The sequence below is a fragment of the Sapajus apella genome, unplaced genomic scaffold, assembly GCF_009761245.1.
Source record: "Sapajus apella isolate SASKATOON/1434 unplaced genomic scaffold, GSC_monkey_1.0 scaffold2, whole genome shotgun sequence".
Lineage (NCBI taxonomy): Eukaryota > Metazoa > Chordata > Mammalia > Primates > Cebidae > Sapajus > Sapajus apella.
In genome coordinates, this window is record NW_022436942.1 from 23,800,223 (window position 1) to 23,939,699 (window position 139,477).

Consider the following 139,477-nt stretch of genomic DNA (forward strand, 5'->3'; position numbering starts at 1 on the left):
CCTTCGTCCACGGGATGGCCCCTAGGTTTCTTAGGGCAGATCCATGGACTCCTTAAGGCTTTCCCTCACAAGATGAGGGAATTGGGCCCATGTCAAGAGCTTAAATGTCCTGCTCCAGCGTTTTCACTGTTTCCAGTAAAGCAGGGGCTTGCTCTAAAGTTTTTTGTTTTTCTGATTATTATATCAGCTTCTGGCTTTTTTCAAATGCGAGGGTGAGAGAAAATCTTTCCTTTTTTCTTTATCTATCCTCTGCTATACTTCAGTTTCCATGGAAAGTAGATAAAGCCCCCTTTTTACAGAGGAAGGAAACTTAGGCTCAGAGAGGGTCAGTGACCTGCTTAGAGAAATGCAGAGTCAGGAGCAGAGCCCAGGCCGGGAGGCCTCCATGGTTCAGGGTAAGAAAGAGGAGCCCCACTGCCTCTCTCCTCCACGCTCATGTTTGGTTTCCTCCTTCCCAGTCTCTGCTGTGCTCAGCCTTGCTAGTGAGTGACTCCTGGGGACCTCCTTCTTTGCTGTCTGTCCTAAACAGGGCTGCCCCTTGGTCCGCACCTTTCCCTCCTGCATAAGAAGCCTTGGCCCCTCCTCTGCTGCCCAGCTGCTTTCAACATCTCACGCCACCTCCCCACTGTCTGATTTATCTTCACTCCGCCCAGGCCTCAGCTCTCTTCACTCCCCTGGGATTTCCCTCTCCCATGTCCCCGGTGGAGTCCCTCAGGGCTGGGTGGCTTGTCATTGCATGTCTCTCAACTCTTCTCAGTCCCATCCCACAAAAAGCTCTCAAAACATCACCACACCTGCTCCTGCCCATGCCCCACAGCGAGCCCCTGGCAGCCTCATCTCAGTGATCAGTTCTGGGGTGTGTGTGTGTGTGAGTCCTTGGGTGGGAGGTGTTTTGGTGCTTTGTAATCCAACACTGCTGGGGTAACTCTCAAGTATAAGCGGCCATGTGGGAGGCTGGGAGGGCATCAAAAGACACAGGGGACTTAGTCTTGCTTTCAAAAGGCTTACAGAGTGATTGAGGGGCCAGGAAACACACAAGCACATGCGTGAAAATGAGCCAATCAATGCCTCACTATATACTGAGGCTGGCAGCAACTGGGCTTGGGAAAAGAGACCAACAGGGCACTTGCCAGGTGTGAATCGAGGAAAACTTCCTGGAGGAGGCGAGATCTGGACCTGTCCACTGCCTGCTTGAGCAAGAGATGAAGGCATTTCCCCGCAAGGCCTGATGGACTGAAAACAGATTCAGGACCAAATGCTTAGGAATTGAGATCTTTGGTGGCCCAGAGCTTGACTATGGGTAGGGATGTGTGGCAAGTTGCCAAGGCAACCGGAAGGCCTTTCAGAGAAGAGAAGAGTAGAAGTGGGCTTGGAAGACAGAAACAGGGATAGAAAGGGAAGAAAAGGGTCGAACAGTCTGGACAAGGCATAGGAGCGAAGGAGTCCAGGCGGGAGGCCAGGAGAGTGGGTGAGCAGGGCAAGATATAGGAGGTGCAGGTGGTGCAGGAAGGCCGATGACAGAAGGAGCCCACGCGAGGCAGCAGGCTTGGACTCCAGAGTGAGGCAAGCATGGCTTGTCAGTTACCTGCTGGATGACCTTGGGGACATATTTCAACCTCTATAAACCTAAGTTGCCTTTTCTTTAAAATGGGGCTACGGGCTCCTACCACACAGACTTTGTGTGGTATTTAAATGCAACGTGGCTCCTAACATGTAGTTGCTGCCTGTAGATGTTAGTGTCTCTTTCTCTCTCATTTTGTCTTTATTATATGAACGCACAGTACATAAGTAAGCCAGGAGACAGTATGTGGCTTATGCCTTTTCTGCACGTGGTTTTTAATTTCCCACACACCCACCCTGATCCTGGAGACTCACAGGAGACGACGGGCCTGGTCTGGCGGCACTGCAGCTCCAGCCCTGTTGGGCTGCCTCGAAAGTGGGCAGTGGAAAAAGAATAGGAGTTTGATTCAGCAACGGGAAGAGTCTTAGGAATTGACTTATGACTTGGACACTTCTAAAAAAAATGTTTACTTCTTTGGGCCTGTGCTTTCTCTTCTCTGTGAGGCAGGTTAGATGGTGTGATCTCTGAGGCGCCATGGATGGGAACATTCTGTAATTCTCTGTGTACTCATTGACAGGGCCCACTTGTCTCGCTTTGGTCTTCCCCAGTTCAGGAGGACTATCACTTGAATTGACATCAGAAAACCCAGGTTCTGATCCCAGATGTGTCTTTTCCTAGCTGGAATGTCTAGAGGAAGCCACTTAATCTCTCTTGGAATCAGTTTTCTGTTTCATAAAATGGGTTGAGAACAGCTCGATGGCCCAGTTCTCAGGGCTCTTGTGGGGATGCTCTCTGTGTATGTGTTTGGTGGGGTGAGCTGTGCAAATGTAAGCTATGGTGAGGTTGACGGCGCTTATTCCTTTCAGCCCTGCATTTCTCCCTTCTCACAGGAGCACCTGGAGTAGGTTTTGCAGCTCTCTAGTTGCCTGCCAATTCCCTGACCAACCAAATCTTTGATTTTTCTGAATGTCAGTTTCTTTGTTCAAAGATGGGAGTGTGGATCACTGCCAAGATTTGTTTTTGGCTGGCACACACATGCACACAAACATGCATGCACACACATGCACACAAACATGCATGCACAGACTCACACTCCTCCAAAATGCTAGAAGGAATCGATTGTGCAGAACAATATGTCTCATGAGGGAGTATGCTGAACTAAAATAATTTTGATTACGTGTCAGAAAATGATTAGGCAACAGTCATTACTATACCGAGACTGTCCCAGTCCCCATTGTTCCCAACAAGACCGAATTACTCATTCCCTAAAGAGATGGTTGGTTTAGCAGACGAAGGATTTTAGCGCTAGGACAGAGTTCCAGAAAGCAGTGCCATGGTGATGGCGAGGGAGATGGGGAGCAGGGAGTGGTGAGGAGCACATTCTGGAGGAGATCTAGGGCAAAAGCTGGGAGGAGAAGAGGGACCAGGCTTGATGGCGAAGAGTACAATGGAGAGGACAGACACAGCCATCCCAATTCAGAGCCACAGGGCAATGGGTCCAGATGGTCTTCACAGGCTCCCTTTCTGCCATAGATCTTGCACACTATAGTGGAGACATCCCATGTACATCTATGATTTACCACTTACAGAGTTGCTTGGAGCCAGCCGAAGTTAGAGCTGGCTTCTCCCCTTTGAGTCCTCAATTCTGTGTTTATGTGCAAGCCTGGGGAGCATGCCAGGCTTCTAAGAAGTCTTCAAATGAAAGCCTGCATGGGGTTCTGGTCTGTCCAGATCTCAGTGCCACTGTTATCCATAGATATTGATCAAGTGCTGCTCTCTAGGAAGGCCCCTGAGGTTTTCTGGTCCATTGCAACGCATGCCGGGTGCTCTTCCACTTGGATGGAAGTAAAATCTCCTCACTAAACTCTGCACCATCAAAGTCCCTTTCTCAGAGTGAACTGAAGAAGCACTTCCCAAGTGCTTGCATGTGCCAGGAGCCGAGGATTCAGAGTGCTGAAACAGGCCTTCTGCCCTCAGAGCCCTCTGTGGTGGGGCATTTCGCGTGTTGTCTGGCTTCACTCACAGCAGGCAGGGTGACTTGAATTCGGCTGCTGTGCTGTCGTACAACATGCTGCACACTATAGCTAGGTATCCTTGCTTCAGATCCCAGCCACACCAACTGTGTAGACTTGATCAGGTTATTCAACCCCTGTGCCTTGGTTTCCTCATTTTACAAATGGGGAGAAAAATAGCATCCATCTCAAAGTTGTGAAAATTAAGCAAGTTAATACATATGTGCGATGTAGAACAGTGCCTGGTGCATGGTCAGTTTTTGATACATGTTAGCTATTACCATTATCTCCAGAAACAATTTAAACTTCTCAGATCAGGTTCTCCAGACACCTGTCATTGTCCTCCCTTCCAAATCTTCATTTATTTTTCTCTCTTTATAGTCCAGTGTGAGGCTTGAATCACCTGTCCAGCCTCACCTCCACCCCTGTGCTTTACAAGCTGTACTAGAGCTTCTGTCTACTCATCTCACTGCTCCATGGGCTTTTTCATGCACAGGGATTTGGATGATGACCATTGCCACCTGTTTTCTGTTGCTGGTGTCTATCTCCTGCTCTGTCTTTGAAGAAAAGGAACAACTGAGAAACAGAGAAAACAAAAAATGTCTCTCCCTCCTAGTCCTTCCAGACCATCTACCCATCCATCTTGTTCAACAACAGCTTCTCTTCCTTTAATTAATCAATGTATATTTATAAAGCTTCTATTTATAAAGACCTTTTAATCTTTTAGTTATTAAAGCCCTTACTCTGTCAGGATGTAACTGAGTGAGCTCTGGAGTTTGGAAAGCAGATCTTAGAAACGGACCAGAGAGCTCCTTCTGAGATCCTTGCTTCTTCTGAGATCCAAGCATGGGGAATTGCACCTGCTGTGCATGGTGAGAGAGTGTGCTTAGTAGTTCACAAGGGCAAGGTAAGAATGCAAACTTGCATGCCTTTGTGATGGGGGTTATGAAATCCTACCAAGAAATACCAGGTATCAGATGTGGGGTCCTGTTTTCCCAAAGTCACAAATGCTTGAAGGAAGATCTTGTCTGATAATAATTACCACATGAACCAATCTTGCATGCACAGCAATTTTGAGAGCCCATCCTGGGAGCTAGGTGTGTAGTGTTTATCGTATTGTTGAGGCTCGTAAAAATCTTGTATGGCTGCAGGCAAGCCAAACCCTTGAGAGGCACTGCATCTCCGCTGACTCTGGAGGACTGAGCCCAGTTTTCTCCAGTATATAAGGGAAAGTCTCTGTGCTTGGTGTAGAGGAGTGCTTAGCTCCTTCCCTTACTCTACCTTGCTCCTACTCTTCTCTAAGTCAACATGAGTCGGCAGTTTAGTTCCAGGTCTGGGTATCGAAGCGGAGGGGGCTTCAGCTCTGGCTCTGCTGGGATAATCAACTACCAGCGCAAGACCACCAGCAGCTCCACACGCCGCAGTGGAGGAGGTGGTGGGAGATTTTCAAGCTGCGGTGGCGGTGGTGGTGGTAGCTTTGGTGGTGGTGGCGGTTTTGGAAGTCGGAGTCTTGTTAACCTTGGTGGCAGTAAAAGTATCTCCATAAGTGTGGCTAGAGGAGGTGGACGTGGTAGTGGGTTTGGTGGTGGTTATGGTGGTGGTGGATTTGGTGGTGGCGGCTTTGGTGGTGGTGGCTTTGGTACTGGTGGCTTTGGTGGTGGTGGCTTCGGGGGTGGTGGCTTTGGTGGTTTTGGCAGTGGTGGTGGTTTTGGTGGAGGTGGCTTTGGGGGTGGTGGATATGGGGGTGGTTTTGGGCCTGTCATCCCCCCGGGTGGCATACAGGAAGTCACCATCAACCAGAGCCTTCTTCAGCCCCTCAATGTGGAGATAGACCCTGAGATCCAAAAAGTGAAGTCTCGAGAAAGGGAGCAAATCAAGTCACTCAACAACCAGTTTGCCTCCTTCATTGACAAGGTGAGTTTCTCTGCTCAGTGCACTGGGAGAGCTGCTACTGGTCCATTTGGGATTGGTGTAGTCAAAATACATGTGGCTTTGAACCTCAAGTTTCAATGTTTCCATGATTAAAAGGATGCTTTGTGGAATGGTCTCCCAGGAGATGTCAGAAGTATGCCTGTGAATGGTATAATGCCTCTCTCTTGCACAAAGGGGTCTGTGGTCTACCTAAAGATGAGTCAGTGTGACATTTACATTTAAGTGTTTTTTATTCAGATCTTGAGCTGAGTTGGGATTCATATCTGTTGAATGAAGATAATATAAATGGGGTGAACTGAACTTTCCAGGGTGCAAATAAGAACCCTGGAAAGGTTTTCCTTACCATAGAAAGGGAGCTGAGTGTGAATGTAGTATAGAGTGCTGTTGTAGCAGAATATATGCAGTAAGTCAGTGCCAAACATCTTTTGCTGTCAGAGGGGAGCTCTGCCTTCTAGTAAATTTACATTGGTACTGGATGAGGGTAGAGTTTTTAAAAATACTAATACTTCCAAGAATCAGCTCTAAAAAAACCACATAAACCATTTTTTAACTTTTTGCTTTATCATTACTGTCAATCCAAGGTTATCCACAATAAATTTCAAATCCAATTTTGAATTTTCCTGACATACTTGTGAAGTGTGTGTGTGCCTAGGGGATGCAAATCAGTTTTTATGGTAATATACCTAACAAAATTTTGGAAGGTAGATCTCTTAAGTAACATGCATCCATTTCAAAACATAATTGCAATAATTCTATGTGTGCTTTGCTGTTGGTAATTGTATAGTTACTCCCTTTAAGACTCCTGTGAATTAACGAGTTGGGTTTTGTTGTACAGATGATGTTAACTGGAACATCTTCTTCCTATTTCTCTGTCATGGCCAGAAGATAGGAATTGAAGTTCTTTTCCAAATGAGGTACAGGCCTCCATCTATGGGACCCCATTTCTGCATCAGGAATAATGGGATCTTGTGGTTTTAGGTGAGGTTCCTGGAGCAGCAGAACCAGGTACTGCAAACAAAATGGGAGCTGCTGCAGCAGGTGGATACCTCCACCAGAACCCATAATTTGGAGCCCTACTTTGAGTCATTCATCAACAACCTCAGAAGGACAGTGGACCAGCTGAAGAGTGATCAATCCCGGATGGATTCGGAACTGAAGAACATGCAGGACATGGTGGAGGATTACCGGAACAAGTAAGGGAGCCTGGCTGGGCAGCTCTTAACTCTTGCTCTAAAAGAGTTCCAGAAAGTGATAAGCTAAGATCATGAAGCAGTATGTAGCTATGTCTTTTCTTAGGTTAGAGGCATGTCAATTTGGCATTTTCAGAAATCTTCATTTTCTTGGGAGATGGAAATAGTCTAGTGGTTTTATTACTCAGTGGAAAGGAGTGGCCAATGTGTCCTGGGCTCATAATAGAAAGGCAGTGATGGGCAACATCCCTTTAGTCTGGAATGCTGGACTTCAGGTCTTACCTCCTCTGAATCTCCTAATCATTTCTGCTTTCCTGCAGGTATGAGGATGAGATCAATAAGCGGACAAATGCAGAGAATGAATTTGTGACCATCAAGAAGGTGAGCAGATTCTGTAGGATGGAACTCATATTTGAAATACATAATGGAAGAGGGTCTCCAATTACTAAGCAGAAAGCAGTCATGATATGGAGAGCCAGGTAGTAGACCCAAGGAGTATCTGGAGTGGAGCTATATTTTCACATCATCAGGGGCCTGGACTGATCCAGGCACTTGGCTTCTCCATATTTCCCAGCACCTTACATAGTAAGTGGAGAGGCAGGTTCTCAGTAAGCCAGGCATGCTCCCTTGATGGTGCTATTCAGGGGTGGAGCAGCTGGGGAATTGTGATCTATCTGGGGTAAAATAGCGTGAAGTTGCCCCACGGCTCCTTTTCTGTTTGGAGAACCCCCACACAGGCAGTGAGAGGGACTTGCCCTGGAGAGAATGTGACCTCATGATGCCCTTTGTTCCTCTAGGATGTGGATGCTGCTTATATGGCCAAGGTGGACCTTCAGGCCAAGCTTAACAACTTGCAGCAGGAAATTGATTTCCTTACAGCACTCTACCAAGCAGTAAGTCTTCCCATTTCAACCAAGTTTATCTAAACAGAGAGTTTTTAAGCCTGCACGCACCACGATTCAGAAGAATAGAGATTTCTCTCTGTCTCCTGGCCGCGTTCTGCAATCTGTTTTCTGCTTTAGCTGTGTGAGAGTCACTGACCTATTGTGTCTTGCAGGAGTTGTCTCAGATGCAGACTCAAATCAGTGAAACAAATGTCATCCTCTCTATGGACAACAACCGCAGTCTCGACCTGGACAGCATCATTGCTGAGGTTAAGGCCCAGTATGAGGAGATCGCCCAGAAGAGCAAAGCTGAGGCCGAGTCCTTGTACCAGAGCAAGGTGAGTGGGCTGAAGGCCTCGCAGTTTCCCTAAGATGGCTTGTCTTGCTACCCTGTGTTATCTCATGTCTGTGTGCCTGTGCCATGCTGGGTCCTGCCCACGTTTAACAAATGCGATCTACCATCTTTAGTATGAAGAGCTGCAGATCACTGCTGGCAGACATGGGGATACTGTGAAAAATTCAAAGATGGAAATTTCTGAGCTGAATCGTGTGATCCAGAGACTTAGATCTGAAATCGACAATGTCAAGAAGCAGGTATGTGCTTCCTCCTTCCAGCACTCAGCTGTATGGAATGGGGGCAACCCTCAGGTAAAGGGTGGGTGCTTTCCTGGTTTTGAATCTTGCAATTCATACCGAGGCTACATTATTACCCCTGGTTCCTTTGGTGCCTATGCTAGTTTCCAGAATGCAGCCAACATGCTAGGTTCTCTTTAGGGAAATTTGTGAGAATGGTCTACTAGAGAAAGATGGGATGGTCAGTGTGAGTGATCTAGCCTATGACCCAAAGTGGACTTAAGAGATGGGGAGTGAGAGGAAGGGTAGTCAGGAGGTTTTAGAGTAGACATTTAGAAGAATGTCAAGTCTGTAAGGGTTGTAGGAGCCTTGACTCAGGGCCAATATAGGCTGTTGCATTAACCCTAAAGTCTTTTAAGGAAGTCAGCGTGGTGATGCATTATCCGGAGGTGGGTGTGAGATGACGTAAGGCCCAGTGGTTCTGTTCGAGCCACTATTGGCCTCACTGGAGTGTGGAGATCAATGGGATGAGGAGGCCAAGGGGGGAATGCATAATACGAGAGGGTGTCATGTGTGGATTCTCTGTTTTTCAGATTGGCAACTTGCAGCAGTCCATCAGTGATGCCGAGCAGCGTGGCGAGAATGCCCTCAAGGATGCCAAGAACAAGCTGAATGACCTGGAGGATGCCCTGCAGCAGGCCAAGGAGGACCTGGCCCGGCTGCTGCGTGACTACCAGGAGCTGATGAACACCAAGCTGGCCCTGGATCTGGAGATCGCCACCTACAGGACCCTCCTGGAGGGAGAGGAAAGCAGGTGAGGAAGGGTTGCTGGAAGTCAAACCTCTTCTCATGGTCTTGCTGCCTTGCAAGCTGACTGTTGTTGAAGACACAGCCATCTGATTGCAGCTTGTCCTGGGTATGGGGAAATGAAAGGTACATGGAGCAGGAGGAAAGATCTGGTTTCACTTTGGAAGCTGGAGTGCCAGCTGTTTATTTTTCTTTCTAGGGATATAAGATATCTAGGAAGAGCTTTGAGATGGAGCAAATTATTCTTTATCTGTGCTGCCTCAGATGGCTTCTGGACTAAAGTCAGCACCTTCAGAGGTGGCTTTCACTGGCTGCAAGGCTCTTGTCTCATGTATATGGGAATTTCTCCTTGTTTGTACTCTTGCTGAGAAAAATGACAGGGTTGGGAGGCCAGAAGGAACTGGATAAAGTTTCAGATCGAGTGCATTGGAGAGGTCCCAGATGGGGAGAGTCTTCAAGGTGGTGGAGCCAGGAATGGGGAAGGGGTTTGTGAAGCTGGAGTGTCCTGAGGAATTTTCTCCTTTTCTGCTACAGGATGTCTGGAGAGTGTGCCCCGAACGTGAGTGTGTGTAAGTACAAGCCGATTTCTCAGGAGCACGTGTGGGCTTTGCTGGGTTGGAAAGAGAATTGAGGTTGAAAATAACTGAGCCTCCTCTTGCAGCTGTGAACACAAGCCACACCACCATCAGTGGAGGTGGTGGCCGAGGAGGTGGCGGTGGCGGCTACGGCTCCGGAGGTGGTAGTTATGGTTCTGGAGGCGGCGGCGGCGGCAGCCGTGGAGGCTACGGCTCTGGAGGTGGCAGCTATGGCTCCGGAGGTAGCAGCTATGGCTCTGGAGGTGGCAGCTACGGTTCTGGAGGTGGTGGCGGTGGCCACAGCAGCTACGGCTCCGGAAGCAGCAGTGGGGGCCACAGAGGAGGCTCTGGCAGCTCAGGGGGCAGGATCTCTGGCGGTGGGAGCTCTGGAGGCTCCTCAGGAGGCCGGGGATCCAGCTCTGGGGGTGTCAAGTCCTCTGGTGGCAGTTCCAGCGTGAAGTTTGTTTCTACCACTTATTCCGGAGTAACCAGATAAAGAGATGCCCTCTGTCTCGTTAGCTCTAGTTCTCCCCCAGCATCACTAACACATATGCTTGGCAAGACCAAGGTCCATCTGTCCCAGCCTTACTGGAGAAAAGAGCTATGGTTAGTTACACTGGCTCATCCTATTCCCCCAGCTCTTTCTTTTCTGTTGTTTCTCAATGGAGTATTCAGATCAGTGGCAATCTCAGTCCCCTGGCTATGATTCTGCTTTGTGCTTTCCCTGAGAAACAGCTCAGCAATACACACACGTGACATTTCAAAGCACCTCCTAAAGCCAGTCAGAATAGGACCAGTTAGACCCAGGGCGTGGGCAGCTCCTTAGTATCCTATCTCTGTGCTGTTTTGATTTTGTACATAAGGTGTAAGCAAGTTGTTTGTCTTTTATTGGAGAGGTCTTAAACTCCCTGTTCCCTTGTTTTGCTGCAATAAACTGCATTTGAAATCCTCCATGAGGCTTGATCTCCTTTGTTTATGGCACTGTCTAACCTGGATGGGTGTTTTGTGGGGTAAAAGAATACACTAGAGCCACATGGCATGTGGGAGAGTCGGACACACAAACACGAGAAAAATGCAGAGGCCAACCAGGTAACATTTCACTAGAGTGGAATCACAGAGAGGGAGCAAGCGCTTTCGCAGACAGTGTGGGTATTGTGGAGAATGGGAGAGCCCGGGTGGCAGGTTTTATTTATTTGAGAAGGCTTTCTTGAAAGGGGCAGTGAGCAAGCAGGTTGGGAGGAAAAGGTGTGGCATAGAGAGGAAGGGAAAGTATTGCATGGAAAAGTAATTCTTCATGTGGAACAGCCAGTAGTGAGGGGCACGAGTAATACAGGGTCAGCAATTACTGCAGCCAGAATACAGACTTTGGCTTGGGGAGTTCAACAACTAAGAGTGGTTAATAGAGAGTTGGATATCCCATTTCCTTCTCTTTCTGGAGGAAAGAGAAGATTAAGCTCCGCCTAATCTAAGAAGATCCCTTGTTGACACATAGCTCATACTTGTGAAGTAGTACAACAGGATAGCATAGTGGCCAGGGCATGGACATCTGAACTCAGATATGGTGGGTTTGAATCTTACCATCACCACTTACTAGTTCTGTGATACAGTGCAAGTTACAGACATCTCTGCACCTCAGTTTTAGTATGTCTAAAATGGGGATGATAATGACTTCCTTGTGGGAGTTATTGTGAAGATTGAATAGAACTTACTGTGTGGCTGAGTGCCTAGTAAGTACTCAGTAAGTGTCAGTTTTAATAACAATGATGATGAGGATGAGGATGATGGTGATGATAATGACATAACACTACTTGTTGGACTCCATACAGCTCAGTAGATGCTTGCTCAAAGAAACAAGTTAACATCAACTTTGTAATGGTTCTGTGACCATGAAAAAGGCAATCAATTTATCTGAGGATCAATTTCCTTAGCTTCCAATTAGGAAGAGTTTTCTTGGCGCCATAGTCCCAGCAGGCTAATGGAATAAAGAGAGTGTAGATCACTATGCATTATGTGAGCACAACTCAGGTGAGCTCTATTCTTCCTTCTCAGTTATCCCTTCTGTAGGGACCCCAGTGTCCCTGCTGTCTTTCTGAGTCCTGACTGGGAAACACAGAGTGTCTTGGCCACGCCATCACTTGGCCACCTGCATGCTTTCCTCTGCAGGCTTGAAGCACAGCTGGGTCTTGGATAGCCTCAGACACTGACACAGCTGTCTAGTTGTTACCGGAAAACACTGGGAAATCAACCCTTTTGTTACACACATGGAAACTAGCCTTTTCCCTGAGCCAAATTCCTTAAACTCTTCTATAAAACTCTGTAACCTAACTCCTTAACTGCAGACGTACCCAGCCAGAACATCCCTCATCTCACTGTCCAGCATGAGGATGCTGCACTCCACTCTGAACGTTTGCTCTCCTGTTAAATACTGCAGAACAACCACCCTGGCATTTAGTGCTTCTTTTTTGGAATCTCACCTGGTCCCATCGTGGGATGGTTTGACGGTTTGGGGCACTTCCTCATGGAAATTCCCCTGCTGTCACTGTCACCGTGAGTCCAGCACTGGGTTCAGTTAGATGAAACACCTTCAATCAGATCATTTCCGTTTGGACTGATGTGAGGATTTGAATGCACTATGGTGGACTAGAAAGAATAAGGAACTGTACTATGTAAAGGGCAGACAAAGAAAGTAATCTATAGCTTGCAGGATGTGTAGATCCTTGGATTGACTTGGCCATCCTGAGCCTCAGTTGTCTTGTAGGGGAAATGGGGATGAGAATATTTGCCTTTAGACATCAAGAGGAAAAGAAACATAATGTGAAAATGTTTGTGGATTGTGAATGTATTATGCAGAAGTAGTTAAAATAATGAAAAGGGAGTGACAAAAAAGTAAAAGGCAGCTGGCTGCTCAGGGCCTCCGTGGAGGGAAGTACCTTGATGTGGTCACTGTGGCTCAGTGACAGCTCTGTGGGAACGGGAAATTGATTAGTTAGTACACCCAAAGTTGAATCTGCTCCTGCATACTGATTTATGGGCTTATGGGGAAAGATGCTGAATTACATAGCAGGTGCATCTGCTCTATCCACTTAATGAATGGCCCTGATTTATGGGAACCAAACACAAGAGTTGATAGGTGTGTCAACCAGAATGTCTATGCATTAGCTTGTGGGGAAACACATCCTTTTAGTGACTGAAATACCATCTTGTTATCAAGAGATCTGGGAAACTAAAGCAGTCACAAGAGCTGGCTTGATCTGTGAATTTAGAACAATGGGAGTTAGGAGGTCTTGAGGGAGATGACTCACCCTCCTCCACAGAAGAGCTGACCTCTGGGGTCAATAGACATAGCACCTCTCTCCCAGGGATGCTGCTGAATAAGCAGTAGTGTGTTTTCACACCGTGGCTCACATTTTCTAGATTCTTTCTTGGGTCACAACTTTATTTAGTCACATTTCAGTACTGGGGATACTTCTGTTCGCTGTGACTGGACTTGAGGTTTTACGATAAGGCCATGAAACAGAAAAAATAAAATTTGCAGGGAAAATTACCAAGGCCTATAAGGTTACAAGGATTAACTGTGTAAGTCAGTATATACTGAAGAAGTCAATTGAGTTAGACCAAATGCTAAAATGCAACCTTATTGGAAAGACAATAAAGGAAAAATCTGGATTCGGTTCTGTTCAAAAAACATTTTCTGCTACCAATACTATGTCTGACGAACTGGTCACTGGGGAGACGGTAATAAGTGAGATGTGGTTCTTGCTTTCGGACAGCCTAGTGGGCTGGGTGGTGGGTGGATGTAAACATGTCATTACTCATGCAACAGTAGAGATACTTACAAGGCATAGACATACTACATACAGGAGCACAGATGATTAAAAGTGATGCCTGGCAGGACTTTAAAGAATGAATCAGGGTTTTTCAGGCAGACAAGGATATTCAAGGCAGAGGGAGTCATATAGATAAGGACATGGAAGAGTGAAATTTCATGAGGTAGTTGAGCATCTAGAGAAGCATGGAATTGGTGACAAGAAATGATGTTGAAAAGGTATCCAGATGCAATCGAGAAGGGCTTTGCAGGCATTCTGTGGAGTCTGGACTTTGGCTTATGGGTCCGAGGTTCTCAGATGGGGTTTTGGTACCTATTGACTTATTAGATCTACTAGGTACTGGGCCAGTGGTAGGGAAAGGGGTTGTCTTACTGCTAGTGGAATAGGAATTGGGCATGGACCACAGCTTGTCTTGTTTCCAAGTATCCCCTAAGAAATCTGGTCTGCTGATGGGAGCTCTCTTTATGCAGGTGTCTTTTTCCCCTCTGAATTTTATGTGTGAAACAGCTGCCGTAAGGTAAGGAAGAACTGGTAAACGACTTAATAGAAGAGTATCATGGTCAGATTGCTGTTTTGGAAAAATCAGCCAGGGCAGACTGGGGAGGACTATATTGCAGGCAGGAAGACTTAGGAGACTATTGCAAAGGTGAAGGCAAAAGACAATAGGGGCTTGTGGTTTAATTCTAGCCCTTAGGGATAGTAGAAGGTCAGAAATGAGGATATGCACTACAGAGATAGTTAGGTGCCATATCATTAGGACTTGGTGATAGATTAGGTGTAGGATGGCTGGGGTGAGGCAAAGAGAAGAGTGGAGGGAAGCGTCCACATTCCTAGTCTGGGTAATAACAGAGAATCTAGCAAGAGGGCTTGTGGGAAAAGATGCTGAATTACATAGCAGGTGCATCTGCTCTATCCACATAATGAATGGGGCGAAAGGTGTAAACCAAAGAGTCATCAGCATTTGGAGGGTAGAACAAATCATCAGATAACTCAGGAAGAAGGAGCAGAAGAATTACTGATACTTCCCGGAAGGAAAACCAGAAATAAATGGCAGAAACTTGCCTCAAATGGATGAAGTTTAACAGGCATGAGATCGGTCGGAATTCCTCAGGGGCCATCCAGCAAAGCTATTGAGATACCCAGATCGAGTGATGACCTCCCCAAAACTTAGATTGTACTCTTCCATCCCTAGGTGGTCTAGTGTGTGTTTGATGCTTGATGCTAATCCTGATAGCAATACTCAGCAGGTGGGGAATCTATAAGGGCAAACATGGGGTTAAAGCTTTCCTGTTCCCTGCCATGAGTTCCTTTTCTCTGTGGCAACCACTGCCCTCAGTTTCTTGCATGTCCTTCAAAAGGTATCTGTGAACATGTAAGCAAAAAGGTACATGTATATAAATTCTCTTTTTTCAGAGAAAAAAGAAGGCCTGGTACTCTGGCCTTCCCACGGCAGCTGACTTGACCATCTTCACCTGGATGAGATTTGAACTGCATATTCTTCATAAGATAGGCCTTTTGGAATCTGGAGTTGTTGGAGAGGAGGCAGTTAGTGTGTGGGAGTTGGAAAAGGTGGGAAGTCTGTTATTCTCTAGAATTAGATGAATCCCCAAGCTCTGTCAGAGACATGGCTGTGTAAGAGCCACACAGTTATGGGGGGAAAAAAAAGAATTTGATCAGTTACAGAAGGAAACCTGGCCACTGAATTGATGTAATCCATACATTACAATCTATGACACAATTACTGCCTTTTTTTTTTTTTTTTTTTTTTAAGACGAAATCTCTCTCGTCACCCATGCTGAGTACAATGGTGCGATCTTGGCTCACTGCAACCTCTGCCTTCCAGGTTCAAGCGATTTTCCTGCATCAGCCTCCAGAGTACCTGGAACTACAAGTGCCCACCACCATGCCTGGCTAATTTTTGCATTTTTAGTAGAGACAGAGTTTCACCTTGTTGGCCAGGCAGGTCTTGAACTCCTGACCTCAGGTGATCCACCCACCTTTGCCCTCCAAAGTGCTGGGATTACAGGGGTGAGCCACCACACCCAGCCAATTCCTGCATTTTGTCCTGACTTTAAGATACCTGCATGCCCCTTATCTCCCTGGATCTAGATCCATGTACCTCCCCAATATCAGCACAGTTAGAAGGACAAATCTCACCTTCAGCTTGTTGGTCAGTGGAGTCATAGGGCTCCTTCTGGGCCATGCTTCACAACATTGCAGCCATCAATTCAGTGGCCAGGCTTCCTTCCGTCACTGATCAAAGTCTTGTTTTTTTTTTTTTTTTTTTTTTTTTTTTTTCCCATAACTGTGTGGCTCTTACACAGCCACATCTCTGACAGAGCTTGGGGATTCAACTAATTCTAGAGAAGAACAGACTTCCCACCTTTTCCCATTCCCACACACTAACTGCTTCCTCTCCAACTCCAGGCCTAAGACAACCACTGAGCATTCATGGAGAATAGCAGAATCCAGCACTTCTCCCTGAACCCCTTGCCTCTCAGATCCTAATCCTAACTCAGCTCAACTCTGCTATCCCAACTCCTTCCTGTGGAAAGTCTTCACTGGCCTCAGGGGCTTTTCTCTTGCACTTTGGGGGACAGAATTCCAAATGATCATCTTGAGCTGGAGCCTGTAGTATTCTTGATATTTTAGGAAGTCCAGGAAAGACTTCATTGGGATGGGGGCCTTCTGTTTGTCCCTTGGAAGAACCATGAGGAAGTCTCACACAACTGCCCAGTTCTATCAAAAGCTGGTGTGACAATTTTTACAGGGACTTTATGGCTATTGATAAAAGTTTCTTTTGAAAAGAATATTCTTTCTTTAGAATAGCAGTTCTAAAGGTATCAGTTACATTGCCTCTTGTCTTATAGCAAAAATTAAAGTAACACTCTTTACTGTTAGGAAAAGAAAGAAAAGCACATAGATATATTGTGATCACACATAGTTTAAAAAAATCAGTATAGTGTCCCCACTATAATATAAAGGAGACAGAAAAGAAAAACATGGTATAAGATCATATCACATTTCAACCTGTAAGATCTTAGGTGGAACTGCAATGGAAGACATAATGAAGCAGTCAGATGTTTGTGCCTATAGGTAAAATCACCACGCATTAAACCAGCTACAAATGCAGACAGATGCAGGATGTCAATGGACAACTTAAAAACCCTGGTGACTTTGCCATTGATGACACAATTTTCCAAAAAGGTAAAAAACAAAACAAAACAAAACAAAAAAACTCCTGTAAGCTTCTGATGAAAAGAAATACAGTCTTCTCTCTATACAGTAGTTGTATTTCTCAACCACTCAGTATGTCTGAAAACAGGGCTAAAACTCTGCATCTGTATGTGATACAGAATTAGGTTCTAGGTTCAACCATTATACATTATGGGGCACTCAAAAGCTGGGCAGGAGGCCTAGCAAAATCTGAATTCCGATCATTAAATGCCAGTTTCAGCTCCCCATGTCACAGTAACAAGCAAAAAAATGCACTCACAGATTTCTAAAAGACCGCTGGACAATATTGCTGCTTTAGGACATTTTTGTGGTTGGGGACATTTTTAGAGCATCTGGGGAGAATAGACACATATTTTCAACTGTGCTTGTGTGTATATGTGTTTGTGTGTGTGTTTGTGTGTGTGTGTGTGTGTGTGTGTGTGTGTGTGTTGTGGGGAAGGGTTCTGGAAAGTGTGTGTTTCCACCTGAGAGTAGATTATATGGACCCCTGAATTGTGTAACTAATTCTCCATTAATTTTAATTTTATTTGCCATTAAAGTAACTTATTCTCTTTAAAACAAACAAACAAACAAACAAGAGGGGGGCATCAATAACAGAACCCAGGGACCATTATGCCTAAGGATTAGACAAAGAAAGGGCAATCGGTTGAGTCCAAAGGAGCCATCCCTGAGGCTGAGAGAAGTGAGAGAGCATGGAAACCAAGAGAGAGTGAGAGTCTTGGAAACCAAGTGAGAATCTTGGAAACCAAGAGGCCAGCCCATTTCCATCAGCAACCAGGAGGAGAAGTCAATGTGAGTTAGAGGAGCTACAAGTTGAGACGAGTCTAGAAATAGGGTCCAGATTTGGGCCGGTGGCAGGGAGGAAGTGGCACTGCAGGCCCCTTCCCTGGTGAAGGAGGCATGGATAATAGTCTGACTACAGTTGGAGGCCAGATATGTGGTCACTAAAGTTGCCTCCTGGAGCTGCGGTGGGATGGAGCCTTGTGCTGGGTGACAGGGAGAGTAAAGATGCTCATGAGACGTCTGTGCGGGGCCAGCAAATGTATTTGTTTGTTGAAAGGTTGGATACTCAGCATGCCCTGGATGCTCTGTGTCACCATGTTTGCCCCTCCCATATCTGCTGGAGGGAAGCTGACACTCCCTGCCAATCCATTATCAGAAAAATGGCGAAGTCTAGTCAACTTGCGACCTTCCCGAGTTCACGTGGGTTTATTCCCACCCCTCCCAGGCACCCACGCCCGGTTTCCAATCTGTCAATAGGCCCTGTGTGTTCTCTCTAGGCAGTATGGAGTGTCCTCTGCTGGTACAAAGGCTCCTCTACACGCAATGATGGTACCTGTGCTGGTCACCATAAGGCAGTGGCTCCCAGGGAGGGTGAGGGTGAAGATGATATCATTTGGATATTTCAGAAAGCTTATTGGGAATAATAGAAACAAAAAGACTTTTCTTGATTCTGTTCACGAATGGTAAAGACATAAGGAAGCAGCTCAATCCTTCCTCATACAGAGAATCTCTGATCGTGGGAGAAAGCTCTTGTCCCTGGGTGTTCAGTCCCGAGCGTTTTGGAAGTTCAGGTGACCCACTGAAAAGCTAATGTGAGCGCGGAGGCAAGAACTAGAGCAGAGAAGGGACTGGAAAGAAGATCAAGGAAGACGGTTGAGGATGGGGGTGTGATGATTTCTTTCTTTCTTTGCACTTTGGATCACAAGGTCAAGAGATCAAGACCGTCCTGGCACAAACAGCATAGTAATCATATGGAAGAAAATTTTTTTGAGACAGGGTCTTCTTCTGTTGCCCAGGCTGGAGTGCAATGGCGTGATCTCAGCTCACCGCAGCCTCAACCTCACTGTCTGCAGGTGATCCTCCCACCTCAGCATTCTAAGTAGCTAAGACTACAGGCACATGCCACCACACCTAGCCAATTTTTGTTCTTTTTGTAGAGATGGGGTTTTCCATGTTGTCCAGGCTCGTCATGAACTCCTGAGCTCAAGTGATCTACCAGCCTCGGCCTCCCAAAGTGCTAGGATTACAGACATGAACCACCGTACCTGGCCAGTGATCACTTTCAATGAAGATAAACTACAGCATGGTTCATAGGAAAGAGAGTCAGCCTCTTCTTGCTTGGAAGTTACAGGAGTCACTCTAAAGAAGAACTTTCACCCTGGCCCAGTTGCCTGATGGTGCAGAAGCTGTCTTGTGAGATGAATGAGGCTGCATTGGAGAAACACAAGTAGCAGGGTCTTTCCCCAGGCAAGGGCACTTGAGTAACGATTCCAGCCCTAGTTTGGAAATTGGACGACTTCCAACCTGAAAGTGGCTGCCTTCTTTCCCCATTTTCCTCTCAAGTCCTCCAGATTCTTCTTTCTTTTATTTTCTTTTCCAAGGTTCCCAGACTAAACTCTCAGAATATTTTGAGCAGTTATTTTTTTTATTTTTTATTTTTTTGAGACGGAGTTTCACTCTCATTACCCAGGCTGGAGTGCAATGGCGCGATCTCGGCTCACCGCAGCCTCCGACTCCTGGGTTCAGGCAATTCTCCTGCCTCAGCCTCCTGAGTAGCTGGGATTACAGGCATGTGCCACCATGCCCAGCTGATTTTTTGTATTTTTAGTAGAGACGGGGTTTCACCACGTTGACCAGGATGGTCTCGATCTCTTGACCTCGTGATCCACCCGCCTCGGCCTTTTAAAAGCATAAAGATTTGGTTCTGGTTTGAGCTGATGTCATAGGTGTTTTGGGGAATGTTTTTGTTTGTTCAGTTAAAAAATGTTGGAGTTCAGTCCTCGAGAAGGGGTCGTTTGTGATTGATTTGGTTCAATTCTGCTCAAGTTCCTGTTGTGTACACACTGTGGGGGTGTTGGCAGGTGGGGCCTGTCATGAAGGAGAGGCCAGCCTGAGGCTGCACATGCAGCCCACCTGTCTCAGCCTCCCGAGTGGTTGGGTCTACAGGCGTGTGCCACCATGCCCAGTTGCCATGCAGTTCTTTACAGCTTTAGGGACTTTCCAGCTTTGACGGAGCTACGTCTTCAGCTGTCTCATGAGGATGTTTAAAGGGGAGGGGTGGGAAATGGTCCAAATGAAATTACTAGGATGTAGTTTTTATTCTTACTGAAAAATTGCACAAACAGCATAGTAATCATGTGAAAAAAAATGAAAATGAACAGGAAATTCACCCCAACTAAGAACTATTAAGTTTCCTTTTCCATTCTAGACCTTCTGCCTATGTAAAGATGAATAAATGCAGCTGTAACCAGAAAGTAGGTATCATTATTAGCATGTATTTTAGTATTTATATATATATATATATATTTCTGAGATGGAGTTTCGCTCTTGTTACCCAGGCTGGAGTGCAATGGCGCGATCTCGGCTCACCGCAACCTCCGTCTCCTGGGTTCAGGCAATTCTCCTGCCTCAGCCTCCTGAGTAGCTGGGATTACAGGCACACGCCACCATGCCCAGCTAATTTTTTGTATGTTTAGTAGAGACGGGGTTTCACCATGTTGACCAGGATGGTCTCGATCTCTTGACCTTGTGATCCACCCGCCTCGGCCTCCCAAAGTGCTGGGATTACAGGCTTGAGCCACCGCGCCCGGCCTAGTATTAATATTGATCATCAACATTTTCTTCAAGGTCCAGCTAAATGCCAGAACTTCTGTGAAGCCTACCTGCTCCTGCAGGGAAGAAAGCATTCTTTTGTGTTCTCATCCCGTTTTACCTGCCTGTGTCCTGGCATCAATAACATCATATAGGGGCTGGGTGCAGTGGCTCATGCCTGTAATCCCAGCACTTTGGGAGGCTGAGGTGAGTGGATCATGAGGTCAGGAGATCAAGACTATCCTGGCCAACACAGTGAAACCCCGTCTCCACTAAAAATACAAAAAATAAGCTGGGCGTGGCGGTGTGTGCCTGTAGTCCCAGCTACTTGGGAGGCTGAGGCAGGAGAATTGCTTGAACCTGGGAGGCAGAGGCTGCAGTGAGCAGAGATCACGCCACTGCACTCCAGCCTAGGCAACAGAGCAAGACTCTGTCTCAAAAAACGAAACAAAACAACCCCGTCCCCAAACCCAAAAAACCCCACAACATCATATAGATAACTGCTTGTATGTCTGTTCCAATGATTTGTGTTGTCCTAAATGGATGAGTGGCTGGGGGCATATCTTATTTATTTCTGATTATTTCCAACAAAATGTGTTAAAAATCCCTCAGCAAAACAACACATGGGGTCTTTAATTTTGGGCCCCTCGGGTGAGGAAACTTGTCCTAGAAAAGCACATTCCAGAGTGAGAAATGTGCATTTATTGGCTTTCCTGGGTGTCTTTTTACCTGCTGGGACCCTATTTCCTGTGGTAAAGGGTTAGAAGAGAGCTGCCTCTGGCAGGCTGAGTTCAACTGGCCATTAGGAGTAGCTATGCCTGACCAATCCTGGGCCAGAGAAGGCCCTTGGTGGCCAACCCTACCTAGGGAGACAAGTAACTAGCAAAGCGAGGGGATAGGGACTGGGAGGGTTTGGGGCCCAATCTCTTAGGAGAGACCTCAGGGGGTAACAGTTCTCCTAAGTGGGGCTCTGGGTGGGGTCAGAGTAGAGTCTATTACATACTTCACCAGTAGAATTTCTGATGGGGTGAAAGTGGGTGTCACAATAGCAGGTTCTAGGAGAACTGGACAGGGAAAGCTAAGTCAGGATGGCCTTGCCTCTGAGGTCTTTCTAGGGATGCCATGGGACTCTTGACTTCAGCACCATGCCTTACTTTTTCCTAGGGAGATGAGCAAAGGGTTGCAGGAGTTCAGCCACAGTCCTGGACAGGTGCTGCAGCTCTGCCCTGGGATGAGTGGCCTCTGCGATAGAAGACTGGGAGTCATCCCTTTTCTTTAAGACCTGTCCTTAAGGTCGCCAAATATAGAACAGGATGATTAAACATGCATAGGGACATTTGACCTCAGTTTAAAACCCCGTTTGGTGCTGTCTCTTGCCCAGACGCCTAGAGACATTGAGAAGATTCTCCGGAGATTGCCTGGGACAGAGGCTGGGCCCTGTTGGGCTGAGCTGGATGGAAGCAGGCTGGAGGCAGGTGACAGGGCCATCAGAGTCCTGGCCGAGAATGCACACAGGACACCTCTCATGGGCATCTGTTGGAGACTGAGTGCCAGTTTCTCATGTAGGTCAGGCTTAAGGGAGGGGGTCATGTCGTTCTCTAAATATACTAAACTTTTACACATGTTTATGCTGTTAGGCCTTTGCAAATGCCTCTTCATTTTCCTGGAGTTCCTTTCTCCCTTTTCTGTGTGTAGACTCTAATGCATCCTTTAAAAGCCAGTTCATAGTTCCTCCTTCCTTCTCTGCCTCACTTTTCTTTCCTGCCTCACTTTTCCATTTCTGTTTCCTTGCTTCTGGCACACGATGTCCCGGGGTGTCCTGGAGCCGACCCGCACCAGCTCATGAAAGCCAATCACCTGCTATCCTTCCTAACTCCATGTTCAGCAACACCATGTTGATTGCTTGAGATCAACCATGGTAGGTATATTTATGCCACAGAAATGAGTGCCTATGGAATAATGAGCTTCTTGAGGACAAGGACTGTGTCTTCTTTACCTTTTCATTCCAAGGATGCAGCAGAATGTGTGTTCTACTGAAGTGATGGGTGAGTTCTTGTTAGTCAATGAACTGGACAGAGTGAGCACTGGAGGAATACAGGAAGGAAGGGCCACATTGCATCAGGGTCATCAGTCAAGAGGTGAGAACATCTGGGTTGAGTTGGGTCTCGGAGAATGTGTTCATGGTAACTGGGGGACTTGGGGGGGATCCCTGGGGATGTTTCTAATTCTGGTACAAGGAAACTCTTGTCTGGGAAGAAGATCCTGTCAGGCAAGCTCCATCTTGCATTGTAGTCACCTGTCTGCATGCAGAAGTGTGCATGAGACAGGTCTGAGGTGAGGCCATCCTGCCCCTCACCTAGCTCTATGTCCTTAATTAACCTCAATTACATGGACAGTGGGAAAGTGTGTGGCAGGGTAGGTTCTTCGCTTAGATTTCTAGACCCAACAACCCAGGCATTCCCACCCTCCACATTTCTACTCTGTATGCAATGGAGTAGTTGCCTAGTCCCTCTTGTTATCAGTCTTAAGTTTCTGCTGATGCCACCACGGTTCATTTCCTTTTGTTCTATACCTGGTGGAGCTGGAAGAGCATTCTAGGCAAATGGAGAACATGATGTCTACCTCCATGTCCCTGAAGGAAGAACAAGTTGATCCTGTCGTTGCAACCATTCATTATTAGCATTTGCAGATGAACATTTGGGTGTCTTCATTCACACTGTGCTGACTACTAGGGTGTGCTTGGGATCAGAGAAACCCCGCTGGGTTCCAAAGGGAGTGCCCTGTTTTTGGCTACCTTCTCCTCATAATCCTCTCTCCTGGCTTGATAATGGATAAACAAGGTTCCCATGGTGAGGACATAAGGCTTTGAGGCAAGGTGGTGTGGCAGGAGCCTCATGCCACCTCACTGGCACTTCTGACCTGCCATGTGCCACCACGGATGGGTGACCTGCCATGTGCCACCACGGATGGGTGACCTGCCGTGTGCCACCACGGATGGGTGACCTGCCGTGTGCCACCACAGATGGGCGCACACCTGGCAGGGCCAGGGCAAATGTACTCCATCCTATAGCAGGACAGTCATCAAGCCGTGGTTATTGGGGGTCTGATGAAGCAGGGATTGGACCATCTCGCCCCGTACCCACCCTGCTAGCCATCCGCAGGGATGTGAGTAAGAGGAGCAGTTGGTCTGATGCCTTAACAGCCCTGGGGGAAGTATGGCAATGACAGGTTGAGAAGTTGTAAAGGACACAGCTCCTACTTGCTTCCTATTTTCCATTATTATGGATAATTGAGTGTTGACTGTGATATTTATTAAGCCCCTGTCTTTCGTCTACCTGACGCCTTTTCTGGCTCTGAAATTCAATGCTGTCAGGCTGGTGTGGTGAGGTGGAGGAGCTGCAGGGCTGGGCTTTCCTCTGTTACCTTCAGTCATGAGGCCTTGACAAGCACTGAACTCAGTGTCTTCATTTTAGAAATGAAGATGTCAGCCGCGGTGGTTTCTATCATGTCTTTGAGCTGTTAGTACAGATGCCAGAGCCGGGTGGAGAGCCTTTAGGAGGGCAGAGCACTCTCACTCCATCTCTGGTTTGGGAGCAGGCAGTTAGGGGAATGAGGGTGGAGAGGGCAGAAGTGGGGCTCCCAGACGCATGTGGCGTCTGAAGACGCTGGGCCAAGCCTTATCACCACTCATCTTGTGATCTCGGGCAGGTCTCTTCACTTTCTTAGAGGCTCAGTGTGGTCATGTGTGAAATGGGATAGCATTTGTCCTAATTACTTCAGAGGGAGAGTGTCAAAGTGAAATGACACAGGCAACAGGGACCTGAAGTATTACACAAAGGGAGTGATCATCACCACTGCTGCTCTTCCTTGAGAAGGCACCCAAGGGCGGGAGTGGGATGGGGCCAAGGAGCAGCGGTGTAGCCGGGGAACGTGGGAAGAGCTGCTCACTTGGGGACCAAAGTGGGGTCCCATGCTTCATTCTTGTGTGTCTTGAAGCACTGAAGAGTCCTCCTTTTAAAAGAAATACCCATTCATGAAGAGAGGGCTCATATCCTGAATCCATTACCACTGGCCTTGTAATGAATGACCACTTAATGCCTGAGGATGGAGGAGCGGATCACCAGTTGGGAGCAGGACTGGAGAAGGGGCAGGAGCTCCAGGGTGTGGGGTTAGGGGTGGGCTTGTAAGCTAAGGTAAGAGGTTACGGTCCGGTGGCAAGATGCAGGCTAGGAGACTGTGGCAATAACAGAAAATTGACGTAACATTCGAAGTTCTAGACATCTCCTATCACTTCTACAGGTAGTGGGAAAGGAGAAACATTTGCTTTGTGCCAGAAATTGTGCTGTGTCGCACAAACTACTTATTTCACAGCAACTTGGAAGTAGTACAGTTGACCTTTGAACAACACAGGTTTGAACTGCACCAGTCCGCTTATAGGAGAATTTTTTTTCATTAAATGTATTGGTAAAATTTTGGAGCTGTATGACAAATTTGAAAAAACTTGAAGATGAGCTTGTATACTAGAAACATCAAAAAAATTAAGAAAAAGTTAGGCACATCATAAATGCATAACATACATGTAGATAGTAGTCTATTTTATCACTTACTCCTCTAAAATATACACAAATCTATTGTGAAAAGTCAACATTTACCAAAATCTGTGCACACACAGACCCTACATAGTGCCGAAGTCAAGAAAAATGTAAGCAACTGTAAAGATGCATTATTAAATCATAATGGCATAAAGTTAACTGTGATACATATGTGCTTCTGTAATCATTTTGCAGCCACCTCCTGTTGCTACTTCAGTGACCTCAAGTGTTGCGATTCAAACATTGTGATGCTGACCATCTCCAAGAGAACAATCAGCTCCTCCAGTAAATTGCTTATCACAGTAAAAAAGTGATCCCAGGAGGTTCTCGTGTATTCTCCGTCATGTTTAGTGCTTTTCAGTAAACCTTGAATAGCACCGTGGGACCCATGCAGAGTGACCCTAGTGATGCTGGAAGTGCTCCCAAGAAACAGAGAAAAGCCGTGACATGACAAGAAAAAGCTGAATTGCTTGATGCATACTGTAGATTGAGGTCAGCAGCTGCAGTCACCTGCCACTTCTGACATTACAGATAATTCCCCTGGTAAACACATGGCATAAGCTTATGATATTGATAAATGTAGTAAAGTAGTGTAAATATGTTTTCCTTACGATTTTCTTAACAACATTTTCTCTTCTCTAGCTTACTTCATTGTAAGAATACAGCAATAATATACATAAAACGTACAAAATATGTGTTGACTGTTTATGTTATCAGTAAGGCCTCTGGTGAGCAGTAGGCTAGTAGCTGCCAAGTTTTTAGGTAGTCAAAAGCTACACTTGAATTTTCAGCTGCATGAGGAGTCATGTCCCTAAACCTTCAGTTGTTTAAGGGTCAGATCTATCACCCCCACTTTACAAATGAGGAAATGGAGGCCACAAAAGGGAAGGTAACCTTTCCAAGGCAAAGAGGCCAATCAGTGGCGGGGCTGGTGTCAACCCAGGTGTGTTGGACAAATCCACGTCCTTAACCAGTACACTGGTGGCCTTTGCTTGTTACAAGGCACCTTACAAGGGTGATTAATTGTGATATTGGGTTGGTGCAAAAGTTATTACGGTTTTGGCCATTGCTTTTAATTACATTACCTAGCTTTTCTCCCTAAACAGAAGATCCCTCACAATGTTTTCCCTCGAGATATTGTAGTCACTTTTTATGTGAGGACAGAAGGCAAAGAAAAGGCTCAGGGGACAGGCAGAGGGCCCAACAGCCCAGTGTTGAAAAGCCTGGGGTTTCCACCAGCCAGGGTAGAGCAGGGCAGGTCTGCCTTCAACCCGGCCTCAGAAGTTTTTTTCTCAGTCCTCCTTCCCTCCATCAGCCTTGGGAGGGTGATGAGGAGCCATGCCGTCTGGTCCTTTGAAGGGACCTTGGTCTTCCCTGGCAGGGGCAGCTGCTCCCCACTAATGCCAGGCCGAGAGCTGAGTGCTGCTGCTGAAACACCAGTGAGGAAACATAAGCTGGCGTCTCCCAACCTCATCGTCAGGTCTCAGCCCAGTCCCGCCCCTCCCTGCCTGGCAGTGCTCTTTCCTCTGGCTCTCAGAGGAACCGGGGCGAGCCTGCTCACCCCTTGGCAGATGGTCGTTGGGTTTCAGGACAAAAGCAAAATCTGCTTTTTCAAGATAATGTAAACAGCCAACTTGCTCTAGTATGATGCTCCTCATTTTGCTGTTTGGAAAGCAGGTGCCCCCAAGAAGGGCCAGGATGCCAGGCAGCGCGGCTGTGGGCGGGTGAGGGAGCGTGGAAACCTCCTGTAGGAGCAAGGGTTTGGAAGACGGAGAGGCTCCTGGGACCCGGCTGAGCTCAATCTCCTGGCTGCTGGTCTAGGGAAGAAGGGAAGCAGAGGTGAAAAATAGGGGTGGAGGGTGGCTGGTGAGTAAGTGATCAAACCCAAGGGTGTGGAGCTGTAAAATGCGGGGCAGACACCCTGCTATGCCCTTCAGCAGCATTAGAGACTGGCAGCAGGACTGGTGTTCACTCCTCGTGCTTCCTTATAGGCTCCCCTCCTGTCCTTCCAGGCAGATTCACTCCCTTGGTGGCTCCCGCCCAGTGTCCAGCATCTTCCCCTGAACAGCCACCAGGAGACCAAGCTCTGTCTCCCAGCCTTCCCACACTGCTGAGACCTCCTCCCCGGGACACTGGGGACTCCTGTACCTTGTGGGTGGCAACTTCCCAGCCTGCCTCCTCTAATTTCTTCTCACTGCCCACTGCACAGGTGCAGAGCTCCCAGGTATAGGCAGGGCTAGGGCCCCTGCTGACCCTTCCTGTTCCAGCTGTACCTGGGCTCAGTACCAAGCACAGCAGTCTGTGTCCATGCCTCTGCCCCCACAGAGAGCAGGATGAGGGCCTCTGAAACTGGGTCTTAACAAAGCCCTGGGTGGTTCTCTGCTGCCTTGGCAATGCTGCACCGAAGAGGTTGTGCGTTGTATTCACACTCTGCATGGCGGGAAAGGATCTCCACATTCCCTGGCCTTTCTAGTGGGTAATGTGAACTCCCTGGGCAGTGGGAGGAGGGAGGAGCCCCTCTTCCTCACATTCAATATGATAGTCTACTATATTGCCCCTGCTAAGTCTTCCTCGGCCCACCGCCACCCCACAGTAGCCCTCCCCTCCTTTGGGCTTGCCCACCTGCTTGGGCCTGAGCAGAAACCCAGAACGCTGGACATTGCAAAGGCATCTGTGTGTGTCTAGATGATTAGTGTCTGCACAGGGCTGGGCAGTAGAAAATGTTGGCAGTAATCTGGTTTCATGGATTTGCTCAGACAAGCCTGCCACCATGTCCCCATTATAAAATTATGTCATTGTCATCTCTCTTTTCCTTACCAGAAAAACATTATTTCTGCTTAATAGCATGAATGGCATGGAGTTAAACCCTCTACAGAGAGAGGTGCAGGCACTATCTGATCTTCAAATGTATAGACAGTGAGCTGAGTTCATGGATATATTAATGGGCTTCCAGAGGACTCCTGATCCAAAGGAGTGGGTGTCTGGGGCTTTCCCCTAAGAGGGGTCCCAGGAAGGCCCCTGCACATAGGCTGTAGTGTGTAAGTGCCAGCTGTGTGCTGACATGGAGGCCTGATGGGGATAACAGCTCCATGCACACCCATACAGACGTCCAAAGGGTCTTACTGGAGAGCCAGTGAGATTTGCATCTTGGGTCTTGATCTGAATGGGAGAGATCACAGTTCACAGCCTGAAGCACGCAAACCCAAATGAGGTAGGGTGTCCAGGCACATGGCAGGAGCAGCAAAGCGATGTCCACCCAAGGGAGGGGAGAGAGCCTGGAGATTTTACACACCCAGAGACCCCTCCAAACCCAGGCAATTTTTCCGCAAAACTGCTAGACATGGAGCTCCAGAAGAGAAGGTCAAGTTCTCTGCCTGCCCTGGGTGTGCTGATGCCAAGGGAAGGGAAAGAATTAAAGGAGAAGCAGTGGTCCCAGATCTGAGAGACTTTGTTTAGCTTTTGGAAATGGTGAGAGGTTATTTCAAAGAGACGGCTATTTATGGATCTGCTCTACTTCTAGGTATCCTTGAGAAAAACAAGAGTTATAAACCCTTGAGGAACTTACAGCTGGGGCATCAAGAGATAATGAACTTGTGCGTCTTGGCCCTGACTGATGGCAGCTCCCGCCTGATGGCAAACCCTCCTCTTCAGCTGCAGGGTACCTGTTTACCCTTCTCCCTCCTCTCCTGCTTCCCTTTGCCCACTTGACTGCTGCCATTTCTCCCTTCATCTCGTGGTGAGAAAATAACCTAAGCAGGGTCTGTGTCTGCGCATTTTGTCTCCACGCTTTCCCAGAGTTTGCATCTGCTCTCAGGGTTTTAGCTATTGTGTCCATTTAAAGTACAAACTGATATCTGAAATGGACAGAATCGGTGTAGCCCAGGGCCTCTATTTTACAGATGAGAAAATCGAGGCTCAGGGAAGCTGAGGTTCCTTAACTTCTGGAGTCAGTTGGCCACAGGGCTGCAAATGGACCATCCTCTGCCTCCTTATCTAAGAGTCCTCCTGTTCCTGTTGGTTTCCAGATCCCTCAGTCCACAGAGGAGGAAAGGGGGACCCAGCAAGGGAGGTGACATGCCAAGGTAATGTGGCTGGTTTCTGGCAGAGGGACCCAATCTTCACTCCTAAACACATTCCTCCCAGTGCATCACATGGCTTCCCTTATAATGTACTTCTAAACAGAGACTAATATACTTCTTTGAATACCCAATGGGCTATGAAGTAGGCCTGTGGCTCATAAAAATATAATTCAGGTCATAAATTTAATAATGTTGCATGAATGACTATATTAGCTCTGCTAAACATTAATTGCATAATTAGCAATGATTTCACCAGCTTTTTTAGAATTGAAAGGCTTTTAAAGAAGAGTCTGTCAGGCCTATGGTTTTTGGTGTGGGGGAAAAAAATTCTGTCCAGAGAATTTTCAGCCGTTTTATTTTCCTTTTTTGCTTTGCTCCATAAAAATCCCTGGAGCAATCAGTTCATTCAGAATAGGGCTTCTGCTTCCAATACGAGGTATCCCAGTACCCACAGGTCTGACAGTGTCTCTAAAACATTTGTTGCTAGACAGAGGAGCAGGAGTCTCTTGAATTTGGTCTTACAAAATTCAATTAATTTTCATGCTTCCTCTCCGATTTTTGTTGGGGGGATGTTTTCCCACCTGCCTTCTTCTGCAATGATCTCTAGCCAAACTGATGCAGGTGAAGGAGCTCACGAAGGGGCAGGGGTAACTCTCAGTGATGGGGCAGGTAGGTGGGGCTGGGGTGGGAGAGCAGGTGATGGCTGGGATGTCTCCTAGAGCTCCCTGGGGTGCACGGCCCAGGCTGCTGCTGAAGAACTTGTGGATGTCCAGGCAGAGGCACCAAAGTGAATTCTAGCTGTCAGCGGCAGCAGCATAATATAGAATTAGTTGGAAGGCTCCCCAGAGGGAGAGGTTGGGTAAGAAAAGGGGCAGCATTAAATTTGGCAAAACCTGGAGAAGTCTCTGCACTGAGGAAGGCGTGAGTGGTATGATTACGGTGACCCCCTTTTTCTGAAATCACAACAAGGATGGGATGGAGTATTTGACAGCTGTCTTGTCCTTCCACATTCGGGTGGCTACACAGATCATTGACAAAATAAGAATATCAGTGCTGGAGCAGAACTTGGTCCAGGGAAACGGTTGGGCTGGAGTGAGGGCAGCGGCTGGGAAGGACAAGAGCTTTTCACAGAAGACCCTTTGGCAGCTCTCTCTGTGTGAATGAAGACCTGCTGTAGTTGGGAACACACAGCCACATGCCACACTAGTATCATGAACTAGACCACAGTTTAGCTAACAAGGCCCGGGCCCCTGGGAGTTGCAGTAGCCCATGGCATGCAAGTGAGCTAATTCAACCGGAGACTGATCCCACTGAGAATAAAGCTGAACTGTGCAACTTGCCATTTTCTGGGTCAGATCTTCTGGGATCCAGGTGGAAAATGAGACCCACACATGATGCTTACGGCCTGCAATGGGCAAGGAGGTGACTCGCTCTGCTACGGTGCTGTGCTGGAGCCGTCCTCCACCGATGGCTCATGCCCACTTGCTAGATGGCCGTTCTTGTTCTCCCAACATGTGCGGGGTCCCTGCCGTACTCTGGGCAGTGTCCCTGCCCTCCCTCCTCCTCTGCTTCTGGGATCTGGTTGCTTCTGAGCAGAGGACGCACTGTGCTTTCCTGATAAGCCTGCTGTGTGTGTCCTGGGATCTCCTCATTCCAGAATGGGCTCTGTACAGTGGGAACGTTTGGTGCTTCATGCGGAGGCTGCCTGCCAGCCTGGCTTATCAGACACAACCACTTTGGCCAGGTCACCTGAAAATCCAACAGCTACCCGTCTCACTGTAAGAAAAGGGGCCGACTGAAACAAACAAACTGAAAAGGAGATGTTAGGTAAGAAAGGAGGGGAGCCTGGGCCAAGATGGAGAACTGGGTCAGGGGCTGGGAAGAGACTGAGTAAGCAGTTTTAAATAATCATTTACGAGGGATGCCCTGGAGGGAGATGTTGAGCAAGTGGCTCCTGCTGGGCGTCTGTCAGCCTCCTGGCCCATCTCTTCTGGGAGTTACGGGAGCTGCGGAGCTCCTTGGAGCAGCACCTGGGTGCTCTGATGGAAGGCACCTGGAGTCAGCAGCCCATGCAGAGGCTGGGCACCCGCTGCCCATGGAGTCTTCGGCTTCTGGCTGACCTGCCGCTCAGCTTATTCCAGCCTCCCGCTGACTCACCTCTCTGGCTTCCTAACTTCTTTCTTGATGTTATTGGATGCTCTTGAGCAGCCTGAGCCTTGCAGCAGGGCCTGGAAGAGGAGGGTTTTTTTTTTTTTTTTTTTTTTTTTTTGGTTTGGTTTTCTTAAACCCAAACTCTTGGTTTTCATTTCAAGGTGGTAGGTGCCAGATACCCCGAGGGCTCAGCAGCCCTCTCCAGCTGATGCACTGAGCCTTTGGGAAGGAGAGACTAGGCTCACTGGCTGGAGGAGGGAACCCTGATCAGGGCTGGGGCAGAAACCTGAGACAACTCCAAGTGGGACCTTTAGGCAACAGGCCCACGAAAGGCTGTGCAGGCTTCGAGCATGGCCAGCATCGCATGCACACATCTGGAAAAACCTGCAGTTCCAAACCAAAAGCCACAGAAATGATTTTTTGGAATATAGGCTTATTCCTCAACCGACTCTCTGTGTTGAGGGGATGAAGCTTTGGGGTAAAGGTAAATATGACCTTGCCTCTGCCCTACAGAAGTCCTGCAACATGGCTAATTGTCACACAAGGAGGACTGTGATGATGAGGCTGTAAGGGAGGTAGACATGCCACTAATGAAGAACAGAAGAGAAGGAAATAAATTCCTACCTGGAGACTCTGGTGTTAGCATCCACACCTGGTTGAGAGTTTATGTCCTGTTGGCTAGACAGTTAACCCCTTCTCTGCTTAATACTGGGGGCTCATTTTTCTGCCCCAATGACCAATAGATGTGCTTTTGAAAACCTATGAGGAGAAGCATTTAGGATCTTAGGCTTGCTGGCAGCTTGTTGAAAGAAAAAATGGGGAACAGGAAGAAGGATTTTGTTCTATAGGATTCCTGTTCTGTTCTCAGAGAGAGTGACACTTAACACTCTCTGCAGCTGTGGGTCAATGTCCTTGTGGGACAGTGGGGATTCAGGATAAATGTTCCTATTTTATGGATGAAGAAATTGAGGATACCAGTTTGGGTAGAGGCAAAATCACAACCAGACCAAGATTCTTAACTTCCATATCTCTTAAAGAATGCAAAGCATATTATCTAGAAAAGCACATTGAGATTATGTAAAAGTTGAAACTTTAAATACATGGAAATAGAATGTGTTACATAATAGCCAAGTTGCATTAATTCTACTCTTCACATTTCAAGAGAATAGGAGGACTCTCTTTCAACCTGACTTAAAAAAATTGGTGAAAGGTTCTAGAAGGAGAAGATGTTCTGTGGAGAGAGAGGGGAGGGACACCAGGTGCAAGGGCAGAAATAAAATGGAGTCAGACCTGCAGATTGAGCATCTGGCACAGATCTGGCTCAACAAATGTTTGTTTCTTTCCTTCATAGAGGGACCAAGACCCCCTTGAAGCTGGCACAGCCTGAGCATGGCCATGCTGGAGTAAAGGGACAACTAGGGCATTGCTGAGATATCCGCAGATAATGACACATTTGACTTTGGATTGAGACTCTCTCCAAAGTTTTTAGCTTTATGATTTGTTTGCATGACTCTAATTATACAAACTAGATTGGAAAAAAAATCAAGGGAACACGTAAATTTGTTTCCTTCAGCTTTCTTTTACTGCAAATCAAATACCTTGAGTAGTCCCCTGTTCTTTACCCACAAGCCAACCCCTGCCATGTAGTTGGGACATAGGATTGGAAACTAGGTGGGGAGTATGCAGAGGGCTAATAGCATTGATCGAGTTTCCGCTGTGTTTAGCTCATGTGTGTATTGTTCTGTTTTCACAATAGCCATATTTTCATTATTCTTATTCACTTTTTATAGATGAGAAATCTGAGGCTCAAAGAGGATTATGGATTTTCTGAGGTCATTTAAGACGAGAGAAAATTGGGACTTGACCTCAAAGCTTATGCTTTTTACATTATTTTGTGGTAACTTTGTACTGGGCTCTGAACAACCTGGTTCTGTAATTTATGGTGCCTATGGAGAGTGCATCTTCATAGTAACCACAAGACAGTAACGTGGCAAGGAGGAAAGGAAAGGGAATTATCTTTGTCTCACCCCAAACAATAATGAATCTGACATTTTATTGTGCATTGTGGTCTTCAAAACGCTTCATATGAATTTCCCATTTTATAACTAGGACCGCAGAGCCTCAGGGTTTCATTCAAGGCTACACAGCCAATAAATGGCAAAACTGGGACTCAAACCCAGAACGTCAGACTAAATTCAGTTTTATTACTGCAAAGTCCCTCTCCCACATACTTGGCCATGTGGACAGAGGAAGTGGTTGAGTTTAAGTGTGAGTCTCTGTGCAGGCTGGATGGTCTTCTGATACTCATGCATGTGCAGGTGTCATTGAAGAGCCTGACTTCCTAATCACTTCCCAGAATCATCAGGCAATGCAGGATTACTGACTGACTGAATCAATATACACTTGGATCTTTGTTTGCAAACTTTCGTTGGGTGTCCTGCATCACAGAAATCCAAAAACAGAGAAACTTTTCTTATATCCCTCATCCTTTGGGTGTTCGTGTAGACAAGGGACAGTTGATGGTTATAAAAACCATCATGGTTATAAAAAAAGTCTTTATTCAGTGCCTAGTTATTGTGTATTTCTGGTGTGGCATGGGAAGAAAAGAGCCAAGATATTTTGGGAAACGACAACTCTTTTGCAGTATCCTAGACTAATTTCTTTCTGTAAGAGGATGCCGATTTCCAATTAGCATTTAATGTCATTTAAGACTTTTACAGTCTCCCCTACACTTGTTGGAACCCTTTCTGGGGAAGAGGGAAAATCAAGGAGAACTGTAAGGCTGGCACTGAGGGGCTCCCGCAGTCTCTAAACCCATCATCCCTTTCACTGTTGAACTGATGTGGTGAGCCTGCACAGGCGTGGGTGGTAGCCGACCTCCCTTGGGTAGGTCCGGAACAGGGAGCAGCATTCTGCAGAAGGAAGGTCCTTTTCCAGATTGAGAAACCCAAATCCTGATCTCCTCTTTTGATGATTTTACAAAAATCAAATTGCGTGACAGATGCCCAGATAAACAGAAGTTTGCAATCAAAGCAAGTTCTGGGATAGAGCTGATTAGTTGATTTTTAATGGCTATTAGCTTGATAATCACTCACCAGGAATAGCTCCCAGGCAGACCAAACCCATGCATAAGTGGGTCCACACCCATGTACACCAACACCTAGCTATCAGGTATATAAGGGGACCCTGAAAGCTTCCCAACAGCAGAGTTGAGTCTCCGGCCTTGACTCTTCTCAAGAGCCTGCGACTTTCCTCCCTGGACAAAGCCATCATGAGTTGTCAGATGTCGTGCAAATCTCGAGGAAGAGGAGGAGGTGGAGGAGGATTCCGGGGCTTCAGCAGCGGCTCAGCCGTGGTGTCTCGTGGAAGCCGGAAATCGACTTCCAGCTTCTCCTGCTTGAGCCGCCATGGTGGTGGTGGCGGGGGCTTCGGTGGAGGCGGCTTTGGCAGCCGGAGTCTTGTTGGCCTTGGAGGGAGCAAGAGCATCTCCATTAGTGTGGCTGGAGGAGGTGGAGGCTTTGGCGTCGGTGGTGGATTTGGTGGCAGAGGAGGTGGTTTTGGAGGCGGCAGCGGCTTTGGAGGCGGCAGTGGCTTTGGAGGCGGCAGTGGCTTTGGAGGCGGTGGTTTCGGAGGAGGCGGTTTTGGTGGAGGCCGCTTTGGAGGTTTTGGGGGCCCTGGAGGTGTTGGAGGTTTTGGGGGTCCTGGTGGCTTCGGGCCTGGAGGATACCCTGGTGGCGGCATCCACGAAGTCTCTATCAACCAGAGCCTCCTGCAGCCTCTCAACGTGAAAATTGACCCAGAGATCCAGAATGTGAAGGCCCAAGAGCGGGAGCAGATCAAAACTCTCAACAACAAATTTGCCTCCTTCATCGACAAGGTGAGTCCGGAGGAGACGGCTCCCACTCATGCTCAGACCACCTGACTTCCAGCACCAGCTGAAAAGAAAATGACACAGATTCGTATTTCTTAGGAGCCAGTGGTGTACCGCAATCACCTGGGTTATTTGCGGTTTCCAGACGGGAAAGACGCCAGCTTTGTGGGCTGCATCTCCCACAGCACCCTGCAGTTAGGAAGCACTTGTCCCTTTGGGTTTATTGTTATAGTCCAAATAAATAATATTTATGGAAAATTCTGAAAACCGTAAAAAATGAATACAGGCAATTATGGAACTGATCCTTGGGACAGGCCATGGGACAGCAGGTTTTGGAAGGGACTGGGCAGACATCTAAGGAAGGTAGTGCTTCCTTCCTTAGCAGTTATTATTAAATTCTGGGAAGCTGAACCTGAAATATCTGCTTGGGAATGTGTGAAAATCCTGCCTTCAAGTGAAGCATTCTCAGTTTTGTGATCCATAAAGTCTTTATTGGTGTCACTTTGGAGTGTTACTGGGTTTTCTCCCATTTCAAGGCAGACGAACCTGTCTTGGTTTGTCTGCCTTGAAATAGGCAGGGATTTACAAGGCTCTTAAAAATCAGGCTGAGGAGCCCTGCCCTCCAGGACTCTCATACTCAGCACTGTTGGGAGCAGTGCCAGCAGATGCCTGCTTTTGGTTTTCCCCAGAATTTATGGGATCTTTGCTGGAAATTCAACCAGGATGGGGGAGGGAAATTACCTGGAGTCTTGGGAGCGGCTGCAGACAAAACAGTGAGCAGGGAAGCAGCCAAGAGACTCACCTTCAAGGAGAGAGCCAGATGTAGCCTTAGGAGTCTGTGGGACTTTCCAGGGGTGAAGGCAGGGAGCTCAGAAGCTCTGCCCAGCAGGACTCGGCATTCAGCCTCAGAGACTTCTTGAGATCCTGAGCTGCCCCTGGCCAGCATGGCTTGCTGTTGTGAAGGATGATCCAGAGCTCATGTGCTCTCCTTCTGGTCACGGCAGGTGCGGTTCTTGGAGCAGCAGAACCAGGTGTTACAGACCAAATGGGAGTTGCTACAACAAATGAATGTTGGCACCCGCTCCGTCAACCTGGAGCCCATCTTCCAGGCATACATCGACAACCTCAAGAGATACCTAGATGGGCTCACTGCGGAAAGAACATCACAGAATTCAGAGCTGAACAACATGCAGGATCTTGTGGAGGATTATAAGAAGAAGTAGGTGGCAGAGTAAACGCTGAGTGGAGATAAACATTGCGCTGAGCCATTTGATCACTCCCCGGAAAGCCACTCATCTCCCAGTTTGCATTTGTGGTGATAACGGGGAAAGGGATATATGTATCTTGGTTGATTATTAGTGAGGAAGACAGTGAGGCTTTAGAGATCATTTTTGTTTTTTATATGTTTGAGAGTCAGTTTATAGAACTCTATCTTTAGTTTGGAAATCATAGTTTCAATTTAGACATTTTTAAACATCTAAATTTTAAATGTCTAAATTTAAGAGTGTAATATTCCCAGAGAATGGGGCATTTTGGGTGAATCCAGCATGAAAAGGAAAAGAAAAAAATAAATGAGAACTAATCTAACTGGTGTATCATCTGGGTCCCAATAGGTATGAGGATGAAATCAACAAGCGCACAGCTGCCGAGAATGATTTTGTGACACTTAAAAAGGTGAGCAAGAGAATGTCTTGGCTGGGGGTGGGGATAGGACCACTTCACAGCCCCAGCGTGTCTAAGCAGACAGGTTGGAAAACAACTGTGAGTGCGAAAGCGGCAACCAGAGAAAGGGGTTGAAAGCGACCAGGGCGCATTCTCTTACAAGCAAAATTGTCTCTGTAGGTCAAGCTTCTGGATACAGTTTTCAAAGCTGCTCTGCGTTTTTGGTAGAGCGCTTCCCAATAGTAACCCACTTAAAGCCTCTATTGGGTCATGATAAATACAAGCTCAAAAATCTCTTTGTACTCCCCTTCTAAAGCGCTGAGGAGGGGATGGGACTTCCCTTAGAATGCCTGCTTAAAGTTACTGTTGGTTGTGCTGACAAAGGTTTGAGCTCGCAGACCAGAAGCATGGGTTCTCTTCCTGGGTTCTGCAGGGGCTTTGGTGTGTATTCTGGGGAAATTCAGGAGAGGTGAGACGGACAGACAGGATGAGAGAGTGGAGGAAGCCCACAGAGAACACTGGATCCCATTGGAGGAACGTACCGTGTCCCAAGCAGGAGTGGGGGGCTGGTTGGTAAAGCTCGGTCACATGGGAGCTCTGATGGTCCTGAGGGGTGTGAGTAGTGAACGTGGGCATGGAGTCCCTGGCAGAGATGTATGGTGAACTGCACAACCAAAGAAGTCCCATGGGGACCAAGCTTGCCTGGGGGAGCCTGAAATGTTGGAGAGGAACCAGCGGGGACTGAGTAGAGTGGAGTGGCAGAGAGAGGAAGAACCCTGTACAGGGAACCGTGCAAGGTAGGGGGGTGTGGGTTTCACCAGAGGTCCTGACTTTTCTTGCAGGATGTGGACAATGCCTACATGATAAAGGTGGAGCTGCAGTCCAAGGTGGACCTGCTGAACCAGGAAATTGAGTTCCTGAAAGTTCTCTATGATGCGGTAAGGAAGCTGCTCTGGGACAGACCCTTACTTCCCACCCTTCGCACAGAAGGAGAGTCCTTTCCACTTGGTGAAAAACTGGCGGGAGCGGGGTTTTTGGACCAGCTGCCTTCAACCTGCCATCATTCCAGGCCACTGGGGGGCTTTCATAGGCTAGGTTTTGTGGGTGAGGAATTTTCTCCTCTGATGTTACAGGAAGAAAGGTTCAGGAAATACCAGGACAGCCTCCCCTTCCTCCATTCCCCAAATGTCCAGATCCCCTGGGGAAGAGACAAGTCGGGTGTCCATTCCTGTGCCCACTGCACTTCAGAGGTCAAAATCCATTTGTCTCCTATCCCCTTCCCTGACCCAAGGGCACATGGATGATTTCTGAAACAGGAAGTACCGTTTAAGGTGTTTGCCATGGACTGGCTTCTGTCTGGGGGCACTTATCATAACTGGCATAAGTGGTGAAGGTTGTTAACTAGGAGGCTCAGAAATACAGGTGCCTCTCCCCCAAATTCTCAGGATGCCCAGGAGTAGATGGTTACATGATTTCCTTCCCCCCAGTGGATCCTTAGTGTGAGGGTCTGCATTCCCCTGATGCTGGGAGACAGAGGTCTCCTCTGCCTGTGGCTGTGGCCGGATGTCATGACCAGACCTTCTTGTGTGTTATAGGAGATGTCCCAGATGCACCAGACTATCACTGACACCAACGTCATCCTCTCCATGGACAACAGCCGCAACCTGGATCTGGACAGCATCATTGCTGAGGTCAAGGCCCAGTACGAGGAGATCGCCCAGAGGAGCAAGGATGAAGCGGAGGCCTTGTACCACAGCAAGGCAAGTACAGGGAATGCAGGAAGAGCCACGGGCTCCTTGCCATGAGCTGGGTGGCACCCCACCTGGAGAGATTACTGTTTTTTTTGTCTAATGGAAGTTGGGCACCATTCCCAAGAAAGGATGTTGAGAATGCCACCAAGTCCTTTTGGGAATGTGAGATGGACCCTACCTCTCATGAATGCAGCCATGACATTTAGCTGGGTTGACCCTCCCTGGACCAGTAGCCAGCTCTCCTTCACTCCAGTCACTCTGGAATGTAAACCAGGCTGGAACTTCCTTGCAAACTGTCCTCCTCTACCCATATCAGTATGAGGAGCTCCAGGTGACTGCCGGGAAACATGGAGACAGCCTGAAAGAGATCAAGATGGAGATCAGCGAGCTGAACCGCGTGATCCAGAGGCTGCAGGGGGAGATCGCACATGTGAAGAAGCAGGTGAGGCCTGGCCCTGTCCAGGGAGTGGGGGGGAGGTTGTCTCTGGGTGTGCGTGAGAGTGTGGTTGTGTGTGAGTGTGCATGTGAGACATGAGAGACACTGAGATGTTGTACTCTAGCATGTATCAATCCCAATGTCCCCAGCTTAACATAATTTAAGCCTTATTATAACAATTCTTGGAGTGCTCTAAGAGACATTCCAAAGTAAGGATTAGCGAAGGGGAAGAATTATGCTCACTTGCTTATATGAGCAAAAGGAAGTCATAACAAATAGAGCAGATGTTAGTTTGATTGATTTGCTGTGGACTGCATGGAGCTTCCTTTTTGTGTTCAGCACGGGCCCTACACACCAGCGGACTGGCTTCATAGAGGGGCAGTGAGTGTTGGGGGCAGCTGGCCCAGGGCTGGACGTTAGCTTTGGAATAGAAAAGGCAGAGGCAGAGAGTGATTCCGTCAGCAGCAGAAGCTTTGTCAAGCAGACCATTTCAAATGTTTTCATTTCCATCTGTAAGGTGGGATCATGATTCTGGCCCTGTGGTATGAGGATCAAAGGGTGTTATAGGGAAAGCCAAAGCGTATCATCAAAGGTGACAGGGGAAGAAGAGGCCCAGAGACAGCAGCAAGCCTTAGCAGCTGCCGAGTTGTTTGCGACTTGCATAAACTCCAGAGCGGACCTAACACTTCCCGGGCCAGTGGTTCTGGCTTCCCACACTTCGAATGCCTCTGCTCTCTATCCCCTTCCATCAGGCAGAATCTACTCTCTGTCCTTCTCTCACAGTGTAAGAATGTGCAAGATTCCATCGCAGATGCTGAGCAGCGAGGGGAGCACGCCCTCAAGGACGCCAGGAACAAGCTGAATGACCTGGAGGAGGCCCTGCAGCAGGCCAAGGAGGACCTGGCCCGGCTGCTGCGTGACTACCAGGAGCTGATGAACGTGAAGCTGGCCCTGGATGTGGAGATCGCCACCTACCGCAAGCTGCTGGAGGGCGAGGAGTGCAGGTGAGGGCACTGGGAAGACAGAAGGGGACCCTGGGCTGGCCTCTCCTTTCTCCTAGAACCAGGGCTGGAAACAAAGACAGGGAAAGCAGAGGATGGGGCAGGGCCTTCTGATGACTGAGAGCTGACATTCTTTGTGTTCCCCAAGCAGCAACTCAGGACTCAAAGCTTGAGTGGAGAGTTGTATGTTTATCAGTATGAAATGATGCGTAATTAAGCTAAGCAGTAAGTTCAACATCCTGGTCTTTTCTGAAAGTGAAAACAAAATCATGGGAAAACTGGTTAGTCTTAGACAGTCTGAAACATTGGTCTCTAGGTCCACAGAATGAGTGACCTCTGTGCCCTCCACCGTGTGACCCACACAGGGGAGGTGATGTGTTGGAGTGTGCTCACAGTGGGCATGTGCTTACCGGAGCAGGCGCCAGCCCCAGTTCTTTGCAGGTTTCTGGAGTGACAAACGAAACCATTTGCTAGCATTCAAAGAGGGACCCTTTGCTTCCTCTGTAGTCTGAGAACTTTGTCCATAATATCAGCATCTTGGGTGACTTAATCTGGCTGAAGCAATTGGAAGGGGAAAAGCTACCCCAGGCGGTCAGCAAGCCAGCATGACAAAGAGGGAGTGGCTTTCTTCAGGAGGTTTCTCTATCCCTGTCTAGATGCGATGCGGTGCCTTCTATGCCCAGCTTATAAGAGGAAGTGGGAACGTTTTCAGTCGAAGCTGAAGAGGGTGGGGAGAAGAGAGGAATGAGGAGGCTCTACAGAGTCACAGTTCTTTCTGAGTGGAGTGCTCACAGGCAGCCTCCTTGTGAAATTCCTGGTGTGGCATGGATTCTGAATAACAGACTCTCCAAGATGGACTTAAATACAAAAATGGGTTTCAAAGTTGGAAGTGAATTTGCTTTTCAGTTACCTTGGATCAACCATGCAACTGTTCACTTTTTATCAGAACAAAAAATCGAGATGGATTGAGATGCAAGGTTGTGCATAAACGGAGGGGGGCCTGTCGTCACGGTGTGACCTGGCAGCACAGAAGTGGGGTCTGTGAGCGCTGGTGTGAGCTTTTAGAGGCTAAACCGCGCATTTCCGGGTGGAAGTTGTAAAACAGCATGCATAAAGAGCCTGAGTGTTCCAGCACAGCTCGTTTCTTCTCTCTCTGACAGGATGTCTACGGACCTCAGCAGCAGCGTGACTGTGTGTGAGTAGTGGGGTGTGGTCCAATCCAAGGGGTGATGTGGGGGGTAGGGGCAGGGAGAGGCCGTCAGAATCTCTGTGGTAACAACATCTCTCTCTGTAGCTGTGACAAGCAGCACCATTTCATCAAATGTGGCATCCAAGGCTGGCTTTGGAGGTTCTGGAGGTAGAGGGTCCAGTTCTGGAGGAGGATATAGCTCTGGAAGCAGCAGTTATGGCTCTGGAGGCCGAGGGTCTGGCTCCAGAGGCGGCGGTGGCGGAGGCTCTGTCTCTGGAGGAGGATACGGCTCTGGCGGTGGTTCTGGAGGAAGATACGGATCTGGAGGCGGCTCTGGAGGAGGATATGGCTCTGGAGGGGGAAAACATGGCTCTGGAGGTGGAAAACACAGCTCTGGAGGCGGCTCTAGAGGAGGCTCAAGCTCTGGAGGAGGATATGGCTCTGGAGGGGGAGGTTCTAGCTCTGTAAAGGGTAGCTCCGGTGAAGGTTTCAGTTCCAGTGTAAGCTTCTCTTTTAGATAAAGATGAGACCCCTGCCCCCACCACCGATTCTCCCATGCCAGACTCTCCCACTCCAGAATGTAGAAGCCTGTCTCTGTACCTCTAACTGGAAATAGGTTAAATTTTGTCATTTATCTCTGATGGCGTTTTAGGGGAAGAGAATGTCCACATACACATTTTGAAAGATCTTCTCTCCAAACTAGTTAGTTAGAGCCAGTGATGTCACTGTGTCCTGGGGGAGAATCTGTGGTGTCTACGTCTGCGCTTCTAGCCATGCCCCATTCCTGCCCCACCCCCATGCCTCTTTACATTGCCCACTTTCCAGATGGGTAGTTTGTGGAGGACCCAGGCCCACCCAGGGATTTCATCTCTACACCTGGCAGTGCTGGGGGAAATGTGTTTCTGTGTATATAGCTTCTTTTGTCCACCTTGCTTTCAGAAGTGCTGTGATCTGGGGGTCTTTGTAATAAACTTCATTTGCAATTCATATCGTGATGTCTGGGTGATGTCAAACCTTGGTGGAAGTGGGCAGCCACAGAAAAGGGAGGTTTGGACGTGATGAAGGAGCGGCTTCTGGGTGAGGAACGTGCCTCCCTGAGGGAAGCCCAGGTGCCAGCCTCTGGACGGATGAAGGTGGGGTGACCCTGGGGTCCGGGGATGGGTGTAAGGTTCTTGGAGAGTATTTACCAGATTTGGGGGCTGTGGCATTGCTGGAAGGTGGACAGGGGGATTTGTGGAAGAGTCTCTTTTCTAGAAAAACCCATTCTTCCTGAGCATTTCCCACAGACTGGCCTCCCCCTTTTCTGACAAGGGCTTTGGTCTATGATCACTTCTCCTGAGGGTGAACCAGCCGAGCCCCTGCCACCATCACAGTGAATTTCTAAGCTCTGAGCTTCCAACGCAGACTTGCCTCCGCCTGACATAGGTCCTGGCCTCTGTCCCTGCGGGGTCTCTGAGCAAGCCTGGAGGACACCTGGGATGTGTCTGGGGGACTATAAAGTGGCCTCCCAAACAGCCACTTCTATTTTCACAGAACACCCACTCCTGTCAGAGGTGTCCCATCACACTCAGCAAACAAGCCCTTCTCTCCTCCCTCACCACAGCCCCCGGGGCCTGTCCCATGGATGCCATCAGGGTGGCCTTCTCCTGTGGGTGCAAAGATGCCTTCAGCCCCTTCCCCAGAAAGGCCTTGTCACCTGACTGAGGCTTCCAGGGAGTTCAGGGATGGCTGGGCAGGTGGGATTGGCATGCTTGGGGTTGGTATTAGACAGGTCAGAGTTGCTCAAATGGGAGTTGGTGGCTTAGGCTGGGTCAGCTTAGCTTTACGCATGTGTTCCATTACAGCTGTGCTTAAAGCCACTCAGAGCCAGTTCTGGAGGGTCCTCTTTTCTCCCACTCCATCCCAGCTTTAAAACCTTGGAGAGTCCTTAGTTGAGTGTGTGACTGTCTTCCTGTTCCCAGAGGTTGCAGGGGCGGCTCTAATAGAGAAAGGATGCATTCACCTGCCTCCAGACCAGCCTGGACACAGGTATGAGGGCGTTGCAGGAACAGCTCCGAAGGCCACAGGCGGCAAGGTGGTGAGACGCCGTGCTGAGCATTCTAGAGCGATCTGCTGCTCAGAGAAGGGTCTTGAGAACCACCCGGGCCTTGGTCACGGGGAGAGGTCTGTGGAGAGAGGGTGCAGGCTGGGAAGAAGCGGCGTGGGGAGCTGGCTGTTTTTGAGTATGTACATCGCATAGACATGAACACAACCTTTAACAAGGTCTTGTGTCCCAGACATTTGAGGCTGGATAGGAGCTTTGACAGTCAGTGTATTTGAACTTTTCACTTAAGTGAGGAAACAGGTGAGGCCCAGGGTAGACACAGAAACCAGGTCTCCCCCTCCCAATTCATTCATTTTTTAAAAGGCTTTGGGAATGGTGATCCATTCTAATAACTTTCTGAGGGGAAAAGAGGTGAGGCAGGTAAGGTGGCAGCTTTTATTCCTGGAGGGGCCTTAATTCTTCTTTTTTTTGAGATGGAGTCTCACTCTGTTGCCCAGGCTGGAGTGCAGTGGCATGATCTCAGCTTACTGCAACCTCCACTTCCCGGCTCGAGGATTTTCCTGCCTCAGCCTCCCAAGTAGCTGGGATTACAGACATGCACCACCATACCTGACTAATTTTTGTATTTTTGATAGAGACAGGGTTTCATAATGCTGCCCAGGCTGGTCTCGAACTCCCAACCTCAAGTGATCTGCCCGCCTTAGCCTACCAAAGTGCTGGGATCACAGGCCTGAGCCACTGTTCCTGGCCTTAATTTTTGAGACTTTCAGTGTTCTGAGCCTCCGGCTCCTTCTATCGTTCCCACTTCCTCATCCCTTCCCAATCTGAGACACAGCCCTTTTTCTCCCCCTGGATCAGATACATGCTACTTTCTTGCTGGATTCCAATATTAAATTAGTCTTGTACATTAACGCAGAGGGATCCAGGCCTGAGGCATAACAGAAACCAAGCTCTAAGCAGGTATTGGAGAGAGGGGCTAGCTCTGGAGAGGGACTCTCCTTTCCCTCCGAAGTGTCATAGAGTAGCCCAGCAGCGGGGCCACACGAGCCCACAGGGCCCTCTGCTGCTCTTCTGCCAGATTTGGTAATTGACTTGTCAGGTCCTGGGCTTCAAAGAGGAGACAGGCACAGGCAGAAGGGTTTGACGAGCTCAATTTCCATAGGGAACTGGGCTAAACATTTACATTCTGATGATGTTGCAGAATATTTGGGACACCCTCCCTCTCGTGGTTCCCTCCCTTTCTCTGCCTGTGAGTTTTAGAATGAATTTAAATAAAACTTTTTTCTCCTCCTCACCAAACTCCTTCTTTCCTGTCTACCCAAATGAAATTCCTGGGACAGCTCATCTCCTCCAGGAAGCCCACCTAAATGGAACACTCATGCCTCCTTTTCTTGCCATGAAGTGGGGAAGGAGTGCCCTGGGAGAGAGGAGATGCCCTGGGAGTGAGGAGATGCCTGTGCTGATCCTCATGTTTGTGGGATTGTTGCATGACATTGGGCAAATCATCTCTCCTCTCCAGCTCCTTTTCTGCCTCACTGTAAGGACCTTCAGGGGCCAAGATTGTTTCTACAGATCCTTCCAGCTCTGATGAAAAGAATCCCGTCTGTGCTACTGGGTCAGCCAGTGCTTACCCCCAAAGCCTTTCAGGCTAATAGCGGATTTGGGACACTGTCAGGAGATCTAGGGAGACCCTATGTGAATAGGTGTGAGCATGTGAAGCTCAAAGTGATTTCCATTCTAGTTCAGTAAATGCCCACTGGACAATGACTGTGGGCAAGATTGTACATGTGGCTACGTGGGCGTAGCAAGACGTATAAGACAGTGTGTCCTGTCAGGGATGTATGGTCTAGTAGGGGATGAATGAGAAATTTGCAAATTGTTATTAACATAAGGCAGAATGTAGTAGTATGCATTAAATTCATTAAAGGGGCCCTCACTAAAAATGTGTATTCTTTGTTCCAGCATCCCCTCCCCCTCCCTGAGTTTCCGCCAGAGAGGAGTCTAGAAATCTGCATTTTTAACCATCTCCTAGGTGATTCTGATGCTGATGACGCAAGGGCCATGTTCTGGAAAGCGCTGATGGACAGGATAAGGCAGCAGGCTCTCGGATGGACTCAGTTGCTGGCATCTTGGAATTTAGTAGGCACTCAATGAAAAGCTGATGATCAGATAAAAGAAGGTGTGACCTTGGGCAAGTTATTTAACGACTCTGAGCCTTGCTTTACCCATTTGTAAAGAAGCAACGACAACGGCTTCCTCATAGGGTTGCTGGGAGGGTTACACGCTGAAATCAATGAAAAATGCTTATTCTGTAGGACCTGTGCCATCATAAGCAAGCAGTACTGTGAGCTACGTTATTATTATTATTGTTAGTTATAGACAGTATTTTGGGTCCAGGAAAGGCCTCACGGATGAGATAACTTCATATCCAGGCACTGGCAGATATGTGGGATTAATTAAGGAGTAATAACAATTCTGCGTGAACTCTTTCAGGAGATAGAAGAAACACTTTCCATCTTGTTTTATAAGGCCAGCATTACCTGGGTAGTAAAATCAGACAAAGGTAGTTTAAAGGAAGACACTAAAGATGAATATCCCTCATGGATAAATATATTAAAAAATTATCAGCCAGATATGAGCAAATTCAATCTAGAAATACACAAAAATGGTAATACCTCATGACCACATGAGGTTTACCCCAGAAATAAAAAGCTTGCTCAACATTCAAGGAATCAATGTATTCACTCTATTGACACATTATAGAAGAAAGAAACATGATTGTATCGATAGATAGGAAACACTGGACAAAACTCCACACCCTTCATGGTAAAAACAAACAAACAACAAACTCTTAACAAACTAGGAGTAGAAGGGAACTCGTTTAGCCTGATAAAGAGCATCTATAAAAACCCATCGCTAACATACTTAATGGTGAAAGTCAATGCTTTTCCCATAAACATTGCTTGGGAACAAGCAAGAGTATTTGCTGTCACTACTCCTATTCAGCATCATACTGGGATTCCTAAATAGTGCAATAATGCAAGAAAAAGAAATAAAATCATACAGATATGAAGAAAGAAATCAAACTGATTTGTGAATCTATGATGTGATTGTGTATGTAGGAAATCCGAAGGTATCTTATTAGTCAATAGAGTTCTGTATTGAGAAAATCTTGATTTATACAGATAGATGGATGCAAATGGTAACAATATTTGTAACTAATGAGTCTTGAAATATCTGATTACTTTCCATTGAAAGAGAGATGGCAGGGGAAGCTGTAGTTCAAGGTGCAGAAAGGTGAGTTAATTTAATGCATTGTTGAACTCCAGTAAATTAAAATTTACTACAGATCACATTTGAATGTGCATGCTGTTTATTTTAAAGTCAACTTTAACAAGGAATAATTTATGAATAATAAAATGCATTGTATTACATTTTAAGCATATAGCTCAATATTTTAAAACAAATGTATACATCCTTATAACCACTACCACAGTACCTTATAGAGGATTTCCACCACTCCAATGAGTTACCCTATACCCCTAGGCAACTTTCGATCTCCTTGTTCATACCATTGACTGATTTTGCCTGTTCTAGGGTTTCTTAGGGTTGCTCTACCTCCACCCCAACACGCGGTATGCCCAGTCTGTTTTCGTCTACAGGATGTTTGTATTGTCTTATTGTAGTTTCGATAGCATTTTTCTGATGACTTGTGACGTGCAGTGTCCTTTTTGATGTTTATTGAGCATTTGTACATCTTTTAGGAAAGGTCTGTTCAAATCTTGTGAAGGTTTTTATTTGGTGGTTTGAAATATTATTATTTAGTTGCAGGAGTTCTTTATATACTCTGCTGTCACAGAGTATATAAAGTCATTTATATACAGTCATGTGTGAGGAATGTATCGTGAATATTTTCACTCAGTGTGTGGATTTTCTTGTCATTTTCTTGATGGCATTTTACAAGCAGCAAAAGTTTCTAATGTTGATCAATTCTAATTTATCAAATTTTATTTATAGTTTGGACTTTTTATGTCCCAAGAAATCTTTGCTTACCTAATGTTCACAAACATTTTCTCCTACAATACAAATTTTATTCTAGAATAAGTTTTATAGTTCTAGAGTTTACATTGTCTATACCCCATTTTAAGTGGTCATTTGGGTATGGCATGAGGGTCAAGGTTCATTTTATTCCCCGAAGTAAATATCCAGTTGTTTGGGCCCCAGCTATTCAAAAGACTATTATTTACTTGTTGAACTACCTTGGCAACTTTGTCAAATATCAAATGGAGATATACATGTGGGTCTTTTTTTGGATTCCTTATTCTGTGGATTGGTTAATGTATCTGTGAAACACTTCTAACATACTGTATTGGTATGGTAGCTTGAATAAGTCTTGAAATAATGTAGCATAATTCCCCTGATTTTCTTCTTCTTTTAAAAAATTATTTGGGATACAATTTTAAAATTTGAATATAAACTTTAGTATCAGCTTGTAAGTTTTTATCGAGAAATACTGCTGGCTTTTAATGGAAATGGTGTTGAATCTATAGGTCAGTTTGGGGTGAATTGACATTTTAAGTATCTTGAGTCTTTCAATCTATAAACAGTACCTCTCTCCATTGCTTTGGGGCGTCTTTAATTTTTCTCATCAGTGTGTTACAGTTTTCAGTGTATATTTTGTTAAATTTATCTCTAAGTATTTCATGTTTTTGTGCTATTGTAAGTGGTATTTAAAATTTTTAATTTGCTATGTGTTTGTTGCTCATATATAGAAGCACAATTTTAAAAACTGGCCTTGTTTCTTGTGAGCATGCAAAATTCATTTGACACTTCTACTAGTTATTTTGTAGATTCCTTAGGATTTTATATGTGCATAATTATGTTGTCTGTGAATAAAGATGATTTTGACTTCTCTTTCCCAAACTGTTTGCTATTGTTTACCTCCCCTCGTTGCTCTGGCTAGGATCTTCAGTGCAATGTTGAATGGGAGCAGCAAGAGTTGCCATCCTCCCCTCTTCCCTAATCTTGGAGGGAAACATTTATTTTTCTTCGCCATTGTCTGTAATATTAAATGGCTTTTAAAATTGGTTTGTTTGTTTAGATGAGCAATTCGGGAAGTTTCCTAAACTCCTAGTTCACTGGGTGTTTTATCTTAAGTGAACATTGATATTTTTCAAATACTTTTCAACATTCAGATGATCATGTAACTTTTCTCCTTCCACTCACCTGAGTGGAAAATGATTTAAGGTGGTTCTTTGGTAGAAATAATACTTCTAGGTCCACACATAAAATAGTGGGTGTCTTCCTCCCACGGAATCCACAGTGGATTGTTTACGTTACTGTCTCTTTCTTCAAGATCTGACTGGGACAGACCATTCTGTGTTATTGTCTAGGAATAGGCTAGGTGACCTGTGGTAGTTACATAAGTGTGTTACATAGGAATGTTTTGTTTTCACAGATAGACCATGCATTCCTAGCAGGCAGGAATGTATCTCCTCTGCATGTTGGTTTTGGCCACAGTGAGCAGCCTGGGCAGGATGTACAAGTCCTGGTTGATCGAGGCTTAGAGGTCTGGGGTTAGGAGCCCTGCTTTTGCTCTCTCTGTGACACGTTTTCACTCTTGCTTCTCCCGATTCCAGTACCAGGAGCTCCAGGTCACTGCCAGGAGGAAGGGTGAGAACCTCGAAGCCATTAAGATGGAGGTCAGTGAGCTGAACTAAGCCATCCAGAGACTTCAGGCAGAAATCACCAACCTCAGGAAACAGACGGGACCCCAACTCGACAGTTGGAGGGGGGAGAGTGGGATTAAGATAGATTTTTTCCTACTTGTCTATATTCACACGTTTACCACAATAAATGGTGGTTATGAGGGTGGAGAAGAGACAGGCACAAGTGGGTGTCTGCTCAGGGGACAGAGCCTTCCTGAGAGGGGGCACCATCCCCCAAGGATCTGGTGCAGCACCTGTGTCCATGTCCAGGGCTGTGAGGTCCTCAGGGGCTGGCTAGAGCTTCTGAGGACCCAGACCTCAAGCTAGGTATCCTGGACATGCTGGTCCTGGCTTCGGAGCTGAGGAGTCCAGGTCAATGAGAGTCCAGGGCTCCAGCTCAGGGCACAGAAGCCTGTGGGTCTCCCTCTCAGAGGCTAAGGTCAATCTTCTGGCCCTGCTCTCACCTGGCATCTGTCTGCCTGAGTGTGCATACCTGCTCTGGCTCTACCCCCACCTTTTCGCCTTCTTTGGCAATTTGGAGATGGACTTTTGGGTCAAAACACATTCTTTTTCTTTTCTCTCTTAAGCATCCAAACACCAGGCCCCTCAGGAAACCCCCTCTCAGTGGGCCTTTGGGTGTCAGTCACCTCCCTTTCCTCTCCCGCAGCCTCGTAGTGCTCTTAGCCCACACGGTCTCCTTCTACGGTGCAGAAGCAAGAGCTCTTCCCCTGTCTCCGGTCCTGAAGTAAGGGCATGCATAAACACCTTTTGAAACATGATTCCTATCAATTCTCAGTTATCCACTTTCGTGGATGTCAGCCATGGCACTGAAAACCTGCAGCCATGTTCAGCAAGAAGTGTTTATTTCATTTTACAAGGCCCCATATAACCTATTCTGGGGCAGAGGGACTCTCTGCCTTCCATGGATTCATAGACCATGGGTGGCCATCAAAGGGAGGAGGAGCGAGGAAGATCTATGGGGACGGGAAGGGTGAAGGTGTGCCAGCCTGGCCCCACCCCATTCCCCAAGAAAGCCAGTGGATTATCCACCTGGAGGGCAACCTGAGAGTGGGCTGGGTTCAGGTGTCTCCCCATCTGCTGGGATGAAGATAAAAACACAGCAGAAGCAATTCCATCACAGAGGCCATACTCTGGCAGAGTCTAGTTTGAAATAACGTCCAGTCTGACCTGCCGGGCTACGAGGGGCATGACTAGGGCCCTGGAGCCCTCTGGTTTATGAAGGAGATCTTGCATCCTGTGTTTCGTTGTAAAGGGTTGCACATTCCCACCTTACCCTCCCTCCCACACTTTTCCAGTAAACTTCATGGGGAATTCATTCCGTTTGGAAACTTTTAAAATATTCACTAATCAGATCGTTCCTGAATATTGTTCACTAACCCCAAATTGCCACTCTGTAAGGCACACATGTGCCCACACACACACACACACACACATATACACACACATACGCACACACACATACATGCACATATGTTCATTCTCTGTTCTGTCCTTGTTCAGCTATCTGTGCTCACAGGAGGGAACACAGGAAGGGTTGTTTTTCCTGTTTGGTTTTGGAAGGTGGGCACAAAGGACCCTTGTTTCCTCCCTCTATTAGGAAAGCTCAGCTTCCATTTTTACAGCAATAACTTAGGTCTTGAGTCTTGCTTGGCAGCCAAGCTGGTGTTATTATTGGCGAATTTCAGGGTAATAATGTTGCTAACATTATTGCTAGGAGGATTATTATCAGGTGACTGAATGGCCAGAGGCTGTGGAGTGGGAAAAGCAGTCTGGGGGCTCGGGTCATGAGGGCAGGTTTCCTGTTTTGTCTCCTGCTTTGCTCAGAAGGCAGTTTCCAGTCCAGCACTGCACTCAAAAGAGTCCAGAGTGTTGTATTGGAAGGCTGGTCTCACCAGTTCCCTGTCGTGAGCTCTGTTTTGAGCAGAAGGGGAGGAAGATAGCCAGGAATAATGGGCACAGGTCCTGCCTTTGAGCCACTCCTATGCTTCTGAAGAGGCGGCATGCATTCATTCGACAACCATGTATGTGCCAGATTCTATTCTCAACACTAATACAAAAGGGTGACCAAGGCTTCTGTCCACTGGGAGACAGGTAAGTGAATGTGCTGAGTACAGTGAGACAGATGCCGTCTTGGGAAGAGCATCTCAGGAACAAGAGACCCAGATTAGGAGGAGAAGGGAGACTTCCCTGATGAAGAGCCCTCAAAGCTGAAACCTGAAACCTGTAAGGTGTATTTACATGTATATTGTTTAGTTAATAACTATTTGGATAGATCCCATTATCTTTCCTTGGTTTATGTTCAGTTTTATTTATTTTGGTTACAGAACATACTCTGTATTTTATTTATTTTGGTTACAGAACATACTCTGTATGGTTTAAGTTATTTTCAACTTGTCGAGGTTTATTTTATATCGCAGAATACGCCTGTCTGGGTGAATGTCCTGTGGGCACTTGAACAGAATATTTATTCTGCTTTTATTAGGTAGAACGTCTTATAAATATCAATTAGACCCTCTTGGTTGATGGTACTGTTGAGTTCTTTCATATCCTTGATAATATTCTTGCTAATTGTTCTACTGACTGTGAGAAAGGAATGTCGGATTCCCTAACTATAATTGTGGATTTGTCTATGTAATATTTTAGTTCCATCAGTCTTTCATTTACATATTTGCAACTCTTTTGTTTGGGGTATAAACGTTGGGAATGCCTTCTAACTAAGTCACTATTTCTTCTTAGTGAATTGGTCTTTTATATAATCTCTCTCTCTGTCTCAATTTTTTCTTTTTTTTTTCTTTGAAGTATACTTTATCTGATGTTAACCTAGCCACTTATATTTGAGATGAGTTTTCTGTAGATAGCATATAGTTGGTTCATGTTTTAAAATACACTCTGTCAATCTCTTTTAATTGGTATATTTAGACCATTTACATTTAGCATAACTCTTGATATATAAGGGCTTAAGCTGCCATTTAAATTTTTGTTTTCTAATTGTTCTCTTTTTTCCATTTATGTTTTTCTCCTAACTTCCTATTGGTTACTTGAACATTTTTAGGAATCCATTTTGATTTAAGTATTGTGTCTTTTAGTAAATGCCCTTGTATATCATTTTTAGTGGTGCTGAGTATTTTATCATATATACATAACTTATCACAGTCTGCTGCTTTCATCGTTTTACCAGTTGAAGAACCCTTACCTCTTTCTATTCCTTTACCCTCTCTCATTTATAATATAATTTCTTAAAGATTTCATCTAAATACATTTAGAACGATATCAGACAGTGTTAGGATTTTTGCCTCAACCATCAAACGTAATTTATAGGAAATTCCAGAGAAGAAAAGTCTGTTGCATTAACTTATTTTAAAGAAATTATCATGTTCTTTTCTCCTTCCTAATGTTTCAAGTTGTCTTCTTTTATCATTTTCTTTCTGTTTAGAGAACTTTAGCCATTCTTTTAGGGTAGGTCTGCTGGAAACACATTTGTAGTTTTTCTTCATCTGAGAATGTTTTCATTTTCTCTTCATTCCTGAAGGATATTTTTACTGGGCATTGAATTCGGTATCAACAGTTCTTTGCTTTCAGCACTGGAAAACTATGCCACTCCCTGCTAGCCTCATAGTTTCTGATGAGAAATCTTCTGTCATTCAAATTTTCTTTTTTTTCCTGAAGGTAAAGCATTGCTTGTCTGTAGCGGCTTTCAGGATTTTTCTTTGTAGTTTTCAGAATAAATCCGGGTATGAATTTCTTTGGGCTTATTCTCTTTTGGGTTTGCTCAGCTTCCTAAATCTGTCAGTTTTACACCTTTTGCCAAATTTGGGGAACTTTTATTTCTTATTTCCTTGAGCTCTCTTTCAGCAGTCCTTGTTTTCCTTTCCTGCTGAACCCCAGCGACTTGAATGTTAGACCTTTTGTTATAGTCTCTCTGATCCTGAGACTCGGTTCGTTTTATTCTTCTTCAGTCTATTGTTCAGTTCTCCTTATTATTCAGATTGGCTAATTTCTATGGTCCTCTCTTCCAGCTCACTGATTCTTTCCTCTGGCCTTTTACGCAGCTGTTAAGTGTATCCATTGAGTTTTTTGTCTTGGCTATTGTATTTCTCAGTCCTGAAACTTCCATTTAAAGATCCAGAAGCTGATGGATGTGGGTCTGATGCCAATTCAGTGATGACTTGTTCATCCCCCACTTCCCTTTGCCCTCATGTGGAAAGAGGAGCTGGGACCGTGCCAAGCAGCATGGAACGAAAGGGAGAGAAGTGGGAGAGAAGGCCTCATCTCTGCATATTTATATATAACCCCAGGGAAGACACAGAGACTGGTACTTGCGCTGTTCGTGCGCTGCCTCTGGGCCCTCCCAGCACATGCATGGTCTCTTCACTGCCGCCTAAAGTTCCATGTTTCCTTCCCCTGCCCCTAGTTGCTGTCTCGGCTGCTCTCCCATAGTTGGTTATTTTTTATTTGGGGCAGTGAGCATGTACAGGGAGGGGGTTCTTCTCAGACTCAGGTCCCAGCTATTTATTCTGTGTCCCCTTCTCCAGTGAAACAAGCAAGTCGGGTGTGGTTTTAAAAAATAATAAAAAATAAAACTTCATTTAGTTCTTCTGGTTTTTTAACTTCTTCATTGAAACCTTCTAATTTTTCATCTGTTCAGCTTGTTCTGAGTTGCTCATTTAAGCATATTTATTGTGGCTGCTTTGAAATCTTTGTCAGGTAATTTTAACAACTTCGTCATCTAGGTATTGGCATCTATCAGTCATTTTTTTTTTCACTAAATTTGAAGGCTTCCTTGTTCTTGGCACAACAAATGATTTTTTAAAAAAGATTTGGACATTTTGGTGTTCTTATGAGATTCTGGATATTGTTTAAATCTTCTGCTTTGGCTGCCTTCTTCTGACATTGCCCTTGCAGGGGAAAGGGTGTGGATGCTGCCTTGTTATTGCCAGGCGAGGGTGGAAGTCTGGGCTCCCCGCATGGCCTCCACTGGCACCAAGTGGGTCAGGCACTTGTCACCTCCTGGTGGGGATGAAGTTCCCACTCCTTTCCCGGACTTCCCTGATTCCACTTAACTGCTGGGGGAGGTGGCAATTGGGGCAGTCGGGTCTAGGCTTCCCACTCAGCTTTTGCTGAGGTGGATGTGGGTGAGGCCATACTTTTTTCCATGGTATTGAGATGATGGGATAGAGTGATTATTCTCTCTAAGTTTTCCATCTTGCTAGGCTGCCCCTTTCCTGGCGATTTGGCTAGAGAGATCAGGCTTTTGTTAGGTCTTTAAAAATCTGAGCCTTTCCAGATTCCTGCCTTCTTCTGCCCCAAATCTGGAATATAGGAGACAAACAGAAAACCTAGAGAACTCATCATCACGTCTTCCACTGGGTCCTGAGGTCCCTGTTGGTGTGCCTTCTTCTCTACCTTTCAGAGTCGTCTTCCATCTGTGAAGAAGGGAAGAGCAGTCTATTTCGTCTTTCGGATGTGGAATATCCACATGTGGAACACCGACTTGGCAATATTTGGTTGCCCCTAGGAGTGACAGGAAGTTGATTTCTTGTCTCTCTCTCCGCTTTGTTTTCCTTGAAACCATCAGAAACTCTTGCCCAAAAGTCTGGGCAAAGACTAATGGCAAGACAGCCCCTCTGTGGGAAGTGGGACTGACTTGGTAATTGGGTTCATCTGGCATCGAGTTTCCAACAGTGAGGGCAATAGAAGGATGTGAAATATAAGGGGCTCACTATATGAATGCCCACTTGGAGGAGTTTTAACAACAGGTGCTAGGGATACTGTTCTTAGGGAGAATGATTTCAAAGGGCACCAAATAGTTTTTTAGCCCAGTCCCTGACTGCCTGAGAGTCCTTTGCCACTGGAGTTCTGGGAAGTGAGTACAGAGGACCAAAGGGAGGATAGGACCTGGGTCTGGTCCTCAGGAAAATTTCTGGCCATCAGGAAAGATTGACATACCTCCTGAATACAGGTAGCGACATCAAATCAGAAGAGACAATTGACATAATAGATGCTGTTGTTTGGACAACAGGCAACATATGGGAAGCTGGCAAGAGAGGAGTGGTTGGATTAGAACAAGTGATCGGAGAAGGTTTCCAGGGGTGCCTCTGTGGTAGGTTCACAAGACGAGAAGGCCAGGGAGGGGAGGGGAAGTGAAAACCTTAAGGAGAGGGGCTGTTTGCTCATAAGCCCTCCCGTGCCACACTGTGGAGTTGGCATTCACAGCATGAATGCCATTGGGGGTCATCTCAAGGCCTGTGACATGCAGCAGTTCATAGTTTTGGCGAGACATGGGTCTGAATCACCTCCACCCCAATGCTGGTGTGCCGAAATGAGCCAATTAGGGAGTAATTCTGGCTGGAACACTCAGCATCCTCATCACAATGCAGTTTTGTTGATCTTCTTTGTGCCTTACAAAGAAACTTACAAAGGAATAGAAACTTTGGGCCAGGGGTGGAGGCTCACACCTGTAATCCCAGCACTTTGGGAGGCTGAGGTGGGCAGATCACCTGAGGTCGGGAGTTTGATACCAGCCTGACCAACATGGAGAAACTCTGTCCCTAATAAAAATACAAAATTAACCAGGCGTGGTGGTACATGCCTGTAATCCCAGCTACTCAGGAGGCTGAGGCAGGAGAATTGCTTGAACCCGGGAGGTGGAGGTTGCCGTGAGCCGAGATCATGCCACTGCACTCCAGCCTGGGCAACAAGAGTGAAACTCAGTCTCAAAAACAAAAAAACAAAAACAAAAAACTTTGTGTTAGCTAAAAAAGATTAAAGGATTGCCAAGTGGCATTACCTTTAGTGAAACTGAAGACATCTAAGAAAATGATTATTCTTAACTGGAAGACAACTGTTTTGTATAAAAAAGAGGGGAGGCTGAATTTGGCAATTGTTTAGTACAACAGTTTTAAGGGCATACCATAACCTCCGAACAGAAATAGAAAAGAGGGATGGGTCAACTGTTCATTCAAGTAATCTGGCCAGTGAAATACTTGTGTTTTTATGGAGGAAATGATATACTATGAATACATTTGGGAATTGAGAATTCTTGGGTCACATATTTTGGCAATGTCAAGGATCAGTGAAATTCTAGTGTCTGCCTTACCATCTCCAAACTTGGGAGCTAGGTTTGGTCTTCTTAATTCAGGACCCAAGAGCCTAGCACAGTGCCTGGGAGAGAGTCAGCCCTCAACAGAAGTCTGTTAAATGAATGGATAAGTGAGTGAACAAGTTGACAGCTGGCTGGCTGGCTGGATGGATGGATGGACGAAAGAATAAGGCTTGCATAGTTCTGAATGTGGAGTCAGAAGACCAGCCAAGGGAGTCCTCCAGGTTGGGGCCTGTGCTTTTTTGGGGCATTTTCAATTATCTGGGATTCACACAAAGAAAGGACTCACTAAATGTTTGCTAAAGGAATGACATCCTCAATTATCTGAGCCTTGGTTTCCCCATTTGTGTGATGTGGATCATCACCACTCCCCTCGGCAGACTAAGTGGGTGAAATGAGCATCTTGTGTGAGGGGCTCTTTTACACTGGAAAGTGCTGCACCAGTGTCAGCCATCGTGAATGGTGGCAATGACCATTATTTCAAGGTCAAGAGTTGGGGTAGTGGGATGGTAAGGGGACAAAGAAGTCAGTGTGTGCAAAGCAAGGTGGGCGGGGTAGCCTGGCTGTCTCAGAGGAGCAGGAGAGCTGCCTGGGAGGGCACAGCAGGGGCCTGGCAGCCAGAGACAGGGCCTGGATTCCCAGCGTGCTCCTCTCCTAGGGACCCTGGGAAGCCAGGCAGCAGCAGCCTCTTCCTAACCACATAAAAGCAGCTCAGCCAGGGTCCCCGAAGCAGCCGGTCTGATGCTGGCAAGGCTGTGAGATTTCTCACAGATGGCATTGTCAATTAAAGTCTCCCCTCTGAACCCCTACAATCCCAGCCCCCACCACTCCCTGGGGAACAGCAGTTGAGACCGTGACAAATCTCCCACCCAGGATCTTTCTATGGATAATGTGGCCAGGCTAATTATCCATGTTCATTAGATAAAGTGCAAATTACATGAGCAAGACTTACAAGACTAGCACTTTGGGAGTTTTCAAGTTATTTATCTGGTGTCTGATTTTGCTGGGAGAAAATTATTTCTTGCTCCCAGGCAAACTGAACCCACAATTTAGGCCAGTGGCTCCCTCCTGAGTCCTATAAAGTGGGAGCCCAGGATCGCAGGCTGGTGACCTGCATCTCAGCTGAGGGTTGGCATCTTATCCCCACTTTCTGCCTCCCCACCATGAGCCGCCAATTCACCTACAAGTCGGGAGCTGCTGCCAAGAGGGGCTTCAGCGGCTGCTCAGCTGTGCTCTCAGGGGGCAGCTCGTCCTCCTACCGGGCAGGGGGCAAAGGGCTCAGTGGGGGCTTCAGCAGTCGGAGCCTCTATAGCCTGGGGGGTCCCCGGAGCATCTCTTTCAATGTGGCCAGTGGCAGTGGGTGGGCAGGAGGTTATGGATTTGGCCGGGGCCGGGCCAGTGGCAGCATGTTTGGCAATGTGGCCCTAGGGTCCATGTGTCCCTCCGTGTGCCTGCCTGGGGGTATCCATCAGGTCACCATCAACAAAAGCCTCCTGGCACCCCTCAACGTGGAGTTGGACCCTGAAATCCAGAAAGTGCGTGCCCAGGAGCGGGAGCAGATCAAGGCGCTGAACAACAAGTTCGCCTCCTTCATCAACAAGGTGGGTCTTTCTGGAGAAAGCTGATCTTGGACTCCCCTTTCAAGAAGTCAGGAGGGAGCCACTGCCCTAATTTGTGGGTTCAATTTGCCTGAGAGCAAGAAATCATTTTCTCCCAGCAAAATCAGATGCCAGGTAAATAACGTGAAAGCCCTCCCGGGCGCTGGGCTTGCAAGACTTGCTCATGTAGAGCCCCTTTCTTCCCCCATCTTCATTGTCCTTGGGGCACTCCCTGTCTGAAGCAGAGAAAGGCAAGATACCTTCCCAGGATGCAGACATAGCCCAGGGAGGAAGTGGACAAAGCCTGGACATCAGAGCCAAGGGACCAGGGTCAGAGGGGTGAGAGGAGCCAGCAGCCTAGTCCAGGAAGGTGTCCAGGAGGCGGAGAGAGAGTGGTCTCTGAGTTGGGAAGTAGGAGAGTGACAGCCTGTGAGACTAAGAAGCCAGGCAAAGGAGATGCCCTTGACAGCCTGGGGTGTCTAGACTGCCATGCGACCCAGCACTTCTTCCTGTGTCCCCTGCCAGCTCTGACAGTCTGTAACACATGCAGCCTGTGAGGCAAGGCAGCTGGAGGTCATGTTGCACTAGAGCAGTGGTTCTCAAGAGTGGCCCTTGAACCAGCAGCAGCAACATCACCTGGACGCTTGTTAGAATGCTCATTCTCAGGCTCCACCCCAGAGCAACTGAATCAGAAACTGTGGTGGGGCCCAGCACCCTGCATTTTAATAAGCCCTCCAGGTGATTCTGATATCCACTCAGGTTTGAGAACCACTGAGGAACAAAGTGGTAGGAAGGTCTTGGGAAGCAGAGACTCCCTAAGCTTAGGGGAGCAGGAGAAGCTTACCAGGAGTGACAGTGAGGTAGGGTGGTGAGGCATGAGTAGGAGTTTTCAGATGGAGGTGGGGAAAAGGCAATCTAGGGAGAGAGCACGTGCAGCGTGGCAGAACTTGTCTGGGGAATGGGAGACCTTGGGTTTATAATATCATTGTGTGAATGATAAAGGAAGCCAGCAGGGCTGGGCGCATTGTGAAGTGCATAAGGAATATGAACTTGACCCTGAGGGTGAAGGTTTTAAGCAAGAGAATGCTATATTTGTAGGTTGCAACTTGAGAATGCTTGTTCTGCTGCTGAGGCAATGCTCTGATTGAGATAGTAGAGATCCAGACATGAAAAAAACTTAGGAGGGCTGGAGACTGCAGATACGCTGAGCATCTGCCTCTGGCTGGGCTAGGAGAGCCCACGTACAAGGAGGGAGAGAATAGGCAGAGCATGGGCCAGGCCACCAGACCCCAAGCAGAGGGTCCTACAGTGTGAAGGCTAGCACAGGCCAGCTTGTGTCTCAGGAGCTGCCTTGGAGAGGCGGCCTAGGCTGAAGATGGACATCAGCCCAGGCAGGCTTGGATAAGTGCAGAGGAGACAGGAGATCTACATCTTGATAGTTGGAGAGGGAAATGAAGATGTTGGTGCCCCTCCTGACCTTAGGGGCTGCCTCAGAGTGAGAACTTCAGTCAGATAAAGGACCCTAGGTGGGGAGTGGGGGTATGAGTGGCATGGGTGATAGTTTTTAAGGGCTGAGGCACATTTTTAGAGCTAATGTAGCATAAGAGAACACAGTTCCTGTCCAGGAAGGAAATCTCACCTCCCCTCTCTGCACTGCTTATGTATCTGGCATGGGTTCCAGGTGCGGTTCCTGGAGCAGCAGAACCAGGTGCTGGAGACCAAGTGGGAGCTGCTGCAGCAGCTGGACCTGAACAACTGCAGGAACAACCTGGAGCCCATCCTCGAGGGCTACATCAGCAACCTGCGGAAGCAGCTGGAGACGCTGTCCGGGGACAGGGTGAGGCTGGACTCGGAGCTAAGGAGCGTGCGCGAAGTGGTGGAGGACTACAAGAAGAGGTGAGCAGGATGCTGCTCCAGGCTGGCCTGTCTCCCTGGGTGAGGCTTTCCCAGTGGGCACTGGGACATTTGCCTCTGGCCTCGGAGGTACTGAGTTCATCTGATCCGGCAAGATGAGGGCCTTCTATGGGCAACGAGGCAGACTGGACAGTGGACAGCCGCCTCTTGGGTGGTGTCAGGGCTGTCCTGGCAGGACATGCTCTTTGGCACACTCCTTCCTGCTCCCCACTCAAGAGAGCCTGTGTTGTGTGTGCCACAATCTCTGGGCTCCTAAGCTCACCACTGTGCCTCTGAGTTCCAAAGAACCACCCCTCTTTTCCCCCCACTGGCTGCTCTCTGCAGTGGGGAAGGAGTTGGAGTTCCTGTTGGGTTTCCTCCCTCATTACCTTTAGGTCCCGGACACTTGGGCCATGTGCCTTCTTTTTCCCCTGGGGGATAGTTCTGGCTTCCATGGGACCCCTGCCTAGGGATGGAGGGGAGTTGCTGGTAGGGTGTCAGGCAGCAGGATTGACAGAAGAATCATGGCTGAAAAGGACATCTGGCACGCTTCTGTGATTCAGATACAGAGTGGGAAGAGGAAGAACCTATTCACTCCTCAGGCATCAGAGGAAATCAGACCTCAAACCACCCAGGCTACTTCATAACCCAGTCTACAACTCTGGCCAAAGAGTCCTGGGGTATTTGAATGGGCATATAATATGAGTATTTCTTTTCTCATCTCACTGAGAATGTATACACACACACGCACACATGGTCACACATGTGTCTGTGATGCTTTCCCTGTGATGTGATGCTTTCCCTGCAGGTATGAAGAAGAAATAAACAAGCGCACAACTGCTGAGAATGAATTTGTGGTGCTTAAGAAGGTGAGGAGGGTGCATGGGTGGCCTCCAGTCCCCAGCAGTGGGTGCTGTAGTAAGAGAGAGAAGCGACCGAGCCCACGTGCTGAAGGAGGAGATGCAGGGCTTGCTACTTGTAACATCTTGGGACACCTGGGTGTTGGTTTTGCACACAGTACCTTGTCTGTGGGCAGGGACCTAGACATGGATGGTCAGTCCCAGCTCATGTCCTCTTTGGCTGGGGAACAGGACAGGCTTTGGGAGGGGCTGCCGGCTTGCCTTCCAACTCTGCTAGTTTCTGGCAAATTGCTGTGGCTGCCCTTGGCTCCCTCTGTTGGCTGAATGACCAGATGAGTGGGGTATAGAGTCCCACACCCTCTCTGAGAAATAGAGGCAGAAGGCGTTCCAGCGGCATGAGAAACTTGCCCCAGGTTTCGCAGTGAGTCTGACAGTGAGTTGTGGCTGGAAGGCAGGTACCTGCCTCTTGGATCTCAAGTCCATTCGTGGGCAGCTATCAAAGGCAGGGCCTGCGGGTGTCAGTTCACTGGAGAGGCCTGTCTGGGCTTGAAAAAGGTGAGGTTGGGGGTATCTGGGTTCTCCACAGGACGTGGATGCGGCATACATGAGCAAAGTGGAGCTGCAGGCCAAGGTGGATGCCCTGGATGGAGAAATCAAGTTTTTCAAGTGCCTGTATGAGGGGGTAAGGCTCCCTCTGCCCCACCTCCAGCTCTGTCTTCTGGAAGGACAGATACGTGATGAACAGTTTCTCACTTATCAGTAACTTCAGCAGTCCAGGGCACCTCCAGCACTGGGGTGCTGGAAATTTGTAGATCAAAGGTGGGAGCGGCCATCTATCCTGGTGCCCCATCCATCCCTGACTGCCCTGGGGATGTCCTGCTTTCATTTCCTTCAGGAAACCAGAGTCCTCAGGGGGTTTCTACTGAACTTCAGCCAAGCCTATTCTCATTCCTGCTTCTCTTCTCTCTGTGGATGGGGATGTTTCCTGGGGTCTTGGGTAGGAATCCCCAGGGATAGAGGTAGGAAGTCCTCATACCCTTTCTCTTCTCTATGCTCATCTGGTTTCAAGCCTCATCCTATTGGCCAAGCACTCAAGAGAGCCTGTGTTGTGTGTGCCACAGCCTCTTGGTTCCTAAGCTCACCACTGTGCCCCTGAGTTCCAAAGAACCACCCCCACTCCCCCCGCCACTCTCTGCAGTGGGGAAGGAGTTGGAATTCCTGTTGGGTTTCCTACCTCATTGCCTTTAGGTCGTGGACACTTGGGCCATGCACCTTCTTTTCCACACCCGTGTGTGGCAGCCAGGCTGTTGCCCTCCACTTTCCCAACTCCCATCTTGTTTCAGGGGACAGACGTATGGGCTGTTTTCTTCCTGAGCTGCTTCAAACCCACTCAGCAGTTTTCAGGTGTGGTATTGGAATCTCTGGGCTGTGAGCTCTGTTCTTACAAGCTTTGGGGAGCGCAGCTGACATCTGTGTGGGATGGTCTAGGGCCATCCCTCTGAGACAGGGCCATCTCCTTGGCACCTTTCTCTGGTCACAGAAGGTATTTCATGCTTCCTCGTTTCCCCTGCAGGAGATCGCTCAGATCCAGTCCCACATCAGCGACACGTCCATCATCCTGTCCATGGACAACAACCGGAACCTGGACCTGGACAGCATCATTGCTGAGGTCCGCACCCAGTACGAGGAGATCGCCCGAAAGAGCAAGGCCGAGGCCGAGGCCCTGTACCAGACCAAGGTGAGGCTGCACAACTCCTAGAGTCACGTGTGCAGGGCCCTCTGCTCCAGACTCTGTCTTGTATGCCCCATGACCCACTGTGGTGGCTCTCAGCTTTCTAAGAGCACAGCACTGTCCTGGGCACTGGGGGAAGCCAGAGGGGAAGAGAAGACACAGCTCTGTCCTTCGGACCCACTCAGATGGACAGCACCCCTGGAGGAACACTCAGCTGAGTGCGGTGAATGTGGTGCAAACAGTCCAGATCGACGAACTAGCACCAGGTGGGGCAAATCAGAAACAACTTCCTGAAGATGGAGAGTTCTGTGTGGAGGGGAGGGGCAACATGAAGAGTCAGCATCTCAACTCCCTCGCTAATTATCATAAATGAGGGGGTCTCTTCAGTGTGATCTGGAATCAAGTAACTTCTACCTTTTCCTTCAAGTACAACTCCAAGGATAAAGAAGAAGTTTGAGTCCTCAGATCTTAACTCCCCTAATGGTAGTGGGTGGGAAGTGATTTTTTAGATAATTTGGTTTCTCAGATCACGATGGCAACTTCCTAATTATTCCTTGCTGTTTATCAGGCTCTTTCTCAAGGGAATCCACACTCTCGGGAGATCTTATCTCATCCCTCTCCCTGCCTCCTTGCGGGGGAGTAGGGAGACTTTCCAGGTCTGGGAGACATAGGCTAGGGCTTCTTGGTAAAGGTTCAAACTCAACTCCTTGGTCTCCAAAGCCTTCCACATTACTGTTGCAAGCTAGGGTCAGGAATGGCCAGAATCATGAGTAGTGTGATTGCTGATTTTGATGATTCCCTTTTAAAGATGAAGAAGGTAGGGCCTGGGGAGTTCAGGCTGCTTATCCAAGGCAATAGCTGGCAAGTGACATAGCTAGCTAGATCGGAATCTAGGTGACTGACTTCAAATTCCACTGCGTTTAGGCAGAAAATCAGGTGACTCTGGGGAAGAAGCATTTACTCCCAGGCTTTGTGTGGCTTGAGAGCGGAATGGCAGGAGGAGACTCACCTGTTCTTCTTAGAATGAGGCTGCTTGGTGTCAGAACCAGTGTGTGGGGAGGCATCCTGCTCACAGAGTCTTGCAGAGAAGTGGAAGAAGACCTCTTGTTCAGGGTTGGCACCAAAGATAAAACACAAGGACTGAAGAGAGAAGCCCCTGTGTCTTCTCTGCCTTGGAGGACTTGGCATCTTTAGGAACAATCCTAACTCTTGGGCCATGCTGGGGTGAAGCGCCCAGGGACAGAGGCAGAGCAGTACGTCACCTCCAGAGTACGGAGGGGTCTCAGTTTCATGTTCCCCTTGAGCTGCATTCTGAGTAGAAGTGAAGTACTCTTTGTGACTGTTTAATAGACAACATCAAAGGCAGAAAGAATCCCAAATTAGTAGATGACCCAAAATTCATGGCTAGTGGCGTTGGGGTGTAGCTGAATCCACACCCATCATACACAAAAAATATTCTTCCATGCTAATCTGTCCCTCCATCCCAGCCCAGCAAAACTGCCTGTGGGCTGGGGCCCAGCTAAGCTATCAAGGGGAGGGAGTCACAGAAAATACAGATGGACAGCTCATTGGCTCACTCATTCATTCATTAGACTTTTTTGAGCACCAACCAGGCACCGTGCTAGGTATGGGAAATTCAAACTTAAAAGAAAAAGTCCTTGCCATCTATTCATTTTGAGTCTGATAGAGAAAATGTGGAAACATGGGCTTACAGTATAGCACAGTGTGGGGAGGCCTATGGACTGGTGTGCCAGGAGCAATGGAATAGAATTGCACCCATTTGGGACATCATGGAAGGCCTCCCAGAGGAAGTGACTCTGCACTGGCTAAGTTGGAGCTAGCTAGGGAAAAAGGAGGACTGATGGGGGAGGGTTTTTCACGTCAGGGGAGAGGCTCAGGCAAAGACTCAGAGACACGAAGGCACGCGGGACATCTGGGGGAACCGTGGGACTGTTTGACTCAGCTGGGGAGTTGGATAGGTGTTAGTCAAGAGCAGAGAGAAATGTGCCCCTGGATCCCATTTAAGAGTTTGAATTTGACCTTGACTTTGCAGGATGATAGGCAGAGGAGCGCCATAATTGAGTTGTGTGTTGTAAAGTTGTGTGTGTAGAGTATAAGACATTCAACAGTCCCTATGGCCAATTCGAACCATCCATGAGCTCAGCTGTGCTTAAGACAAGCAAATGCAATGGACCAATGCTTGAACGGGAGGCTGCTGACAGACTTGGCATAGCAGGGGACCTGGACTCACCTCTGCCAGGCTCTGCAAGTGCAGCACAGTGTCTGCAGCAGGCTGAGCCCAGCCAGGCCCTGATTCAATGTCTTTGCTTTGGTTCCTTTTCCTCTAGTTTCAGGAGCTGCAGCTGGCAGCTGGCCGGCATGGGGATGACCTGAAACACACCAAAAATGAGATCTCAGAGCTGACCCGTCTCATCCAGAGGTTGCGCTCGGAGATTGAGAGTGTGAAGAAGCAGGTGAAGGGGGCTGGAGCGTTCCTTACTCACTCCTGAGAGGGATAAACTCCTTAGTACCCCTGCCCCCTCCTTCTCCTGAGCCTCCATCTCAGAAGCCCGTTCCTCACACAGAGGCCCTGTTCTCATCTCCCACCCTTAGCTCCCATCTGAAGTTTGGAACAATTGCAGATTCTTTTCATAAAGCTGTGAGGCCCGATGTAACAAGACCCGCGGTCCCAGGTTTACGGGATTCCACCTGGATGTGGCTGGGTCTCTGCTCTAGGACATGGGGCAGGACAGAGGAGGGCTCAACCACTGTGAGCATGGGAGAGGGGAGGTGAGGCCCAGGGAGGAACTCAGGGGGAAATGCTACCTCCTGACCCCAGTGTGCCAACCTGGAGACGGCCATCGCCGACGCTGAGCAGCGGGGGGACTGCGCCCTCAAAGATGCCAGGGCCAAGCTGGATGAGCTGGAGGGTGCCCTGCAGCAGGCCAAGGAGGAGCTGGCACGGTTGCTGCGCGAGTACCAGGAGCTTTTGAGCGTGAAGCTGGCCCTGGACATCGAGATCGCCACCTACCGCAAACTGCTGGAGGGCGAGGAGTGCAGGTGACTGGGACCCAGGGACTGGAAGAAAGTTTGCAAGTCTCCAACTCAGAGTTTCCCAGAGTGTGTTTGGATGGCGCAGGGCTGGAGATGTGTTTAATTCACCCACAAACAATTTCAGACAGTATCCAGCCAGATAATGTGACAGCAGTTTCCTTCACAGTTCTTTTTTGACTCTGGAGAAAGCCTTAGCTGGGTGCTGTTGTGTCTTTAACACCTCTTAGACACTTGCAAATCTCCCCTATTGATAAAAAGACAGTCGATTCCAGGTGCAGAATCTCTGGGAAGATAATAGCAATATCTAGCCCCAAAGTTTTAAATTGTTTTATTTTCATTATGTTTATTTTCTGCTACTTTTTTTTCTTATTTGGTTAGGTAATAATATCGGTTTTCTATTTACCCTGGTGATATAAATCTTCTTTTTAAAAGAAATGCGCTTTTGTCATAAAAGGCAGAGTCAATTAAAAATACTGAATATCTAACAGTGCAAGTCAAACGTGGTCCTAGCAACAGTTGGAAGGGTGGCAAGCAAAGCTCGCACGTGTGAAAAACCCCGTTTTCACCTACCACCATTTTATAACTGAGACCTGGAGAGAAGTCACTGGTCCCAGAATCACACAGTTAGTTCATTAGTAGCAACTCCTCATCCTGATCTTTCCACACATAAGTTTATTCAGGCAGTTGCTTCACAGCAGTAAAGAAATGGCTTCAAGAGAAACCCAGCAGGAGGGACCCTGGGGATGGTTATGTTGCTGGGGGTTCCAAAGTGGCGGGTCCCACATGTCTGCAGTGGGAAGAGTAGATTAAAGAGGGTGAGGGAGGGTTTAGAGACACTCAGGGGCAGCCAGTGCCAACTGGCCAGGGCAGGGTGTATGGAGGCTGAGCCGGTCTGGTTGGGGAACCCCGACCTGTGTTGAGACAGTAAGAGTCACTATGGGAGTGCACGTGATTCAGACTCTCCTGTGCTTTTCTCTCTTGCAGGATGTCTGGAGAATACACCAACTCTGTGAGCATTTGTGAGTATTTCATGACACTGAGGGAATACCATGAACTTGGGTTCTTATGAGCAACTCACGGGAAGAAGTTGGTTTAGTCCATCAACAAACATAAAGTGGGTGGGTGTGCGCCACCCGGTCCCCTGGGGAACAGCCTGGCTCTGCCTGTTGTCGACTTTGTCATGTACTCACCTTCTTGCTGAGACCTGCGGCCTCCCCATTCAGAGCTGCTGCTTTCAGGTGGAGTCAGCGCCCAGCACATTCTGACATTGCACACTGGCCTCTTCTGCAGCAACCTCCCCCGTGCTGTGGTGAAACTCTCAGCCCCTCCCCTCTTCTTTCACCCCCACTCCGGCTTTCCTGCATCAAGGAAGCAGCACAGAGTCGTGCCTCCTCACTGGGAATGGAGATCAGTGTGCAGACCACTGCGCAAGTCAGTTGAATGCTGGCCCCACAGGGCGTGGCAGTCTCCTTCTTAGAGTGGGGCCAGCAAAAACTCCCCTAATTTTAACAATCAGGAAGTTCTTTAGACAAATACTCAGAAGGTACTGTAAAGCTAAATGCAAGAACCTGCTGACTTATCTGATATTTGAGCATCATCTGTCCCTTGGGGGAAGCCCTTGCTACTCCTGCTTGTTCATAGAATGACAAGGCACCTGACTTGGGAGTCTTTTGGGATTGGGGCTGTTCTTCCCGTGAGTTGCTCATAAGAACCCAAGTTCATGGTTGATGCAAAGTGTTTGCTTAAGAAGGAGGCATTTAAGCCAGTGGGGCCTGGGAAGTCGGAGGGGCCTTGGGGTCACCTCTGTCTTAGGATATACACTAATCACTCCTCCCTCCCTCCTCCACAGCGGTCCTCAACAGCTCCATGGCTGGGGCGGCAGGCACAGGGGCTGGCTTTGGATTCAGCAATGCTGGCACCTATGGCTACTGGCCCAGCTCTGTCAGCGGAGGCTACAGCATGCTGCCTGGGGGCTGTGTCACTGGCAGTGGGAACTGCAGCCCCCGTGGGGAAGCCAGGACCAGGCTGGGGAGTGCAAGTGAATTCAAGGACTCCCAGGGAAAGACCTTAGCTCTCAGCTCACCCACCAAGAAAGCCATGAGATAAAAGTGAAAGCCCATTTCCCAGTAGTCTGCCTTACTCCGGAGGCTAGTCCAGACTCCTTCTCTAGGAAATTCCTCTGTCTCATTTGTCCTCATCTCCTTCTTGCTTGGCTTCACCATGGACCTCTCTCGCTTCTCCTTGACCTCTCTGCCTCCGTCTTTGTTAATGCTGAATCAGGATTCGAGAGCTGGAGCTTTCTGCTATCTTTCTGCCTCCATCCAAAGAGACCCCTTCACTCAGCCTCCCCTTCTGGATGAAGACTTGGCCCTTTCTCTGCCTGCATGTCCCCGTGCAGAGGAAGGCTGTCTCTCAAGGATAAAACCCCAGTCTTCCTGTGCTGCTCTTTCATACCCTGTCTCAGTAACTATTTGGCCATTTGCTCCCTGAGTACACAAAGTTTCAGATCTACTGAGAGACTTGCAAGAACTGTCTCGTGTTAGAGCAGCACCGGCTCAGGCAAAACGCCTGGTGGGAGGTTGTATCTTGCATAGCCACTGCATATTACACAGCTGGGAGTACCCCTTGAGGCCAATCCTATCAATCAAGGGGTCTGTGCTCTTCATCTGTGAGTACTTGTCCTTGTTTAGGCCTCACCTCCCTGCTCCTGTGTCTTACCAATAAACTTATAAAACCCACGTTGGGTCAGGCTGCTTCTCTCTCCTAAGGGAGTCCACATCTCAGTCCATGTCTCTTCTGCATATGGAGTGGTCAATGAATGGGAGCCTCAGGCATCTAAAGTCTGGATGTATATTTTGATCTGAGTGATAGAGGCCCTACCCAGCCTGGGGGAATCTCACTAGCACCTTCTAAGTCATGGTTTTCTCGGGCCAATGCTCCAGTGAATGGGGGATCTCTGCAGGTTATTAACAGGGAGAAGCAGCCCACCCTTGCCTGGTGTCAAGACTTAAAACTGGTCAAGAGGCAGCAGAAGGTCAGTTCTAGATAGCCTGGGGCCGAGTTAGGATGGCTCCATCTCCCCTAAGAAAAGGCCCAAAGGAAGATCCTCTTTGAAGTAACATGTTCTCTTGGTCCTTGCTAAAGTTCCCACGGAGTTGAGCATGGGTGTTTATATTTAGGTGTATATGTATGAGTTTATTTACATATGTATGAATATGTGTGTGCATATGTATATGCGTTTAAGAATGGGGCCGTCTCTGTTACACACACAATTGCAGATTCTTTTCATAAAGCTGTGGGGCCCAGTGCAACAAGCCTCTCAGTCACAGGTTGACAGGACTCCACCTGGTTGTGGCGGGGTCTCTGCTCTAGGAGGACATGGACCAGTACAGAGGAGGGTTCAACCACTGTGAGCGTGGGAGAGGTGAGGTGAGGCCAGGGAGGAATTCAGGGGGAAATGTTTGTTTTGAAAATGCTCAGAGATTTCTCATAGATCCCCAGGCCACGATGATGCCATCAGGATGCAACAGGATGTAAACGCGAGTGAGAAGCTGGCACACATGCAGTTTGGGGCTCCCGTGTTGCATCTGAACAGGTCTCTGTGGTTCCTGGGAGAGTCCTAGACTTCAAGTCAATAGCTGTGAATTCAGATTTAGACTTTGCAACTAAGTGGCAATAATGAACAAAGATCTCCATCTTCTCGAACCTTATTTCATTAGCTATAAAACAGGAAGAATAATGTCCCTGAATTGTTGTTAACACTAAAATGAGACAGCACGAGGATATCTTGTGCAATTGCTGGCACAAAGTTGATGCTTAATAAATGTTATTGGAAACTAAAGTGTGTCCTCCATATTTTTGGTCTGACTTAATTAGCTCGCTGAAAGAGGTGTACAGCTGCAGATAAAGCAGTTCAAAAATCCAAACTTTAAGGAGACCATCTCATGAATTACAGCACAAGCTTAATTCCCAAAGGAGAACTGATTGGTGGAATAATTAGTCTCAGGACTATATTCTTAGGGCCAGTGAAGAAAGTCATTCGACAAATATTCATTAAGCATATGTCATGTCTGGCATATGCTAGTGCTGGGGATACAGTGATGAAGAAATCTTGTCCATGCACCTAATGGAAGCATAACCATAAAACACATAACTGTAGCATGGTGAGGTGTCAGCAACAAAAGAAGACACAGAGGCAGCCTAGAGGAGAGAGAGGAACTTCAGGGAGGTCAGGGAAAGCTCACAGAGGAGGCGATATGTGTAGAGGTTTTAGAGGATGGATAGGAATTTACTAGGTGGACAAGGGGAGGAAGTAGGCTTTGTAGCCAGAGGCACCAGCATGGTACAAATAGGTGATTGTTGCTGGGGTGTGAAGTGTGAGGACGGAGGAGGCTCAGTAGGAGGAGAGGGAGGGTGCAGTGGCATCCAGAGTTGGGGAGGCAGGCAGCAGGTGCGTAAGAGAGGCCTTTCATGCATGCTAAGAGCTGGGATTTTATCCTGTAGAGCCTGAGGGAGAAGTTAAACTTGGGTGTCAGATGGAACCTAAGTCAGAAGGACTTTGCAACTTACTAGTTGTGTAACTTAGGCAAGATACTTCTGCTCCATAAGCCTCAGTTTTCTCATCCCTAAAAAGGGGTTAATAATTAGTTACCTCATAGAGTTGTTATGATAATTTAATGAAATTATGAGAATTATTTAGTTCATGTCTAGCATATAGTAAGTGCTCCATAAATGGGGCCCCTATTATTTTTAGGTATAGACTATTCTTTCAGGAAACTTCATTTCTGATTCTAGAATCAGCTTCCCTCCCCTTTCATCTCTAGTTGTTTTTTGAAAAACTAAAAGCATTATATGCTCATATTAGAAAATTCAGACATATCAAAAAGTGGAAAAAAAACCCCACTGACACTGCCCCATTCACAAGCCCACCTCTCAACCACCATGTGTAAAAAACATTAAGTTTTGTATTACCCTTTGGTACTGCAGAAAGTATCATGTTTTTCTGTTATTATGGTTTAATATCATCCATCTGTCCATTTATCCATCTACCATCCATCCATCCATCCATCCATTTATTTGTTTAATAGACTATTTATTAGGACAGTTTTAGGTTTATAGCAAAATAGAGTGGAAGGTACTTGGGTTTCCCACGTACCTCTGACCCTACACATGCATAGCCTCCTCCCTTATCAACATCTCCCACCCGAGCGGTACATTTGTTACAAGTAATGAACTTACACTGATGCAGCATTATCACCCCAAGTCCATGGTTTACACTGGGGTTCACTGGAAAGTCTGTGGGCTTGGACAAATGTATAATGACATGTAGCCATCATTATGGTACTATACAGAATAGTTTACTGCCCTAAAATTGCTCTAGCACTAAGCATGTTAATGGGTCTAGAAAGTCCTGAAATATGATGCCTGCTTAATTTTTTTTTAAACCCAGCACAGCCTCCAAGATCCAGTTTAACCAGCAATGCATTTGCAATTCTTGGCCTAGAGTGGTTTCATCCATCTTTTGTAGTAGACATCTGGTTTCAAAGGTCAAGGCTCCTGGTCTAGTTTACTAATCCAGGGGTTGCTTTAACCCAAGAACTAATGACAGAGGACCAGGGCCTGAGGTGACACTGTAAGCTGCTATCAGAGGCAGAGGCAACTCCTTCTCCCAGGCCTCAACCCACTTTGACCTGCTGACATCCCCACACATCTGAGGCCTTTGAAATCTGCATGTGTCACTTCTGTCTCTTCATGATCTATAATAAAGGTGATTCAGGGGTTGAAGAATCCCTTATTCATCCAGCTAGTCAACCCCTCTTGGGAAGATAAGAAAAGATCAGCTTACCTGTTCCTTAACCCTGGGCAGAAGAGCCCGGGTCCCAGGATATCTCAACTCCTTAGAAAATTTCTAAGGAAAAAAAAAATGATTTCAAAGACATCTTTTCTAAGCCAATCCTATGTAAAAATTATTCTCTTTCAATGTAATCCATTTATTACTTTTCTATGCTCAATGGCCGGAATAAATAAATTCATTTTAGTGCTTGTGGGAAAAAACTGGCTAAATTTATGGGGCAGAGGAAAAATCTCATGTAATAATGAAAAGGATAACTTTGATCTTCTTGAAGGGTCTGCTGGTCACCTAGCCACAATGATACTGCCCCTCTTCTCTCCAGAGGGAATGGACTACAGCCCCTCCTCTGAGGCAGCACTGAGAGCCCACCGTCTCTCCCACCTAGGACACCCAGACGCCGCTATCTGTTCATCTGTGATCGGCGCCATCTCCACCGCTTAACAATGCCCCCACAACTTTGTTCCCTGTGGGGTAAACGCTGTAGCTGTTATTATGTCCTGTCCTTGGCCCAGTGGAGGCTGTGTCAGCCAATCACCCCCAGGTACCATTTAGCCATCCCACGAGATCCTCAAGGGGAGCCCAGCCTTCAGGATATCACTGAGGGCACAGTTAAGAGCCTTTCCCTAAGCCCTCTGCTGTTTCACAATCATCCTGAATGTCCCTGGAACCAAGACCTGGGCTGAGCACTGGGGGAGCAGGGGAGAAAAGGGTGAGTCCATCCTGTCAATCCAATAGAGGAAATGGAACACACACTCAGGACTCCGACAGCTTGAGAAATAAGAGCAATGAAACAATTCCACCCGCATGTCAGAGGAATAGGAGGGCTTCTGCTAAGAGAGGGGGAGACTTGAAGGCAACTTAAGTTTGAGAAAGTGGAATCGGGTTAGATGGAAGAAGTATCCTCTGTAGCTTCAAGGGAATGAAGTAGCTTCAAGGGAATCAAGTTCTAGAATCTAGTTCTTGGTTTTAGATCTGAAGAGTCTTGACCTGTTCCTAATAACTGGTCACGTTTTGACGCTGAATTAGAAACCACAGGGTGGCAAGTGATCTGAGCAGAGGTTTCCTGGATTTGGATGAATGAGCCTCTTCTGCTAGTAAAAGAAAACAAAAATGAAAATAACCCAAAACCTTAGGACATATCATCTGCTAAACCATGCCTAAGCCTTCCTGTGCCACCTCCCCAGGACTTCTTCCCTCCATCCCATTCTTAATCCAGAAATGCTTTCATGGAGAAACCTTTTCACTCTGGTCCAGAGTCACCCCCAACACTTGTACCCAGAGTGCTCTGTGTCCTGCCTCCCCCAGTAGACTGAGAGGTCTCTGCGGATGGGGCCAAAATCTCCTCCTTCTCAGCTTCCTTCCTGCACACAGGACAGAACTTGTCCTCACGCAGAAGCCTGGGAGGCAGGAGGAGGACAGGCTAAGGATGATTTTCCGGAATATTCTTGACCCCATTCATGGCCTTCTGAAGAGAACCAGCCTGGACATCTGCTTCACACACCTCCGTCTCCCCAGACACACACCCAGAGAGGCCAGACCCATTGGAAGCTTCCAGGGGCGATCTTGGGGGTGATAACCCCAGTAATTGGAGGGCAGCAGGTGGAGATAAGGGATAATGTAGGAGGTGAGCCAAGTAAATGCTGGGTTCTGGGTCACTTTATAGGGATTCATGGGGAGTTCATGGTGGACAAAAATCTCCGTGAGTGGATGGTAATTTCCTACATGAAGAACCCAAGAGTCCTCGAGGGATCTAAAAGGTGTTTTCGACGTACAAATTAGGCAGACTGCAGCCAGCCAGGCTATTTAAGGGGAGAGCCTGGCCGAGAGCGCAGCGGCTGTCTGCGCCCCTCCTGCCTCCCGCGCCGCCAGCACCGGTCTTCGCCAGCCATGAGCCGCCAGTTGACCCACTTCCCCGGCGGGGAGCGCCTGGGCTTCAGCGGCTGCTCCGCGGTCCTCTCGGGCAGGATCGGCAGCAGCTCCGCCTCTTTCCGGGCCGGGGTCAAGGGCTCGGCCTCCTTCGGCAGCAAGAGCCTCTTCTGCCCCGGGGGCAGCCGGCGCTTGGCGCTGAGCGCTGCGGCGGGGCGGAGCGGCGGCCGCCTGGGCGGCTTCGTGGGCACCGTCTTCGGCAGCGCGGGGCTGGGGCCCGCGTGTCCCTCCGTGTGCCCGCCCGGGGGCATCCCTCAGGTCACCGTCAACAAGAGCCTCCTGGCCCCGCTCAACGTGGAGCTGGACCCCGAGATCCAGAAGGTGCGCGCCCAGGAGCGGGAGCAGATCAAGGCGCTGAACAACAAGTTCGCCTCCTTCATTGACAAGGTGGGTCCTGGGCCATCGGCCTGTCCCTGCGGGGGGCGCAGCGTGCACAGTGGGGCCGGCTCTGCCACTGGCGAGCTGCGTGGGAACGTGGGCGAGTCACCACTTCTCCAAGCCTGCCTTTTCCATCTGGAAAACGGGCACAATAATGGGTCTTCCTCCAGCGGGTTGTGATGAGGCTTAATTGGGATGTTTATAAAGTGCTCAGAACAGTGCGAGACACACGCTTCCAGTAAGCAGGAGGTATTAGTCCATTTTCACGCTGCTGATAAAGACATACCCGAGCCTGGGAAGAAAAAGAGGTTTAATTGGACTTACAGTTCCCCATGGCTGGGGAGGCCTCACAATCACGACACGAGGCCAAAGTCACTTCTGACATGGCGGCGGCCAGAGAAAAATGAGGAAGAAGCAAAAATAGAAACCCCGGACAAACGCATCAGATCTTGTGAGAGTTATTCACTATCATGAGAATGGCAGGAGAAAGACGGGCCTCCAGGATTCAACTGGGTCCCTCCTACAACACGAGGGAATTCTGGGAGACACAATTCAAGTTGAGATTTGGGTGGGGACACAGCCAAACCTATCAAGGACCTTCATTCCTTTCTTGCATGAGGCAAGACTGTGGGAAGGGAGGGGGCAGGAGCTACGAGGAATGGGCACTTTGAGAGCTCCCAATATCAGACCAGGAGATGGGACCATGTTCAGGACAGGGCATTAGGACCACAGGCCAGGAGACGCTGCAGGACATGGTGCTTGGTGTTTGGGGAGTTGGGTAAGTGTGTAGCCAGGAAGGTGAGAGAAAAGGGCCAGAAAACTGAAGGGTGAGGCTGAGGAGGCACTTGGAAAGAGCGCAGGTAAAGTTACAGGTGTGTGCTGAGGGTGGGGCGTCCAGAAATTGGAGTAATAGGGAAGTTGACCCTGGAGATTCCAAGGCATGACACCAGTGAGTGGAGAGCAGACAGGGAATGGGCTTCTCTTGTCTCCACCTGGGTGGAAGGTCTAGATGGTAAGTGGTAAGGGGCCTGATAGCAATAGCTGGCTGACATTTATGGTGCTGCCTAAGTGATCCTCATTTACTAATGCACAACTCATGACTCTGTTGTTGTTTTGCCTTGCGGATGAGAAAATTAGGACATGGGAGGCTAAGAAATGAGCTCATCTAAACAGGACAGTTGGTGGTGGGCTGTGTGTCACCACTCTGCTAGGGAGGGGGAAGTGAGGTGGCTGGAGGGCTCAGGTCTGCATGGAAGAAACGCAGTGGCTACTCCAGAGGCCAGGGCATTTTCTTTCTCTTTCATGTCTGTTGTTCTCTAGCATGTTTCCTCCTGCCGCTCAAGCTAAGAGACAGGTGAGGAGAGGAATGCTGGTGTGTGGCAGAGGGCCTGGAGTTAATGAATCTAAAAACTTGCACCCTGGTCAAATATGAAGAAACCTTGTGAAAATGTGATAACCTGCTATGAACAAAGAAATGAACAAACCAAACGCAATTTAGGCTACGCAACGGGAAGAACGCTCTAAATGCCAGTGTGCGTTCCAATGTCACCCCCCAGTCGCTATTTCTCCCCTGCTCCCCATTTCCCTTTACTCAGAAAACACCAGCATTTATAGCAAGAGAAGCTACCTCTGTCTCATGAAAACTCACTAAGGCAGAGGCAGATGGTACCATTGCTTAAGCCCTCTTCCTGATTTCTAATAGAAATCAGGTCCTATTTCTTGTCTTAGTGATCCAGGTGAGCATGTCCCTTGGCTGAATCCTCCCCAGGATAAGCCTTGTTCTTTTCTACCCCCAGTCCCCTAGGACAGCTGCCTCTGGTTTCTGGGGCCCTCTCCTCACTCTTGAGAGGCAACAGCATGGGGACTCTGGGCGATGACTGGCTTTGGGTTCCAGGTGCGGTTCCTGGAGCAGCAGAATCAGGTACTGGAGACCAAGTGGGACCTCCTGCAGCAGCTGGACTTGAACAACTGCAGGAAAAACCTGGAGCCCATTTATGAGGGCTACATCAGCAACCTGCGGAAGCAGCTGGAGACGCTGTCCGGGGACAGGGTGAGGCTGGACTCGGAGCTGAGGAACATGCAGGATTTGGTGGAGGACTACAAGAAGAGGTGAGTGAGTGGCAGAGAATATGCCCCTGGGGGATCAAATTTCAGATGAAGTTTTCATTTAGAGGCAGCATTTTTGCTTCTTAGATCCTTTGCTGACACTGTGGGAGGGAGGGACATCCAGACAGAATGGGACTTAGGAAAAGAATAGCTTCTACCTACATTGGTGCCCCAAAGTGTCTAGGAAATAAATGTGTGCTCAATTTCTAGCACTGAAAATGAAGGAATGAGGGAAAGAGAGTTGTCTCAAAACAGAGCACTATGTTTAATCCAATGGATCGGAAAGGACTGGAAATATAAAATACTGTTAGTACTCAATATGCCTATGCCAATTCTTTATCCTTAACAAATAATGTGATTCTGCCTCATGTTTTTATACATAAATACACACACATACACATTTTTAGCTGCAGATTTACCTTATTCAATTTATATAGAAAATATCTGCCCTCTAGCTTTATTGGAAAAGCCAATTTTCATGTTCACATCAGAGACATGAGTTGCTTTTTATCAGAAAAAGCCTGATTTCATTTCTAAATTCAAGTAAAAATAAGAATTTGTACTTTAGGGACTGTTATAAAATCCACTCAGCAATAAACTAAGAAATATGTCTTGTGTAATGGGTTACTGGAAGCATTTAAGATTAAAATGATTTAGATTTAATATAACTAATACAACTATTTATGTTATAAAACCAGATAAATCAATATGTACTTTTTCGTGGTTTAACTTTTAATTATTCATTGTAACATATCTTTAAAATAATGTTATTTTTAAGTTTATAATGCTATAAAATGCATCATTTTTCTTTTTAATATATATATTTAATGCTATTGTTTGGTTTCTGCAAGTAAATAATATAAAATTATTTATCACTAATGTAATTGATTTTGATAACCCACTTGGTCAAATGTTTTCTATGTATTTTAGGAAATAGATATAAACTATTAAAAATTAATTGGTCTGGCAACTACCATATGCTTTTATTTTTATTAAAAGGAGGTAGACATTATTAACAATTTTGTAAGATACTATATTGACTGTAACAGAAATAGCTGTTTCATGACATAATTTGATTAAAAAGTTTCAGTTATCCCTTGAATAAGACACAGAATTTGAGGTAAATCATATGGACTGCTTTCTGTGTGCTTTACATAGCATAACAAGAAAGATCTGCAGCCTCAGGAAACATCCTAGTCACATTTGAAATAACTTTCTTCACTACCCGGCCCTGCTTCAGCCATTCAGCAGTGCTTTTTGGGGAGAGCACTGCCAGGGACATGCCTTAGGAATGAGCGAAGAGCTGAAAAGGATTGTTTATGCTGAGTACATGAATTAAAAAGCTATCATCTAGCCTTATTTTTTTTTCCAATTTTTTGTTGTGATAAAATACACATAACAGAATTTGCCATCTTAACCATGTTTAAGTGGACGGTTCAGTGGCATCAAATACATTCATAATGTCTGCAACCGCCACCACCGTCCACCTCCAGAATGCTTTCCATCTAGTGAAACTGGAACCCTGTACCCACTTCACACTAGTTCCCCATCTCCTCCCCTCTTTCCCAGCCCCTGGCACCCAGCATTCCACTTTCTGTCTCTGACTTATACTACTCTAAGTGCTTCAAACGAATGGGATCATTGGTCTTTTGGAATATTTGCCTTTTTGGGACTGGCTTCTTTTGCTTAGCAGAATGTCCTCAAGGTTCATCCGTGTTGTTGCATATTGTAGAATTTTTTTTTTCTTTCTAAGTCTGAATGATATTCCATTGTATGTATACACCACACTTTGCTTGTCCATTTAGCATTAATTATTTCTTACCAATGCTCTATTTTGTTTACCCTCACAAATGTCCTATAATGTGTTCTTTGGGAAAAGTAAGGGATGGAAGAGGTAAGCTCTTTAAATAAAATGATTAGCACCCTTACCTCCCCAATCAACAATATGTCTGTATTCAGAACATCCCAGTCCTATCCAAATTTCTGTGTCTTAGATCTTGCTTCTGTTTCTGCTTCACCTGGAACAGAAATATGTAAAAGAAATAAGTATAATGTACAGTTTGAAAGTGAGAATGGTGCTTTTGTTTGGTGCCTAGGAGGTTTTTGCACCCTGAACTATTGCACAATATTAAGTTGTCATGTGGTGCTGGTGTGGGGGTGGGTGCCTTTTCACCTCTGCTATAATGTGGGAGGGGCTAACTGTGACAGGAAGTGGGCAGTAGAAAATGCATGACATCTCAACCACAGGTGCTTTCTGAGGCAGGTAGTTTTAAGGCAGACTGCATAGGGACAGAGGAGCTGGCAATCGATTTCTTTAAATATGGCCTTGCCTGCATCCTCTTTAGGAAGGTTATGTGTATCCCAGGGGTACATGAATCCCAGTTTGAAGACCCCCCCTACCACGCGGCTCTTGGCACAGAGGTGGTCACTAACTATTCAGTGAGTGCTTGCAGAATTGAATTATCTCATTGTCTTGCCCCATGCAGGTATGAGGTGGAGATTAACAGACGCACAGCTGCTGAGAATGAGTTTGTGGTGCTCAAGAAGGTAAGAGGGGTGCAGGGTGGGCTGGAAGAAGCCTAGAGGGCTCCCTGTCCACCTGGCACAGTGATGCTTGCAGGATGAGGAAAGGGGTGACTGGACAGGGGTGACTGGGACCCTAACTTCCTAGCCGCTCCTTCCAAATCCCTTCCCTGGGATGCATGCTGTTTCTAGAATTTGCCAGTCTAAAATCTGAGCATTTTGCTGCACTACTGGTGTGGGCATTACATTGCATGTTAGTTGGTTTGCTTTCAGGGACTGAGCACAGGGTGAAGGGAGCAGAGAGAGCAGGGCTTCCTGTGGCAGGGAGGGAGGGAGGGAGGGAGGGAGGGAGGGAAGGGCATGGATGGCTCTCTCGGGGAGGCTTGACTGTCCTGTGCTCCCAGGATGTGGATGCTGCCTACATGAACAAGGTTGAGCTCCAGGCCAAGGTGGACTCCTTGACAGATGAGATTAAATTCTTCAAGTGCCTTTATGAAGGGGTAAGGACTTGGCTGACCTCTCTTGTGAGGTCTGCTCCTCTAACAAGTGGCTTCTAGCCCTTGGCTAGAGGGTTGTGTGAACCAAAAATTGGTAGGGAGAAAGCTTTCAACCTGGTACAGCTGGAAGCCCTCTAGGCTTCTTCCACCTGCATTCACCAAGGCCCTGCTGGGTGCTGGGCAATGAGCTAGGTTTTGACGAGTCCATGAAGGAGAAGAAATGATTTCTGACCTCCAGGAGTTCACAGCCTGGCAGGAAAACACCGTTTAGCCGAGCCTTGAGACAGCAGAGGAGGGAATGGTGGATTCTGCCTGGGTCATCAGTGTAGGTTTCTGGAGAGAGGAGGAAGAAGATTTCAGTGGGTGCTGAGAGGGGCAGAAAAATTGACGATCCAGGAGCCTGTGCCATACTAAAGCACGAGGAACAAGGAAGGGTACAGAGGCCTGGGGAAGAGGCCAGTGCTGGTGACTCCCTAGGGCCCTCCGCATGCTAGGGAAAGAGTTTGGTCCTATGGGAGGAGGGTGGCGGTGGCTGGCTTCTGAGGATAACAATGTAGAAGAGGGCAGGAGTGGTCCTGAGTGTGCGATGGAGAAAGGAGCTCCCAGCACTTGGGGCTGAAAGCCTAAGGCACTCATTCACATCCCTGCCAGGCACTGGTGCTGAGGCAGAGTTCAAACGCTGAGGAGAGGCAGAGAGGAGCTGTGAGGAATTTGCCCAGGGAGCACCAAGATAACTGGTTCCTCATGAGGACCCCTTAACTCGCTCCCCTCCCACAACCATTCCCCAGGAGATCGCTCAGATCCAGTCCCACATCAGCGACACGTCTGTCATCCTGTCCATGGACAACAACCGGGACCTGGACCTGGACAGCATCATTGCTGAGGTCCGCGCCCAGTATGAGGAGATCGCCCTGAAGAGCAAGGCCGAGGCCGAGGCCCTGTACCAGACCAAGGTGAGCTGGCCACCAGGTGTGCCGAGTCCCACTGGCCACTGCTAGCACCCTCGCAGTATGCATGCATGAGTACATGTGTGTGTTTGTGTGTGTGTGCATTTGGGTTCAGTCAAGACCTCCTTTGTCTTGGAGTTGGGTCTTGTGGAAATGCCACCCCATGGGTAAGGGAGATTGACCACAGTCTTGACTTGTGTTGCAGACATATATGGGGCTTAACCTTTCCTCCGTCACGGCCCTTGGCTGAGGTGACACCAGCTATAACCCTGATAGGATTCTGACACTGTTTCTATGGGTAATTCACATATATTGTGTTAGCTTCATGTTTCCAACTTTGGCAAAATGAGGACAGGAAAATTGGCCTCCACCAAGATGCTCATATTTGAGAACCTGAGGATTCTACTGAACTAGGGCAGGTCCTTTCCTGTCTGGAAGAAAAGGATCCTGCCCTAGTTCAGTAGATCCTTGTGGTCCTCTTCTCTTGTTACCCAACCTCAGATCCAGGAGCTGCAGGTCACAGCAGGCCAGCATGGGGATGACCTCAAGCTCACCAAGGCTGAAATCTCTGAGTTCAACCGCCTGATCCAGAGGATCCGCTCAGAGATAGGGAGTGTGAAGAAGCAGGTGGGTTATATGAAATGAATCCACTAACAGCACTCACTGATCCCCAATCTGGGCCAGAGTATGAAGAAAGGGTAAAACAAAATGCCCTCCTTTGGGTCTCCTCTAACTCACCAGGAGGGACAATCTGAACAGATAGGGAGGGATAGAGTAGCCTACACACTGTAGGTAAGTGCTGCATGAGCCCAGAGGGGCAAGAGGTGAATGAAGACCCCAGGGAAGCTTTGCAGGAGGTGGGATTACACTGGGAGAGGGGAAAGAGCAGGTGAAGGAGCTGGCAGGAGCAATGGGCCAAGGAGGGATGTGCACAGCATGCATGCAGGTGGGCTTGCCTATCTGAGGCAGGTGGCCTGCTGCTCAGCAGGGGTGGCAGGGAGCAGGGGACACCCCTGGGTGGGAATAGGAAGATTATGGGAAATCTCAAAAACCAGGCCATGGGGTTTAGACCTGACATAGGAGGTAAAAGAAAGCCATTTGCAGGTTTCACATGATGAATCCTTGTGAGGAGAGAGAAAATGCAGCAGGAGATTTTAGAACAAAGTGGAGGAGGCACAGCCTTCACAACCTAGACCCGGCTCAGGGCCCTGCACTAGTGCTGCGCTGTGGGGAGGGCGCTGCACTAAGGCGCCCCTCTCTGGGAGGTAGTACTCGTGCAACCACAACCATGACTCTGAAGCAAGCAAACCCATGAATTCTCAAGTTTGAGGAGGCAGTGCCAGGGTTTAAGGCTCTCAGCTCCCAGGCAAGTCAAGTTGTTCCATCTGCTGACCCTTCCCTGTACCGCATCTCTTACCCTGCATGTTGCATGCTGACACAAACACACGCACGCGCGTGCGCGCGCGCACACACACACACACACACACCCCTCCTCTGTACGCATGGTAGTGGGAAGAAAAAACACCAGCATTAAATAACTTATGGTGTTTTTGTTTAATCAAGAGCCATGTAAATGCAGAAAAAACATAGATGTTTGAAGCTACCCTCAGTATTCTACTACAGTGTTTAATAAAATGCTATCTGTTTATGGTTACTAGAAAGTGACTTTTTGTTATCAGAATGCCACAGTGCTTTGGGGTCAGGGAAGATATCCTCTGCGGGGAACACTGTGGCTCCTTTTGAGGGCCCTCAGCTAAGGTGCTTCCTGCCCTTCTGGCCTCTTCCATCAAAGAAGCCCACCATGTCACATGCAGAGTCTCTTGACATTTGGTGTTCTCAGAATCCATGTGATGTTTGTTTCCAAGGATGCTAAAATTTCAAGTCCTTTCAACTCGGGCCACATTCACAAGACCCAAGCTTTGGGTGTCCCCCTGCCCCAGGTTCATTATGGGAGATCTTGGTTAGTGAAAAAGAATAGAAGACAGGTGACAGAGTGTATGGCCACTCAGTGCTTGATGAAACCTTTAGAGTCCCAAGGGTGGGGCAGGGTTTTCTGTGGTTAGACCGCTGGATCCTAGGCATCTTCTTGAGGCTGTGAGCCACTCATCCAAAATTCAAGGGCATTGGCACTGCTAGGGACCTGCCTAGCAGAAGGGGCTGGTGGCAGCTGGACAATATTCTAGAGTCTATTTGGCCTTGGATCAGCTGCTTTTCTTGGTGTGAAGCAAACGTGGCTCCACAGACAGGCACAACCCAGAAAGAAAACCTCAGCCCCCACCAAAACCTGAGCTGAGGGAACACAGGCCCAGATGAAGGGCTCAGGAAGCCTCCTGGGGGCTTTCATATGCGTTCCAGCACACAGCCCCAGCTGCAGTTTCCTCCAGCAAGGGACATGCTTCCCCCAACAGCAGGGGCCTGGAAGCTGGTAAAACCTGTTAGCTATGCAAAGTGTCTTCTTTAATTAATTAATTCATTATTTTTTGAGACAGAGTCTTGCTCTATCATTGAGGCTGGAGTTGCAGTGGTGCAATCTTGGTTGACTGCAACCTCCACCTCCCAGTTCAAGCAGTTCTCCTGCCTCAGCCTCTCGAGTAGCTGGGACTACAGACAACTGTGTGCCCCCACACTCAGCTCACTTTTGTATTTTTAGTAGGGATGGGGTTTCACCATGTTGGTCAGGCTGGTCTCAAACTCCAGACCTCAGGTGATCTACCCGCCTCGGCCTCCCAAAATGCTGGGATTACAGGCATGAGCCATAGTGCCCAGCCTATTTTATTTATTTATTTATTTTTGTTTTTGTTTTAAGTTCTGGGGTACATGTACAGGATGTGCAGGTTTTAGGTTCTGGGGTACGTGGCAGGTAAACGTGTGCCATGGTGGTTTGCAGCACCTGTTAACCCATCACCTAGGTATTGAGCCCAGGGTGCATTAGCTATTTTTTTTTAGCCATTTTTCCTAAAGCTCTACCTCCCTCCACGTGCCAACAGGCCCCATTGTGTGTTGTTCCCCTCCCTGTGTCCATGTGTTCTCATTGTTCAGCTCCCACTTATAAGTGAGAACATGCAGTGTTTGGTTTTCTGTTTCTAGTTATGTAAAGGTTTCTTCTTTTGTTGCCATTTAACATAGTTCTCTGTAGGATTTGCGACTAAACTCTTAGGTGTCACAAGTTTATAGGACATTTTAATAGGAACTTTATTGGTCCTCATATTTTCTCCGTGATTTATGGGATCTCCTAAAACAACCTATACACTGCAGAGCTGAATGAAGTCTAGCTGCTCAGAAACTTTTTTCCAGAGTTGACATTAGAATCTTACAGCTGATATTTCAGTCCAGGAGGGAGAGGGCAAGGACCACGTGCTCAGGATGCCCACTTTCTCAGTGCCTTTCCCTCCTCCCTCCCAGGCTTCAGATGCAGAGGCATGAACCAGGGTGGACCATACCTGGAGTTAGGGGAAGGACAGATTCACCTGTAGGGATAGCCAAAGTTGGATAAACCAGGAGGATCTCCAAGCACTTACCATCAGTTAGGAAAAACCGAGGGGAGGCTGTCCAAGCAAGATCTCAGAACTGGGCTTGGACGCAAAGTGCTGGATATGTTTGCCCCTCAGTGCGCCAACCTGGAGACGGCCATCGCCGATGCTGAGCAGCGGGGGGACTGCGCCCTGAAGGACGCCCGGGCCAAGCTGGATGAGCTGGAGAGCGCCCTGTATCAGGCCAAGGAGGAGCTGGCACGGATGCTGCGCGAGTACCAGGAGCTCATGAGCCTGAAGCTGGCCCTGGATGTGGAGATTGCCACATACCGCAAACTGCTGGAGAGTGAGGAGTGCAGGTGAGGGGCCGCATACCCCGTGTCAGGGCCAGTTTTCTCTCTGCTTTGGTAGGAAGCTCCAGGGCAAACGCTTTGGTCCTGTTTAGGTCCCACTGAAGTAAAACCATAGAGCAAATGGGCTTGCCACGTGGTTAGGAAGGCCAAAGTTAAGACAGCAGGCAGGACCAAGTTGTAAAAAATCCCAAAGGCTGTGGGAGAGGAGGTATTAATGCTGGCAATGCTTGAGAAACAGCATCCCCTGACTGTTCATGTTGTATTTCTGTGGGTGGGGGAGGAGCAAGATGGCCTCTAAGGACTGTCCAAGTTCAAGGGTGCTCCAGCAAAGCCTGGGACTCCAATGGGGTGGTAAGCTATTCTTCTGAATCGTCTAAGACCAGTGGCATGATTAGAGGGAAATGGAGGCCTAGTGATCCCACGCAGCAGGCAGTTCCAAAGCAGCCTGATGGAGAGCTGACTCCTAGCTGCAGATTTCCATCTCGGTTCTTTTCTTGGGAGGTCGCACTGGGATGCGTGGGAAGAAAGGAGGCTGGGATGGGGTTGGGAAGGCACGTTCTGCTTTGAGAGGCTTATTCACAGAGATGACTCCCAGGTGGTTGGGGTGATTGTTTGTGGAGGAGTTGCCTGTTTTTCTTCTCCCTCTTCAGGATGTCTGGCGAATATCCAAATTCTGTGAGCATCTGTAAGTATCTGCAGATCTCAGTTCTGCCCTTGGTCACCTTACCAGAAGTCCGAGTCCCTTTAATTCAGGACACAAAAGAGAAATCAGAGTCACAGAGAGGGCTCAGGGGAGACTTAAGGGCAAAAGGAGGGAGCTGGCTGTAGTAGCCAAGGGGAAGAAGTAGATGGAGAAGAATATCATGAGATACAAAAGTACAATCCATAGAAAGATCAAATCATATTCAGGAGCGTATCACCTAATGAATGATGCTTAATAGTGACATTCTTTTTCTGTTGACCAAAATAAAGGCACCAGATTATAGTAAGGGGGATTGAGGGGGCCTGAAGGTTGAAGGATGGGAAAAGACAGCTGAGAGCACCTGCTCAGCTGTAAAAGCTGGATAGCCTGTGGGGAGATGCCGTGATGCTAAGAGGCAGGGCCCTCACTGGCTCCTTTCCTCATCAGCAGACCAGCAGCACCAGATGGGGCCTGGGAAGTTCCTCTCTTCATTTGGTCCTCCCCATGGGGGAAATCCACAGACTAATAGGAAAAGGCAAAATGTATGAGGCTAAGTGCAGGAAAAATAAAGCCCTATGATCAGTGCTGATAAAAATCTCTTAGCAAACTGAAATACACAACAGACAGAATCCATCTCAGCATGAAGCCGCTGCAGGCGAGAGAGTGGAGCGGGTGGCCCAGGATGCCCCAGGAGGGGGTGTGACGTGGGTTTGGGGATGACTGAGGCTGAGGTCTTTTCTCATCCCTTCCAGCCGTCATCAGCAGCACCAATGCTGGGGCAGGAGGGGCTGGCTTCAGCATGGGCTTTGGGGCCTCAAGCAGTTATAGCTACAAAACTGCAGCTGCAGACGTCAAGACCAAAGGCAGCTGTGGCAGTGAGCTCAAGGATCCCCTTGCCAAAACCTCGGGTGGCAGCTGTGCCACCAAAAAGGCCTCCAGATGATGGACAGGTGGCTGGCTCTGTGAGCAGAAGGCTTCCCAACCCACCCATCTCCTCCCTCTCCTTCCCTGGGCCCCCTTTCCGAGTCCAGAAATGCTTTGTCTGTCACTACAGTCCCGACCCCATTTCCTCTCCCTGTTGTCCTCAAGGTGTGATGCTCTGACACAAGGAGTCCTGTCATGGGCTGCCTCAGTGACCTCCTTCTTGGTCCCCTTTCACTGGGTCATTACCCAAATGCAAAGACAACACACATACCCAGAATGTTTCCCCGTGGCCAGCTACAAGCCCCTCTGCCCCCATGTCTTTCCTGGGTCTTCACTGCCAAGGGACTCGCTTCGTCTTCTGATTGGGACTGTGTCCAGTCCTCTGCTTCTCCTGCAATAAATGATTAAGTCTGTTTGGTTCTCAGTTGAATCTGTTGCCCAGGATGTCACCATCTGTAGTGCCTTAACTTTTCTGGATCTGACTTTTGCTTCCCTCTGGCCTCATGCAGTTTTTCACTGGTTTTATCTGGTGAGGGCTGATCCTGGTAAACAGTTGCAATTTATTGCTGAGGCCACTGCCGGGCAGGCCGGATGCTTCCCGGGCCCTGTGCCACCTGTCTGCACAATAGCCCTGTGAGACATCATTGCCCCACGGTGGACACAGGCATGAGCGCTTCTGCACAGCTGCCTGCTCCGGTTCTCCAAGCGCCCATGGTGGTGCACACGCACTGTCTGTGTTTCGAGCGGCTGCTTCTTCATTTTTCCCACCGTCTCACTCTCCATCACCCACCACTCACTCCCCAGTCCTGCTCCCACACAATGGCCCTGCCTTCCTCTTCTAACCAATTTCCTTTTCACCCTAATGTGTAAGGCCTGTGTGTATACATGCTTACGGGATCTCAATCTAAGGTGTATTTGAAATAGTGCCTTGCTTAACAAATATTCAGTGAGCTAGGCATTGCTCAGGCACTGAGAATACCGGAATAAACAAAATAGGCACAGACCCCGGCCCCATAGAGCTGATAGTCTATGGGGGAGAGTGAAAATATGCACCTACCAAAGCAACATATAGGATGAAGTCAAGCAGTGTTAACTACTACGAAGAAAACGTCAGTGGAGTAGAGCTGAGATTCAAGGATGCTCTTTTATTTCTCTCTGTGTGTGTGTGTGTGTGTGTGTGTATGTGTGTATGTGTGTGTGTGTATGTGTGCGTATGTGTGTGCGTATGTGTGCGTGTGTATGTGGGTGTATGTGTGCGTGTGTGTGTATGTGTGTGTGTGTGTGTGCGTGTGCGTGTGTGTGTATGTGTGTGTGTTTCTGCAAGAATGTTTGTTTCTCAGCATCAGTTAGCACAGCTGATTTGAGAAAAACTCTTAATGTGAGCCCATCTTTCAAGTGCAAGGCTCGTTTGAGGGTGGCAACCAGAGTGTCCGAGATCCTGTCTCCCCTGCATCATTTGCCACCTTATTCTCCAGCCTTTCCCCGTGCAGGCCAGATGTTTCACAGCCAAGGGTCTTTGCAAATATCATTTTCTCAACCTCCGATGTCCATTACCTACTGATGGCTCACCCTGTGTGGCCACCACCCACGTTCCTGTGGTGTCTGGTCCAGGTGGATCCATCAGTCTTCATTCCATGAGAAGGATCATGACAGCTGTGGCCCAACACCTCCCTACCCCACACGCCCATTCTACAGGCAGGCAAACTAAGGCCCGGATGGGTGAGTGATCTGCCCATATTCACAGCACTGGTGAGCAGCCGGGGCTGGCCCATTGGCCTACACACTCACAACCCTGTCTTGAGCCCATGTGAAAGCTGGCACTCTATTTTTCTGGTGTCATGCCAGCTGCTCACATGCCTGTCCCTCACTCCTCACCCTACATCCACTTGTTCCAGGGTCTGGCTTGAAGTCAGCACTTTTGCCATGGGAACGCATGCCTTAGTTTATCCCACCTTCCCTGGGAAAAAGAGCTGGATAGACACACAGCATACCCACGTCTCGATGGCCTGGTGTGTAGGTGATGAGACACAGTTGTGTCAATACATTTGTGTTGTATATGCATCTGTGTGCAGGCAGTCACTCAAACTGGGACACTTTTGATCTAAATAAATACCAAACTGGATCCTTGGACAACTGGCAAAGCCAGAACTGTCAGATAAATGGTCCCCTTGGGCCTAGCCTTGTGGCAGAAGAGTCATATACCTAGCTTTGAATTCTGGCTCTGCTAATGGCCAGTAGTGACCTAGTGCAAGACCCTGCCCTTGTGGAGGAAGATGATCACAAGCCGGCCGCAAGGAAGTGCTTTCTGTGTGCCAGAAACTGTGCTCAGCACTCACTCTGGTAACTCAATTAATTCTCCCAACAACCTGATGTGTGTTACTTTTCTAAAATGCGATTATTATAATGTTATTTAACTTCTGAGGATATTGAGGCTCAGAGGAGTTAAGTAATTCCCCATATGTCAACACGGTTAGTAAATGGAGGAACTGAATTCCAGTCTTAGTCTGGAGTCTATATGCCAGGCTTCGACACCTCCTTACCTTTGAAAGAACTCACCTTAGAGGAGACCAGAGAATAGGAAAAGAGATGATGGAAGTAAAACAGTGCCTGGAACATGGTCTGCCACGTGGAGACGCTCACTGTTATTATTAGCATTTTTAAAGCCTGTCTGTGTTTGCCAGCTGTGTGCTGGTTCGGGTCTGGGCGGTGTGGATCAGCAGCAGGTCTTTGCCCAGAGACCTGGCCGAGATGGGCTAAGTGAAAAGTGGAGGACGCTGAGTCCATTCACTAAAATACATTCCTATCTGGTCACTGGCTGTTTGTTTCCAAGCAGGGGAGAAACCCTCGGTGCCTCTATTTTGTGCACACACTGCCCTCTGCCTTCAGCTCTGGATACTGCACTTTCCATCCTTGTGACTGGAGGAAAGACTTCCCTACAGCAGAGAGGCTGTGGGGTGACCCACGACAGGCTGTGCACCCCTCGCGGAGCTGCCAGTGGGAGGGGATGCTGTTTCACTCCCTGGCGTGCCCAGGCTGGCCCCAGCCTCTGTGTTGCCTGGGCCTGACTCCTGTCTCCTCTTCCTCTCCTCTCTGATCTCTCCTATTACAGGAAGGAGGAGGGGGCAGGGGCTCAGCTGCCGCTGCCTGAACCTCCACACCTCTAGTTAGAGAACCTGAGGACTTCAGACAACTTTTCCTGAAAATCTTGGTGCTGATCCAGAGGTCCTTGGAGTGAGGGCCCCCATGACTCAGCTGATACCCCTTTTTCCAAGCCCTGTCTGCACAGTGTGTAAACCCCTCCCTCCTCTGAGAACTCTTTCTTTCTCAGGCAGTAGATGATCCAGGAATGGAGGCACTGGCAAGGCACAACCAAGGGGCTCCATAGGAAGGAAAGCCTGAGAGCTGGGCACAATCTGGAAAGGCTTCCTGGAGGAGGAGGTAACAGGGAAGTGAATTGTTGGAGACAGAGAGCTTGTTAAAGACTGCTTAGGGCCCATTGGGCAGCTGCTCTGGGGTTTGGGCTGCCCTTTGCCAGCTGCTTCCAATCTCCCTCCCAGGGGCTCTGCCACTTCTGCCACCTATAGAGTGGCAACTACACAAAGGGCAATTGTTCTGCACTACCCCTCAGTCCTTACATTCACATTTGGCAAATGATTCCAGGAGCAGCAGAGACATTGAGGGTCTCTCCTCTCCTGCAGACCAGCTGCCATTGGCTTGTCCATCCCTCCTCCCTGATGGGTCGTCCATGTTGCATCCCCATTTAGTTGCAGACCCCTCTTAGGGAGCATGTCCCCGAAATCCCTCCTTGCTTCGAATCTGTCCATCTCCAGGAGAGACTCCAGATTATTTTTGCTGGAACTCCACATGCAGCCCCAGTTCCAGATGAAAGCTGCTCCCAGCTCAGGACCTGAGCCGCAGCCTGATGGATCCAGGACTGAAAGGGACCTTAGAAGTTCAGTGTGGAAGGACACGCACTTTGCATTTGGCGAGGTGTGGATCTGAAACCTTTTGTTGATTTGTTTCTTTTGCCAGTTATAACTGTGATGTGGGCAACTCAGTTTCTCTGCTCAATTTCTCTTTCCTCACTTGTAACATGGGAAAAACAAGAATATTTATCTGACAGGCTGATGTGAGGATGAAATGAGTTAAAGTGTGCAAAGAGCTTAGTGCAGTGACTAGTGTATAGCAAGCCCCATGTCACACCTGAGGCACACCTGCCTAGCTTCCGGCTCCATTCCAGTCCCATTGCATTCTCCTCCAGCCTCCCAGCCCACATCCATTTCCAGAAGGGTTTCTCCTGGCAGGGCTGCTGGTTCCTCTGAGCGTTCTCCTTGGCCCCCTGTTGTAACATGCAGCCCCCAGCCTTGCTCCACACTCCCCCTGTTCCTCTTCCCTGAAATGGGAGCCACCATGACCCAGGACCTGCTTTCACTGTCCTCACTTTGAGATGGTTTGCCCCCCCGATATGAGTCATTCTCCCCAACTCTTGGATCTGCAGGCTCCTGGCTTATTTCACAACCTGCCTCCTGAACCCACAGCTGTGTGTCCAACCTGGCAGCCAAGTATAAGGCCCTGCTTTCCTCAGTGGGGGCCCATGACACTGGGAAGATGGGGACTTGGTCTCCTGCTGTCAACATCTCCTGCCTCCTTTTCTGTAGGAGAGGGGGATAGAACTTTCCAAAAGGGCTGGCTGTGGTCTTGGCTCCAGATGGAGTAGCTCACTCTCTGACACCAAGGCTCAGGTGCCAGCCTCAAGCCTCCCTTAAGCCCCACCTGTCCAGGCCTTCTAATTCTATGGCAGGTCTGCATCCATGAAGGTGATGCTGAGGATCCCTCACCCCACAGCAGTGAGAGGTTTCCTGTATCCAGCAGGTCACCCATCCCTTCCACCTGCAGGCTGGGGATGCATGGATGAGCCTTTCATGGAGCTCTGGAGGGCTCAGCTCAGCCCCTGCCCCAGCCTTGGGTTCATCCTGCATTCTCTCTGTTTTTAGCCCTTGCCTCAGCAGCAACCTCTTCCTCCCACTGACGCAGCCTTTCCTAGCTCCTTTCTCTAAGGACTCTACTTCCATTTCTTCCTGATGTCCTACTTTTACCTTTTTTCCTCCCAATTTCCACATTGCCTATGGTGATCTGGGCCCCTGGTGCTTCTGCCCTGCCTGGTATCTCTCCCTTCTCCTATCACTTCTTAACGTCTTTCCGCAGAGCTCAGCAGGCTCAGCTATGATGACGGTCCAGGGAGGGAGGCTGGTCATTCTCTCCACACTGGAGAGAGTTGCCACCCAAGGCCTGGCTCACCACCCCAGCTCTCCCCAGGGGCGGTGTGGAGCTGGGCTTCTCCTTCCTGTTTGGACGGATGGTGTGTTGCTCTGATGATGGGAGATAGAGAGCATGTCATTAGTGATGATGTGGCTTAATTACAGCCCACTGCACAGCCGGCTTGTTTGCTCTGCAAATGGGCAGAGGGAGAGGTGGATCAAGCACCAAACTTCACAGTGAAGATCAAAAGATTAAGGCATTTCCCCCCAGCCTCCCTGTCCTCTTTCAAAGATGAATCCTGTAATAAAGGGGGTTGGGGTCTCAGAAAGTATAAATTTCTTCCTGAAGTGGCTGGAGGTGGAGGGGGTCTGAGGGAAGGAGATGGATTAAATAGTGTCGAGACGGGGGCCTAGTGGAATGTTGTAATGAACAAATGGAAGAAATGTGTCCTTCCCAGGGCAAGACGGTGCTTGTCTTCACATACTTGTGTGCATTAGAGCTGAGAAAACCTCCCTGTGATGACCGGGTAGGTGGTGGGTAGAGTCATAAAGAGTTCAGAGAGCTTTTCTTTAAGAAAAAAAAGGAGAGAAAGAGAACTAAATACAGTAAAGGGCTAAGGGCCTGTTCCATCATAAAAGCTCTGGGCCCGGCAGGGAGAGAACTAAGAACGGAGGAGCTTGGAGAGACACAAGCCAGGAGGTGCTGAAGACAAAGGAGACTCGGGCGGGAACAATGAACACTGGCCTGCAGATCCTCAAGCCAGAGAAAAGCTCGGTGGGGCAGAGTTCCTGGTGGACAAACCCTGGGGGTGCCAGTGAGCGGGGAGCTGGGGTACCGCCACTTTTCCCCAGGGGTCAGAGAGGAAACACCCTGGGAACTGGCAGACAGAGCTCAGGCAGCACTGGAGAGGGAGGTGAGAGCTTGGGGAAGCCAGGAGACTCCCACGATCCTTTGTGCAAGGGGACAGTTCTGACCAGAGGCTCCAACTCGCCCATGGAACGTGAGCCTATCCCTGAGGCTTAGGTGAGCTACCAAGGTGGCCCTGGAGGGACGTGCAGGTTGTGTCCAGCACTATCTCGGTGAGGGGGAAGTGGAGGCTGAAATTCAGCCATGCACCCTGGCAGCGGGCTGCATCTGCCAAGAGGAAGGGGCGCCTTTTTCTGATTGGCATAGAGGCGCTGTATGGGCCCTACAACCACTTGGCTAAACTGCTCTGATATTTCTTTCTCCAGGCAGGAAGGGTGGGGCGTGCCCCTCCCAAGTTGGGCTGCAGCAGAGAGGAGGGAGACGCTCATGCGGGAAAGAAGTGGGGAAGGCCCTAGACTCAGAGAAGTGTGTCTGCAGAGACGCGGCTCCCCCACGTTGACCCCGAGAGGGACAGGTAGAAAGTTTCATGAGACTAGCAGTGATAAGGAAATAAACATCCTCTGCTAAGTTTTAATAAATAGAGGCTTACTGCACAATGTGCTCTACACTAATGTGACACCAAGAAATGGGAATTTTGACCATGCTGACTGCCCGCCTGGGATTTCACTCAGCACAGTGCCTTTAAGAGAATAGGCTCTGAGTGAGAGGGACTGGAATTAAAGTGAAATCGATGCCATCCAGCTACCCGTTTTCTCCTCATAATCTGAGGAATTCGCATTAACGAGAGTGCGTGTGAAGGGAAAAGCGGGTCTAGTAGGGATGGAGACAGACCAGGGATTGCTTGAGTGTTTAAGTTTTACTGACTTGGTAGACATGACTTCAGAGATCCTTGGGGATCACTCAGAGTCTGGTATTTAGAACTCTGCAATATGGTGGGTGAGGTTCTGGTGATCAAACATCCAGGTTTTTCCAGAACGGTCCAGAACTTTCCAGAACTTCTGTACCACTGACAGAGATTCTGGAAAATGCCTCACCCCTGGGAAAACTGGGATAGTTGAGTACTGTACAAAACAGTATCTAGATACTCCCTATCATCTTGCCTGGGGTGCTTTCCCTTTTCTTCTGTGCCCAGAGGTTCCTCCTCCCCTCTCACCAATACAGAACTTTCTGCTTCACTCTTCACACCCACTCAGACTTGGCCCCCTGCCACATATAGAGCCTGGGATTGCAGCAGTGGGCTCTGCCCATGTCTCTGGTGTATAACCCATCCATCATCAGACTCCTGGCACAGAAAATTTCATGTCAGAAAGTGAAGGGTTTTGGGAGATGGATGGGGAAAAAGCAGATGAACGCTGTTGTCTGGGCTAGCTAACTTTGGAGTAGGATGAAAAAATAGGCTCCTTTCAAACTGGTTCAGACAGGCAGAGGGTGTTAGGATTCTGCACTGAGCTTATTTTCAAAGGGAAATCGGAGAACTCAGTTTCAGGCTCTTTCCAATGCTAAGGTGCTGTGGTTTGTCCCCAAGTCTTGTCTCCGCAAAATTAGCTCAAGAATCTTTTAAGCTTCTTTCTTCCTTTTTTTTTTTTTTTTTTTTTTGAGATGGAGTTCTGAGCTTGTTCCCCAGCCTGGAGTGCAATGGCATAATCTCAGCTCACTGCAACCTCTGCCTCCTAGGTTCACACGATTCTCCTATCTCAGCCTCCCAAGTAGCTGGGATTACAGGCATGTGCCACCATGTCCAGCTAATTTTTATATTTTTAGTAGAGACGGGAGTTCATCATGTTGGCCAGGGTGGTCTTGAACTCCTGACCTCAAGTGATCCACCTGCCTCGGCCACCCAAAGTGTTAGGATTACAGGCATGAGCCACTGTGCCTGGCCTTCTTTCTGTTTTCTTTAATGACCTTGATCTATAGAATCTGGACCCCTAAACTGTTGTTCTGTGCCCAGAAGCAGTCAAAGGCCATAGGGCTAGAGAAAAATACCTTCATTATTCGTCTTCAAACTACAGACACAGTGGTTATGGCCATGGGATTTTTCATGGAGCCGCTCACCCTCCGGTGAGTTGTGCTCTGCAGAACGGGATTCTTATCCTCCAGGAAGATGGTGAGAGATTATGGCACAATTGACTCAGCTTCCGTGGCATTCCTGGGGTACCTGTGTCTTCCATAGCTCTCCTCTTGCAACACAGAGCCTATTCCTTAACCTACAGCTCTGGCCCTGTGAAACTGCTTCCCCTCAGGACCCTTGCATGATTCCACACTGTCTGCAGGGAGAAGAGAATTGTCTGGGCCCACGTGAGCCATCTCTGCCTCCACCTCTGCTTCCCAAGTTGAATCTTCTACAATCTGCCTGGGCCTCTCACTGTCTCAGGGAAGCCCATGCACCTGCCCAGTTTGGCCAGTCTTCCAGTTCCCAACCCCTCCCTCAGAGAGCCCAACCTCTCTTTTATTCTATTCGTCCTTTTCTTTTTAATTCAAGGATAGAGAAGATTTAGTGTAAGCCAAAAGCAGATTTTCATGTACTTTTAAAATTCTCTTTTTTTTGGATCAGAATTTCAATAAACAGCTTGTCCGAGTTACTTGTTGAAGCACATAATCCAATGCAGGCATGCAGAATTAAAACTACAGCAATAGCAACAGCAAAACAACTTTCATGTATTTATATTGTTTCTCCTCCAGTTCAATAAACTTCTTAAAAGAGAAAAAGAGTGTCTCAGACATCTCCCTCTGTCTAGCACAGAGCTGAAAACACAGGAAATGCCCAGTTTTATACGTATTGAATGAACTAATCTCTTCAGGTCTTGGGACACTCATTAGTCCAATGAACTCAAAGACCAGGGTGTGGTGTGTGATGACTGATTAAAGGGCATCTGACACAGTGAAGGTTGGAACTGCTAGGGATCTGACTGCATAGACTAAAGACAATTCCCTGCAATTAAGCTCCCTAGGAACCAATGAGGAGGGTTGCTTCTGTGTGGCCACAATCACAACACTGTTGTCAGGAAATTCTGCTCTGCCTCTACCTCTTCCTTCTCCTTCACAGCCAACCCGCCACCATCGTCATTACTGCCACTGTCAGTAACCCTTATTGGCCAGCCTCCTGCACAGGGCCTAGCCTATGGAAGCACCATTTATAATGAATACAAAGGGTGCCAGGACCCCTAGCCCTTGTCCTGGCCCTCCCAGCCCATCACTGCAGAGTGTGGATGGACCCTGTTCACTCTGCTGCATTTCTCTGGGCACCTGGACGTCTGCTTTGTGTTTACCCTGAGTCTTCTCCAGCCTCAAAGATTGAGCCTCATGCCTTTCCTGCTTTGTAAATGCTTTTTTGTTGAAGTTCCTATCAGACTGGGGCTCACAGTCAGCCAGGCAGTGGTGGCTCAAAGACTCAGCTGTCCAGAGCTATGTTTATTTCCCCCTTGGAGCTGGACAATGAAGGACCAGCTGCTGGGGATTCTGGAATAAAACAACCACTCATGAAAGCAAGCCTCTTGCTTCCTTCTGCCCATCCTTGCTGTGACTGAGTTTCTCTCTGAACCTAAAGTGAGCAGCTACCCCTTTGCAAGCCCCTAGTTTGGCAACAACCTCCCCTTCTCCTCATGTCACCCTTGAATCGAAAACATAACAGAAACTTAGGCACGAGGGCCCCAGCTACAACTACACGCTTGCCACATGCACCACAATGTCTTTGCATCTTTGCCGCTAACTTCCATCTCTCCCCCTCCATTGCATAAGGCGATGGTCAGGAACATGGACTTTGAAACCGGACACATTTGAATTCCAGGCCCGGCTCTGACTTACTAGTTGAGTGAGTTGGGTAAGTTCCTCTGTTTCTGTAAATGAAGTTAGTTAATGAGGGTTAAGTGAGACGTCCCATGTAGTGCTTGGCACAATGCCTGTCACGTGTGAACAGTAAGTGTTAAGTCTTTCTGTTACTACCATCACTATTACACAACAATGTTACTGCCTCTATCACTACTACTACCATAAGGAATACTTCGAGCCCCCGTACCTCTGAGCCACTACTTGGAGCCAGCGCCTGTAATGGGCGCTATTGGGAATATAAACCTGGCTTCTGGAAATTCCCCAAAAACCCTAATCAAAACGAGCCACTCCTCAGTGAACCTCTGATCCACGGTTCATAATGCTCTTCTGTTATTCCAGAGCTTTGGCTGGAGATCAAGTTCTTTATGTAGATTCCTCTCATTGGTCTGCAGGCTTCTTGGGGGCTGGGGCTGTAGGACAGTCACCCCCAGATCAAGGAACTCACACTGTTTGTTGACTTGCACACACCAGCACAGGAAGGAGGCAAACACAGCATCTGGCAGCACCTCTGCTGCTGCCCTCGCAACCTTCGAAAGCCACAAGCAACCCCTTCAATTACATGTGCCTGTGCTCTAGGACTAGGCCCTGCCAGGAGGGCCTGGAGACAGGGTCCCTGGGGAAGGACCTCCCGCTGTTGCCTCAGGGGCTGAGAGGAAAACACCCTGTGAAGGGGAAGGTCTTAGGGGTGGGTTCCAGGACTAAGCTCCACCCAACTGCCCAGCTCAGCTTCTCCTTTTTCCTCTCCAACAGTGGGAGCGGTTGTCTTCTGCCCTCAGATGGACCCAAACAGGGCAAGCGTCCCCAGTTTAGTTATAGGAGGTGGTCAGAGTCTTGCATGAGGGCAGCTGCCAGATACCTAGTTTCTAATTTTTTTTTTTTTTTTTTCGAGATGGAGTTGCCCAGGCTGGAGTGCAGTGGCACAATCTCGGCTCACTGCAACTTCCACCTCCTGGGTTCAAGCGTTTTTCCTGCCTCCGCCTCCTGAGTAGCTGGAACTACAGGCATGTACCACCATGCTCAGCTAATTTTTGTATTTTTAGTAAGGATGGGGTTTCACCATGTTAGCCAGGCTGGTCTCAAACTCCCGACCTCAGGCAATCCACCCACCTCAGCCTCCCAAACAGCTGGGATTACAGGTGTAAGCCACCATGTTTGTCCCCCAAAATATTTTTTTTTGAGCTGGAATCTCACTCTGTAGCCCAGGCTGGAGGGCAGTGGCATGATCTCGGCTCACTGCAACCTCCGCCTCCTGGGTTCAAGGGATTCTCTTGCCTCAGCCTCCTGAGTAGATGGGACTACAGGCATGTGCCACCATGCCCAACTGATTTTTGTATTTTTTAGTAGAGATGGGGTTTCACCATGTTGGTCAGGCTGGTCTCAAACTCCTGACCTTGTGATTAGTCCACCTCGGCCTGCCAAAGTGCTAGGATTACAGGCATGAGCCACCAACCCACACTACCTGAGCTATAAAGGGCTGATACTTCCTGTTCCAAAATTGAGTGCTCCCTGAAGTTGCCGGGAAACCGGCAGAGCAGCCTACCCTGGACCTGGGAGTGAAACTCACGGGGTCCTGTTTTTTGGTGACTTCAGCCATGGGGTGTTTCCCCAGGGAGTGCAGGGGCTAATGTCCCAGCTCCTGCCTGACCTCCTAGAGTAGGACAGTTAATCTTATCCAGGAGAGAAAGTCCAGCTGGGGGAGATGCAGCTGGCTGGAAAGGTTCTCACTGCGGAAAAGGCAATGTCAAGGTTACCACCGCCCAGGCCCTGCCCGACACAGAAGACCCCAGTCAGTATCCCTGCTAGGGTGCCATGCAGATGCGCCATGATTATTCACCCACCCTTCCTGGGGTCCACTTCACTGCTGGACAGCCATGGTCCTTAGCATGGCCTAGGGTCAGATCCTGGAGCTTCTTACTCAGATCCTGATCTTTGAGGACACCTTTCCAAAAAGAATCATCTTTCCATGTCTTCTTTTCCCTGTTGTAAAAGAAATCCCAGCTTCCGCACAAAACCCTATAGTAGGGAGATGGTTTCTTTGGGAAGAAACCTGGGTTTTTTTCAGGTGAGCTTCCTCTGGGGAAAGCCAGGCATTTCCCCTGCTCCTTGCTGACAGATAAGCAAGAAGGAGGTAGCACTGGAAAAATAAAGCTAAGAGATCTCGTCAGGGGATAACTTTTCAGGTCCCTTATTAGGGAGCACAGATAAACTCCAAATTAGACCACTCCAGTCTGCAAGGGCAGCATATTCCACTTGCTATCAGAAGAGCTTTGTTGCTGCAAAGGGCTTGGAGATCTCTGTTCTACCAATTGCCCATAGCCCCTGGCCCTTCAGCAGGTGAAAGGAGATAGAGGAGAGACGCCTTTTTCCGGTGTCCTGGGCTCAACCGGGATAAAAGGAGGCAGTAGTCCTGGTGTCCCATCAGTGTGTTCTCTACCCCTTGGCAACGGCTCTCCTCCAGCTCTGTCAACGCCACCTTTCCCACCATGAGTCGGCAACTGAACGTCAAGTCCGGTGGTGACAAGGGCAACTTCAGCGTGCATTCGGCAGTGGTGCCGAGGAAAGCTGTGGGCAGCCTGGCCTCTCACTCTGCAGCTGGCAGAGGGGCTGGAGCTGCCTTCGGCAGTCGGAGCCTCTACAGCCTCGGAGGGAATCGGTGTATTTCTTTCAGTGTGGCTGGTGGTGGCGTTCGGGCTGGAGGTTATGGCTTCAGGCCTGGCTCTGGGTATGGAGCGGGCCGGGCCAGCGGCTTTGCAGGCAGCATGTTTGGCAGTGTGGGCCTGGGGCCTGCATGTCCATCTGTGTGCCCACCCGGGGGCATCCACCAGGTCACCATCAACAAGAGCCTCCTGGCCCCCCTCAACGTGGAGCTGGACCCCGAGATCCAGAAGGTGCGCGCCCAGGAACGGGAACAGATCAAGGCACTGAATGACAAGTTTGCTTCCTTCATCGACAAGGTGGGTTTCACAGGAGGAGGATGAGGCAGGCGCTTGAGGCCTGAGCAGTTTTCCTGCTGCCTGGGCATGGACTGGGCACTGTGGCTGGAAAGGTGCAGCTGGGCTCGGGGAGGGCTTCTTCATCATTAGGGAAGGAGAGCAGGTCTGTGAAGCACAGAGAACGGAGGAATACATGAATGTATTGGCTTCTTTGGGGATTTCACAGAGAAGGATGGGAAGCTAGGTAAAGAGCAGCCCTTCCTTAACAAAAAAGTGATTGGTTTCTTGAGGACAGCTGGATCTTCGAAGAACATGAAAGACTAATAGAATCCAGCACTGTTCCAAATGGAAAGGCTCATGGTACAGGAAGAGACACTTAGTTGAGACATAAGGAAGGAAATGGCTTGGGACCAGGGCCAAGCAATAGAAGAAAGCTGTGAAAGCTGTGGAATTTCCTTGAGTGAGGCTTCAGAGATTGCTTGTCAAGAAGGCTAGGAAATGAGCACTTGGAAAGGGTCTAGTCTGTGTGGAATGGCCAGGGTGGAGAGTCAAGACATGAGGAAAATGACTTTACAACCGTCTGTGGCAAAACCTGGGGAGTTAATGGTGTGTGTCCACGGGGCATGATTGCACCCACATGTGGTTCCAGGTGTCTGTTGATTTGGGTTCCAGGTGCGGTTCCTGGAGCAGCAGAACCAGGTGCTGGAGACCAAGTGGGAGCTGTTGCAGCAGCTGGACCTGAGCAACTGCAGGAAGAACCTGGAGCCCATCTTTGAGGGCTACATCAGCAACCTGCGGAAGCGGCTGGAGATGCTGTCAGGGGACAGGGTGAGGCTGGACTCGGAGCTGAGGAGCATGAGGGACCTGGTGGAGGACTACAAGAAGAGGTGAGCAGGCCCCACCCAAGGGTCACAGACCATGTTCCCCATGGCTCTGGGCTCACCTGATCTCTGTGCCATTAATTTTTAGGAGTTGGGAGGGTGGTATGATCCAGGGTCAGGAGCTCACATTCCCTTCTCTGGCTGGGGGGAAGGGCCTACCTTGTTTGATGATAACTTCCTGCCTGATTGATAGAAAGGAGTTCCTGTGTTCCTTGACCCACTGAAAGTTTCAGTTGCTGGTGTGGGGGGCCCAATAGGCACCTGGGTGTTTTGCTAACATGCAAAGGGTGGGAAGCAAGTGAGGCCGCTCAGGGGCATCTTACTCCTGTCACTAGCCTCTTACTGCTCAGGCCCTGCAGAGACTGTGCATCCCAAAAGTTTGCCTGGCCAGCAGGAAGAGAAAGTTCCTTGGCTAAGGGGGCTGAGGCCATCTTCTCTCCCTGCCGGCAGATACGAGGTGGAGATTAATCAGCGCACAGCAGCAGAGAATGAGTTTGTGGTGCTCAAGAAGGTAAGGGAAGGAAAAGCCTCTTTAGCCTGACCTCTCGCACCCCCATCCTAACAACTCAGGACTTCAGCCCAGGCATCTGGGGAGGGACTGGTGCCTGGTGAGGATGGAGTCATAGTCCTGGTCTCCAGTGAGTTGGAGAGGAGAGACACACACTTGGGAAATGGAAAGAGATAGACAGAGGATTCTGGTCTGGGAACTGTGAAACTCTGGTCCAGCTCAGCCTTGCTGTGTGACCTGAGAAAACCCACTACCCCTCTGGGCCTTGTTTTCTCCAGGCATAACAAGAGCAGCCCCATCCTCCTTTCCCTATTCCCAAAGCTTCAGGGAGTCTGGGAGGAAACTGATATTGAGTGAGCTTTCCTTTGTGGGTAGAAAGCAGGAAATCAGGGGGCTTTGGGGCAGGGGTTGGGCAGGGCAGCTATGGGATGAGGGTTGCGTCCACCAATGACTTTGGGGCCTCTTGGCAGGATGCGGATGCAGCCTATGCAGTCAAGGTGGAGCTTCAGGCCAAAGTGGACTCTCTGGAGAAAGACATCAAGTTCCTCAAGTGTCTGTACGATGCGGTGAGGACACTCCTGTCCCCCCACCCTCACCCCACCTCCTTCCCAACTCTTCCAGGGAAATGCCAACAGGAGAGGCTTAGGATCAACACAATGAAAGATGTTTTCATGGAAAGGTACAAAATCCTGCGCCAGAAGACTGTGGAAGGGCAGGATGCTGGTCCCTGGAGGCCATACACGCAGGAGGAAATTGATCCAGAACACAATAGTGGCCTTGCCCACAGGCAGGAAAAGATGGCCCAGTGAGGTCCTACTAAAGCACAGACCCTTGCATCTGTGAAATTGTGGAAAATACATTCTTCACCCACGTGGATGTGCCAGAGGGTGCCTGCCGCATGCAGGCTTCCTGCTGCTGTGAGCTGCTCTCCCTCAGCCCTGCAGACACATCCCAGAGGGCGCTTCTTCCCCCTACTTCGGCGCTGTGGCTCCTAGCAGCCTATGGGGCCAGGAACCATGGGCCCAGAAGACTGAGGGGGCAGAGGAGGGAAGCCAGGGGGGTTCTGATTCTGTCCTTCTCTCTCCTTGCAGGAGATCGCTCAGATCCAGACTCACGCCAGTGAGACCTCCGTAATCCTGTCCATGGACAACAGCCGGGACCTGGACCTGGACAGTATCCTTGCCGAGGTCCGCATGCATTATGAGGAGATCGCCCTGAAGAGCAAGGCCGAGGCTGAGGCCCTGTACCAGACCAAGGTAGGCACTGAATGGGTTTCCTCCTGCAGCGGCCCCTTGCTTCCTGGGAAAGGTCACCTCCGCAGTGAATGTGCGGGATACCTTTATGGGCATGCAGAATGAAAGAATGGTTCCCACCAAGGGTTCAAGGGCAAAATGAATTCTCAGTACAGCTTGTTATCAAAAATGAATCGTGAAACTGGTGTGTATTGCATATATGCAACAGAGAGGACCCCTCACTTCTTTCCTCCATCCAAGAGCTGCCTGTCTCTCTCTGTTGCATGTGAAAGAAGTGAGGTGGCAAAACAAATGCACTTATAGGAATGGGGACATGTTGCCACAGGGCAGAGGGAGAGTCACAGACTTGGGGGTGGGTAGCCATGGGTGGATTGTGGGGGGGCGAGCGGGAGAAGGAGAAGCCTGTAGCTCTTTCCTGATCCCTACGGGAAGACTTCCAAAAGGAAGTGGAAGGCCAGAAATGCTCTAAGTAACGGAGCTATGCCTTGGGCAAACTGATTTGGGGCATCAGGAAGAAAACCCCTCACCTGGGCACCCAGGCCCCTGCTCCAGTGCTTCTCTTTAGCTCCATTGAATCCCACTCACAGCCAGGGTGGCAGGGGTGGCTTATGCACAGGACCCTTCCCCAGTGCCCTTGTCTCATCGCCAACTTCCTGTCTCTGGGAAACCAGATCCAGGAGCTGCAGCTGGCGGCCAGTCGGCACGGTGATGACCTGAAACACACCAGGAGCGAGATGGCGGAGCTGAATCGGCTCATCCAGAGGATCCGGTGTGAGATCGGGAATGTGAAGAGGCAGGTGGGCAGCAGCCCCGCGGAGATTGCTCTGGGATGTGGAAATGGGGCCTGCCCTTTGGGAATAAGGAAATCTCCCCTGCCGGGCTGAGGGGTCCCTGGGCCACCCACAGTGCCCCTTTCCCACCCTGCCTCAGTCCCCTGCCATCAGAGCTGGCACTCCACCAGAACTGGGAGGAGCCTCAAGCCTGTTTCTCTGACTCCCCAGTTTGCAGATAAAGCAACTGGACTGGGAAGAGGAAGAGACTTGCCCAGGGTCCCCAGCTGGTAATAATAGAGCTAGGATTAGAACCCAGGTTCCTCTTCTGCAGACTTTTTCTGTGTCCAGCGAACCTGCCCCATGTCCCCTTCAGGTGTCCCCACTGAGGGCAGACCCTCTGCCTCCTCCTCCCACTAGACACGGAACATATGTGGGGCACAGGGGGTAGGCATCAGGTGCCTCTGTGGCCGCACCAGGTTCCTGCCCTCAGAGGGGCATGGTCTGGCAACCGAGGGACACAGCCGCTGACGAAGCTCTCCAGGGTTCCCTTGCTCTGTGCCACGGTGCTACTTCCATGCTAGTCAGTGGGTGGGGATGTCTTACCTGACAGCAGCAAATCTTAAACACTGCGTCAGTGGGGATATGATTTTGGAGGCTCAAGGATCCTTCTGTGACCTCTTTGAGAACCAGGTCCACTCTGCTAGCGATAAAATTGCCCAGCAGAAAGATCTCAGCCTGTTCTCCTTCCGGCGCCCCTACAACCCTCCATGCTCTGTGGGGCAACACAGGGACAGCTCTGCCACTCTGCATTTGGCCAGTTCACAAATTCCATGAGCACAGTTCCTCCTGCTCTGTTAGCACCAGGCATCTCAATGCCCCCAGACATTCATCAGAGTCCGGCTTCTGAGGCTGTGCCTATAATTTAGGGCCTTACTTCCTGCTCTAAGGGAAGGCTAGATGTGGTATCCTTCAGGCAGACCTGCCCCACAGAGTGCTGGAGTCCAGAAACACTCATCTGGATGCTAACAGATTGGAAGGATCCCACCAGGGAGAGATCCTGCAGCAGGAATCTGATCGCAATGGGACCTTGGCATACTGTCTCATCCTTGAAGCCATCCTAGCTGGGGGATCGGGCATGATTTTCCTGGACCTGGAGTATTTTGAATCTGTAGATGCTGATGGCCTCCAGCCTCAGGCACTACCTAACTTTTCAAACATGGCATTTCTTCCTGACCTCCTGAAATGCAACCACTTCACAGCTCCATGTGACGGCACTTCGATATTCCTCTGCAATAGAAAATAGAAGAGACAAAGTTCTGGTATTGGCTTTGCAGCTTTTACTCCTTGTCACCTAGGGCCCCATCTGCAAAATGAGGGCATTGTTCCATTTAACGGGTGTGATCCAAACGTCATTTTCTATTCCGATGGTCTCTCTGCTCTTTGCCATTCAGTGCACCAGCCTGGAAACAACCATTGCCGACGCCGAGCAGCGGGGGGACTGCGCCCTGAAGGATGCCCGGGCCAAGTTGGACGAGCTGGAGGGTGCCCTGCACCAGGCTAAGGAGGAGCTGGCGCGGATGCTGCGCGAGTACCAGGAGCTCATGAGCCTGAAGCTGGCCCTGGATGTGGAGATCGCCACCTACCGCAAACTGCTGGAGGGCGAGGAGTGCAGGTGGGCGGGGCGGAGGGGAAAGGGTGAGAAGGGGCTGGGGGTGGCTCCTGCCTGGCTGAGGGGCCACAAAGAGAACAACAGGGTTCGCGCCAATACAAGCAAGGGACGTGGCGATTATCCTGGACTCAGAGGCAGCTTCCTGCAAGGGAAAGTCAGATGTGACCCACAGGCGGCCGCGTGCTGCTGTGAAGAGAACCGGGGGCTCAGACAGACCTGGGGCGAATTATCGGCTTGACCTCAAGCTAGTGGTGTGGTTCCCATAAATCATCTAATATCTCCAGGCCTCTTGTTTTCTCATGTATAAGATGAAAGTGATAGTGTCAGTCTCATGCTGTTATGAGTTTAAATGATGCACATATAAAAGCAGGAGCCCGTTAAGGTTTAGTGGAATCTGGACACTGAGTTTTTATCTTCCTCTAACTTTCTGTCTTACAGGATGTCTGGTGAGAATCCATCCTCTGTGAGCATCTGTGAGTATTCCTGAGAGACACATTGGGTTGGGAAAGCTGGGGACCCTGAGACAAAGTGATGTCACCTCCATTTACTGTCTCACCCCACGCAGAAGCTTGTGTTACTATCTTGGGAAGGTTCTTGGGCTTCAAAGAAAAGTACTCCTTTTTCACCCTATGAAATGGTGACTGAGGTCATGCCCACCCTTTTCCCTTCCTGTCTCTCCCCTGGGGTGTTGTCATTTGGAGAAAGGGTTGGGGACGTGGATTTTCCTAGAATTTCCAGGAGGGCGTGGACTGTATCTATCCTATGGGATCTTCGCCTCACACCAAGTCCTCCTAATAAGAGTCTCTCAATTCATCTCTGTAGTGCTTCTGGACTACTAAGGGTCATTCTGCAGATTAAATAGGGTGTTGTTGTAGAGAAGCCTTTGGGGGCAGCTGTTACCATTGCTGTTACCTGCTGATTGACGCTGGTCCTCTCCCCTGCTCTCGGCCCCTCCTCCTCAGCCATCATCAGCAGCAACAGCTACACCTACCACCACCCCAGCTCTGCAGGTGCTGACCTCAAGGCCAGCGCTGTGGCAGGCAGCTCTGGTGGCACCCGGAGCGGGCAGACCAAGACCAAAGGGGCACGAGGGGGAGACCTCAAGGAATCCCAGGGCAAGAGCACCCCAGCCAGCACCGCTGCCAGGAAAACCACCCGCTAGATCCATGGGCTCACCCACTTCAGCACCTGGAAGAAGAGGTGACTTTAGCACCCCACAAAGGTGTCTGCCACACCCGAATCCTCAGCCCCCAAGTCTTAAAACTGTCTGTAGTACACTCAACTGTCTGCGTCGTGGTTTAGCTTTTGACTTTCAAGCTCTGATGGATACGGTCACCTGGCCTGTTTCCTTAGGTCCCATGTCGACTTACGACTTCTCATTTTCCTTGCTGCCTTCGGCTGGCAGGAGGCTTTGGAGGCACAAGCCATTATAACCTTCTTGGCCCTAAGGAAGCTGTGATCATCCCTAGAGAGAGGGTAGGAGCAAGAGAGGACAGGGGAGGGGCTAGTTTCTTCTGCGCTTAGGCCAAGTTAGCTGTTGTCTGAGAGGTTTTACAACCCCTGCCAGCATGGCGGGGTGAACATGAGACCTGCAACCAGGTGGTGAGAAGTTAGACAGCCTTTACTCGCTCCACCACAAACAACTTGGCAGGACAACGCCAATAAGTAGGACAGGGTGTGTACCTTTGCAGACCACCAGCCGTACTCATCTCCGCAAAGCCAAGTGAAGGAGAAGTAGGGATTCTCTGCCAGTCTGTTTCACCCACCCACCTCCTTTATTATCAGCAATAGCTACCATCATTTGTCAAGCACCTACTAGATGCCAGGCACCCTCCATGCATTGCCTCTAATTCTCATCCAGTCCTGCAAAGAAGATGCGATCAGCATCCTGGGAACAGACTGGGACCCTGATCCTGAGAGGCTGCAGAACTGGCCCCAGTCACCCACCTATGCGCCAGAGTCGGGCCTGGCTGACTCCAGGGCCTATGCTCTTTCCATGGCATGTCACTGTCTCTTTAACAAAGGAACTATCAAAGTCACCGTTCTTTTTGATGAGGGCAGTGTAATTACATTACCTTTTGTCAGGACTGTGGGTATGTGATTTGTCTTCAGCCCTCTCACTGGGGCTGTGTCCTATGTGGCCTCTGACTCTCAATTTCTGGTGCCATGAGCGGAGCTCAGTGAGCAGAGTGTGCTCTTCTGTCTCTGGGTGGTACTGCCTAGTCCGGACATTGTGGCTCATGGTGTACATATTCCTAAGAATGGTGGCAACTAGTTTCTCTTTTGCTTGGATTAAAGACTCTGAATTTCTGCTGTATATTCAATAAACTGTCCTTGAGTGGTGTCAGAGGTACACTTCTGTCGGCCTGTCAATCTCTCTGAATGTTCCACCCTCCAGTGATGATGTGCCACTCTCCATTTCACCCCTGCATGTGTGCAGGACTCTTGCTGGGAAGCTGCAGGCCAACCCAGATGAGGCTGCTCTGGAAGCAGTCTCAGGCTGCTGGAAGAGGCAGACACACACTCATGCAAATCAGGCAAGGGCAGCCTAGGGCAGCAACACTGAGAAGTGACCAGAATGGAGAGGCTAAGCAAGGAAGCCTTCCTGGAGGAGGAGAGTTTAATCAAATAACCAGAAAGATGGCTTCTGGAGAGAGAATTTAAATCACAGCATCACGGTAGGTTTGAACATAGACTTTTACATACTTATTTAGTAGGGAGTGGGAGACCTCAGATTTCCCAAGTCAGTACAGATTCAGTATACCTTACCCAAAATGCTTGGGACTAGAAGCATTTCTGATTTTGGATTTTGAAATATTTGCATGTGCATAATGAGATATTTTGGGGATGGAACCCAAATTTAAACATGAAATTCATTTATGTTTCATATATACCTTATGCATAGACTAAAGATAATTTTATACAAATTTTAAATACTTTTTGTGCATAAAACAAAGTTTTGACTGTGTTTTGACTATGACCCATCACATGAGGTCAGGCATGGAATTTTCCACTTGTAGCATCATGTTGGTGCTCCAAAAGTTTTGGAGGACTTTGGATTTCAAACTTTTGGATTAGAGATGCTTAATCTTTAGTGGGGCTGGGTAGATTTCCAAGTCCCTCAGTTGTGGCTGTCAGAGTCTAGCCATCTAAGCAGCTTTCCAATTGCTCTTGTGTCACAGTCGTGCCGAAAAGGATGCTCTCCTCTACAGGCTTCAGGATAATAGGGCCGGGCCTCCGGAGGAGGGGGCCTCTGGCCTAAGTAGTGACCTCCATTCCTCTCACTGTGCCTTTCATGTATTAAGGAGGCCCTCTTCTCTGTGTGCAAGGGTGCAATAAACCATGGGAAGCACAAGATCCCAGGAGTGTGTTGGGCTTTCTGCCCAAATGTCTCCCTCTGATGTCACCACTGCCACCACTGTGGTACTGAACTAGTGCCCTGGGAGTTGTGGGGGGCTCCGTTCCAGCTCTACCACTAACTAGTCACCTGTTATGCCCAGTGGCTCTTAACCTTGTAAGTCATGAAACTTTTGAGAGCTGATAAAAGCCACGGATCTTTCCCCTGAAATGTGGACAGAGCCAACTGCACATCCAGAGGTTCACAGATCCCCACAGCCCATCCATGGATTCTCTGGGTCATGCACCCCAGGTTAAGAGCCTTTGGACCAGATACTCTTAAGGCTGTTCCCTAGCATTGATGTTCTGTCTTTCCCAAAAGACCACATTCCCAGTGAGGGACCCAGTAAGAGGGGCTGAGGTGAGAGAGGGAATGGGACCCACAACCTGAAATAACCTTTGGAGAAATATTAATACATGAGCCTCTGTGAAATCACCTCTTTCAAGGCCGCTGTGCAGCATGCCCCTGACTGCTGGGCACACATGCGCTGGTGGTGTTGGGCTGTGATGCTCGCACGTGCGCAGGGCTCTGGATGCAGGGATGAAAGGTTAAGCAGATGAGATACGATGTGTCCTCTGATGGGGGAGCGGGCCGAGATGGGCAGAAGGAGCAACTTCCCTGGCTGCAGCTTACCCACCTGTGAAATGGAGGGATTTGCTCTCACCTGGGTTTATGAAAATGCTGAGAGATGCACAGGAGTGACTATGCTTTTGCTTTCAGAATCAGAGAGTCCGCTGGAGCCCAAGAGGTGACATCATAAAGGCAGGACCAGAGGCGATTGTTAATTTCAATTATTTACAGCTATGGCCATTTTGACATGGGTATCAAGACCATTTAATAGGGGAAAGAATAGTTTCTTCAACAAATGGTGCTGAGAAAGTGAGGTACCCACATGCCAAAGAATGTTGGATCTCTATTTTATACCACACGCAAAAATTAATCAAAATGAATCAACAACCTAAATATGAGAGCTAACACCATCAGACTCTTAGAAAAAAATGTGGATGGAAATCTTTGTGACCCTGGTTTGGCAAGGGATTCTTAGCTATGACACCCAAAGCATAAGCAACACAAGAGAAACTAGATAAACTGGACTTCCTCAATGTTAAAAACCTTCTTTACAGTAAGGGACATTATCAAGAAAATATTGGAAAATCATATAGCTGATAAGGGTCCAGTATCCAGAATATATAAAGTACTCTTGCAACTCAACAATAAAAAAACAAACATCCCAGTTAAAAATGAACAAGTAATTTTAATGAACTTTCTTTAGAAGATACACGATGGTCAATAAGCCCAGGAAAAGATGCTCACCATGATTAGTCATCAGGGAAATGTAAACCAAAGCCGTAACTAGGTACCAATTTATACCGACTAGCTTGATTTATAATAAAAATAACAGAAAATAATAAACGCTGGTGAAGTTGTGGAGAACTGTGAACATTCACACATTGCTGTTGGGAATGTAAGCTGGTTCAGCCTCTGTGGAAAAGTTTGGCAGTTCCTCAAAGAGTTAAACAGAATTGCCATATGACCCAGCAGTTCCACTCCTAGATATAAAGCCAAGATAATTGAAAACACGGCCGAGCCCCGTGGCTCATCTCTGTAATTCCAGCACTTTGGGAAGTGGAGGCTAGAGGATCGCTTGAACCCAGGAGCTTGAGACCAACCTGGACAAGGGAGGTTGTCCTTGGGCAACCCAGGGCAAGGGAGACAGGGAGACCCTGTCCCTTAAAGAGAAAAAAAAAAAGCCAGGTATGGTGATGCATACCTAGCTACTTGGGAGGCTGAGCTGGGAGGATCACTTGGGCCCGGGAGTTCAAGGCTACAGTGAGCCTGTTTATGCCACTGCACTCCAGCCTGGGTGGCAGAGCAAGAGCCTGTCAAAAATAAGTAAGTAAATATATAAAAATAAAACACGGTGCTCAAACAAACATATGCGCACGCATGTTCACAGCAGCACTATTCACCATAGCTAAAGGGGAAACACCTTTTTTTTTTTTTTTGGAAACATCACTTTTATCGACAATTTAGGGCTATAATGGACAGGTCCACAGAACAAAAATAAAACAATTCTAAGACAATAGAGTATAAAATGTGGCACACAAGTTATGGAAAAAAATTGTGGTATATACTTTCAATGGAATATCATTCAGCCATAGAAAGAAATGACTTATTGATATATGCTACAATGTGGTTGGGTCTCAAAAATATTATGCTAAGGGAAAGAAGCCAAACAAAAAAACACACACTATATAATTCCATTTACATGAAAAGTCTCGAATAGGTAAATCCATGCAGACAGAATGTGAATTGGTGGTTGCCGGAGTTGGGGAAGCAGGATGGGGTGGTTGCTAGTGGGCACAGGGTTTTCTTTTCTGGCGATGACAATGTTTTAGAACTAGGTAGAGGTTATAGTTGCACAATGCTGTGAATATACTAAATGTCACGGAATAGTTCACTTTCAATAGTTAGTTTTATGTTATGTGAATCTCACCCCAGTAAAAAATAAAATTCGAGAGTGTAGCAGAGAAAAGGCCAAAGAAACCATATCCCTGGACTTTGTTTTCAGCCTTCCCTACAACATGGCAACTAGCAACCTGGCATAAAGACATAGTTGTCCAGGGCCAGCAGGGGGACAGACAGCACTTACCTTCTATTTGACTGGCCAAGGCAAGCCTGGGGGAGCTGGACTTCTGATGGCCAAGAGCTGACCATGTCTCTGGACACTTGGCCGCCACCCAGCTGAGGGCAACCGCTGGCTCTCTCTCTCTCAGCTCATTAAGTGCTTGCATAACTAACCACCTGAGTCTCAGACTTTGGTCATGAAGAGCCACTCAGTGGCCTCAAGTGGCTCTCATAGCCCTTGCTGAGTTGAAGCAACCCAGGTCAACAAACTGCAATATTTCTTTTCTTTGCCAGGGCCATGGTCTCTGCACAGCAACTTGGATTAAGATTTTAAGTGGACACTCAAAATGTTGCTTACGTTCCCAGACTCACTCATCTTGCTTCATTAGTGCAAGCGAGCACAAAACCCAATTGCCACTGTAACCTTCTCTCTGCCTGGAATTTAATGAAAGCTACAAGACTCAGCAATGGCCGATCTATCTGCTGGACTGAGAAGTCCTCAAAGGCAGGCTGGTGTCGTCCTCTATCCCTGTATGTGGCAAATGCCTGGCACAGAGAGGCTGCTTAGCCAGTGTTGAATGAATCACTGAATGCAAAAGAAGACAGCAATCAGTGTCTGTGCACTGTTTCCTGGAACCTCATCCGCCCTTTCCTGCAGCTTCTTCCTATGCCTCTCCCTCTGCCTCTGACCTTCTCATTTTCTGATTTTTCTAAACATTCTCTCTAGGTTCCAAACTCGGTATGGCATGAGGCTTTAACTGAGCAATCTGTGTTCATTGGTAGAGAAAGTCATATTGAAATGGATTCCTGTGACCTTGAAAAGTCACCTTGGCCATCCTCCTGCCCCGGGGAAGGGATGTTCTTTCAGGTCTAAGCTGTCATGACTTCTGCTTTCATGGTCTCAGAGATGTTGAATGAATGGACAAATGAATTTGAATCCCTCACTTGGTCACCAGCTGAGAGTCACTGCATTCCTCCCTCCCCTTATGGCTATCATTGAAAAAGAACATATTGAAAATATATGAAAAAGGGACAATCAGCTCCCTCTTAGGAACCACTAATGGAGAAGAATGAAGACTTGGAGGTCTGAAAGCAACAGCTAATAGAAGATGAGACCCATTATCAGGTGGACTGTCGTCAGAAACCCATGTACACATGCACAGACATGAGCCTGTAGGCTCACAGGCTGATGTCTATGAAAGACGCTAAAAACATTTAACAGCTGGTACAATCAGGCACTAACAATCAGAGGTGTCGGCCATGGACAACCAGGACAGCCGTGTTCATAATGGCTGAACACCTGTTCTGCTCCCAGTCATCTACATACAGATGTGCACACACATCTTCTGACGTGACTTGGAACATGTCTGTCAGCTGGTAAGACATGTAATGCTCACACTTCATGCATCAAGCCCTGGAGCCTTTGGTCATTTTAGGGTGGAGGGATGTGTCCAGAGCCTGAGCAGCAGGAGAAAGGTGCAGCCTACCCTGACAGGGAAGTGGTGGAAACCAGGGGAATGCAGGAGGCTTCTTGGAGGAGCCGTGTCTTTAAAAGTAAGACAAGCCAACCTCGGTAGGCAGGAGGCTGAGAGAATAGCCCAGAGCATGACGTCAGGAAAAAGGAAGCTGTCTGTAAGAAACACGTCAGAGCCTCACAAGCATCCCCACCCTGTCCTCACCTGGGTCCTGACATCACAGCTATTTTCTTCAAAAGAGCAAAGAAGGCTGAAAAGGGGACTAAGGGGTCAGATGTGGCTGGCTGGAGCGTTGTGACAGGAGGACAGGAGTGTGTGAAATGTTGATCCTGGAAACCGTGGGCTTGTAGGGTGGGCTGGTGGGAGGGCCACCCAAGAGGCTGCTGCCAGAATTCTGGAGGGGAGAGGATGAGGGGCAGCCTGGGCCATGCCGTGATGATAGATGCAGAGCAACTGGCTCAAGAGACAGCAGATGTCTTCTTGAGGGTGGAGAGCACCTGGGTGAGTGGGGGTGTGGGCACTCATGCGATGGGAGGGCACATTTGGGATAGAAAGTGATGAGCTCAACTTTTCACACTGTGGTTCGGGTGTCGAAGGGACAGAAGAGAGCAGAGACCACAGCTGGTGAGGGTGAGAGGTGGGCATGCTCACCTGGGAATAGGACACGCGGCGGCACTAGACATTTACACTTGAGAAAGCCAGGATGGGGTGAAGGCTAAGGGCACAGACTGCAGCCAGCCTGGGTTTGAACCCTGGCTCAAATTCCGGTTGAGGGCTGGACTCAGTGGTTCATGCCTGTAATCCCAGCACTTTGGGAGGCCAAGGAGGGCAAATCACTTGAGGTCAAAAGTTTGAGATCAGCCTGGCCAACATGGTGAAACCCTGCCTCTACTAAAAGTACAAAAATTAACCGGGTGTGGTGGCGCGCACCTGTAGTCCCAGCTGCTCAGGAGGCTGAGGCAGGAGAATCACTTAAACCTGGGAGGTGGAGGTTGCAGTGAACTGAGATTGTGCCACTGCACTCCAGCCTGGGCGACAGAGTGAGACTCTTCCCCCCCCCCGCCAAAAAAAATCCTGGTTGAGCTACCCTCTAGTTGTGCAACCTTGAGTAAGCTGCTTAACTTCCTGTGCCTCAGCATCTTCATCTGTAAAGTGGGGACAATAATGGTACCTATCTCATGGGGCTGTTGTGAGAATTAAATGAATTAACACACGTGAGGTCTCAAAACAATGCCTCACAGCATTCACATTGTGTGTGTTACCCACTACTACCATTACCATAGCCGCTATTATGCTTATTTACAAGGTGCCTCCCAACCACCTTGGGGAGTAGGTGGAGCAGGTGTTGACACCCCCTTTTTCAGAGATGTGGAAACAGAGGCTTAGGAAGGTAGGAGACCTGCCCACAGTCACATGGCTTATGAGTGGCCAAGGCAAGACTGGGACCCTGGTCTTCAGGGTCTCAAGTCCATGTACTTCATTAGAGGCTTGGAATGGGGCTGGAGCACAGCTCAAAGGAGGTACTCCCAGCCACGGAGCTGAGTGAGGAGGAGATGAGGAGAGGGGCAGCCCCAGATGACACCCCTCTGTCAGAAATATGGCAGAATAGGAGTGGAGCTGTGCCTGGCAGGACAGCCCTCCTGTCCTTTATATCCCAGTTCCTCTGGGATGGGCACACCCTTGGCCTTGGCAGCTGCAAAAATGCTGCCCAGCTGTCCTCCCCTCACCGCCACAATGAGCAGTGGGTTTTAGCCAGGCCCCGGGGGCTGTGCTCCCTCAGCTGGCTCGGGCTAAACACCCTGCCTATCTAAAACCATTGGAGGATGTGGGGGTACCAGGAGGGGGACTTCTGGGGGATCCACAGATGACATGTTATTTCCTGGGTCCATCTGCTGAGGAGGGCTGGCAGGACCTGGGCTGATGTCATCCAAATAGCTCAGCTCATTCTCTCTAATTCTGGGGACAATTATTTGCTCAGAGAACCACCTGCCCCTCTCTCAGTGCCTCCAGCGTCTCTCCGCCCCCACCAAGCCTGCCCACCTAGCACCTGGATTCTGCTGCCTCAAACATGGATTGCTCAGGCCCTCCCAGGCTCAGCAGCCCTCAGTGGCTCCCCATCACTCACCCCATCACGTACACAGCCTGGCATCTAGAGTTTCTCCACCTGAAGTCGTCCTTTATTCACGATTGCTTCAGCCTTGGGGGTCTTTTCCTCTCAAATGCCCTGCCTCCTGCCACCCAGGGCAGTTTTCCTCATTCCTCCATGCCTGTCCATCCAAGCCTTCTTCTCTTAAGAGACTGGGATCCAAACTTCATCCTCCAGGCAGCCCTTGTGGATTTAGTGTCCCCACATCTATGCATTCCCCTTTCCTCTCACCCGGCAAATACCCTCTTATATTGTACTCGGTTTTCTTGCCTTGCTCTCGGAGGCCTTCTCTCTCCAGACTTATTAGACCCAAGAGTACTGAGAGGAGACAGAAAGATACAAATTAGAGCCACGGGGTCACACACAAATGTGTCAAACTGGTCATCATCACAGACACAGAAACAACAATACAAAGACAATTACAAATTATACGTGTAAGCCAAATAAAACGTGGCTATAAAACCAAGAGCCACACAAATGTAACGCAGCAAGCCAATTTAATTCTTTCTTGAATGTCCAAGCCAGATGTTCCTGGTATCTTGGGGGTTTGATCCTCTGATCTGACACATTCTCCTGACTGGTTCACAGATGGATATAACTGGCCCGGAGACGTCCATGCCTGGCCAAGTTTGCTCAGAATTCAATTCTCACGTGGAAAGCTGACCCTTCCCATGGAGGGCATGAAAGAAAGACAGCCAGATGGGCAGCTCACATTCTGCCTCCCACCAGGCCATGGGGTTCCCCCAACAGGAGTGCTGTCTCCTCCCATCCCTAAATCTTCCCAGATCTCAGTTAAATCGGGGTTGGGGGGCTGGGAGTTTTGTCCCCTTGATGAGCTGTGGCCCTGTCCTGGTTTTCTTCAGTCTATCCTTTTTTCCCTCCAGAGAAGCACAGGCACCCCAGGAGCCCCACCTAGGCCCTCCCTTCCTGTGGGAGGTCTGGAGCTCTCCTTCCTCCTCTATCACCAGCCTCATCAACAACACTGGGTGTCTCACGCCTAATGGCCGGTATCTGATTCATGCTAAGGTGTTAATGACTTCTTAATAGCTTGATGAGCTGCTTCTCCTAGGGGTGCCTGCATTTGGAGGGACTCAGAGACTAAATCCTTTGAGGGCAGGAAACTTTGTATGGCCCCCTTAGCACTTGGTAGGTGCTCAATAAATATTTGATAAAAAGATCAATACCAAAAGATCTGAGATAATATTCGTAGAATGCTTCCTGCTGAGTTTTGTACTTGGCTAGCACTTACTACATCGTGGCTGTTATGTTTATTTTTTATTTTTTTTGAGATGGAGTCTCACTGTCACAGAGGTTAGAATGCAATGGTGTGATCTCAGCTCACTGTAACCTCTGCCTCCTGGGTTCAAGTGATTCTCCTGCCTCAGCCTCCTGAGTAGCTGGGATTGCAGGCACATGTCACCATGTCCGGTTAACTTTTGTATTTTTTGTAGAGATGGGGGTTTTGCCATGTTGGCCCAGCTGGTCTTGAACTCCTGACCTCAGGTGATCCACCCGCTTTGACCTCCCAAAGTCGGGTCATTACAGGTGTGAGCCACTGCGCCTAGCCTATTTATTTATTTATTTATTGAGACAGAATCTCACTCTGTCACCCAGGCTGAAGTGCAGTGGTGTGATCTCAGCTCACTGCAATCTCCGCCTCCCGGCTTCAAGCGATTCTTGTGTCTTAGCTTCCCAAGTAACTGGGATTACAGACTCACGCTACCACGCCTGGCTAATTTTTTTGTATTTTCAGTAGAGGTGGGATTTTGCCATGTTGGCCAGTCTGGTCTCGAACTCCTGACCTCAAATGATCCACCTGTCTCAGCCTCCCAAAGTGATGAGATTGTAGGCATGAGCCACCAGACCCAGTCTACTATTTTTATTTTTAATGGTAAATTTTCCAATATCAAGGAGGGTCTGAGTCGATAGATTTTTGGGGCCTGGGGCCTGTAGGAACCCCACTCCCTTCCTGGGGCCTCTAGGAACTCTACTCTTTCCCCCTGGCTCTGGTTTTATAGCCACATCCAACATCAGATGACTCTGTATGGGAATATGCCGGTCCACAGGAGAGAACGGAGAGAGGAGAGGACAGGCCGCTTCGCCAGTTCTGCTGTGCTCTCCGCTTTCAGTCGTTAACATTTCTGGGACATTAAGTATGTGTTTTATAAAGTAGGCACTCTATATGGGTTAACATGTGTCATCATCCCTACTATCCCACCAGAAGTTTATTATCCCATTTACAGCGGGGGAAGTTGAGGCTTAGAGAGACCAAGCAAGCTGTGCTACTGGGTGGTGGCGTGGAGTTCAGATCCCTACAGCCTGGGTGCCAACCTGGGGTCACTCCAGGTGGATACAGGCCTGTAAGCTCCCTAAAGATGCCCCGCTCTGCTCTTTGTGTTGCTTCTCCAACAAGGGGCTATTCATTGGTTCTCCCACACCTGAGAGGGGGGTGTTCAGAGGCTGGTCCTGGGTGTTCAGAGGCTCTGACAGAAGGCACAGAGGGTAGCATTGCCTGGGGACATGGGACCCTCCCCAGGACCCAGCTCCCAGGCCTAGGAAACAGCAACCTGCACACGGGTTTCCATGGGCAGGGGAATCGGGACGCTGGGGAGGGAAGACTGCAGATTCCAGGGTTTTAAGCAGGAGTTCAGAAGAGCAGTGGGATTGGGGTCAGAGGAGATGGGGAGAGAAGGGGTTCCAGGATGAGTAAGAAGAGCTTGGCAAAATTTTGGAGGTAGTTGAAGATGGGGCCATTGGATCAGATGTCCTTGGCTGGGGCAGGGAGCAGCAAGGAAGGAGGTTGTGGGATGGGTCAGGGTGGCTGCAGCAGTAGCACCAGGGACATTGAAGGCCGGGCGAGGGCTCTGCCACACATGTTGAGAAATGAAGCCAGCAGAGTCAGAAGTGGAGGACCAAACTGAAGAGCTCCAGAAAACCTTCAAATCGTCAGTGTGCACCACCAACTCCTGTGTCATGAGCATGACAGAGGCATACAGCAGGCACTCAGCAGAAATCCACCAAAGGAAGAAAGGAAGGGTGGGAGGGACGCAGGAGTTACAGAACCAAATTGGAGTCCACTTGCCTGGCCCAGTAAGACCAGATAGCTACACCGAGGTTTGCAGTGGTAGAAGGTGCTTTTTTTTATTTTTATTTTTTTTTGAGACAGAGTTTTGCTCTTGTTGCCCAGGCTGGAGTACAATGGCACAATCTTGGCTCACTGCAACCTCTGCCTCCCAGGTTCAAGCAATTCTTCTGCCTCAGCCTCCCAAGTAGCTGGGATTACAGGCATGTGCCACCATGCCCGGGTAATTTTGTATTTTTTTAGTAGAGACAGGGTTTCTTCATGTTGGTCAGGCTGGCCTCGAATTCCTGACCTCAGATGATCTGCCCGCCTTGGCCTCCCAAAGTGCTGGCATTACAGATGTGAGCCACTGCGCCTGGCCAAGGAAGGTGTTTATTTGCAGGGCACCAAGCAAGAAGGACCAGGCAACTAGTGCTGAAGTCCTAACCTTCCCCATGGCTTAAATATCGGAGGTTTTAAAGGCTGGATAAATTTCAGCAGAACAGAAGTTATAGGCAAAACTCAATACATGAAGGCTACATATTGACTTTGGCCTAAAAAGGCAGGATGTCTTCTTTTTTTCTCTTTATTTCTTCTAAAAAAAATGGGATACATGTACAGAACATGCAGGTTTGTTACATAGGTATACTTGTGCCATAGTGGTTTGCTGCACCTATTCACCCATCCTCTAAGTTCCCTACCCTCACCCCTCACCCCCCAACGGGCCCTGGTGTGTGTTGTTCCCCTCTCTGTGTCCATGCGTTCTCACTGTTCAAGTCCTACTATGAGTGAGAACATGCAGTGTTCGGTCAGGATGTTTTAAAGTGGGAACTTACAGCTCATAAACAGATTCAAAGATTTTATGATTTGCAATTGGTTAAGGAAGAGAAGCTTTGTTTAAAAATTTGGGGTCAGCAGAAAATAATGTTAGCTCTGGGTTGTGAGTGTGACATTCCCCAGGCCCCTTTGGAAGAAATTTCGAACAAAGAGTGGTGGTCAGTGTCCAGTCCCTTTATCTGAGGTCTGTGCGCCCAGGCATCCCTTCTGGTGGGGTTTGGGTTCCTGGCAAACAACTCAGGGACATATGTTAAGATGCTATCTTTAGTTTCTGGAGGGGAACCAAACATCCCATGATTCTAGCTTTCTTGGCTATTGTTTTAGGCTACTGTTACCTTCTTGCTTGTCAAACTGCTTATTTATTTCTCTGGGGTAGCAAGGTGACCAGAATTTCCCTTGAAGGAACTCAAGGTTTTCCTTTATATCCATGTAGGCCCCTAAGAGGGGGTCCCTGCTCCATCTCAGAGTGCACTAGGTGGTCTCTAATCTGGAGAAGACTGTACTCGCCTTACAAAGAAAAACTAAGATGACATGTGACATGGCTTCAGAGGGGCCCCATGGGAGCTGTCACAGAGTCACAGCCCCTCCAACACATGCTAAGGATGTGTCAGAGCCGAGGGAGGTGAGGAGAGCTCAGATCTGGGCTGTGTGGGTGTAGGAAGACCTCTGGAGGAGAGCAGGTTGGGTAAGTGACAGAACAAGACATGGTGAAAGGCTGAGAGGGAAGGATGGAGGGAAGATGGAGGAGAGGGATGAAGAGGGATGGAGACAGAAGGTGAGAAAGAAGAGGGGGAGAAACATTCTGGTGGTTTCAGTAAGAATGAAGAAGACAAAACGGCAGGGGCAAGAGTAGAGGAAGGAATGCAGAAGATGGGGAGGGACTGGAGTCCAGGCTCTTCCCCTAAACAACATGAGAGAGAGCCCCAAACCAGCCTGTCTCCAAATTTTCCTCCCTCCTGTGCCTCACCCAGCCAAGCACTGCAGCTCACCCACGGGGCTCCAGCAGGGATCTCTGGGCGAGGGTGATCTCCAGGGACAGAGCTGCCTTGGGCTGAATAGGGCCACAGTGGCAAAGGCGATCATGGGAGTAGCTGGGGCCCATCACAGGAGCCAGTGGCCGGGATGCAGGGGACGCAGGAAGAGTCTCTGGGGCTGGCATCAAAGGACTGTTTGGAGTAGAATGACATCGTGCTTACTGGGTCGCCCTCATTGCAGAAAAATTAAGTAGTCTTTATAAATATGTAGATACCTTTATAGAGACTGACTATATATATAGTCAATATATCTACTTTATAAACAGTCTTTCTAGGCTGAGTCTGCACGGAGGCCTGCACTCCTGGGGAGGGCCCCAGCCAGCCTGGTTCTTGGCCCACTTGGGCTGGGAGAGATGCAATAGGAGTTAAGTTTCATGTTGATAACAGTTTATTTGAACTCTGAAAAGATGATGACTGTCCTCGAGTTGTTCCTAGTCTTATTAGCAGATACACATTGGAGGAGAGACAGAAATGATGAAATAGACCACCCGGGAATCTCCGTAACCCTCCAGGCCACGGGCAAGCCTCTCTTTGTCCTTTCTGTACCTCCTTCCACTGGAGTCCCGAATTTCTCAGCCACCTGCCCCAACTCCATCCTCCTTTTCTCTTCCTCGTTTTCTCCTGTGTTTGGAGGGCTTGTCCGCAGTGCAGCCTCCAGCCTGCTTTATTATGGGTGATTGAGAGGGGTGAAGGGAGGACAGCCAGGTCCCCAGAGGACCTGCAAAAGCATGGAGCACCCATGTGCCCAAGGTTGGCTCTGGCCTGGGCTGCTCCTGTCCCATCCATGAGGGGAGAGGGTCACCCCACCCCTCATACCCCGTGAGTGAGAGCAGCTGCCCTCTGTGGGTCATGTTTTCCGGAGGCCTGGGGAGGGGTGATGCCCAACCATCAGTCCCTCTCTAGGAAGGAGGAGAACAGAGGTTGGAGGCCCAGGTACTCTACCCAGTGTCCTGTACTGTCCAGGAAAGTCCATCTTGAAGACAAGATGGACCTTCTGCATCTCCAGGAGGAAGCCAACAACCCAGAGAAGATTAATCAGGATAGGGATGGTGCAGAGCCAGTGACATCCCCCTGGAGAGGCTTGGGCCTGGGGCAAATTACCTTATAACAGCAGGTTAATTAGATAAGACCCAAATTACATGAGCAAAGCTTCAAATTACCCAGCAATTTGAAGGTTTCATGTTGTTTCAGAGGTGGGGAGGGCTTGATCTCTGGCTCAGCATAGAGAAAATGACTTCTTGCTCCCAGGCAAACCAAACCCACGAATTAAGCTCTTGACTGCCCATCCGCAAGCCCCAGTGCCAAGCACATATAAAGGCACCTGCCAGTCCTCACTGCAACCAGCAGAACCTCTGTGGGATTTTGCCTTCCTCCCTTCTGCATCTGAGCTTTGTCTCCACCAGCACCATGAGCCGCCAATTCACCTGCAAGTCAGGAGCTGCTACCAAGGGGGGCTTCAGTGGCTGCTCGGCTGTGCTCTCAGGGGGCAGCTCATCCTCCTTCCGGGCAGGGGGCAAAGGGCTCAGTGGGGGCTTTGGCAGCCGGAGCCTCTACAGCCTGGGGGGTGCCCGGAACATCTCTTTCAATGTGGCCAGTGGCAGCGGGAAGAGCGGAGGCTATGGATTTGGCCGGGGCCGGGCCAGCGGCTTTGCTGGCAGCATGTTTGGCAGTGTGGGCCTGGGGCCTGTGTGCCCAACTGTATGCCCACCTGGAGGCATCCACCAGGTCACCGTCAATGAGAGCCTCTTGGCTCCCCTCAACGTGGAGCTGGACCCTGAGATCCAGAAAGTGCGCACCCAGGAGCGAGAACAGATCAAGGCGCTGAACAACAAGTTCGCCACCTTCATCGACAAGGTGGGTCTGCTAGGACCTGGGAAACCTGTGAGCAGCCTTCCTCTTCTCTTCTTGGAACATAAGATTTTGTTACAGTAGGAGAGGTTGAGGTTAGATGTGAGGAGGCCTTTACTGTGGACAAGGGAGGTACATCCCATCATCAGGGTGACCTGTATAAGGTTCTCTGTGTTGTCTGTCCAGAAGGAAAACAGAGGCAGGTCAATTTCTACTGGCAGAGGCTTCTCAGGGCTCCCAGCAAGAGATGTGGTCCTTCCTCTCGAGGGCTAGCTTGGTGCCATTGTTAGGCCTGAAGACTATGCAGGCTGTGTGCAGAAAAGGCCTATGTGAGAGATTCTGGCCCAGAGCAAGCAGGGAAGGCTGTCCTCCTCCCATGGGATGCTGTCCTGCCCACTAGTTACTTGCCTGACAGGTCAGAAGCCTCAGGGAGGGGCCGCTCCAAGCCCTCTGGTTCATGGGTGTCTGCCATGGGCATTTGCTCCAGTCGGTTAAGGACTTTCTCAAGAGGCAGAAGAGGGCGCCGGGGAAGGGGACTCCACTGTCCTCTCGCGTTGCCTCTGGCCAGCTATGTGGCTCTGGGAAAGTTATTTGCCTGTCTGCACCTACATTTCCTCATCTCTAAAATGGAGATAATTACCTACGTCTTGGGGTTGTTGTCAGGTTTATAAAAGAAAATGCAAGTGGAGGTCTTGTCATAAGCCTGGCACACACTAAATACTCAAAAAATGATCATGATTGTGACTCTCATTTCTTATCTCTGGAAGGTGGGGGAGGGATGCTCGGGGGAGGAATCAAAGGTGTCTAGAGACCTGATGAGATGACACAGTCCAGACAGGCCCCCAACTTCTGGCAGAGAAGAAATGATTATCCCTATTTTATGAGTCACGGAAGGCATGGCGGTAAATGCCATTCCCAAGTCTATTTGTCTTCTCTGTACCTTCTTCTGGTCAAGTCTCCTTTTGGTGAGGCTGGACCCTCAGCCTCTTACCTCCAAACCCAGAGGAGGAGGCTGGAGGGCTGTGTTGGCTCTGTGACAGTCAGGCACCAAGGGCGGGTCCACCCAGGACAAAGCCCGTGGTCGAGACGGTCATCTGGCCATCAGAGCTTAGCCAGCTCCTGCAGCTCAGGCTTCCTGTCTGGAGGGGTCCCTGCTGCCCTCGGCTCAGCCTCAGGGGCTAGGACTGGCTCTGTGGCTTCTTACGCTTCTAAGCCTTTTCATATCTGGAAGATCAAAGTGTTCTGAAGTGGGGTCTGGGGGATGGGAGTGGACTGATTCTTGGCTCAGCTGGTCAGAACCTATGCAGGGATAAAGTCTGGAGATATGGCAAGAAAGATGAACATGAGGACAGTCGCATCTTTTTTTATAAAGATGGTCCTGCCCAGAGGGAGGGAAAGGAGGCTGAAAGGCTTGGACAGTTCCCAAATCATTTTAGTCTCCCGAGAAGCTCAGTCCCTTAGCCTCAGGCAGCCAGGGAAGACGGGTATTTTGGTAACCCAGATGTGCTCAGTAGTGCAGATGTGTATGGTGGTGTCTCAGATTCAGGGTTTAGTCTGTGGTTAATGCTCAGTCTTGTAGATCATGTGAAAAATTCAGCATTGGTTAAACCAGACCAAATGTTGGATGATGGTCTAGAGACAAATTTTCAGGGGATACGTCTATCTTGACACCGAATCCTAGGTAGTTTTCCCGTGTCTTGTGTTTCTGATTTGGGGGAAGACAACCTTATTCAAGCAGTAGCTGTGCTCATGTAGATTAAGGGAAGTTACATTTTAAACGCTGTGCCCCCCCAAACCGAACAAGACGTTATGTATGGAGATCTCCTGGTCAGTTTCCCGGCTCAGTGAGGGCCTGCAATGGGACCAGGAGCTCCATCCGTCCATCGTGCTCCATGTACCTTGCTTGTTGTAGAGAAGATGGTTCTGAGGAGCAGGACCAAGGAGGGAGAGGAGAAGCTATGAGCAATGATAAAGCTGGGGCCTGCTGCAGGCATTTAAAATACCTAGAAGTCCTTGGCCCAAGGCTTACTGAGCTCTGACATGCCCGGAAATGAAGAGCAGACTTTGTTCTTTAAGATGGTCAACTGTCCAAAATGATGGACCTATCTTGGCTTCTCTGCTGGTATTTTCAGTTACACCCATGCCCTGAGCTGGTCGGCCATGGTGGGTGCTGGGTGATTGGATGCATGTGTTACAGGGACACGTGTCTAGGTTCAGTTTCGGGCTCCACTGCTTCTTAAACTGTTGGGCCTTGGAAAGAGGCTAAGCTGCTCTGTGTCTCCATTTTCTCTCCACCGCAGAGGGTAAAGAGTTTCCTACCTCATTCTGCTCTAGTGAGGAGAAAGTGCAGGTAGAGGCTTTGCACAGTGCCCTGTGAGAGACGCGTGTGACTGCTGCGGCGGGGGTTCAGCAGTTTCCGGGATTTGGGTTCCAGGTGCGGTTCCTGGAGCAGCAGAACCAGGTGCTGGAGACCAAGTGGGAGCTGCTGCAGCAGCTGGACCTGAACAACTGCAGGAACAACCTGGAGCCCATCCTCGAGGGCTACATCAGCAACCTGCGGAAGCAGCTGGAGACGCTGTCCGGGGACAGGGTGAGGCTGGACTCGGAGCTGAGGAATGTGCGGGACGTGGTGGAGGACTACAAGAAGAGGTGAGCAGCAGGAGCCCCCTGTCCCTCCGAGGGACCCCTGGCAGTCACCCAGCTTCATGTTTTGGAGGTCGATGGGGGGCATTGTTCTTGGTCATACCAAGCAGAATCACCCCAACAACACTCTGGAACTAGTTTTCTGTTCCTCCAGCCTCTGGCCCTACTATTAGGACAAATGCCCGGTGAGCTGGGCAGTGGGCAGAGGGTGACCTCTCGCTCTGGGTTTAGGGGATGCCTGGGGAAACCCCTCATGTTCTTCTCTCATGTAACGGGACAGTTAGGTGCATCTGGCTCCAAGACTGCTCTCAGGGGTCACTGAAGAAACACAGATTGGAGCAGTTGGTCATTTGTAAAGCTGTACTCAAATTTGGGGAGAGCAGGTTCACTCTCTTGCTTCCTCCGAGAGTCCCAGAGGGCATTCGCTTCATATGCTCCTTCCTCATTTGCCAAGCTCGATCTTCAATAGTCTCATTCTTACTGGTTAGCATGTTCCCTCCTCTAGGAAGCCTTCCCCCACTCACTCCTGCCCAGTACCCTGTGGCCCCCAGCACCCGTACCTTCTGATGGGCACACTGCTCCTTGCTCAAGCTCTGCCCTGTACAAGCAAGGGCTTTCAGTGAGTTATTAACCGGGAAGCCCTTGCATTCCCACAGGTATGAGGAGGAAATCAACAAGCGGACAGCGGCAGAGAACGAGTTTGTGCTGCTCAAGAAGGTGAGGGGAAGGCAGGCCTTGAGTCTGCGGCTGGCCTGGGACCTGGGGGAGCGGAGCCTGCCAAGGTGCTCTGCTAGACCCTGAGGCAAAATGATTCAAGAATAGTGAGGTGAAGGCAGAGAAAAGCTTGATGAAAGACAATACAGGAAAAGGAATGAAAAGGCAGGGAGGGTGCCAGTGAGAGGACACCTGACTGCATATCCAAGGTGGCTGTGGTTTGAACACGGAGAAGAATAACAAAGGACACCACTGAGAGTCTCCCCTGCAGCCCCGGGACCCAGCACGGACACCACAGGCACTTCGTTCCTACTGCAGGAACAGATTCTCGGGGTGAAGTGGGCTGGGCCTTTGCTCCTTTATCTCCTTTCCCATAGCAAAGTGAAGAGAAGAGCATGACTCCTTCCCCACACAAGGAACCCAGGCAGGGATGGGTGCTGGTTTCTTGGCTATACCAGCTGTGACAGAGGATGGTGGTGGCGTCTTTCAGGATGTGGACGCGGCTTACGCCAATAAGGTGGAGCTGCAGGCCAAGGTGGAATCCATGGACCAGGAGATCAAGTTCTTCAGGTGTCTCTTTGAAGCCGTAAGTCTGTCTGTCCACTCCATTCATCTGGGGGAGGCTAGTGGGTTAAACTCTATTCTATGGGCTGCAAGAGACATGGAGGCCCCAGCCCTCAGTGAGACCCCCCAGTTAGCCATCCATCTCTCACATCAGCCTCAGTCTCCACCCTCCAAGCAGAAAGGGAATGGGCCAGGCCTTTGCTATGGCAATGGGAATCTGTCTGGGCCCAGCAGGGGACTTGCCTTGCCCCAAAGCAAACAGCCCTGGAAGGCAAAAGCCCCGGGTTCCAGCCTCCAAGCTGGCATCTTCAGCATTTGCTCATCTTGTGTTGGGGAGGTGGTTGGGCTCCGACGGTGGTTGAGCCAAGAGGCCATCCCTGTGTTCCCTGCAGGAGATCGCTCAGATCCAGTCCCACATCAGCGACATGTCCGTCATCCTGTCCATGGACAACAACCGGAACCTGGACCTGGACAGCATCATCGACGAGGTCCGCGCCCAGTACGAGGAGATCGCCCTGAAGAGCAAGGCCGAGGCCGAGGCCCTGTACCAGACCAAGGTGAGCTGGGCTGAGGCTGGGACAGGGAGGGTGACACCAGCGGGCAGCAGATGGGGCCCGATTGCATCCAGAATAGAGGCAGTGCCCTGGTAAGTCTGTTGTGTTCTGCCCTCGAGATACATGCACTCCCATAACATGCTCATGGCTCTGTGCTTTGGGATCCCCAGTTCCAGGAGCTGCAGCTGGCGGCTGGCCGGCATGGGGATGACCTCAAAAACACCAAGAATGAAATCTCGGAGCTCACTCGGCTCATCCAGAGAATCCGCTCAGAGATCGAGAACGTGAAGAAGCAGGTGAGGGCGTCTTGGCCTTGGCCTGTGGTCAAGTGCAAGGGAGCATGAGTGGAGGGGAGACGGGCTGCCGAGAACATCGGCCTCCCAGGTCGCTGCCTGGGAGAAGAGAGGAGGCCAATGAGGTCACTGCCTCAATGAGGTCCTGCCTGGAGCAGGACACCCCTGGGGGCTATTCATCTCCTGCTCACTCCAAGGACCTTGGCCTCGAAGCCTCTCCCCAGGAAGCCTCCTCAGCACTGGCAGGACCTCCCCCCCGTGATGTGCCCTCCTGGCACCTGTGCTTCCTTGTACTTGTCACACTTTCTGTGTTAGTACTGACACTGCCTGTTCCCCCAGCCCCACCAGACTGAAAAGAGGCAGGGAGCTGGCTGCTTTGTGCCCTGTTTCCCCACCATCTAGCACAGTGCCTGGCACACAGTCACAGCTTGCTAAGCATCTGTGGAGTTCATGATTGAGATGGAGACATGGACTCAGGGAGCACCCATTAAGGTGCCTTGTTAAGGATTGAAGAGGGACTGCTCCCAGGAATATAGGAGGCAACCTCAGCTTGTAGGTGAGACACAGCAGGTACACATATGACAACAATGGCAGCGGCGCCTACTGTTCTGTCACACGTCATCCTCACCAACACCCTGAGAGGCAACAGCTGCCCTCCTTGTTGTAATAGATGAGGAAACTGAGGCTCAGAGAGGATAAGGGGGTTACACAGCTGGTAAGTGGCAGAGCTGTGATCTGGACCAAGGTCTCTGGTCTCCTAGCCCAGTGCTCCTTCTGTTCTCCCATGGGCTTCAACAGTTGCTTTGTGACCTTGGACCTTTGTGACTTCTGCTCACTTCACAGGGTGTTGCAAGGACTAAATGAGTTATGTCAACAGTATGTGCAGTATTGAGCTAGCGCTGGCATACACTAAGTGCTTGCCAAATAACAGTTGCTCCTGGGGTGTGTCCTTCCCTGTCCCCCTCGTCTGTGGCGTCATGCTCCTGGGCAGCTGCTGCCCTTGCACCTGCTGCAGTATATTCAACCATCTCTCCTCCCAGACCTATGGCTCAAGAGCAGAAAGCCAATCTTGCTGTCACTCATTTTGTGCCCTTGGCACAGTATGGCTGAATACATGTCTTTACACTGAACTCAAGTGGTGTTCAGAAGGCAGGGCTGAGTCATTTCCATCACCCACACATCTAATCTAACACAGAATGGGGCTAGAGCTAAGGAGGGACACGCCAGCCCCAGAAGGGGCTCCGGCTGCAAGAGAAGTGTGGTGGTGTGTAGGGTGGGGGTGGGCTGCTCTGCCCCACTCTGAGGACCCAGAGGGATGTGGATGTGGATGGCTGCAGTGGTTCCTCCCAGTTTTCCGACTTCACCAATTCCTTTCTTAGGCTTCCAACCTGGAGACGGCCATCGCCGACGCCGAACAGCGGGGGGACAGCGCCCTGAAGGACGCCCGGGCCAAGCTGGACGAGCTGGAGGGCGCCCTGCACCAGGCCAAGGAGGAGCTGGCACGGATGCTGCGCGAGTACCAGGAGCTCATGAGCCTGAAGCTGGCCCTGGACATGGAGATTGCCACCTACCGCAAACTGCTGGAGGGCGAGGAGTGCAGGTGGGCGGGGCATTCCCAGGCAGGAGGGCCCCAGGGGTTAGGGAAGACCCAAAGGAGAAAGCCTAACATAATCCAGAGGAGACGAGCTCTTAGGGAGTGATGGGGTGGTGAGGATAGAAACAGTGATAGCAATTAATAATACTGCTGTGAGTGGACAAGAGCATCCACTCGTAACAGACGGTGAGAGCTTGCTTCATGGCAGGCCCTGTGAGATGTCATACGCTATGCAGATTCACGCATTCTTCCCGGGCACGCTGGAAACATCCACTGCCCTGCTCCCTGCAAAACCCCATTACTCTATTAGGCATTCTTGTTTGCTCCTCCTGATCTGTCCATGTACAACATGGGCTTGTCGGAGGTGTGCCAGGGCAGCCACCCCACCTTCCCCAGGGCTCTGCAGGGATGGGCAGGCTGGTGTGTGGGAGGCAGCTGCACTGTCCCCACGTGTGCACCTCTTGTAAACTATTGTTTGTCTAGGGTTGTTGTCTGGTTACCCCAAAGATTCGGGGGTGGCCTCCAAAATTTCTCAGGCTCTGCTTGCCTCAAAGAAGCTCTGGGATTTGCACAGGTGCCTGTTGGGTTCAAAAACCCACATCAGGCTGATGGTGGCAGAAGCTTTGAAGAGACTGTGAGCTGGATGACCTCTCTCTTATTTGATTTCTCTCCTTAACAGGATGTCAGGAGAATTTCCCTCCCCTGTCAGCATCTGTAAGTATTTGTATACTTTGACCTAAAATTTTAAAATGCAGACTGGAAAGGACCGTAGTGACACCCTATGTGTGTAGATGAGGGATCTAAGGACCGGAAAGGGAAACAGTTCCCTGAGATCACAAAGCCAGGCGGCAGAGCCATGGCCAGAATCAGTTCTCCTGACTCCCAGCCCAAGCCTCCTTCATCTTTATCCCTCCAACTTTCTGTTCCCAGGGATGGCAGCAAGGGAAAGCTATTTCATGGGGAAACAAAGGGGTCATGTTGCAGAAAAATGATGCATGGGTCTGTGTGAGGCCTAGGGAGCCAGGTTTGCAAACTGCAATCAGACCTGGGCTTGGGAAGTAGGGAGGGCTGAGGGAATGAGTGAATGAGGGGTCTCAGGGGTCAAGCTGGCAGTATCAGCTCACTGCATTGCTTAGCAGGACTAGAAGAGTTAAACCAGAGCTTCCGAAAGATGCCTGCTGTGGGACAGCTAGCAGGAGGGAGAGGTTGGAGGCTGGGAAGTTTAGCACAAAGGCTAATAGAAAAGGCAGTGGGTGGGTGTTCAGGAGGACGGGTAGGAGTATTGGTGTCTGGACAAAGGAGTTGGGCTTCTGGGCATTCATGGGGCAAGACTCAGCCAGATTGGGTATAAGCCAAGCAAGCCAAGGACAGAGCACGAGGGAAGCTGTCTTTGGTATATTCTCCCCAGGGGGAGGGAGCGGTTGTGCGCCTCCCCCCTCAACTACTCCAAAAAGAGCCCTGTCTGCCTGGGGAAAGGAGGCCTCTCCAGCTCTCTGCCTGAGTGGGTGTTGGCCTCGGCTCCCTCTGCAGCCATCATCAGCAGCACCAGTGGCGGCAGTGGCTATGGCTTCCGGCCCAGCACGGTCAGCGGCGGCTACGTGGCCAACAGCAGCAGCTGCATCTCTGGAGTGTGCAGTGTGCGAGGCGGGGAGGGCAGGAGCTGGGGCAGTACCAGTGATTACAAAGACACCCTGGGGAAGGGTTCCAGCCTGAGCGCCCCCTCCAAGAAAGCCAGTCGGTAGAGAGTTATGCCCCGGGCCCCGCCTAGTCCCGTGACCCGGCTCCGGCTCCCACACTGTAGTTCCCACAGCCCACTATCAGCTCCATCTGCACCCTGCTGGTCCTGCTCCTGTACACCTGGCACTGGCCTTGGCCACCCACTTCTCTCAGCCTGTGTCTTCCTGTGTCTTCCTGAGCCTGGGAAGGCCTGGATGACCACGCTTGGTGAGATTCTTCCCTGTACACTCCCTGTTCACTCCTTGGCTGTGGTCCCCTGGCTACACTACCAGCCCAGGCCCTGGCTCCCAGCTTTCCTCCTCTGCCCAGCCTCTGGCTCAGTTGCTAACTATTCTACTGAGCTCCCTGGATCTCCCACTGAGACCCTGCACACACTGGGGCCTAGCACAGCACCTGCCTATGCTAGGAGCTGGCTCTGTGTTCAAGAAAAGAAGGGCTGAAGGACAAGCAACCAAGAGTGGCCCAGTCCCCACCCCCACGTCCAGCTCAGTCTCAGATCTGAGTGGGACCAAGTGCAATTCAAGGCCTTTTTCTCCACCTGCACCCAGAAGCAGAGAAGAGCATGCACTGTTCACTTTTCCTTCATTCTTAACAGCCTTCCTCTGTTGCATCCTCAATAAATAGCACAATCTGATGGCTTGGTCTCTGAGTATTCAAAGTACACACATGTACCTCAATTCATTCACTTGAGCATGCACCATACACATTCATGAACACATGAAGCGCACACACACACACACACACACACGTACATCATTGTGCACTGCCCATGCAGCCTATACACCTGTGTTAAATTTTCAGGAGGCACATGGGGTGTGGAGCAGAGTCAGGGAGGAGGGACAGGGAGGGAGAAAAGGAGAAGTCCAGAAAGCATGTGCATGTATTCGCTTCAGGCAGGCTTCAGCAGACAGACACACACACACTGTGTCCAGTGATAGAAATGGTCGTGTTCTTGACCTGACCCTGCCTGTTTCTGGGACTGCACCTCTTTGCAAGGTGGGCTTAGTGCACAGGTATTTGCGCTTCCTCACTGCTCAGAGGCCTGGCCTCCTAGGGGGTCAGCAGGTGGGAGTCCTACACTCTGGGCCTCTCTAATGGAAAGGTAAGTAACAAGTCTTGGAAGTTGGGGCTGGAGTAGGGGGGAGTGAGCTGGGGGTCCTGCCAAGGGTGGGAGGTGAGCTATGCATTTCGGTAACTGTGCAGCTGGCACTGCCCCAGACATACTCCTGTCCCACCTTCCAGAACCACTATGGTGATGGCCAGTCCTGTCTCATGAGGGTTGTAAGGAGAGTGAACAGACAGATCCCTCAGGCCAGCTCTGTGTCATCTGTGGCTGGCAGGGGAGGCGTAGGAGGCATAGGGCATTTGCAGGCAGGTGGGAAGCCAACATCTTTGCAGTGACTGGGCAGTGATCTAGTCTCAAGAGTAGCCACAGTATTGGCATTGTTTGGGGGAAGGAAGAGTGTTTCAGTTTCATAGAGGAGAAGGGAGGCCTGGGGATGGGGCTGGGTTGGAGGGGGATCAAAGGTTTGGGTCAAGAAGAGCAAATGTGATGGCAAAGGAAGACACAGGGTCCAGAGGAAGGGACGGATGGTCTGGGTTGACATCTAGGACATTTAGAGTAGGGACTGGGGCTTAGGGCAAGGCTCAAAAGCCCCCACCCAGGAGGTAGTTGGAGCCAGAGACTCCTGGCTGTCATCAACCTGTCAGCATCGCCATCTAGCAGGTGGGTGAGTGGAACAAGACTCAGCAACACGTTTGCTCCCTTGGTTGATAAGGTGAAGCGTGTGTGTGTGTGTGTGTGTGTGTGTGTGTGTGTGTGTGTGTGTTCAGTACTGGGCACAGAAATTGCCATTTCCTCAGTGCAGGCAGCATGCACACCTCCTGCCTTTGCAACAGTAAGGACTGAGGCTGGATAGCAGAAAGAACTTTCCAGTTGAGAGGCTAAAAGAAATGGCTAGATTCTCAAATGTGGAGGTGGAGGTTTCTCTAGATGCTGCTGGTTCATCACACAGATTTACGGAGGGAGGGAAGAACTCCTTTTATGCCCCAGGGCTCACAGTTCTCCTGAGTGGACAGGGTTATTCTGGGTTCTGTTTTCTAAAGCCACAAAACAAAGTGCTGGAGACTGGAGCCTCCTGCAGGAGACTCAGAAGCCCAGCACTGGCCCATGTCAGGGGCCTGAGCTATCAGCTTGACAGGTTCCAGCATGAGAGGGCAGGGTTTGATGGACAATTTTGGAAGCAAGTGAGGGCTCTGGGGAAAGGAAATAATGACAATGACTAGCAGGCAAGGTGGCCATCATGTGAATCTACATGGTAATTTGGTTATGGCTGCCAAGAGTAGCAGCTCTTTACACAGGCTGAAAAATAATCCAGCAACTTAGAAAAATACTGGTGTCCAAGCCTCTACTCCAAACCAATTAAGTAAGGCTACGTACAGGAAGTAGGGCCTAAGCACTAACTGGTATCTTCTGAAAGTCAGCAAAGGGGTTCCAATGAGCAGCCAGAGCTGGGAACCATCAGCCTAAATTGTGATTTGGGGGACACTGTGGTTCTGTCCAGATACAGAGGGAAATAATGGTTTGATCGATTAGTAATGTCTGCCATGGTCACCAGAGGAGGAAGTGATACTGTATATTTTTCTTCTGATGGGTGCCTACCTGTTGCTTTACAGTTTACAAAGCATTTTCATACACATTAACTAAGAACAGTGCTGGGAGTGAAGGACTGTTTTACATAATAGCTATTACACAGATGAAAAAATTGAGAATCAGAGCCCCAGCCTATCTACAGCCACCCTGGGCTAGACCTCAAGGACACCCTGTGTATTGTCTGCCTTTTAGGGGGCTGAGGGGAGGAGAGTGGGCGCAGGGCTCTGGCTCACAAATCTGGACAGGGGTTCATCCTTGGCAGTGCTGTCACCTGCCTGCTTCTCCTACCTGGAAGCTTCCAAGAAGAGGCCATCACAGGGTCAATGTGGAAGAGGACTGCTGCATGGACCCTTCACAAGGCCCTGGTGTCCTGATGTGGGGTGGCCTCTGTACTATATAGCAGGAATTTCTCCGTTTATTTTACCAGCAGGAGCAAGAATGTCAGTGGGTCAATCCCAAGGTGAGATGGAGATTCTGGGGCATCTCTTGGGATGGAGACAGAGACTGGCCCATGACAGCACTATAAGCAACTGGGCAGCTTCACTAAGCAGGAGTGCTTTGTGCAAAAGGGAGCCTGGGGCGGGGGCTACGGGACCAGGGCGGGGTGAGGAAGGCATCTAAAGGTAGAGGGGGCTGTGGTTGAAGGAGACTGGATTGCCTTCACCTTCGTGAAGGTGCTTGACACCCATTCACACTCAGCACAGGTTGATGGCCTATCTCCCCTCCCCGTGAGGCTCTGACTCCAGGCTGTCCCTGCAGACACTGATGGGAGCTGGTCCTTGGGACACCTGCTGGAGGGTGCCCACCAGCAGGCCAAGCCAGACAAAGCAGCTCAGTGGGGGCATTACCAGAGGCTGCTTGGGGTCAAGCCGGCTGTAGACATGGAGGTTGGCACCCTCAGGACACCTCTGGGGCTGAGGAGAGCAGTGGGTTCCCCGTCGCACCTGGGAGTTCTAACAAGGTGTCAGAGGCCTCCCAGCCTTGGCTGCTGCTTGGCTCCTTCTCTCCATCTACAGAGCCTCGCCTCCATGGCCTGTCCTGTACTTCAGGCCCAGAGTACCAGGCAGGGGAAATGGAAGCTGATGTTTATGGGTCACCTTCCATGGGCCAGGCTCTGGAGGCTGGGCACGGCTCCCACATCATCCTTCTGAGGTGGGTGTTATTATTCCCAAGGCAGAGACATACTAACCCCAGGGCTGCAGAGCCAGGATCCAGTGAGGTCTGTCTCTCCATAGACCATACTCTTTCCATACCACGGCCCTGCCTCCCGGGATGGGAACTGCGTGCCCTGCAGGCTCCCTGCCCATTTTCTGTTGGCAATTCCGTCATATTCCATCAGTCAAAGCCTGATGTCTCTGGGTACCAGAGGCAGGTTTGGAAAAGAGAGTTGGTAGAGACACCATAGCCTCTGAAGTCAGAAAGGCTGGGACATTCCCTCTGCACATCCTTGCAGGCAAGTACAGCCCAGACTCAGGGCTCTCTGGATCTGAGACCCCTTAATCCACGGTCAGGGGTAATGGAAGGCATTTTCCCAACTCAGTGGGCAGCAGCAGGCCACCACCTTTGAGGGTCCTTCATGTTTGTGAGCAGCATAGGTGTCCCTGGGTAAGTGCTTTGGCTGGAAGAGATGTGTAGTGAGGGAATCCTGAGCCAGCCCCAGAGGCTCCAGACCACTGGCGTCAGATGCTGGGAGTCCCCCATCATCAAGCAGCATTTCACATCAGCTGCTGGGGCTACTTTGGAATGCCAGATGAACCAGTCTTTTATTTTGCCAAAATTGGACATTAAGAGTGCAACAATGGGATCTAATTAAACTCCAGAGCTTCTGTACAGCAAAAGAAACAATCATTCGAGTGAACCAGCAATCAACAGAATGGGAAAACTTTTTGCAATCTACCCATCTGAAAAAGGGCTAATATCCAGAATCTACAAAGAACTACAACAGATTTACAAGAAAAAAACAAACCCATTCAAAAGTGGGCAAAGGACATGAACAGACACTTTTCAAAAGAAGACATATATGAGGCCAATAAACATATGAAAAAATGCTCATCATCACTGGTCATTAGAGAAATGTAAATCAAAACCACATTGAGATACCATCTCACGCCAGTTAGAATGGCGATCATTAAAAAATTTGGAGACAACAGATGCTGGAGAGGATGTGGAGAAATAGGAACACTTCTACACTGTTCGTGGGAGTGCAAATTAGTTCAGGCATTGTGGAAGACAATGGTTTTCTCAATTGCTTCAGATTACTGAGAAACACATCAAACCTGCAACCTGTCTCAGCATTTACCATGCCACCTCTTCAGACCTCAGGGTCTTCATCTCCATCATGGGAAGATGACCACACTGCCCACTGCACAATGTTCAGAAAATCAGCAGAAGGGATGGAGAAGGGGAGCATGCAAAACAATACCAGGAGCTCCTGCCTGTCAGGAACAAGGATGGCAATGATGAGGGTGAGGACCATCCTGCAGGAGTGATGCTTCGCAGGGGTGAGAGGCCTGGCTCTGGGTCCAGTCTCCAGCAGAGCTGCCACATTCAGCAAGTTCTTTAATCTTTTTGTGTCTCTTTCCTCCTCTGTAAAAGTGAGGATAATAATAACAATAACAGTAAAAATAATAATAACTACTTCTTTGCATTGTTTTGGTAGAGACATAAAATCCCAATCCCCGAGTCTCCCTCCTTGCTGGGCATTGCATCTCTGAAAAAGGGCAGCAGGCTGTCAGGGACTTATAAATAAAGCCCCACCTTCCCAAGACAGAACACCTGGGAAAAGAGGTGGTTGTGAGTTCCACTTTAACAGACTTAAATGTCCCTGCCCAGCGCTCTGAAGGGAGCAACAGAGCTCCCAGCACAGCACTTGAGCTCTGATAAAGGACAGACTGCCTCCTCAAGTGGCTCCCTGACCCACATATATGCTAAGAGACACCTCATACAGGAGAGCTCTGGCTGACATCTGGCAGGTACCCTTCTGGGACAAAGCTACCAGAGGAAGGAACAGGCAGCAACCCTTGCTGTTCTATAGCCCCTGTGGGTGATTCCCAGGCAAGCAGGGTCTAAAGTGGACCTCCAGCAGTTCTGCAGCAGAGGGTCCTGACTGTTAGAAGGGAAACTAAAAAACAGAAAGAAATAGCTTCAATATCAACAGAAAGGACACTCACTCAGAGACCTCATCCAAAAGTCAGCAGCTTCAAAGATCAAAGATAGATAAATCCATGAAGATGGGAAGAAACCAGCACAAAAGGCTGAAATCATCAAAAACCAGAACACCTCTTCTCCTCCAAGAGATCACAACTCCTCACCAGCAAGGGAACAAAACTGGATGGAGAATGAATGTGATGAATTGACAGAAGGAGGCTATAGAAGGTGGGTAATAACAAACTTCTCTGAGCTAAAGGAGCATGTTCTAACACAATGCAAAGAAACTCAGAACGTTGAAAAAAGTTAGGCAAAATGCTAACTAGAATAACCAGCTTAGAGAATAACATAAATGACTTGATGGAGCTGAAAAATACAGCACGAGAACTTTGTGAAGCATACACAAGTTTCAATAGCTGAATTGATCAAGTAGAAAAAAAGATATCAGAGATTGAAGATCAACTCAATGAAATAAAATGAGAAGGCAATATTAGAGATAAAAGAGTGAAAAGAAATGAACAAAGCCTCCAAGAAATATGGGATTATGTGAAAAGACCACATCTATGTTTGATCGGTGTACCTGAATATGATGGGGAGAATGAATCCAAGCTGGAAAACACTCTTCTGGATATTATCCAGGAGAACTTTCCCAACCCAGCAAGGCAGGTCAACAATCAAATCCAGAAAATACAGAGAACACCACAAAGATACTCCTCAAGAAGAGCAACCCCAAGGCACATAATCGTCAGATTCACCAGGGTTGAAATGAAGGAAAAAATGCTAAGAGCAGCCAGAGAGAAAGGTCAGATTACCCACAAAGGGAAGCCCATCAGACTCACAACAATGAGAATGAAGACACAACATACCAGAATCTCTGGAACACATTTAAAATAATGTCTAGAGGAAAAATTATAGCACTAAATGACCACATGAGAAGGGAGGAAAGATATAAAATCGATACCCTAACTTCACAATTAAAAGAACTAGAGGAGCAAGATCAAGCAAATTCAAAAACTAACAGAAGACAAGAAATAACTAAGATCAGAGCAGAACTTAAGAAGATAGAGACACAAAAAACCCTTCAAAAAATCAATGAATCCAAGAGCTGGTTTTTTTGAAAGGATAAACTAAACAGATAGACTGCTAGCCAGACTAATAAAAAAGAAAAGAGAGAAGAGTTGAATAGATGCAATAAAAAATGATAAAGGGGATATCACCACTGATTCCACAGAAATACAAACTATCATCAGAGATTCCTACAAACACCTCTATGCACGTAAACCAGTAAATGTAAAAGAAATGGATAAATTCCTGGACCACACCCCAAGACTAAACCAGGAAGAAGCTGAATCCCTGAGTAGACCAATTACAAGGTCTGAAGTCGAGGCAGCAATTAATAGCCTACCAACTAAAAAAAGTCCAGGACCAGTTGGGTTCACAGCCAAATTCTGTATACAAAGAGGAGCTGGTACCATTCCTTCTGAAACTATTCCAAACAATACAAAAATCTGGAGACAACAGATGCTGGGGAGGATGTGGAGAAATAGGAATGCTTTTACACGGTTGCTGGGAGTGTAAATTAGTTCAATCATTGTGGAAGACAGTGTGGCGATTCCTTAAGGGTCTAGAAATAGAAATATCATTGGACCCAGCAATCCCATATACCCAAAGGATGATAAATTGTTCTGTTATAGAGACACATGCACACATGTTCTCACTGTGGCACTGTTTACAATAGCAAAGACTTGGAACCAACCCAAATGTCCATCAATGATAGACTGGATAAAGAAAATGTGGCATATATACACCATGGAATACTATGCAGTCATAAAAAAGGATGAGTTCGTGTCCTTTGCAGGGACATGGATGAAGCTGGAAACCATCATTCTCAGCAAACTGACACAAGAACAAAAAACCAAACATCGCATGTTCTCACTCATAAGTGGGTGTTGAACAATGAGAATACATGGACACATGAAAGAGAACATCACACACTGGGGCCTGCTGGGGGTTGGGGGGGCTAGGAGAGGGATAGCAGGGGGCAGGGGAATTGGGAAGTGACCACATTACGAGAAATACCTAATGTAGATGACGGGAGGATGAATGCAGCAAACCACCATGGCATGTGTATACCTATGTAACAATCTTGCATGATCTGCACGTGAACCCCAGACCTTAAAATATAATAAAAAATTAGAAATAACCACAATGCCATAAAAAGTTCCAAGCCCATAGTAAGAGCTCAATAGTAGCTATAATAATAAATTATTACTATTATTAGGTAAATAATACCTACCCAAGAAACCATGGGTAATCTTTAGGGGTTCATTGGGTACTTTAGTCCTAAATTGATTTCCCAGCAGCAGGAGAACTTGTCTCCTTCTCCTTCATCGTGTGCTCCAGACCAGTGTGTTTTAGACCGTGTTTCTGAAATGTTGCCTCTTTCAGGGGACTAATCAGAGCTTCAGCGTCCATAGCTTCTTTCTCCATCTTGCCCCGCTGCAGTGGAACTTCCCCCTGTACTTCTCCCCGAACCGAACTCTTGGAGTCTCCTTCTAAGGCCATGCCTTGCTCCTAAGTTCATGATTTACTTTAAACAGGATTGCCACTTTTTTGTTTGTTTGAGACAGTCTCACTCTTGTCTCCCAGGCTGGAGTGCAGTGGCACGATCTCGGCTCACTGTGACCACTGCCTCTGGGTTCAAGCAATTCTCCTGCATCCGCTTCCTGAGTAGCTGGGACTATACGCATGTGCCACCACACCTGACTAATTTTCGTATATTTTAGTAGAAACAGGGTTTTACCATGTTGGACAGGCTTGTCTGGAACTCCTGACCTCATGATCCGCCCTCCTCGGCCTCCCAAAGTGCTGGAATTACAAGTGTGAGCCACCGAGCCCAGCCAGGATGGCTACTTCTACCCCCAAGTGCCCCCTCCTCACCCTTTGGAAGTCTCGGTCAATGTGCCCCCTGCATCCTGGAGGTTCCTGGTGGGTACAGCCTGGATGCTGTACTGTTCTTTGTGTGTGGTGTTTGTGACAGAATTGCTACAGGCTGTACAAGTTGTTTGCAATTATGGTGATTACAAGAAACGTGTAGAGCCGCAGAGCTGTGTCCCCAATGCTTTGGACACCACTCACCAGCAGACTCCCCTCTCTGTGCCGTGGCAACCCCTTGGTCTTGCTTCAGAGCTATCTTTGATGGGGTTAGGAAAGACCAGCAGGCGGGGGGAGACCGAGTCACCCCTGACATCCTCAAGGGCCAGGGCTGTCAGCAGCCAGTACCAGAGGCCACGAGCAGGCAGGCAGGGCTGGGGCTGAGCGCCAACCTGGGAAATGACATCTCTGTGGCACTGGGGTTGACTATCCAGGGTACCTGTTTACAAACTGGGATGGGAGGCAGGACAGTGGAGAGAATAGACTGAAAAAGATGTTCCAAGTGAAAGAAAGGGAGGAGGGGAAGAGGAGGCAGAGGGACCTCTAGTCCACACCTCTGAGGTCCTGTGGAATTGGAAAGTAAAGGAAGGGAAGAGACGGCCTGTCACTGCCACAAAGGACAGGGCCTGTGCAATGGGCACACAGGTAGTGGGAGGGGTGGAGACAGAGGTGTGCTGGTACCTAAAATGTGCTGCTGAACCTAACAACCAGGTCTCTGAAAAAATGCATGGATGTGTATGTATACAAATATGTGTACATGTAAATGCGTGTTTATTTTTGTCATAAGTTTATCACAAGTTTTATTGCTATGTTAGCTATGTAGCATACAATTATAAATAATAATAAAATTTATATCACTATTTATTATAAACTTGATAAAGCCAAGTGACCCTCACAGGATGCTTTCAGTTGGTTTTTGCCAAACTCTTTTTTTTGTTTGTTTGTTTGAATAGATCTTTGATGGTCTTAGGATCCAGCCAAATGGGAAGAGAGGGGCCTCATACCCACGGCTGGCCTGTGGCTGCAACTAACAAACCAGTAGAGCTCCCACATGAATATTAGCTCCTGTGTTCGTCTTCACGGTTAAGATGAATGTGAAACAGTGAAGATGAGTGCTGGAACTTCACTTGCTCCTCAGTGATGTGAGTCACTTCTTTGCCGAATCAAATCATGGTTTTTAAATACCGGGAGATTATTTTGTATTTTTTGGCTATTCATAATGTTATTAGCAATGGGCACAATGTACTTTTAATTTTAATCTACATTACAAACATTTTCTCCATCACTTTATTAAATTTAGACCAGAACTGTCCGGTAGAAATGCCACAAAATAAATAAAGGGGAAAAAAAAAAAAAAAAAAAGAAAGAAAGTAAATGTTTGGAAAAGCTTTGTAAAATATCACTGGTGTATTACTTTTACCAACATTACTCAAGAACTATGAAATATCATTCCATTTTATAGAATATTAAAAGGCAAAGCTCAACAACAACAAAAAAAAAAAATGCCACAAAAGCCACAGATATTATTTAAAATCTGCTAGTAGCCACATTAAAGAAATAGATGAGGCTGGGCACAGTGGCAGATGCCTATAATGTTAGCACTTTGGGAGACTGAGGCAGGCAGATCACCTGAGATCAGGAGTTCAAGACCAGCCTGGCCAACATGGCAAAACCCGTTTCTACTAAGAGTACAAAAATTAGCCGGGCGTGGTGATGGGCACCTGTAATCCCAGCTACTCAGGAGGCTGAGGCAGGAGAATTGCTTGAACCCAGGAGGCAGAGGTCCTAGTGAGCCGAGATCGCACCACTGCACTCCAGCCTGGGTGACAGAGAGAGACTCCATCTCAAAAAAAAAAAAAAGAAGAAAGAAAGAAATAGATGAAATTAATTCTAATATATTATATTTGACATAATACATAGGAAATGCTATTATTTCAATATGTAATGAATAAACATTTTTTATGATATATTTTACATTCTTTTTTCCCATCCTGAATCTTCAATATCCCATACGTATGACATATCTAAGCTGGGACTAGCCACGTTTCAAGTGCTCAGCCACATGGAGCTAGTGGCAGCTGTGTCAGACTGTGCAGCTCCAGGCGATCAACAAAATAATCAATCAAGCTCAGATCTGTAGTGCTTGCCAGTTCGCTTGGTGTAAATTCTCCCACAATAGTGATTTTTAGCTAACAACATGATGTCACTGATAACAGACTGGAAAGAGATGTGTCACAGCACACTGTGGTGTGGGATTTCTGCATATAGATTCAATAAAGGTAAACAGCCACAAAAACTTAGATCATAGTATAATAAAATTAGAAAATGATGAGTTGTAAGCATTTCTTCCCTTTGTTTTTAATGCAATGTATTTAACTATAATTTTACCTAATTTAATTTGAATTGTGGCTATGTTTAATAACAGCTCACAACATTCTTGAAAATTTAACGATTGGCTTTTGAAAACCCTTTCAGTCTGCTCTACCACAACAGTAGTCAGATATAAGAACACACAGAGGTCTTCAAATGAGACATGGGTTTTTTTGGTAAGGATCAAGATGGGATTTATGTCTAGTGAAACTTAGTAGACATTTATTCTGGTGCAGGGATGATGCTGGAGGGTTGGCGCAGGTCAGGGTGGATACATAATGAACACAATGTGATTCTGGCACTTGGAAGTCTGGAGATCTTAAGGACGCACAGCTGATCACAGTAACAATAATACATGCAAGTTATAACGGTGGCCCTGAGGGTTGTAGATCCCAGAGGTGGCAAGGTTGATTTACAGACCTGGCTCTGTCTCTAAGTCACTGCCTCATTTCCACTCAGTTTCCCTGCCTGTTAAATAAGAGGGTTGAGCTGGGTGAACCCTCAGGTCCTTCCGGCCTCCAAGGTGGGTTTTCCAATGGAGTGAGTGAGCTTTCTGCATAAAAGGGCATTTGAGCTGGGCTTTATTTTTATTTTCATTTTTTATTTTTTGAGACAGAATCTTGCTCTGTCACCCAGGTTGTAGTGTAGTGACGCGATCTTGGCTCATTGCAACCTCTGCCTCCTGGGTTCAAGCAATTCTCCTGCCTCAGCCTCCTGAGTAGCTGGGAGTACAGGTGTGTGCCACCAAACCTGGCAAATTTTTATTTTTGAATTTTTAGTAGAGACAAGGTTTTACCGTGTTGGCCAGGATGGTCTTGATCTCCTGACCTGGTGATCTGCCCGCCTCAGCCTCCCAAAGTGCTGGGATTACAGGCGTGACCACCACGCTCACCCTGAGCTGGACTTTAAAACACTGCCTCCTCCAGTATCAGGAACTGTGAAGGTAAAAGGGTCAGGAATGTGAAAGATACTTTGGGAAGATGAGACCCCTGGGACGATTGCAAGATAAGGAAGGAAGAGTAAAGGGACCAAGTACCAGAGTTTTATGGGCGCGAGTGATCTTAGAGTTTATCTGGAGATCTACCAGGCCAGGGCTTCGGTTTACAGACAGGGAACCTGAGGCTTAGAGAGGTTAAATAACTTGCCTAAAGTGATGCAGCCAGCAGGTGGCAGAACCAGGTCCGCATGACTATATATAGATAAGGACATATGCAATGTATGCTTTTTTAAAGCCCAAGCTCACACCTTTGGGGGGCTATTCCAGAGAACAAATTATTTCTAAATGTTTGG

The 139,477-nt window shown here is 48.8% G+C and overlaps 6 protein-coding genes across 9 annotated transcripts; all 6 read left to right on the top strand.

Annotated features, from left to right (window-relative positions):
- Positions 1–4,786: 4,786 nt before the first annotated feature.
- KRT1 (keratin 1) lies at positions 4,787–10,485 on the top strand. 3 transcript variants are annotated; one of them, XM_032293097.1, is made up of 10 exons: positions 4,882–5,487; positions 6,484–6,698; positions 7,016–7,076; positions 7,493–7,588; positions 7,753–7,917; positions 8,048–8,173; positions 8,746–8,966; positions 9,494–9,528; positions 9,621–9,695; positions 9,777–10,485. In XM_032293097.1, the coding sequence occupies exons 1-10, from the start codon at positions 4,882–4,884 to the stop codon at positions 10,028–10,030; spliced, it is 1,854 nt and encodes a 617-aa protein (XP_032148988.1). In that variant the 3' UTR covers positions 10,031–10,485. The 3 variants fall into 3 exon arrangements, with proteins under 3 accessions (XP_032148984.1, XP_032148988.1, XP_032148987.1); XM_032293096.1 differs by having other exon boundaries at positions 9,621–9,680; positions 9,741–10,485; XM_032293093.1 differs by having other exon boundaries at positions 4,787–5,487; positions 9,621–10,481.
- A 23,722-nt stretch (positions 10,486–34,207) lies between these two features.
- Positions 34,208–41,911, top strand: KRT2 (keratin 2). Its single transcript, XM_032293090.1, has 9 exons — positions 34,208–34,891; positions 35,890–36,104; positions 36,499–36,559; positions 37,390–37,485; positions 38,143–38,307; positions 38,615–38,740; positions 39,518–39,738; positions 40,896–40,930; positions 41,030–41,911. The coding sequence occupies exons 1-9, from the start codon at positions 34,286–34,288 to the stop codon at positions 41,443–41,445; spliced, it is 1,941 nt and encodes a 646-aa protein (XP_032148981.1). The 5' UTR covers positions 34,208–34,285; the 3' UTR covers positions 41,446–41,911.
- A 14,916-nt stretch (positions 41,912–56,827) lies between these two features.
- Positions 56,828–67,671, top strand: KRT73 (keratin 73). Its single transcript, XM_032293119.1, has 9 exons — positions 56,828–57,397; positions 59,076–59,290; positions 60,096–60,156; positions 60,734–60,829; positions 61,721–61,885; positions 64,228–64,353; positions 64,719–64,939; positions 65,918–65,952; positions 66,783–67,671. Exons 1-9 carry the CDS (start codon positions 56,960–56,962, stop codon positions 67,037–67,039), a joined length of 1,614 nt encoding a protein of 537 aa, XP_032149010.1. The 5' UTR covers positions 56,828–56,959; the 3' UTR covers positions 67,040–67,671.
- A 4,986-nt stretch (positions 67,672–72,657) lies between these two features.
- KRT72 (keratin 72) lies at positions 72,658–85,014 on the top strand. Its single transcript, XM_032293147.1, has 9 exons — positions 72,658–73,097; positions 74,983–75,197; positions 77,681–77,741; positions 78,122–78,217; positions 79,003–79,167; positions 79,663–79,788; positions 82,770–82,990; positions 83,635–83,669; positions 84,419–85,014. Exons 1-9 carry the CDS (start codon positions 72,672–72,674, stop codon positions 84,607–84,609), a joined length of 1,536 nt encoding a protein of 511 aa, XP_032149038.1. The 5' UTR covers positions 72,658–72,671; the 3' UTR covers positions 84,610–85,014.
- Positions 73,030–105,220, top strand: KRT74 (keratin 74). 2 transcript variants are annotated; one of them, XM_032293157.1, is made up of 9 exons: positions 73,030–73,097; positions 98,147–98,361; positions 98,806–98,866; positions 99,334–99,429; positions 99,955–100,119; positions 100,788–100,913; positions 102,341–102,561; positions 102,997–103,031; positions 103,521–105,220. In XM_032293157.1, exons 2-9 carry the CDS (start codon positions 98,285–98,287, stop codon positions 103,718–103,720), a joined length of 981 nt encoding a protein of 326 aa, XP_032149048.1. In that variant the 5' UTR covers positions 73,030–73,097; positions 98,147–98,284; the 3' UTR covers positions 103,721–105,220. The 2 variants fall into 2 exon arrangements, with proteins under 2 accessions (XP_032149048.1, XP_032149056.1); XM_032293165.1 differs by lacking the exon at positions 73,030–73,097 and adding an exon at positions 96,957–97,495.
- A 13,236-nt stretch (positions 105,221–118,456) lies between these two features.
- Positions 118,457–127,717, top strand: KRT71 (keratin 71). Its single transcript, XM_032293139.1, has 9 exons — positions 118,457–118,990; positions 121,419–121,633; positions 122,284–122,344; positions 122,832–122,927; positions 123,298–123,462; positions 123,630–123,755; positions 125,132–125,352; positions 126,026–126,060; positions 126,877–127,717. Exons 1-9 carry the CDS (start codon positions 118,544–118,546, stop codon positions 127,086–127,088), a joined length of 1,578 nt encoding a protein of 525 aa, XP_032149030.1. The 5' UTR covers positions 118,457–118,543; the 3' UTR covers positions 127,089–127,717.
- The last annotated feature ends 11,760 nt before the right edge of the window (positions 127,718–139,477 follow it).

Excerpts from the sequence above, each read along its gene's own strand:
- KRT74 (XM_032293165.1), top strand. The coding sequence starts at position 97,025 with ATGAGTCGGCAACTGAACGTCAAGTCCGGTGGTGACAAGGGCAACTTC. Across the intron at positions 99,430-99,954 it reads TCAAGTGTCTGTACGATGCG|GAGATCGCTCAGATCCAGAC; the intron begins GTGAGGACACTC and ends CTCTCCTTGCAG. Across the intron at positions 103,032-103,520 it reads TCCATCCTCTGTGAGCATCT|CCATCATCAGCAGCAACAGC; the intron begins GTGAGTATTCCT and ends CCTCCTCCTCAG.
- KRT73 (XM_032293119.1), top strand. The coding sequence starts at position 56,960 with ATGAGCCGCCAATTCACCTACAAGTCGGGAGCTGCTGCCAAGAGGGGC. Across the intron at positions 61,886-64,227 it reads AGGCCCTGTACCAGACCAAG|TTTCAGGAGCTGCAGCTGGC; the intron begins GTGAGGCTGCAC and ends CTTTTCCTCTAG. Across the intron at positions 64,354-64,718 it reads TTGAGAGTGTGAAGAAGCAG|TGTGCCAACCTGGAGACGGC; the intron begins GTGAAGGGGGCT and ends TCCTGACCCCAG.
- KRT71 (XM_032293139.1), top strand. The coding sequence starts at position 118,544 with ATGAGCCGCCAATTCACCTGCAAGTCAGGAGCTGCTACCAAGGGGGGC. Across the intron at positions 123,463-123,629 it reads AGGCCCTGTACCAGACCAAG|TTCCAGGAGCTGCAGCTGGC; the intron begins GTGAGCTGGGCT and ends TGGGATCCCCAG. Across the intron at positions 126,061-126,876 it reads TCCCTCCCCTGTCAGCATCT|CCATCATCAGCAGCACCAGT; the intron begins GTAAGTATTTGT and ends CTCCCTCTGCAG.
- KRT72 (XM_032293147.1), top strand. The coding sequence starts at position 72,672 with ATGAGCCGCCAGTTGACCCACTTCCCCGGCGGGGAGCGCCTGGGCTTC. Across the intron at positions 79,168-79,662 it reads AGGCCCTGTACCAGACCAAG|ATCCAGGAGCTGCAGGTCAC; the intron begins GTGAGCTGGCCA and ends ACCCAACCTCAG. Across the intron at positions 82,991-83,634 it reads CTGGAGAGTGAGGAGTGCAG|GATGTCTGGCGAATATCCAA; the intron begins GTGAGGGGCCGC and ends CTCCCTCTTCAG.
- KRT1 (XM_032293093.1), top strand. The coding sequence starts at position 4,882 with ATGAGTCGGCAGTTTAGTTCCAGGTCTGGGTATCGAAGCGGAGGGGGC. Across the intron at positions 7,589-7,752 it reads TTACAGCACTCTACCAAGCA|GAGTTGTCTCAGATGCAGAC; the intron begins GTAAGTCTTCCC and ends TGTGTCTTGCAG. Across the intron at positions 8,174-8,745 it reads TCGACAATGTCAAGAAGCAG|ATTGGCAACTTGCAGCAGTC; the intron begins GTATGTGCTTCC and ends TCTGTTTTTCAG.
- KRT2 (XM_032293090.1), top strand. The coding sequence starts at position 34,286 with ATGAGTTGTCAGATGTCGTGCAAATCTCGAGGAAGAGGAGGAGGTGGA. Across the intron at positions 38,741-39,517 it reads TCGCACATGTGAAGAAGCAG|TGTAAGAATGTGCAAGATTC; the intron begins GTGAGGCCTGGC and ends CTTCTCTCACAG. Across the intron at positions 40,931-41,029 it reads CAGCAGCAGCGTGACTGTGT|CTGTGACAAGCAGCACCATT; the intron begins GTGAGTAGTGGG and ends CTCTCTCTGTAG.